The 111,605-nt window shown below is 37.3% G+C and overlaps 13 protein-coding genes and 1 non-coding gene across 23 annotated transcripts; 2 read left to right on the top strand and 12 right to left on the bottom strand.

Moving 5' to 3' along the window:
• Nucleotides 1–1,190: 1,190 nt before the first annotated feature.
• LOC110601552 (NEDD8-activating enzyme E1 catalytic subunit) lies at nt 1,191–5,815 on the bottom strand. 3 transcript variants are annotated; one of them, XM_021738725.2, is made up of 10 exons: nt 5,534–5,815; nt 5,260–5,423; nt 4,400–4,602; nt 3,223–3,455; nt 3,070–3,132; nt 2,929–2,985; nt 2,536–2,657; nt 2,315–2,432; nt 2,159–2,225; nt 1,666–1,705 (listed from the first exon to the last, which is right to left on the bottom strand). In XM_021738725.2, exons 1-9 carry the CDS (start codon nt 5,633–5,635, stop codon nt 2,202–2,204), a joined length of 1,086 nt encoding a protein of 361 aa, XP_021594417.1. In that variant the 5' UTR covers nt 5,636–5,815; the 3' UTR covers nt 1,666–1,705; nt 2,159–2,201. The 3 variants fall into 3 exon arrangements, with proteins under 3 accessions (XP_021594416.1, XP_021594415.1, XP_021594417.1); XM_021738724.2 differs by lacking the exon at nt 2,159–2,225 and having other exon boundaries at nt 1,191–1,705; nt 5,260–5,454; nt 5,534–5,813; XM_021738723.2 differs by lacking the exon at nt 2,159–2,225 and having other exon boundaries at nt 1,191–1,705; nt 5,534–5,813.
• Nucleotides 5,816–6,409: 594 nt separating this feature from the next.
• LOC110601550 (protein trichome birefringence-like 11) lies at nt 6,410–10,619 on the bottom strand. Of its 2 annotated transcripts, none has more exons than XM_021738721.2 (4): nt 9,606–10,606; nt 8,236–8,625; nt 7,751–7,909; nt 6,410–7,159 (listed from the first exon to the last, which is right to left on the bottom strand). In XM_021738721.2, exons 1-4 carry the CDS (start codon nt 10,046–10,048, stop codon nt 6,790–6,792), a joined length of 1,362 nt encoding a protein of 453 aa, XP_021594413.1. In that variant the 5' UTR covers nt 10,049–10,606; the 3' UTR covers nt 6,410–6,789. The 2 variants fall into 2 exon arrangements, with proteins under 2 accessions (XP_021594413.1, XP_043807406.1); XM_043951471.1 differs by lacking the exon at nt 6,410–7,159 and adding an exon at nt 7,253–7,662 and having other exon boundaries at nt 9,606–10,619.
• Nucleotides 10,620–13,187: 2,568 nt separating this feature from the next.
• LOC110602683 (nuclear transcription factor Y subunit C-9) lies at nt 13,188–15,564 on the bottom strand. 2 transcript variants are annotated; one of them, XM_021740259.2, is made up of 3 exons: nt 15,405–15,564; nt 15,184–15,227; nt 13,188–14,336 (listed from the first exon to the last, which is right to left on the bottom strand). In XM_021740259.2, exon 3 carries the CDS (start codon nt 14,282–14,284, stop codon nt 13,511–13,513), a length of 774 nt encoding a protein of 257 aa, XP_021595951.1. In that variant the 5' UTR covers nt 14,285–14,336; nt 15,184–15,227; nt 15,405–15,564; the 3' UTR covers nt 13,188–13,510. The 2 variants fall into 2 exon arrangements, with proteins under 2 accessions (XP_021595951.1, XP_021595952.1); XM_021740260.2 differs by having other exon boundaries at nt 13,188–14,332.
• Nucleotides 15,565–23,373: 7,809 nt separating this feature from the next.
• Nucleotides 23,374–25,997, bottom strand: LOC110602392 (stem-specific protein TSJT1). Its single transcript, XM_021739894.2, has 5 exons — nt 25,697–25,997; nt 24,398–24,638; nt 24,178–24,298; nt 23,861–23,970; nt 23,374–23,618 (listed from the first exon to the last, which is right to left on the bottom strand). Exons 1-5 carry the CDS (start codon nt 25,897–25,899, stop codon nt 23,583–23,585), a joined length of 711 nt encoding a protein of 236 aa, XP_021595586.1. The 5' UTR covers nt 25,900–25,997; the 3' UTR covers nt 23,374–23,582.
• A 17,648-nt stretch (nt 25,998–43,645) lies between these two features.
• Nucleotides 43,646–45,529, bottom strand: LOC110601104 (probable aspartic proteinase GIP2). The gene has a single exon (XM_021738118.2). It carries the CDS (start codon nt 45,160–45,162, stop codon nt 43,822–43,824), a length of 1,341 nt encoding a protein of 446 aa, XP_021593810.1. The 5' UTR covers nt 45,163–45,529; the 3' UTR covers nt 43,646–43,821.
• A 356-nt stretch (nt 45,530–45,885) lies between these two features.
• LOC110602659 (probable aspartic proteinase GIP2) lies at nt 45,886–47,497 on the bottom strand. The gene has a single exon (XM_021740230.2). The coding sequence runs from the start codon at nt 47,403–47,405 to the stop codon at nt 46,098–46,100; it is 1,308 nt and encodes a 435-aa protein (XP_021595922.1). The 5' UTR covers nt 47,406–47,497; the 3' UTR covers nt 45,886–46,097.
• Nucleotides 47,498–48,522: 1,025 nt separating this feature from the next.
• On the top strand, nt 48,523–53,144 carry LOC110602661 (dual specificity protein phosphatase 1). 3 transcript variants are annotated; one of them, XR_002486002.2, is made up of 9 exons: nt 48,523–48,710; nt 49,594–49,745; nt 49,880–50,015; nt 50,444–50,564; nt 51,178–51,323; nt 51,878–51,988; nt 52,311–52,567; nt 52,661–52,781; nt 52,902–53,144. XR_002486002.2 is itself a non-coding variant. In XM_021740232.2 (6 exons), the coding sequence occupies exons 2-6, from the start codon at nt 49,638–49,640 to the stop codon at nt 51,889–51,891; spliced, it is 525 nt and encodes a 174-aa protein (XP_021595924.1). In that variant the 5' UTR covers nt 48,523–48,710; nt 49,594–49,637; the 3' UTR covers nt 51,892–52,181. The 3 variants fall into 3 exon arrangements, 1 of the variants encoding a protein (XP_021595924.1); XR_002486004.2 differs by lacking the exon at nt 52,311–52,567; XM_021740232.2 differs by lacking the exons at nt 52,311–52,567; nt 52,661–52,781; nt 52,902–53,144 and having other exon boundaries at nt 51,878–52,181.
• A 147-nt stretch (nt 53,145–53,291) lies between these two features.
• On the top strand, nt 53,292–55,781 carry LOC110602660 (transcription factor MUTE). The gene is made up of 3 exons (XM_021740231.2): nt 53,292–53,907; nt 53,999–54,400; nt 55,155–55,781. The coding sequence occupies exons 1-3, from the start codon at nt 53,812–53,814 to the stop codon at nt 55,245–55,247; spliced, it is 591 nt and encodes a 196-aa protein (XP_021595923.1). The 5' UTR covers nt 53,292–53,811; the 3' UTR covers nt 55,248–55,781.
• An 8,983-nt stretch (nt 55,782–64,764) lies between these two features.
• On the bottom strand, nt 64,765–67,403 carry LOC110601913 (heavy metal-associated isoprenylated plant protein 32). The gene is made up of 3 exons (XM_021739310.2): nt 66,957–67,403; nt 66,676–66,751; nt 64,765–66,531 (listed from the first exon to the last, which is right to left on the bottom strand). The coding sequence occupies exons 1-3, from the start codon at nt 66,984–66,986 to the stop codon at nt 65,111–65,113; spliced, it is 1,527 nt and encodes a 508-aa protein (XP_021595002.1). The 5' UTR covers nt 66,987–67,403; the 3' UTR covers nt 64,765–65,110.
• Nucleotides 67,404–71,126: 3,723 nt separating this feature from the next.
• On the bottom strand, nt 71,127–74,917 carry LOC110600747 (probable E3 ubiquitin-protein ligase LUL4). Its single transcript, XM_021737607.2, has 3 exons — nt 74,286–74,917; nt 71,964–72,471; nt 71,127–71,466 (listed from the first exon to the last, which is right to left on the bottom strand). Exons 1-3 carry the CDS (start codon nt 74,765–74,767, stop codon nt 71,353–71,355), a joined length of 1,104 nt encoding a protein of 367 aa, XP_021593299.1. The 5' UTR covers nt 74,768–74,917; the 3' UTR covers nt 71,127–71,352.
• Nucleotides 74,918–76,084: 1,167 nt separating this feature from the next.
• LOC110602549 (TVP38/TMEM64 family membrane protein slr0305) lies at nt 76,085–81,957 on the bottom strand. 4 transcript variants are annotated; one of them, XR_002485985.2, is made up of 11 exons: nt 81,500–81,944; nt 80,883–80,944; nt 80,575–80,629; nt 80,191–80,289; nt 79,926–80,012; nt 79,642–79,758; nt 78,655–78,747; nt 78,487–78,517; nt 77,631–77,822; nt 76,323–76,969; nt 76,085–76,213 (listed from the first exon to the last, which is right to left on the bottom strand). XR_002485985.2 is itself a non-coding variant. In XM_021740098.2 (10 exons), exons 1-9 carry the CDS (start codon nt 81,596–81,598, stop codon nt 77,638–77,640), a joined length of 828 nt encoding a protein of 275 aa, XP_021595790.1. In that variant the 5' UTR covers nt 81,599–81,944; the 3' UTR covers nt 76,085–76,969; nt 77,631–77,637. The 4 variants fall into 4 exon arrangements, 3 of the variants coding, with proteins under 3 accessions (XP_021595790.1, XP_021595788.1, XP_043807431.1); XM_021740098.2 differs by having other exon boundaries at nt 76,085–76,969; XM_021740096.2 differs by lacking the exons at nt 76,085–76,213; nt 76,323–76,969 and having other exon boundaries at nt 77,323–77,822; nt 81,500–81,762; nt 81,847–81,957.
• A 1,527-nt stretch (nt 81,958–83,484) lies between these two features.
• TRNAE-CUC lies at nt 83,485–83,557 on the bottom strand. Its single transcript has one exon. It is a non-coding gene; the product is annotated as a tRNA-Glu (tRNA).
• A 1,681-nt stretch (nt 83,558–85,238) lies between these two features.
• On the bottom strand, nt 85,239–87,891 carry LOC110602297. Its single transcript, XM_021739782.2, has 2 exons — nt 87,660–87,891; nt 85,239–87,453 (listed from the first exon to the last, which is right to left on the bottom strand). The coding sequence occupies exon 2, from the start codon at nt 87,449–87,451 to the stop codon at nt 85,517–85,519; it is 1,935 nt and encodes a 644-aa protein (XP_021595474.1). The 5' UTR covers nt 87,452–87,453; nt 87,660–87,891; the 3' UTR covers nt 85,239–85,516.
• Nucleotides 87,892–102,230: 14,339 nt separating this feature from the next.
• On the bottom strand, nt 102,231–107,243 carry LOC110601035 (UPF0613 protein PB24D3.06c). The gene is made up of 9 exons (XM_021738018.2): nt 106,771–107,243; nt 105,447–105,523; nt 105,121–105,226; nt 104,690–104,782; nt 104,502–104,567; nt 103,758–103,903; nt 103,081–103,189; nt 102,724–102,788; nt 102,231–102,512 (listed from the first exon to the last, which is right to left on the bottom strand). Exons 1-9 carry the CDS (start codon nt 106,999–107,001, stop codon nt 102,365–102,367), a joined length of 1,041 nt encoding a protein of 346 aa, XP_021593710.1. The 5' UTR covers nt 107,002–107,243; the 3' UTR covers nt 102,231–102,364.
• Between the last annotated feature and the right edge of the window lie 4,362 nt (nt 107,244–111,605).

The raw sequence follows: 111,605 nt of genomic DNA, 5'->3' as shown, positions 1-111,605 counted from the left end.
AATTATGGATGATGTGTTTGGTCCACACTGTTTGTTGGCTGCACAAAGGGACCCCTTCTCATTAATAAAACTATACAAGAGACCACTGAATCTTCAGATGACCCCCCATACATGATGCTGCTTTTAAATTTTGATCTTAATCATAGCATTGAATGGACATTATGCCTGCAAATGCATATATTTGTAGCTTCCTATGGTCTTGGAGAGAATATTATGTGCAGGTGGCAACTGCAAGATGAACATTAATTTCTATGCTAATCAATATTATCCAAAATCTCTTGGAGTGGCCACTGCTGTTTTTGGTGCAAATAATATTTTGATTTCACAAAGCTACAAGTTTAGTGAGCTCAATGGTACAGCCGCCCCATTCCCATTGTCATAATCTTGTTTGACAAGTACTCTTTTCGGACGACGCTATATAAAATATTGAACCGACATTTACGTATTAGTAACACGGAAACTAATTCAAAAACAAGGAATTTTCCCACAGGCCACAGACAGCCGAAAGCTTGTCTTCTCTCCCTTTCTATTTTCCAATAAAAATTTAAAAAAAAAAGAAAGAAAGAGAGAAAACCCCTCAATTAATAGGAATAAGCCACATACATGGTTAAAGAATGATACAACTTGCGAAGCAGTTTTCACACCGTGAAGGTTTTAAAGTTGACGGCCCTGCATCTTACAATCGGCCAGGGTCCGATTTATAAAAAGAATTGAGCCTACTTAAGTTACAGCTAATATCAAATTGAAAACAATCGATCAGAACCGAATTAATTAAAATTAATTTTAAATCAAAATCAATCAGTTTAGTTCAATTTCATTTCAAATTAAAATCAGATTTTAAAAAATAAAAAATTTCAACCAGTGAATTTATATAAATCAGAACTAAATTCAAAATTAAAACCCAAGTTAAAAAAACCCTGCTCCGTGGGCAACAGTACTTTGGCCCATCAAACCGCTGTTAAAGGTAAGGTTTGACAGGATAACCTCTGGATATAAACGTTAAAATAATGACGTGCCTTGGTAACGCTAACTATTACTTTCACTTTTAAGATTACTTTTCTAGACAATCTCTGGAAAAAAAAAATTGTTTCCAGATGCCAGTGGCAGTTGGAACTGCCCACAGAGATGATAATCCTGTGGAATACTTGCATAGCAACTGTACATTAATCTCTTTGCCAAAACAACAAAAATTAAAATCTTCGTGAATAACATGGCTCTCATTCTCATGGTAATAACGTCACATCTACAACTGTTTCTTTGGTGAAACATATTTTGCCATATCGTTACACATAAACATGGATTTTAAGTTGCTCACCAACTTTTGCCTTACAGCAAGGAAAATTTATAAAGGCGGACTGCATGATAAATCCAAGTGCAGTTCTGCATCATAAAACCAATTGCTGTGCTGCATGCAAAATTACGCCCCACCAGCCATGTCCATGTCCGTGACCCCATCAATTCCCTTAAAAACAACTCGTAGTTTCCTCAGACAAGAGCTTTTACTGTCGTTTTGGATGGTCACACCAGTCACATGAACAACGTCCTTTGGGACTTTACCCATAAGTTCAAATAATGGTAAACTTAGATTTGATCGAGTCATCTCCTCTAGAACAGGAGGTGCTTGCATGTACAAATTCTTGCCAAGGTGTCTGACGCTTGCTTTTGATAGGAACAGCTTAGGATGCTCTTCAAGCATATCAATGAACTGTTTACAAAGAATCACAGCAATCATTTTGAATTGCCCAAAGCAAACACATATTTAGAAATTAATAAAGGTACAAAAGGTGGAAATCAATCTGTGTCTGTCCAGGTGTGAGTGCGAGTGTGAGTGTGTGTGTGCATGTGTATGATAAAAGGCAGATCCAAACACTTAAATTGAAACAAGCAGTAGTGAGTAGACTACAAGAAAATAAGCTAAGAAATTCAAAGGATACAAGAAATCCAAGGAAAAGGAAAAATACAAAGGAAATTTATTTTACTTCCTACTCAAATATTTATGGATTCCTCCCCACCACACCACACCCCCCCCAAAAATAAATAAATAAATAAATAAATAAATAAAAATAAAAATAAAAAGGGGCGCCACTTCTAAAACCAACTATAATGATTTTTTTCAGGATGACTGGTATTTCAAACCAAGAAAGAAACAGGTACGCACTGTGTTGGTTCAATAATGTCAGCTTGCACCAAACCAAGTAGCATCATGAGTCATCATGGGCAAACAACTGACCATATTAAAAGGGAAGGTAAATCACCTCCTACTATCATTAATAACCAATCAATGGACAAACAGCATTGATAAACAGAAGATAACCTTTTGTAATGTGACTGAAGTGTCTAGCTCAATAAGGACACCTGGACCACAAACGAGGCAGTCATTGTCCTTCACAAATTCAGTCACTTTAATGTGGAGACCTTCCACGCCATTATACCTATTAAAGGTTCAAAAATTTCAGCCTACTTTGCCAAATAGTTTCACTGGAGAAACAAATCAGGTTACTTAGCGAAATAGTTTCACTGGGGAAATGCACTCACGTTAGGTAGTTGGATAGGGATTTGCTGCATCCAGAGGCAATCTTCAAAGTTTCCAAAGCACATGCAGCTGATATAATGGCATTGGTGGAAGCAATAGCTGGTATGATGTTTTTCACAACACCCTGTAAGATAAGAGGGGAAAGAAAAGAAATCCATGTGTTCCGCAAATAATAAATGATACTTCAATCAGTCATTTTATAGACACTTCCCTCTCTCTATCAGGAGCACTGCAGGCACCAACGAAAAGGGTATTGGGCAAGGGGATATGTTCCAACTTCCAAGGATCAAATAGAAAATCTAGGATAAGATATGAGCTTTATTGAGTCTTTTCATGCAAGAATACAAGAAAGCTAAGTTTTGGAAATTAATATTAAGTCCCAAAATCTGACATACCTGAGTGAGTGAATATGTAACTCCTTGAATGCCAAAAAGTTCAGCTCTCTTAACAGCCTATGAGATGCAGGTAGAACATAAATTAAAATGACCAAATAAAATCAATAGCATAAAAATTAGTTAATAAGTCCACCATTTCACCTCAGCATAAACCCACTTCATATGTTCTGGATCATCTGGATCAAAAGCCTTTCCAGTATGAACCTACAAGTATAGTGATCATAAAAGAGGGACAATTAACTAGAAAAACGTCACTTCGGTAGTGGGAACTGGGAAGGATGAATAATGTATTACCTCATCCCATTTAATTAAGTGAGCATATTCAATACAATGAGCAGGAGTTCTAGGGGTTTCTGCAAGAGTGCACAAAGGAAACTTGACTTGAGGGGGGAAAAGCCAGATTGTACACTCAAAGCATGGTGTTACACCTGGCATAATAACTCTTGCGTGGCCTTTGAAACCTTCAGTACCACCATCCACCATGGGTTTGATTGTTTCTTCCCGAGGGTTGTCATCAGAATCATACTCTAATTTTCCAAAAACAACAGCAAAGAAAAACATAAGCTCCAGAGAATAAAGGAATTTACTTAGAAAGGGGGAAGTCTTTGGTTATTCAAAACATCAACATTTTATATACAAAAATTAGAAAAGGATATTGCAGAAGACATCAAGACTGGAGTAAATTTTGATAGTTCATACAAACCTTCCAAAAAGAGTGAATACAGACCTTTACGATTACTCCCACATAGACAGTCATCAAGAAAACTAATGCAACAATATGCCACATCAAACTAGTCCATACCAAGCCAACTGACTACTAAAGGAAATACAGAAGGAAGAACAAACTAGTGATGCTATAGAAAAAAGACAATGGAAATAACTAATATATAAGTTTGATGCCTACTTGGCATTATACAAGGACATGCGCGGGGCTTGAGAGGTCCTAAATTCATATGGTTTGTACCATAAATAGGGTGTTCATCATTTATATACATTGTGCCTCAAGGTTCAATGTCAGAAAATGAACTGCTACATGCCATTGAGCTTAGAACAAATGCCAGGTCTCATGAGGTAAAATATTTTACTGCAAAATCTCTTTTTCAAAGTTATACATAGGTATAAATAATTTAAATAACAGACTGTCTTTCTGACTTCACATCTATGAGGCAACTAGTCTTTATTCTAGCTGGCATTAATATCATATTACTCAATAGGGTTTACATATTTGAAGCTTCAGTTGCCATTCATAGAATTAGCAATTTGCCATTTCTAGATTATTTTAGAAATACAGTATAAGAATACAGAAAGAATATATGCATTAGCAATGGAGACATTATGCAAAAAGAAAAGTCAGACATAAATTGCTTCACAAAATGATAAAGAAGATGGACAAATTTAAGTTGGCATAAAACATGAGGGAAAACAGTAAACAGAAGATATTAAACAATCTATAATGTTAAAAATCACATACCAAGAAAACTACAAGCTACAGCATTTATATAGCTCCGAGCCTCAACAGAATCAAGACCAAGCACAATGATACTAAAATCATTATAAAAATCAATTTCTTTGTCCTCAATCCGGCAAAAGTGTGGCACAATATTTACACCACTAACTCTTTCCATGACACGCTTGGCAGCGACTTCAGCCTTTGGCTTACCAACATCTTCAAGCCTGCAACAAGCAGACTAGTTTAAAAGATTTTATAATAAAAGTAAATGCCAAAGAAACCGATATGTGCAATTTTTACATGCCAAAGCAGAATCTTCAGATTTTGTAAGTTGCTATACAGCAATAGTAAACTTTCAATGACAAGAAAATACCAAACTATATGCACTCAAATGCTAATTAGTTCAGGTACAATGAATGAAAAGAAAAAAACTAAAGTATGTCAGCCTACATGTAGACTTTATTCAAAAACACGTAAAACATTTCTATACGACACATTGCTTGATGCTTCATTTCTATCTCGTGAGAACTGTCTTTTCAGCTAGCAATCCACTTGACAAGACACATGGAGGAAAATTTGTCCAGCATCCTCAACTTTTTCATCTTTGCAAGAAGTTCTTGCAAGGCATATATACAAATGCAAAATCTACTTCATCTAGAAATGTTCCAAGTTGAAAGTGAGAGATAAAAAAAAAAAAACCGGTTTAAGCACATAAACTACAACTCCTTATGTGAGCCGCCCGGTAGCATCAGCACATTCTAATTTTCATAAAGAAAATACCAGTAAGTCAAACTGAGGCATAAAGCAAGAGATACACAACTGAAAAAGGCACAATAGCATACCGAATTAATCACAGAGGTTGAGTATAGAAATTAAAAAACCTGAAGAGGAACTGGCGATTGAGATTAGAAACTTCGATGCGGTCCATGTCGATGACCTCCAGATTTTTAAAACCAGATAAGGCCAAGTCCTTAAGTAGTTCACAGCCCAATCCACCGGCTCCCACCACAAGTATTCGGACGTACTCTTGAAGATCACCTCTCAACTGCCATCCATAAGAAAGCAAAACCCAAAACCTAAAGTTAAATCAGAAGAAGATTGAGCGCGAAGTGTCAGTTAAATTGCCACAAAGGGAAAAAAAGTAAAGAGTCTTACTTGGATACCGGGTTCGAAGGTGGGGGCTACGAGATTGCCGGGCCTGAGAAGTAGTTTGTCCAGATCTCTCGACCGGCTCGGCTGCACCGTCGAGTGCGACATTGTCCAGCGCTCTCTCTCTCTGTCTCTCTCTCTCTCCTGTTTCGATATCAAGCTTAAAGCCCAGAAGCTGAAAACCCAAAATTGGCTTCAATTTTACGCTTTGCCTTGCTAGTAAGGTTTAATAAATTTCTCAGCCACTGGCACTCAGCAGCCAGCACTCTGAAAGGAAGTCATATATCTCCTCCAATAATTTTTTAGATGTTCATTATATAAAATAAATTATTTTCTTAAAAAATGATTTTTTTTTTATAATTATAAATAATAATTTAATTTAATTTAATTCTTTTAAAATTTATCATTCCAAATTGAACTAAAAACTATTTAAGTGGCCACCACTCATTAAATGAATTAGCAAAGCACGTATAAAAATTGTTGGTGATCAAGATTTCTCCTCTCCAGAATACCTAAAATATAATTAAAAGAAAATATATTTAAGGGAGTTAGTATTCATGGACCCCACGGAGGCAGGGGGTTGATAAACGACAACGCTTTATCCTGCTTAGTCAAATAGAAATTCAGGTACTGCTTTTCTTCTCTTTTTTTTTTAATATGTTTAGCATTTTTTATGCATATCACGGAATGGGCTCCAGCGTTCTCTCAATCTCCTACTAATAAAAGTTATTTTTTATTTTTATATAATTTACAATATAATTAAGATAATAAATTTATTTATTTTTAAATATATTCTTAATCATATTATATTAAAAATTTAAAATAACTTATTACTAAATTACTTTTAAAAATGTTTTCTTTTAATTCCATAACAAGACAATAAAAAAGAAGGGGGAGTATTAATATTAAGAAACAAAGAATCGCTAATTACATTTTCCTCCACGAAATTACACAACTTGATCGTGTTCTTGAATATACCCTATAGTTCAGTAATTTATTCTCCAAAAAATCTTCTGCAAGTCGCCTCCTTTGATCAATAGTCTTTATCCAGTGCAAATGTTCACTCATCTTGTAAGTTTAATCGCTATCAAAATCCAAAATCTAATGGCTGTTTTCTGAATCTTACTGCCAAACTACAACAAAATTCAATGTGCATTTTCTTTCTTCTATCCACCGCAGGAGAAATTGGAGTCATTTCTAAGCATCTGCATACTGCCTTCAGTGCTGGTAATGGAATATACATAAAGAGTTTCTTTTTTCTCTTAATCAGAACTGTGTGCTTTATACGAGGATATGTTGTATGTCTTCATTGCTTTGTGCTTTAATAGCAATGCATAAAGGAGCTCATTCCATGAATCAGGGACCCCAGGCAGGCACCAATGGCTGCAGTCTTGTCGACGAAAAGACGTGGGTTGGGAATGCCGATAGTATACAGATGCATGCCCATCTTTCCTTTGTGCAGACATCCTGGTTATATTCAGGATATCAAATTTCAGTTCTTGGTTTGAATGAGCTGATAGCACATCAGCAGCTATTTTGTATTGGGTCCATGTTTGAGATGGCACCAATGATGAACTAAGCTCCGGCAGTGTCTCCAAATGACAGCTTCCCCCTGATCTCCAGTCTCCACCTCTGTGATGTAGAAAGATATTAGGTACTTTCAATTCATAGCATATTATTATTACCCGTGAAGGGAAGTGATAATATTACACGTTTCCATATCTTGACTAGACACAGAACTTATCCCCAAGTATCATTTTAAACGGACAAAGAAATGTCAATCATCAAACTGAAAAACTGGGCTAAAACAACATGTTGTAACGCAAATGCGTGTCCAAATTCATGAAACTTTCCTGCACTAGCTAGTGGCCTCTGGAAATGAAATTGATACATAAACCTAAGGTTCTTGGTAAGGAAGGTTGTGCAGTTGGAATCTTTTAAAAGTAAGAATTTATAACCCCCAGCAAGTGTAGATGAACATTGACACAGTTCAAGAACTCAAACAAGTTGTTTGAAACAAAATACACCCCTGAAATGAATTACTGCAGCAGTCAAGATAACTTGGGCTTAGTTCAATATCCCTGGGGGAGCCCCTTTCACCTCTACAGAGGTCTGAGAGCAATAGCTTCCAAACACTAGGAACAGAAAAAAAATGAAAGAGAAAGATACCATAGAACACGAATGAATAAAGTCAAGAGCGAAAAGAACAGTATGCTAACATACCTGAAATGCACAGGGGCAAATGTACGGAAGAAAACGTGGGTCTTGCTTGTATTCACTTCATTGTGTATCCATTGCAATACAGTCTCAATTGACCTGTGATATGCCTGTTCAACTCCCATTTCCAATTTCACCTCTGTCCCTTCTTGAAAGTAGGTACCTCTGAGCAATAATTTGAAAACATTCAAAGTTAGCCTTATCCTTCAAGCCACTGTAAAGTCCCTTATAATATTCATAAGATTAAGACCAAAAAGGTCACATCACCATTCAATGATTGAATGCAGATATAAGCAAATCTTATCAAAATCCAGAATAAAATGGCATCAATGGTATTCACTATTCACTATTTATTTTCACTTCCTTTTTAACCTATTTCTAAGTAGTTTCCTTCAGTGAAATATTGTGAAGTAGATAAGTAAAAGCTCATGCAACATAAATAAATATCATTGAAAGTTTGCAATTCTACAAGAATAGAAGGATCATTTTACCCTCTTATGGTTTTATCATAGTTCCACCAATGGCCCATGTTGAGGACCAGCACGTCAGTATCTCTCCACTTGCCAGAGTTCCAATCCATTTGATCCAATTTTAGTGTTAGTCTAACATTTCTTGGAACACCAGCAGGAGGCCGACTCTGCAATACAAGAAATGGAGCTCTATAGTACTCCACAGTGCAATTATAATCCTGAAACCTGAAAATCAAAAATCCTTTATGCTTGGTGATTGGACTTCCATTCACTTCGTAGATTGAGTCCTTATTAGGAACTGCAGAAGACAGCATGCACAGAAGGGACTCCCATTGATTTCTTCCAATTGAATCTCCAGCAAACACTAGCCGTTTGTTGCGCAGTTTCTCCAACATCATTTTAGCATCAAATCTGTTTGTATGGATGGGAGAAATGAGGTTTTTTTCCTTATTACTTGGAAAGATTTCAGAGCAATGCAGTTCATTCGAAAAAAAGTTCATCTCAATCACAGATCAATATACCAGTATCGCTCAGAATAATAAGCCCACAAGAAAAATTTTCGTCATGAAATCAAACAGCCAACTAGAAGTAAAATTTACATTTGTTTTAGATTGTCTTTCTAAAAACAAGGTTTTTTAAGTAAGATTTTATGAGTGTAAAAAATTTTTATTATCTGGAAGGAAGAAATGTGTATTGAAAGGGTAGAAGAAAAAACCTCCTCAACCCAAATCGGTGAATCGAGAATGAAAAATTTTAGAGGTGTCAAAGAAAAACGTAACTTATAAAATCATTAGTCATCTAAAACATGAATTTAAAATTTTGAAAAAAGCTGCCGTTACCTTATCCTCCCAACATAACCTAAAAAAGAACAGCGAATGGTCACACATCAAGATAGAAATAGTCAGTTTCTTCACTGTTAAAATCCATCTTTATCAGTATGCAAGCTCACGGGTTTGTTTGAGAGACTTGTCATCTTGAGTAGAAGACAAAACTTTCAGCAAATCAGGGAAAAGAGCCCTGAATGTTATTTTCCATAGATCCCGGAAGAAACTAAGGAAATTTCCAAGTTGGCAAATAAACTAATATGAAAATAAATAAATAAAAGAGGATTTCGTGGCCATGCAAGAATTACTAAAACTTGAGTATTTTGAAACTGAAATTTCTATTTGGTTGCTCAGAATTGGAAATGTAGAACGCGTATAAGAAACAGAAGAAACAAGGCTTATTGAAACGCTAGATTAAAATAGTAATTGTGCCTTTTTGAAAATGAAAATTTTTCCCTTGTTTCTCGTGTTTAATGACCATTAAAAAAATCTTTGATTTCCCTTTCATTTTTCCCACGCTGCATAGCTAGAAACAACTTCAACAAGGAATAGGGGAAAAATAAAAACCTGGGCAAGTTGCAGTGCTTGGGTTGCCATCTCCATTTGGTATAGAACAAATCAGGCCTGCCATTTTCGGTGCACCTGAACCCCTCATCCAAGAAGCTGCAATCCTTAGAATGATACAAAGGGTAACTGTCGTCCCATACCCAATCCCCATCAAACACATCACACCCATCACCCTCCTGTCCCCAAAACTCAAGTCTTCTACTCGGACCTAACCCATTAATCTGCAACCACATAAACCTCTCTGATTTACCAGGAACTCTATACCCCTTATTAATTACAGACTTGAAATCTAAATAAAAGAAGCAACAAATCACACAAACTGTAACCAAAAAGAACCCCAAAACACCTACAGACGGTTCAAAAAGTCTCAAACGCTTGAATTTCTTAAAGATTTCAGAGAATTGCACCGTTTCATGGTCCTGCTGAGATGGGTTCTTAGACATTTGAACTACAAGATCTGATTTTGGAATCTGGGTATGGCTTTTGCGGCGTTGATGATCAAGTGCAGATAGAGAGAGAAAAAGAGAGTATGGTAAAAAGAGAAGTGCAGTGTGCAAGGAAAACAAACTTCATGGGAAAAGAAATTGGAGGAGGTATTGTATGCCTGTTCTCAGGCTTCTTTGCTTGGGAGGTCAGTTATGTAATGGAAAGAATGGGGAAAAGCACCAAAAGAGAAAGACACAGATAGTTATGGATGCCAAGGAAGCAAAGGAGCATTTATAGCAGAATTATAAAAACCCATTTCTCTCTTTTCCGTTACTACTACTGCTACTTTATATCATTACAGAGAGAGAGAGAGAGAGAGAGAGAGAGAGATGTTTCGTTGTAGCTTTTGGTTTTCTAACAGTGACAGAGCGGTTGTGGATATACTACTGGGGACGAGGATTGATCAGTCTCAAACTCCCAAAACCAACTATGCAAGAATCCGAGAAATGTTGCGCCGTAGATGACCACCGCACTTAGATGAATCTAGGAATCATATAGCTGTATGTAATATCTAGTGAAAAAGAAAACATAATATTTCTTTAAATGAAAAACTATTTGATACCAATTCTTTCAATTAAAACGTAATTTTAATTTTTTAAGAAAAAAAAAACAAAAGCTAAAACCTTTTCATCATTCTATTCATCGCTATACTGTGGAATGGTAACTTATTTGCATTTTTCTCGCTTGTAAATTTGAGACTAACCGTAACAGACTCGGTCACACTCGCCCTGAAAGTAGCACCTAACAGCGTTCTCTTCAGAGATTTTTTCTTTTTAACTCTTAATAGCTTGAAATACCAGAGGGAAAATATAAAGATAATTTATTACATAATTCATCAGACTTAATTAAATCTATCATTTAATATTTTTCATTTTAATAATTTAAAAAAATAGTCTGTCACTTTAATCACTAATAATTTAGTATATAATGTTATATTTCATTAATAAAATAGTGTTTCTGTTTTAAATTTTATTATTAAATTATAATAATCTCATCCTATAAATTTTATTTTTTATAATAATTTATATTTTTAATTTGAGTTTATTTCATTAATTTATTAAATTTAATAAAATAAAAAATTTTAGAGATTAAGTTATTTATTATAAAAATAAATTTTATTAAATTTCAAGTATTAGGCAGTAAATTATCTAAAATGTAATTATATAGAGAGAGACGTTGGTGGAGACATGGGTAGGTTTGAGTTTGATTCGTGGGTGGGTTAGTGGGCTTAGTGCTGGAAAGCTACATGACTAAGGGAAGTCAGAAGTGCAATCCTGTATGGAAAAGGATGTAATTAAATAATTAATTGACACATATTAGATTAGCCACTACTCGAATCTAATCCCTCCATTTTGAAACTAAAATTTAGCAAAAATGTATAAATTTATTAAAAAAATAAAATAATATATAATTTTATAATAATTCATTTAAAATTTTTTATTATAAAATGAATCATATTAAATAAATAGAATAATTTTTCTATTGACATTATTACGGCCAACACTTGTTAATATATTTAATAAAATATTTTATAAAATTTGAAACTTAAATTCATTTTTATGGACAACTTATAAAATTTAAACTAAGAAAACCTTTAATTTATTTAAAGAAAAAATAATATTTTAATTGACCTCCTCAAACAAATAAACTTGTGCAATGATGAAAAGGAAGGCGAGGTGTGAAAGTTGATGCTGAAGTGGTTGAAAGACTAAATGGGAATTCGATCCATTTTCAGGACAGCCATGGGAATTATGGTTAGTATTATTATTAAAACGGTGGGTGATGTTATTATGATTATTATCATGATTTGTGGTAGGAGGATAATTCATTGATATATAAATTTTAGAAGCAACCATGGAAATCATAATCCTCATCATCTTCACATTGAGTGCAATATAATGTAGTTATAGATTGATAACATAATTATGGAGTTTTTTTTTTTTTTCTATTTTGTATTTTTTGTTTTCATATATAATTTTTTTTAATAAAAATATAAATTTTATAAAAATCGACTCAGAAATATAATTAGAAAGTGAAGAAAAAACTTCAACTAAGTTCAAAATAACATGATTAGCTCGAGTAAGCACATGAGCTATATCATTAGTAGACACCGAATAAAATTAATAAAAATAAAAAATAAAAGACTTATCATTAAAAATAAATAAATAAATTTTTAACGAATAGATTTAGGAGTTTATAATAAATTTGTCTTCATTCCCATAAATTCAGAAATCTAGATTCATAACTATTACATAGGATGAATAAGAGAAAAAAAAACTGAATTCATACAAGATATAGTATTTATGGCAGGATTCATATAAAAATTACTGAAAATTTCATATAAATTATAAATTAGGCTTAATAAAAAAATTTGCTCGATAAATGAAGTAATGTCTTGATACATTGAAGAGAGCAACACATGGCGATTGTTTGGGACGATAAGAGGCAGAGACCCACCGGCGTAATGTCCCCTCCACTTTCCCAATTTATTATGAGTTCATGCTTTTGAAGTGTTAAGATCTCTTGATTTCGGTGCTGAGTGAGTTGTTTTAAATTATATTTGTGATGTTTGTGGTTGATCAGCTCAATTTGGTGGCGGTGAGACTTCTCCTCTGTCTCTGGATCTCTGTGTTGAAGATGGTTGCCACTTTTCTTTCTCTGCCACTGGACTTCCAATCAGCCTCTACAGCTACAGTAGGAGTTTTATGAGGCTACCGTAATCAAATCTCCTTAGTGGCCGCAGATTCTGGAGAAAGAGAGAAGATTTCGGAAAACTGGAGGTTCTTGCTGCTGGGTTGGATTTTAGTCAAGAAAGTTGAATCTCTAAGATTTGCACTTGGGTTGGTCCTTTGTATGTTGGACTTTGGAGATTTTGTTTGTTTGATTTTCTACTATAAATTTGGGCGTTTTCGACTTAATTATCCATCTGACTAAAGAAAAAAAAACATGAATATTCTCGCTAATCTCATTGGATTTAAAGGGCATTATAGGCTTCGCCCGAAAGAAAAAATAAAATAAAATAAGAAAGAAGGGCATTATAGGCCTGATACATAACAGGGCGGCTACTGGATGCTATTTCCATTTGGCCCAGCGCGATGGAACTAGGGCAGTATCCCGTTTCAATTCATAACAAGGTATGAGAAGCAGAGATGAGTTTCATAAAATAAACTAATAACATACAAGGAGCTGCGAAGTCCTATTTTTACAACCCATAAAATTATCTACAACAGCCGAACCCATATTCTTGGCCATGTAACTTGACAAAAGAAAACACCCAACCTATTAGGACCAACCTGATGCATGCTGTAACTTCCATAAAAACGAGTAATTAAGCTTTAAAACTTCCAAGTAGAATCTATGACAATCAATTTGCTCCCATTCTACTCAGGTGTTTTTACTACTGCACCTCTACTGTTGGCTCAAGAGTCTGCAGGCGGCTGCTGTTGTTGCTGTGGCCAAATTGGATGTGTAACATAAGGCCGAGCATGTTGGACATAGAGATTCTGATCCACCACAGGCTGACCAACACTCTTCCCTGGAGCAGTGATCTGTGGTGCGAACTGAGGTGACATGTAATAGTAAGGCATAGCTTCAGCTGGGCCTGCAACTGGAAGACTTCCTCTTGGGACTGATGCTAGCACTTCATCTTTCAAATCCTCCCTTGGCACAATATCAACTAGAAAATCAAAAATTTCTGTCCTTGTAATTGCTGCAGCAATATCATTTTTTTGCAGTGTCCTCCTTTTGTTCTCCTCTGTATGATTCCAAGACCGCAACGTCAATTCCAGAATGAACATCTCACAGGCTCTCGCAAATATGACTGGAGCTTCAGCTGATATCATTCTTACATCTTCATCTGCCTTCATAATCTTCTTAATCCTAGCTAATGGCAGACTGTGATTCTTAAAATCAGTTGTCTGCTCAATTTCTTGGTATTGATTTGTCCAAAAAGTCTGGAGTTGCTGCTGTAGTTGTTCTTGCTGTTGCTGGTGGATATGCTGATAAGCAAGTTGGTGCTGAGCAAGCTGCGCCTGAGATGCAGTGCCACCTGACGGCTGAGCAGCAGATTGAAGTGGTCCCGTGGCAGAAGGCCCCATCTGGTTAGATTGATATGCTGATATGCCGTATGGAACTGGAGCCCTACTTCCAACCTCAGCTGCTGCAGAAGGCTGCCCGCGCCCACGCTGATCCATACCTGTGTTGGCCGGCTTTGAAAAGTTTGTTTATGATACCACTTTCACCTGGCTTATAATTGAAAACATAAAACAAAAAATCATCAAAGTCTTAGATTAAAACTTAAACAAAAGTGGTGTAAGCTCCTGACAAACTGGAATTGACTTGATACCTCCCAACATAGAGGCATGTGGGTTTATGGGTTGGAAGGACACAACTTCCGTAGAAAATTGTATAGGGTAGAACTCACTAAAGGCGAGAGATGAGTTTACAATATGGGAAAAAGGAAATGAAAATTTACGAGAATAAAAGGAAAAAATCATCGTAGTGAAAGACAAAATCTCTCAAAGCATAAAAGATCAGCAAAACTGCCATACTCTACAATTCCACCGTTCAACAACTCTTGCATATGTTATTTAGCATTGGAAGAAAGAGAATCAGTGTTGGTGATAATTGAACCTAGTACCTTTTTCTATACAAGAATAAGCCAACTATTTCCACCTGCTCTGGAGTTTGGTCTTTCACATGAAATTTGACATTAGGCAGTAAAAATCATAAATTTAAAATCTTCAAAATCCAGTAACTGTTAGAACTAATTAAGGAAGCATAAAAAACCTTCCAAATTGACTTTGGCTAAATCCTAAACGGTAACGTCAAAGGCGTCAATTATATCAAGCATGCGTGTGTGTAATGATCTGTAAGAGAAACACTAAATTACGATAAACGACAAAAAGATTTCCAAAGCCTACACTAACTGTCCTTTTTTTCACAAACACAAAAAGGAAAAACGCCAATAACAACAAAAAGAGCATGGGTTGCTACTCAGCTAATCCCCACTCCACTCTGCGAAAACTAAATTGAACCCACCAAATATTAGCTTTATACATAAGGATAAACAAATAAGTAAGTATTTATATACCTGTGGTCGTTGGGTTGATTCGATCTTCTTCAAACGATAAAACCCTAGAAAAATAGAGAGATAAGAGGGAGAGCAAAATGACAGCGTGACTAAGATGGAGAAAGGAGATAGAAGGCATAATACGAATGAAAAAGTGAGTACTATGAGAGAAAGGATTATATTTTAACTAAGATTGATTTTAACAAAAAAAAAAAAAAAGTAAAGAACTTGAGAAATCGAACCTTGCAGTTGCTTGTGGTAATAGGGAAGTGATGATCGAAGGGGAGAGAGAGGGAGAGAGAGGGAGAGAGCGAAAGGGGAGTGAAATTGGAAGTTGAAATTGTGGTCGACAAGTATAAATTTCTCCGACTGACAAAAGCGCCAGGTTGACTTCTCGTCCAGTTCTAAATAGCTTTTGCTTGACCCCCTTTTATGGTATGACGACTGTACCCTTCCTCTCCTATTGAATTTTTTTTTTCCTCCATGTAATACGGGTAGGGTGAGCATAATTATGTTCAAACCGAAAAAATCGACCGAACCGAATCGATTTAAAAATTTAGTTCAGTTTTTTATACATTTTGATTTGGTTTGATTTTTAATTTTAAAAATTTTAGTTATTTCGATTCGGTTTGATTTTAATCAGAAAAAAATTGAAAAAACTGAACCGAACCGATTAGTGATAATAATATATTTTTTCAATAATATGGAGAAATTAAATCATATTAAAATTAAAATATTTTAATTAAATTTTAAAATATTAAAAATAAAGTGTAAAAAATAAAAAAATTATTAAAAATCAAAACCGATCAAACCGAACCGAATCAGACCGGTTCGGTTCGGTTCGGTTTCTGACCAAAATCGGTTCGGTTTTTATAAACACTAAAATTTCAATTTTTGGTTTTTTTGGTTCGGTTCGGTTTTGAACCGAACCGACCGAATGCTCACCCCTAAATACGGGTTCCAATATTTCTGGTTTAGACTACTAGCGGATTTAGGTGGGAGCAGGATGAGCAGTATTCAGTTCAAATCGAAAAAATCAACCGAATCGAATTGATTTAAAATTTTGATTCGGTTTTTTATACATTTTGATTTTGTTTGATTTTTAATTTCAGAAATTTTAGTTATTTCGATTCGGTTCGATTTTAATTAGAAAAAAACCGAAAAAATCGAACCAAACCGATTAGTGATAATAATATATTTTTTCAATAATATAGAGAAATTAAATCATATTAAGATTAAAATATTTTAATTAAATTTTAAAATATTAAGAATAAAATGTAAGAAATAAAAAATTATTAAAAATCGAAACTGATCAAACCGAACTGAATCGAACCAAATCAGACCTGTTCGGTTCGATTCGGTTTCTGATTAAAATCGGTTTGGTTCGGTTTTTATAAACACTAAAATTTTAATTTTCGATTTATTTGGTTGGGTTGGATTTTGAACACCCCTAGTGACGAGTAAATACATTTAATTAAAATTTAAGAGCTATTTGATGAAACATATTAAAAAAACATTTATTAAAGTAAATTTATTAAAATAAATATCTCTTTTTTTTTATCTGCACTAGTTTGTAAAAAAAAAGCATTATGTGGCCCTAATGGGTAATATAAGAAAAGGATCCAGTAAAAAAAACTTAGAAAATACTAGCAATTCAGCCCATTTAGAATATCCATAAGATTAAGAACCAAACAACCCAGCAAATATCAAAAGAAGCCTCGCTTTCAGAAGCTCCCAACCCTACCATCACTACTAGCTAAATCCAACAATCAGTTGTACCGTCGTGTCACCCTCCAAATTTTGCTCCATAGAAATTCTGCCAGGGGAAAGAATCTAGACCCGAAAGAAGTTGAACCAACATGCCTGAGGGGGAAGAATCTAGACCCGAAAGGAGTTGAACCAACATGCCATAATTGGCAGGGGAGTCTCCAAGAAGCATTAAATGTTGTCTTATCTTAGCCTATAAATAGGAGTCCCGCGAGATTGTGAATAGAGAAGCAGATTATTAGAGATTATTAGCCTTAAGAGAATTCTTGTAATCTGTACAGCCACTATAGTGAAATACACTTTCTCCTTCAGAAAATCTCTTCTTCTTTGCAAGTGTGATTGTCCCAAATTCGTCCATTGTTTGTGGGTTTGTTGAAAAGGCTTACTTGTGTTGGTTTTGGGGAGAATCACCTCACAAGTGCCGCACGTTGACAAGTTGAAAGGTCTTGTGGCGTGACACGTGGTATCAGAGCCTCGGTTGCATTCGGTTGGGAGAATTGTAACCATGACCAGCAAGGACGCAGAAGCTAGCAATCCCACCAACTTAATTGAAGAGAGAGGACGTGAGGATCCGTGTTCAGCCTAAGAAGAGAGGGAAGTCGAAGGAAGTAGCAAAGGGTGTTATTGTCCCTTCGAATCTCACTGATGCCTTTGAGGGAAGGCTTGTCAAGGTTGAATTGGCTGTGGCTGATATTCTGGAAACGCTTGACTCTAGGGATGAGGAGCAGGCAGAATTGAAGATGGAGCTTGAGGGAGCTCTACAAGGTGCTCTCAATGTATTCATGGAATCTGTTAACAATTCAATGGAAGAATTCAGGAGCACTGTGCAAGCTGAGGTACTGTCCCTGCGTGATGAATTGAGAGAAGCCAGGGGGGATATTAATCTGTGCAAGGCTGCCTTCTCAACTGGTGTCCCAGCTATTGCTGCTGCCACCAAAATCAAGGTCCCCGAACCACCGAAATATGGAGGTAAGCGTGATGCTAAAGAATTTGATAATTTCATTTGGCATATGGAGAAGTATTTCGGTGCTATCCATCTGGACAATGATGCTGCAAAGATTGATACCTGCACCCTTTATTTTGAGCACGATGCTGCACTTTGGTGGAGATATCGATGTGTTGAAATAGAAAGAGGGCACGCTGCCTTAGAAACGTGGGAGGCATTCAAGGGAGAGTTCAAGAGGCAATTCTACCCTGAAAATGCTAAGGAGTTGGCCATGAAGAAGCTTCGAAATCTGAAGCAAACATGGTCGATTAAGGAGTATATTCGGGAGTACTCCTCCTTGATGTTGGAAGCCCCACAACTGCCTGAGGATGTAAAGCTGCTGTACTTTCTGGATGGGTTGCAAAGATGGGCTGAACAGGAATTAAAGCGTCGGGGAGTCCAGGATTTGTCTTCTGCCATTGCTGTGGCAGAATCTTTAATGGAATTTTCCAAAGAATCCTCAAAGAATGATAAGGGGAAGAAGAAGTTCCACAATGACAAACCTGGGGCAACCAAATCCTACAAGGGTGAGAAGTCTGCCAAATCCACCCACGGCTGGAAGGGGAAGCAGCAGCAAGGTGAGTCCAGCAAGGAACCGTTCAAGCCCAAACGTAACTGTTTCTTCTGTGATGGACCTCACCTTATGCGAGACTGCCCCAATCGTGCAAAAATGAATGCCATAGCTGCGAGTTATGATGCTTTGCAGCAACCAGCACAGGGGGAGAATGCACAATTGGGTTCACTGCACATTATAAATTCTGTGCAGGCCAAGGCAAACAATAAGGTTGCTGGAAGTGTTGCCAAGGCTGTTGTTGGGTTGAAGCCTCAACCAGGTAAGGCTCTTATGTATATTGCTGCCAAGGTGAATGGATTTGACACCAAGGCACTGCTGGACAGTGGCGCCAATCAAAACTTGGTGTCCAGCGATGTGGCTGCCCAAATGGGGTTGAAGTTGTCCAAGGAAATAGGCTGGATGAGAGCTGTGGATCAGCCAGCCAAACCATTGCTAGGTGTAGCACATGGTGTTCCCATAGAGATTGGCTCTTGGCGTGGGACTATCAATCTGAACGTGGTCGAACTAAAGGACTACAACATGGTGATTGGACTGGATTTCATGGAGAGAGTACTGCCTCTGTCCTTTATTGAAGATGGGTGTATTCAATTCAAAAGTGGTGGCATGGACTACAAAGTTGCTGTTGGTGCAAGAATCCTGTCGGCAATGCAAGTTTCAAAAGGAGTGAAGAGAGGGAGGAGACATACCTTGTGACTTGCAAAGATGAAGGTGTGGTTTCCAATTCACTTTCTGTCCCTAATGAAATCGTGGCAATTCTGGATGAGTTTATGGATGTAATGCCACCTGAGCTGCCCAAAAAGTTACCACCAAGGAGAGGAGTGGACCATGCAATTGAACTAGAGCCTGGTGCTAAGCCTCCTGCCATGGTCCCTTATCGAATGGCACCCCCGGAGCTTGATGAATTGAAGAAACAACTGAAGGAGCTACTGGATGCGGGGTACGTTCGGCCATCAAAGGCACCCTATGGTGCCCCGATACTATTTCAAAAGAAGCATGATGGGAGCTTGCACATGTGCATTGATTACCGAGCCTTAAACAAGGTAACAATAAAAAACAAGTATCCCATACCATTGGTGGATGATTTGTTTGACAAATTAGGGAAAGCTCAGTAGTTCTCTAAGCTGGACTTGCGTTTTGGATATTGGCAAGTACGGATTGCCGAAGGAGATGAGGAGAAGACCACTTGCGTTACAAGGTACGGTTCTTATGAATTTCTTGTAATGCCGTTTGGCCTAACCAACGCTCCAGCCACTTTCTGTACATTGATGAACAAAATATTCCACCCATATATGGATAAGTTTGTAGTAGTCTACTTGGACGATATGGTTGTCTATAGTGAGTCTTTAGAAGACCATGTTCAGCATCTTAAGCTTGTGTTCCAAATCCTGCGCGAAAATGAACTGTATGTAAAACCAGAAAAATGTTCATTTGCACAACCAGAAGTGATGTTTCTGGGGCACAAGATTGCTAGTGGCCAGATCAGCATGGACTCGTCCAAAGTAAAGGCAATCATGGAGTGGGAACCACCAACGACCGTGTCTAGGTTGCGGTCATTCCTTGGGTTGGTGAACTACTACCGCAGATTCATTCAAGGGTATTCTAAGAGGGCGGCCCCCTTGACTGACTTACTGAAGAAGAACATCCCGTGGGACTGGGATGAGAAACGTCAAAAGGCATTTGATGAGCTCAAGCATGCTGTTTCGGAGGAGCCTGTGTTGGCACTGCCAGATTACTCCAAGCCATTTGAGGTACAAACTGATGCATCTGATTTTGCTATTGGTGGGGTGTTGATGCAGGAAAGACATCCCATTGCCTTTGAAAGTCGCAAGCTGAATGAGACTGAAAGGCGATATCCGGTGCATGACAAGGAGATGACTGCCATCATACACTGCCTAAGGGTGTGGAGACACTACTTGCTGGGAAGTCGGTTCATGATCCTGACCGACAATGTTGCAACCAGCTACTTCCAGAAGCAGAAGAAGCTGACCCCCAAGCAAGCAAGGTGGCAGGACTTCTTGGCAGAATTTGATTACACCTTGGAGTATAAACCTGGTAAGGCCAACGTAGTGGCTGATGCACTAAGTCGAAAGGCAGAATTTTCCTCAATAAGCAGCATGGAGAGCAGCCTGCTGGAACGCATAAGAGAAGGTATGTCCCATGATGCTTTTGCCAAACACCTTCTTATTTTGGCTAAGGAAGGAAAAACCAGAAGATTTTGGGAACATGATGGGCTAATCTATACTGTTGGGAATCGAGTTTTCATTCCTCGATGGGGAAATCTTCGGAAGGAGCTAATGAAGGAGTGTCACGACTCCCTGTGGGCTGGCCATCCTGGCATGCAGCTGACTCTAGCCTTACTAGAGAGATCATACTACTGGCCTAGGATGGAAGATGACATAGAAGGATACGTGAGGACCTGTTTGGTGTGCCAACAGGACAAGATCGAGCAAAGACAGCCTGCGGGTTTGCTGGAGCCCCTTCCTATTCCGGAGAGACCATGGGAATGTGTCACAATGGACTTCATCTCAGCTTTGCCAAAGTCTGAGGGGTGCGGCTCCATCATTGTGATCGTAGACAAGCTATCCAAATATGGAACTTTCATTCCAGCCCCACGAGACTGTACAGCTGATGAGGCAGCCCGCTTGTTCTTCAAGCATGTAGTGAAGTATTGGGGCCTTCCTAGAAGCATCATCAGTGACCGAGACCCACGGTTCATAGGGAAATTCTGGCGGGAGCTGTTTAAGATGATGGGTTCAGATCTGCATTTTTCAACCTCCTTTCATCCACAGACGGATGGGCAAACTGAACGGGTAAATGCGTTGCTGGAGCTCTATTTGAGGCACTTTGTGAGTGCCAATCAGAAGAATTGGGTAAAGTTGCTGGACGTTGCTCAGTTCTCCTATAACCTACAAAGGAGTGAGTCCACACAACAAAGTGCATTTGAACTAGCTACTGGGCAGCAGCCATTGACTCCCAATGCCATTGCTTCGGGCTACACCGGGGTAAGTCCTTTAGCTTATAAATGGGCTAAAGGTTGGCGGGAACAACTTGACATCGCTAAGGTACATCTTGACAAGGCTGCCAAGAAAATGAAAAAATGGGCTGACAAGAAGAGGAGACCGTTGGAGTTCCAGATTGGTGATCTTGTCATGGTGAAGTTGCCACCCCAGCAATTCAAGGTTTATAGACAGGTTCACAAGGGGTTGGTGAGGAAGTATGAAGGGCCTTTTTCCATCACAAAAAAGGTGGGGAATGTGTCCTATCAAGTCGAGTTGCCGCCACAGCTGAAGATTCATCCAGTTTTTCATGTAAGTTCCCTTAAACCTTACCATGGAGACCAGGAGGATCCAAGCAGGGGTCAATCACATAGAGCACCACCAACAATGATAACCTCGTTTGATAGTGAAGTAGAGGAAATACTGGCAGATCGGGTAATTAGGCGACGAGGGATTCCAAATTACACCGAATTTCTGATCAAATGGAGAGGACTACCAGAAACTGAAATGAGTTGGGAGAAGGAGGCTGAATTGTGGCAGTTCAAGCAGAAGATCGATGCCTACAAAGCAAAGGAAGCTTGACGAGGGCGTCAAGGACTTTGGTGGGGGAGATTGTCACCCTCCAAATTTCGCTCCATAGAAATTCTGCCAGGGGGAAGAATCTAGACTCAAAGGAAGTTGAACCAACATGCCTGAGGGGGAAGAATCTAGACCCGAAGGGAGTTGAACCAACATGCCATAATTGGCAGGGGAGTCTCCAAGAAGCATTAAATGCTGTCTTATCTTAGCCTATAAATAGGAGTCCCGCGAGATTGTGAATAGAGAAGCAGATTATTAGAGATTATTAGCCTTAAGAGAATTCTTGTAATCTGTACAGCCACTATAGTGAAATACACTTTCTCCTTCAGAAAATCTCTTCTTCTTTGCAAGTGTGATTGTCCCAAATTCGTCCATTGTTTGTGGGTTTGTTGAAAAGGCTTACTTGTGTTGGTTTTGGAGATAATCACCTCACAAGTGCCACACGTTGACAAGTTGAAAGGTCTTGTGGCGTGACAGTCTGCTCTGGAAAAAGGAGTTGAAGCATTGTAAGCTTTTGAAACCACTTTCAAAACTCACCACGATAATCGCCTTACCAAACAAATCTCCGGCTTCAAGAGGCGATGGATTCATTGACATCTCACTTTCTTGTTGTTTAAAGGGAAGTTGACCACAAGGACGACCGACACTCCTTGGAGGAATCACTACTGAGGACATGCAACACCTCTCAACCTAAGACACCAATAATTACAGATCTTTAAACTATCCCTTTGCTATGAAGCCCCAAGAATTTCAATAACACATCCAAAAAACTAGATGAAACAAAGCGCACCAACCAGCTGAGGAGAAGGAATCACTGCCGATGGAGCCAAAAAAAAAAAATGCAACCAAACACTAAACAAACAAAAAAGAGAAAGAAAAACATTTGCAATTTCGATTACACCTGGAGTTTTCAATTTTTACCCTGGAATGCAAACTGAATTCAGTTGATGGGGAGTCCACCATGAGAGGCAAACATTGTTTAATAATTTAATTTAACATACGTGTCTAATTTACAATACAAAAGTAGTTGCATAATACCACACAATTGATGTTATGGGTCCTTTTCAAACTGGCACCAAACTTGGCGGAGATTCCCGATCCTTCAATAATTTCAATTAGATTATTGATTTTTCTAGAACGCTAACAAATAGCCAGCTTTTACTCTCTCTGATTTAATCTCCTCGTTGTATTTCGATGTCGTTTTGACCTTGGAGTTCAGATTAAGCAGTTAATCTTTCATGTGTTACTTGTGGATATTGTTAATGAGGATATGAGATTTAAATTGCAAGCATCATGGTAATACATCCCGCTGACAAACAAACTTTTATTATCTAGAAACATAGCTGTACACAGAAGAAACCAAAGCGCTTAAGCCAAAGCTAGCAAGCTACTACTACTTTTCACAACCATACACTGTTACTTGCATTTGTACTCGGAAATTCACAATGGCCTCTTATGCCGATTGTACAGCTTCAGCATAAACTTTCGCCTTACTCTCTACTGGATATGTAAAAGTCTTCTACTCTCTGGCTGCAACGACTGCCGGCCCTTCCACCTGAAATTCATCCCACCAAAATTCACAATTACTACCATAGAATCAAGAATCAAGAAAAGCTGTTGAGACTTGTATTTATTTATTTAGAGTTGCTAGCTCAGATGGACCATTGGCGGTCACTACCAAAAGAGATTCATGCGTCCATGGATGTTCTCGAAAACTATAATCAACTAATAATAATAATAAATTATCAATCTTCTTTTGTAGCACACATGTAACTAATACGCCAGTCGTCATTTTACCTTGAAAGTAGCACCCCAGATCTCTTCCTCCTTGGCAGGAACTGCAGTGATCTTGTTTTTAGGATTCTCAAAGCTCCTCAGTTCTCCCACTGCTGTCGAGTAGAAACATCCTGCAAAATCAAGCGTTGTCGCATTGTCAATGTAAAGAAACCATCATGCTTTTGGTTATTTATGTTGTAATTACACAATTGAATGGATCAATAAAGCCAGAAAATGAGCAGATCAAACCATTTTCTCTATTTTGACATACGAACAAACATATTAACTTACATCCCAAAGCCTAATTTATTTATATTTAAACTTTTTAGCACACCCACCTTGAGGAAAAGAAGCAAGTGACTTGCCACAAGCACCTTTAAGCAATTCAATATTGTCAGCAAATGCCACGTATCCATCAGCAGTGATTCCCCAATATAGAGGAACCTTCCCAAATTGATCCTGTCACATTTCACACCCACCCCAATTGTAGTTAAAGAAAGGCCAACCAAACCTAGCTAGCAGCTTCATCAAGGCATTAACTGGTTGGTGAGAACTTACAGAAGCCACAAACAAGGTGGAAGTAGAGTTGTCAAAGACGATGAAGGCAAAGCTCCCACTAAGGTGACCAACAACATGGTTCGGAGGATACGGTGCCCGGTCACGAAGAGCCTTGTAAGCCTCAATGACCAAAATCACTTCATTTGCAGACTTGGCAAGTCCATATTGTTGTCTTAGACTTCCCAAATTGTCTAATGCTCCCTCAAACAAGCAGAAGATATCATCCTTAACCGCGAATGATCTGCCATTTTCAACATCCAGTAAATGAATTAGCCGTCTCGTAATTCCTGATGACACATATCCAAAAAGGATGTTTTACCATTGCATATGGTTATTCATATGAAATTGCTAACCTACTTTGATGAAACCCTACAAACTATTCCAGGGTAGGGACCATTTTGGTTCCTAATCAAAGTTGCGTTATCCTTATCCCCATACCCCCTCCCCTTTAGCCAGTCTATGTCTCCAATTTCAAAAAAAAGTTGACAGCGAAAACCACTGAATGCATTTAATAAGCATTATTTATCCTCACTTTTTCAAAGAAAATAAAAATTTACATTAACAGAGGTAATAAATTCCCTAATCCACAAATATTCATGATAATTCAAATAAGTTTATTTTAATACAGAAAAAATAGAATGTATTAATTAATTTCAATTAAGTTTGAATAGAAAATTTAATAATTCTGAAAATAATTGCCGGGATGTAGTGAGATGACATAATCTCATACACTTGGCAAAACGATCACGCAGACGATGAGCGAGAGAATGAGATGACAAACTTGCTCTCGAGAACCGCACCCACAAGCATCCAGGTTCGAATCAATACCGACAAAGTTATCTTACTATGATCAGATGGTTCACGTTTACTTTACCAAGTCCACGTTATCAGAGCTTGATCGAGATTCTACCTGCGTCACTACGTGGCAATCGTGCAAGAATTTTGATTATATCTGACCCACCCACAGTATGCCAAATCACAATGGCCGCGGCATCAGACACGGCCAAAACATGCTTATTACTAAATGTAAAAGTAAAATCATGCCAGTTGATGGATATCCTACGGTCAGAATTATCAAGTAGCTTTGGAGTTCAGACATCTATTAAATCGAAATAAAACAAATGAATCCTACGGTAAAAAATTCCGATCAAATTGAAGTTAGAAATTTTTTTGGCCAGTAACTTAGTGGTCTACCAATCACTTTGCTTAGACGAGAACCTAAAATACCGTGATCAGGCGTTAGATGATGACAAATGGCGGAGGCCGTGAAAACGAGTCCATTTGGAGTGCATATTTTACCTGGGCTGCAGCAAGGACTCGCTGTGGTGGGTGTAGGCCAACTGCGCGTTGTCTCCGATCTGTAAGGATACAGCGGAGGGGTTAGTGTCGAGGAAGCGCTTCACCAGAGCATCAGCCGTTATCTTGGGAGATGGCGTCCGGCATCCAGCAGCGACCAGCTCGTCCGGCGGGGAAATGATGGCACTGCTAAACACACCCAACATATCTAATCCTCTGGAGCTAGAAAAATGAGATGATAAAATCTGACACTGGCTTTAGCTCAAAAGAGTTTACAGAAATGGGACATGGGACCTGGAAGGAGGAAACGGGCGTTTCCTTTTATAGAAATATCCACGCGGGTATTATCGTCATTATGAAGGATCTTTTGGTATTTTTTAATTTAATAATAATAAAAAAATAAGTAGAGTTATTTTTATGGTGGAATGGACGCATGTGGGGTGCGGGGTCCATCGGCGGGCGATGATTCTTGAGCGCTTGAGACGGACACCAGGGGATGAGGTTATGGGGTCCACATGAGGGCAGGCTTTTGTCTTATATGTTACGTGTATTATGTGCCAAGCGCCTCAAAATTTCTACGGTTACGGAGGAGATAATATTCCAGTGTGAAAAGCATTCAGATTTTTTTTTGTGATTAGCACCGTCCGATTTATTTGGACGCTCCAGCCGTTTCCTTCAACATCTTTGTACTAATATTATTTATTATATCATTTTAATAGAATTCTTTTCCATTTCATAAATTTTGTTTTGTTTAGTTTTCATATAAGAACTTTGTGTGCATCAATATCTCCTTTAAAACCTGGTGACCTTTAAACATAAATAACTTTTTTTGAATATATAAATAATTTATTAATTAATATACATTAAATGCATAACTATCCTCCTCTTTAAAAAAATAATTAAATGCTTTATTAATTTTATTTTTAATTCTCATATTATAAATAATTTAATATATGCAATATGGGAAAGAGGATATATCAATTTTTAAATGATGAAAGTTAATTTAATTAATTTTTCAAACCAAATTCTGGTATCTACTTTCTTTTACTATCCCATGTCGTTATCCTGATTCGTCTCCATCAATTGAAATTGTCAACTGAGAGAATCCAACTCAAAGCTAAATTATGAAGCCTAATCTGTTATAGCTTGATGATGATAGTACACCCGCTTTGTGAATATTTACAAATAATTAAAAAATTTAATTACTTTTACATATAATTTTGACTGGTTGGAATTAAGAAATAAACAATTTAATTTGAGTATATTATTTTTGTAAAATAATATTAAACGAAACGGGTCCAAGCTACTAACCTCCTATCCTAAACCCACAGTTTGAGATTTCCTGTGTACCGATGGCAACTTGATGCTAGATACTCGGAATACAACATTTTCATTTTTACATCAATTTCAACATTGTTCATTACCAAAATTATATTTAAAAAAAAAAAAAAGAAAATCCCCAGCCGGAACATGTTTTAGAATGTTGGCTACCATGTACAACAGAATATGATATTACATCCTAAATTGTCCAAATGAAATTTTGCTTAGTGGTCTTCCGACTCACTCCAAGTCCAAACTCCAACGCCGAGGGAATATTTAAAATAAAAATAATCTCACAGTAAAATAAAAATAACATATTATACTTTAATTTCTACGTCATTATTTGAATCTATACGAAAAGGGGAAATTAACTCACAAGCATTAATATTTAAAGGTAGAAAGGATACTCAAATGCCTTAATCTCTCACCTAAACATGAGGAAGCGTAAAGGCCAGTGAAACCAGGGAAAGTAAATTAATAATTAATTAAAATAATGAAGGAATAAAAGAATGCTGTACAGAAAATTGGAATTATATAAATGCTTAAAAAGTATTAAAAAATAATTAAATGACGTGTAATTATTCGCTGTGGATAATTCTCAGGCACTCGTGACTTGCCCATGGTTTAGCTCTCTCCGGCCCGTGGTTTGGTTTGAATCTTCCATTCCAATGCCGCGTCTTATTGTCCTTATCCTCCAACCTAGTCTGCTACTGTTTAGTTTTTATTTATTCACTTTAAAATATAAATAACGAATACCGCTGACATCATAAGTTTAATTTTTAATTTTATAAAAAAACTTATTTAAGTAGTAATTACAATACAAATATGACCACGGTTGTGTTCTGAATATCCGACCCTTGATAAATCCATATTAGAAAGACTAGAACTTGACTCTATTAGAATCCAACGCGCAGCCCTACTCCTCCTACAAGTTTAGAATCTGTCCTGACAAGTTGGGCTGAGTGTGAACATGTGAGGTCTAGGTCTGAAATATTTATTAGTCTCATGAAACAATAAATTTCATATATTTACGATTTAAGTGGCACCGGATAAAATTAAATAACTATCTAACGATAGATAAGAACACGGTACATCCATACGTACGGTCAATATAAATATAACAGAAGAATATGAGCGTAGAATAGCGATTACATGTTATTAAAGGATAAAGGAGAAAAGAAATAAAAGGAAATAAAGAGGATAGACAAACCAAGTTTACAAAAAGTATACTCTAATTCTAATCCCTGATTAGATATCAAATTGTGAGAACGAATGAGATCTTATCATCACCGGAATTTTCATTCTCATTCATCCACTGAGATCCATATAGCTAATCACGGCGAAAATTATACAGGAATCACCCAAATGACCTAAACTCGACTCAGAAAGGCCCACAGTTCTCATTCTCGTTCTCTAGGAGGGACCAACTGTAATACCCGGCTAGACCCCGGTATCGGAATTCCTACGTTCCGGCGGATTTTCCGTTGGAAGTCGGGATTCGAGGATGTCGGAGTTTGCCCTAAGGGTATAAGAAAGGTTTTTAAGATGTTTTTAAGTGTTTTTATCATGTTTGCATGTTTTGAGTTAAGAAAATTGAGTTTTGAAATGAAAAGGCCAAGGGGACAAAAGCCAGGTTCGGCCGTCGAAGGTGAAGTTCGGCCGCCGAAAGTTGCATGGTTTCGCATGCACGTTAGGCCGCCGAAGGAAGGGTCGGTTGGCCACTACAAAAGCCCCTTTTGCCCGAGACTTGAGTGTTAAACACTCTGTTTTTGGGTCAAAGGTAGGTTCAAGCTCTCCTTGGTGTGATTTCTCATGTTTTCCTCAAATCTTGCATGTTTTAACTTGATTTGAGCTTTGTTTTAGAGATTTGAGCAAAAGGAAGCAAAGTTGAGCACTTGGAGAGTTTGAGTGAGTTTTTCCCCATCTCCAAGCTTGGATCATCAATCCTCTAGTTCTGCAAGAGGTAAGCATGGATCCTCACCTCCCCTTATGTTTAAAGCAAGTTTTAGAAGTTTTGGAGAGGTTTATGGCATGTTTTGGGGTATAAGCATGAGTTTGAGCATATGTTGCTCATATGCGTTTTGTTGTGGTTTTTGGGGCTTGAACTAGTTTTTAGGCCTCTATATGCATGAGTTATATTATATGTTAGTTGAGAAGTGTTGGTATGCATGTTATGGGTGTTTGCTAGGAGTTTGGAGGCTGAGAGCATGAGTTGTGCTCGGATTCTACCTTTCTGGAGAATCCAGGTTCGGCCGCCGAAGCAAGGTTCGGCCGCCGAACCCCTTGTGGAGGCAGTTTCGGCTGCCAAACCTTGCCCCCGAAAGCTAGGCTTTTGGGTGAGAAAGAGACTTTCGGCCGCCGAAAGAGGAATTTCGGCCGCCGAAAGTGCATGAGTTTCGTCTCTGGATGAGACTTTCGGCCGCCGAAGGTGCCGCCGAACATGCATGAGTTTCGTCTCTGGAGGGAGGTTTCGGCCGCCGAACCAGCCGCCGAAAGTGCCCAGTCCAGCCTTCTTTTGCCCATTTTTCCATGCATGCCTATGATGTTGTAGAGGGGTTTTGGGGAGATAATAAGAGTTATGTTTAAGTAAGTTTGGTCCTCATTTGAGTCCACCTGTGTAGGTACGGACCCGAGAGACCAAGGAGGCCCACAGAGTTAAGGTTTCAGAGACTGCTCAGCAGTTGACAGAGGTGAGTGGAACAGAACTTTATTTTAAAAGTTAAGCACTGTTTAAGCATGATTCATGCATCATTAATGCCATGTTTATGTAGGATGTTTTGCATTAGTATACACCAAGTTGATGTATTGCATTATTACTTGTATATGTGGATTGGACCGAGGCGATCTCAATAGCCCATAAGTCTGTCATTCTTGTATGACCTGTGTGAGCTCCTTTGGGGCCGGGCATTTACCTTGGATGAGTCCTGTGTGAGCCCTTATAGGGTCGGGCACCATGAGTAGTTAGTGAAAGACCTGTGTGAGCTCCTTTGGGGGCCGGGCACTGACAGAGGGAGTTTTGGGATCATGTCCAATCCGAGATGTGAAATGTTTGTGCAGTGATCGCATCATATGACAGCATGTTTTAAATGTGATTTTTTATAGATTCCGCTCACTGGGCTTTAGCAGCTCATCCCTTTCCCTAACCCCATTTTACAGGGCCTCAGAGAAGAGAAAGAGAAAGAGATAGCAAGGGTAAAAGGCATATGTAATAGTATAGAGTAGTGGACATGATAATGATGTACAGTACAGAGTTTATGTTATGCAGAGAAATGATGTAATAGTAAGTTATGTACTGAGTTATAGAATTGTGCTTGGCCCTAGTGCTTGTTATTCCTTTATACATGATCATTTTATGATTGAGATAATGTTGTTCTGATGCGCTAGGCTTGGTGCATGGTAGTCTTTCTATCTCTGTAGTTACTGTATGGTACCATAGCAGGTATCACTCTTCGAGTGCATACAGACAGAGCATGCATAGGCCAGGCTTAGTCGATGAGAAAAGTTTCAAGAAAAGAAAAGATAGTCAAGCAAAGAAAAAAAAAGAGAAGAGTAAGTAACAGTTTTAAGCTTAAGTATGCTCATGTATGGGTTTTATCAGGTACTTAGAGTTGACAGTAGGCTTACTACGGGTCCCGGCGGCCTTAAGCCGATCTGGATCCTAGTGCCGGTGATGGTCCGGTAAGCGGGCTGTTACAGATTGGTATCAGAGCATAGGGCCTCTAAAGTACGGTGTGCTGAGCTAAGATGCTCAGGGATTAGAGATATCTCACATCGGAAAGAGGTTGTTTTAGAGGGCAAGCACAATAGGAAGATCATGTCCACTAGGATAGGATGTTGAGTCCTGTCTTGCTGTGTTATGCCATGACTTTATGCATGTGCATTTAATGATATGCTATGATATGTTATGTTATGAGTTGCGGGTTCATGTTGTTACATGGATCCTATGATGCTAAAGTTTATGTTATGTTTTCAGAAGCTAAGATGAGAGGAACCCGTCGATCAGCTAGATTGACTGGAGCTCCGCCCGAGAATGAGGGTATGGAAGGGCGTCCCCCTGCTTTGCCAAGAGCTATGTCCCAAAGGGCAGGCAGAGAAAGATCATCAAGGGACCCTAGAAGGTCTTTTGATGAAAGCAGGAGGGAGACAGAACAGAGAAGAAGATCTAGTGATACAAGGGAAGAGATGGATGTGGATCCAAGAAGGGATGGAGGGTTAGGTGTTGGCACTATGGAGGAGGATGTGGGATCATCACAGGGAGGCGGTCAGGCCTCGGGGTATGGTTATCCACCCCACTATCAGCCCTACCCACAGGGCCCAGGATATTCGATGGGAGGTACATCGGATTATCCTAGTTTTCACCCATATTCCACATATATGCCTTATCCACCGTATTACCCCCCATATCCACCATATCCCATGTATCCACCCTCGCCTTTTTACCCCAGTCCAGCATACTCTACACCAGAAAGTGCTGCACCTCCCCCACCACCACCAGTGGTACAACCAGAAGCCCCAGTTATCCAAACACCTCAACCTGGCCCATCTGTGAGGAGCAAGGTAAAGATGACTGATTACCTAAAGTTAGATGCTCCTAAGTATCAATCAGGAGATGATCCGTTTGAGTACATTAAAGCAGTCAAGATGATAGCAGATGAGCTAGGGGCAGATGATACCAGAGCCATTCAGATGGCAGGGTTCACGTTAAAATGTAAGAAGGCGAAGGAATGGTTTGGCGTCTATGTGGACCCTAGGTTGGATAACATGTCTTGGGAGGAGTTTGCTAATGAGTTTGCCGGATGGGCATTTCCAGATAGTTCGAAAGAGCTAAAGATGATAGAGTTTGAGCAGCTCAAGCAGACAGAGGATATGAGTATTGATGAGTTTACTGACAGGTTTCTGGAGTTGCTGCGGTATGCAGGACAGGCCTATGATACGGAACAGAAAAAGGCGAGGAGGTATGCTATGAAACTGCATTCCAGGTATTCCTCTTTGATCCATGCAGCCGAGAGGGAGAGTTTCCACACCGTGGTGGATTTAGCACGAAGAATGGAGGCGAGTGCCATTATACAGGGTACAGTGAAACAGCAGCCGGCACAGTCTTCTGGTTCTAAGACCCCAGGTAGGGGTAAGTCAGATCCCTCTTCACAGGGTGCAGCAACTTCCAGTGGTAAGAAGTGGAGTGGTTCCACGCAGAAGTCGAAGAAGAATAAGTTCTGGAATAAGATTAAAGCAGGTCTGGGATTAGGCAGTGGCATGAGTTCAGGTTCAGAGGTTCCAGTGTGTAATAGGTGCGGGAAAGCGCACAGAGGAGTTTGTCGCTTTGGGATTACAGGATGTTACAGGTGTGGCCAGGAGGGACACATGGCTCGTGAGTGCCCTCAGGCATCTTTCACGGCACCATCCCATCAGACAGCTCCAGCTAGCATGCCACAGCCACCAGTTTCAGGTATGACGCAGGGCAGAGGCAGAGGGAGAGGGTCAGCCTCTTCATCTGCGGGTCCCCGAGGTGGAGGTCCGTCAGCTCCGGCGCGGATTTTCACGATGACACAGCAGGAGGCAAACACTTCTAACACCGTGGTGTCAGGTAATCTCCTCATTGGGTGTTCTGAGGTGTATACTTTGTTAGACCCTGGTGCTTCGCATTCCTTTGTTGCTCCCAGAGCCATAGAGAGAGTGGGTTTGATGACGTCTGGGTTAGAGTGTCCCCTATGGGTCAGTGGTCCTAAGTGTGATCCATCGTTGGCAGAGACAGTCTGTCGACATAGTCCAGTATTTATAGATGGTAGATGCCTTCCAGCTGACCTTGTGGTTCTAGAGTTGACAGATTTTGACGTCATTCTAGGGATGGATTGGCTATCTGCATATGGTGCTACCTTGGACTGCAGAGACAAGGTAGTTCAGTTCAGAGATGAGGATGGATCTGAGTTTGTCTTCAGAGGAGACAGGAGGGGCACGCTTAGAGGTCTGATATCAGCCCTACAGGCTCGTAGGTTGCTCAGGAGGGGATGTCAGGGGTATCTAGCTCATGTGAGAGAGCTAGACAGTCAGGTTAGGGACCCCAGTTCAGTGCCCGTAGTCAGAGAGTTCCCAGATGTGTTTCCAGATGAGCTTCCAGGACTACCACCTGATAGGGAAATAGAGTTCGAGATCGAGTTAGTGCCTGGTACCAGACCGATCTCTATTCCTCCCTACAGGATGGCACCAGCAGAGCTTAAGGAGTTGAAAGAGCAGCTACAGGAGTTGGTAGATAAGGGTTTCATCCGTCCAAGTACCTCACCCTGGGGTGCTCCAGTGTTGTTTGTCAAGAAAAAGGATGGATCCCTTAGACTTTGTATCGACTACAGGCAGTTGAACAAAGTCACTACCAAGAATAAGTATCCTCTACCCAGGATCGATGATCTATTCGACCAGCTAGCAGGAGCAGGTTGTTTTTCTAAGATAGATCTGAGATCGGGCTATCATCAGCTGAGAATCAGGGAAGAGGATGTACCTAAGACAGCTTTCAGGACCAGATATGGGCATTATGAGTTCTTAGTGATGCCGTTCGGGTTGACTAACGCCCCTGCAGCATTCATGGATCTCATGAACCGAGTTTTCAGAGAATACCTGGATCACTTTGTTATTGTCTTCATAGATGATATCTTGGTGTATTCCAGGAATGCAGAGGAGCATGCCCATCATCTGAGGATAGTCCTGCAGACCTTGAGAGAGCATGGTTTATATGCCAAGTTCTCCAAGTGTGAGTTCTGGCTAAGGAGCATTTCATTCTTGGGGCATGTAGTGTCAGATCAAGGTATAGCAGTGGACCCCAAGAAGATAGAAGCTGTAGCCAATTGGCCTAGACCCACCACAGTGACAGAGGTCAAGAGTTTCTTGGGTTTGGCAGGCTACTACAGGAGGTTCGTTCAGGACTTCTCTAAGATAGCGGCTCCTATGACCAGATTAACCAGAAAGAACCAGAGAGTCACATGGTCTGACCAATGTGAAGAGAGCTTTGAAGAGTTAAAGAGAAGATTAACTTCAGCACCGGTGTTAGCTCTGCCTACTAGTGATGAAGACTTCACAGTGTTCTGTGATGCGTCCCGAGTGGGATTGGGTTGTGTGTTAATGCAGAATGACAGAGTAATAGCTTATGCTTCTAGACAGCTGAAGAAGCACGAGCTGAACTATCCAACACACGATCTTGAGATGGCAGCTGTTATATTTGCACTCAAGATGTGGAGGCATTACCTCTATGGGGTGAAATGTGAGATCTTTACCGATCATAAGAGCCTACAGCACATCCTGAGTCAGAGAGAGTTAAACTTGAGGCAGAGACGGTGGGTAGAATTGCTTAGTGATTATGATTGCAGGATCCAGTATCATCCGGGAAAGGCAAATGTTGTAGCCGATGCCTTAAGCCGGAAATCACTAGGCAGTTTATCTCACATTACCGCAGAAAGGAGGCCGGTGGTGAAGGACTTCTACAGGTTAGTTGAGGAAGGGCTACAGTTAGAGTTAACTGGTACAGGTGTTTTGATTGCACAGATGAAAGTTACACCCGTGTTTCTGGAGCAAGTGGCTCAGAAACAACATGAGGATCCAGCGTTGATCAAGATTGCCAGGACTGTTCAGTCAGGCAAGAGCGAAGAGTTCAGATTCGACGACCAAGGGATTCTCCGATACGGGCATAGACTATGTGTACCAGACGACATCAGTTTGAAAGGAGACATTATGAGGGAAGCTCATAATGCGAGATATAGCATTCACCCTGGAGCCACCAAGATGTATCAAGATTTGAAGAAAGTGTATTGGTGGCCAGCAATGAAGAGAGAAGTGGCACAGTTTGTGTCAGCCTGCGAGATATGTCAAAGAGTGAAGCTAGAGCACCAGAAGCCGGCTGGAATGCTTAACCCACTGCCGATTCCAGAATGGAAATGGGAGAATATAGCCATGGATTTTGTATATGTTGAGGAAGTTGTGAGGTTACATGGGGCTCCTGTTTCTATAGTGTCTGACAGAGGACCCCAGTTTACCTCCAGGTTTTGGCGAAGTCTGCAAGAGGCTATGGGCACAAGATTAGACTTTAGCACTGCTTTCCATCCACAGACTGACGGACAGTCAGAGAGGACCATCCAGACCATAGAAGATATGCTTCGAATGTGTGTGCTAGATTTTGGCGGATCTTGGAGGCAACATCTACCCTTAGTGGAGTTTGCCTACAACAATAGTCATCATGCTAGCATAGGGATGGCCCCATATGAAGCTCTGTATGGGAGGAAGTGCAGGTCACCAGTTTGTTGGGAAGAGGTTGGAGAAGGGTCCCTAGCAGGGCCTGAGTTAGTAGAGATCACGAACAGGGTGGTGCCCATCATCAGAGAGAGGCTCAAGACTGCTGTTAGTCGGCAGAAGAGCTATGCAGACATTCGCAGAAAGCACATAGAGTTTGAGGAGGGGGATCTGGTCTTGTTGAAGGTGTCTCCAATGAAAGGGGTGGTTCGTTTTGGGAGGAAAGGTAAACTGGCTCCGCGGTACATTGGACCTTTTGAGATTTTGCAGAAGGTCGGAAATGTGTCGTATAAGCTTGATTTGCCTAGGTCTATGGAAAGAATCCATCCAGTCTTCCATGTTTCGATGCTAAGAAAGTTTGTGTCAGATCCGAATAAGGTTCTCAGCGAACCAGATGTGGAGATCCTAGGTGATCTCACGTATGTAGAACAACCAGTGCGGATCATTGACACCCAGATCAGAAAGCTAAGGAACAAGGAGATCCCGATGGTAAAAGTCCTCTGGAACCACCATCATATCGAAGAGTGCACCTGGGAGACAAGGGAGTCTATGCTCCGACAGTACCCCCATCTCTTTTGAGGTTAGTTCGAGTTTCTTTTGTTCTTCATGTACCTTATGTTATGTTTGGAGTATGTTTGAGTTCGAGAGGAACATTCGGGGACGAATGTTCTTAAGGGGGGGAGAATGTAATACCCGGCTAGACCCCGGTATCGGAATTCCTACGTTCCGGCGGATTTTCCGTTGGAAGTCGGGATTCGAGGATGTCGGAGTTTGCCCTAAGGGTATAAGAAAGGTTTTTAAGATGTTTTTAAGTGTTTTTATCATGTTTGCATGTTTTGAGTTAAGAAAATTGAGTTTTGAAATGAAAAGGCCAAGGGGACAAAAGCCAGGTTCGGCCGCCGAAGGTGAAGTTCGGCCGCCGAAAGTTGCATGGTTTCGCATGCACGTTAGGCCGCCGAAGGAAGGGTCGGTTGGCCACTACAAAAGCCCCTTTTGCCCGAGACTTGAGTGTTAAACACTCTGTTTTTGGGTCAAAGGTAGGTTCAAGCTCTCCTTGGTGTGATTTCTCATGTTTTCCTCAAATCTTGCATGTTTTAACTTGATTTGAGCTTTGTTTTAGAGATTTGAGCAAAAGGAAGCAAAGTTGAGCACTTGGAGAGTTTGAGTGAGTTTTTCCCCATCTCCAAGCTTGGATCATCAATCCTCTAGTTCTGCAAGAGGTAAGCATGGATCCTCACCTCCCCTTATGTTTAAAGCAAGTTTTAGAAGTTTTGGAGAGGTTTATGGCATGTTTTGGGGTATAAGCATGAGTTTGAGCATATGTTGCTCATATGCATTTTGTTGTGGTTTTTGGGGCTTGAACTAGTTTTTAGGCCTCTATATGCATGAGTTATGTTATATGTTAGTTGAGAAGTGTTGGTATGCATGTTATGGGTGTTTGCTAGGAGTTTGGAGGCTGAGAGCATGAGTTGTGCTCGGATTCTACCTTTCTGGAGAATCCAGGTTCGGCCGCCGAAGCAAGGTTCGGCCGCCGAACCCCTTGTGGAGGCAGTTTCGGCTGCCAAACCTTGCCCCCGAAAGCTAGGCTTTTGGGTGAGAAAGAGACTTTCGGCCGCCGAAAGAGGAAGTTCGGCCGCCGAAAGTGCATGAGTTTCGTCTCTGGATGAGACTTTCGGCCGCCGAAGGTGCCGCCGAACATGCATGAGTTTCGTCTCTGGAGGGAGGTTTCGGCCGCCGAACCAGCCGCCGAAAGTGCCCAGTCCAGCCTTCTTTTGCCCATTTTTCCATGCATGCCTATGATGTTGTAGAGGGGTTTTGGGGAGATAATAAGAGTTATGTTTAAGTAAGTTTGGTCCTCATTTGAGTCCACCTGTGTAGGTACGGACCCGAGAGACCAAGGAGGCCCACAGAGTTAGGGTTTCAGAGACTGCTCAGCAGTTGACAGAGGTGAGTGGAACAGAACTTTATTTTAAAAGTTAAGCACTGTTTAAGCATGATTCATGCATCATTAATGCCATGTTTATGTAGGATGTTTTGCATTAGTATACACCAAGTTGATGTATTGCATTATTACTTGTATATGTGGATTGGACCGAGGCGATCTCAATAGCCCATAAGTCTGTCATTCTTGTATGACCTGTGTGAGCTCCTTTGGGGCCGGGCATTTACCTTGGATGAGTCCTGTGTGAGCCCTTATAGGGTCGGGCACCATGAGTAGTTAGTGAAAGACCTGTGTGAGCTCCTTTGGGGGCCGGGCACTGACAGAGGGAGTTTTGGGATCATGTCCAATCCGAGATGTGAAATGTTTGTGCAGTGATCGCATCATATGACAGCATGTTTTAAATGTGATTTTTTATAGATTCCGCTCACTGGGCTTTAGCAGCTCATCCCTTTCCCTAACCCCATTTTACAGGGCCTCAGAGAAGAGAAAGAGAAAGAGATAGCAAGGGTAAAAGGCATATGTAATAGTATAGAGTAGTGGACATGATAATGATGTACAGTACAGAGTTTATGTTATGCAGAGAAATGATGTAATAGTAAGTTATGTACTGAGTTATAGAATTGTGCTTGGCCCTAGTGCTTGTTATTCCTTTATACATGATCATTTTATGATTGAGATAATGTTGTTCTGATGCGCTAGGCTTGGTGCATGGTAGTCTTTCTATCTCTGTAGTTACTGTATGGTACCATAGCAGGTATCACTCTTCGAGTGCATACAGACAGAGCATGCATAGGCCAGGCTTAGTCGATGAGAAAAGTTTCAAGAAAAGAAAAGATAGTCAAGCAAAGAAAAAAAAAGAGAAGAGTAAGTAACAGTTTTAAGCTTAAGTATGCTCATGTATGGGTTTTATCAGGTACTTAGAGTTGACAGTAGGCTTACTACGGGTCCCGGCGGCCTTAAGCCGATCTGGATCCTAGTGCCGGTGATGGTCCGGTAAGCGGGCTGGTACACCAACATTCTGGAAGCTACTGAACGAGAGCTTCCTGACATTGGCACCAAAACTAGAAAAGGTGGGGGATAAGAGTAGAGTGACGAACAGACGATGTAGGGGCTGCAGCCTGAAAAACCTCTCTAGTTACATCAGCAGTAGACTTGTTGGCCTTAAAAGTGGCCAGAGTCTCCTTCATACTCTTTCTAGACGAAGTGAAGTTATTTAGGAGTTTGATGGAATCCACTGGCATGATAGAAATTGAAAAGGAAATATCAGTCCAGTTAGAGCTCGAAATAACAAAAGAAGAACATAAAAAGAAAAAAAAATAAAAAATATTAGCTTCTCAATAGTCCCGCAGGTTAGATATAAAAATGCATTTTTCTACGTCATATTTCTTTTTTACAGAGACTAGTCGGTGAAGGCAAATTTAGTCTGTTAGGGTTAATCCAGGGAAGTCATTATAGCCCTAAGAAATTTCCCCCCATGAAAGATCGATATCTCAGTTAATCCCTGAGCTTTTCTTTAGCTCGACAACTACAAAATTTTTTGCCCAACCTTTAGTTGAGTTTTTGTACCCCGCGAATATAGACAACCCAGCTCGGGGAACGAAATAGTAAAACCCATGGTTAGACCTAATAAGATGGAAGAAAGTATAAAACAACTCGATAGAAGGGGCAAAACCCCAATATAGGTAGATGGATTGGAAGCAGCATAGAATAAGATAGAGTTAGAAGACAACGTTCGAGGAGTCACCTTAAAATGACGGAAAACCTCAATGGAAAAAGAGGTGAAAAAGAAGGTTAGCCCGAATTCATACTGTTTGACGAAAAAGACCAAATTACGCCTCCTACTGAGCATCTATCAAGCCCGCTGGTGGTGGGTAGTGGAGAATAATTTGTTCATTGAGCAAGGGAGCCCTAATTCTAAAGATGGTGGTGTTATAGAAGTTGTGAGAAAAGTTGTGGAAAAAGGAAGGAGTAACAAAAGGCATCAGACTCACTATATCGGAAATCCTAATAGAAGCCATAAGAGGAGTAAAACATATCTCAAATCAGAAAATTAGAGATTAGAGAGAAGAGAAAGAGCAAGATAGCAGAAGCAGCGCAAGAGGCAGAGCAACAAGTGAAAGCAAGAGCACAAGTTTAAAATGAGTAAAGGCAAAGGAGATGTAATACCCGGCTAGATTCCGACATTGGAATCCCTACCTTCCGGCGGAATCTCCGTTGGAATATGGAATTCTGAAGATGCCAGAGGCTTCTAGAGGGGTAAAATGTGTTTTCTAAAATGTTTTTACTAATTTCATGGTTTTAAATGGAAATGAATTGAGTTTTAAAAAAAAAAAAAGGTTCAAAATTTTTATGTATGTGTTGATCATGTATGGGATTAAACAGGTACACAGGATGAATGTTTGGCTTGCTACGGGTCCCGACGGCCTTAAGCCGATCTGGATCCTAGCGCCGGTAGCGGTCTGATTTTCGGGTCGTTACAGGAGAGACGTTTTGATATAACTCTCCTAGAGCCACGCGGTAATTATTGAGATCTCGAAGTTTACTCCTCATAAATAATGAAATAATTAATGAGCAGATAAAGTGGTACTTGATGATGGCCGGACATGACAAAGCCTGTGCTAGAAAGTCTGGGCCTTAAATCTATCAGGGCCTAACGTACATCCCTATCCCTCATACAAGCTCAGGACTTCTTTTGACAAGTCGGACTGGGCGCTAACCTTCACGTGAGGCCTAAGCCTCGAGTATTAGTTAGCTCCGTAGGATAATAAATCTCGTGATGTTTGGGATTGTGTCTAAATGGTATCGAATAGAATTAAATGACCGTCTGACGATAGAAAATAACGCGGTATATTAGTACGTACGACCAGCGTGAATATAGCAGCAGAATATAAGTATAGGACGATAGTTATGTATCACTAAAAAACAAAAAAGAAAATGAATAAAAGAAAATAAAGAGGATAGACAAAATAAACTTATAAAAAGTATATTCTGAGTCTAACCTTGATTAGATGTGAGACATTAAAATATAATTTATAATTTAAAATTTAATATATTTTTTTTGTCCGTATGTATATTAAATCTACATAAATTAGATTAAAAAATAATTTCCGTAGCTTAAAATAAATTCGTCATAGATGAAATGAAAATGAAAAAGCATGAAAAATAATGGAGGAATTGTAGTTGGTTATTGGTGGGGCAAATGGTGATCAGGATGTGCGAATAATTTGAGAATCCAAACAAAAGGTAGGGGAAAAGATAAATAATGGCAAGGCAATCACAACCACTACTACCAAGGATTAAGACTAGTGCAGATACCAACTTTGTCAAGCCAAAGTGACAGCTACACTTATATTTTGCTCTCCATTGACCTTGGGGCACCAGCAGCAGGGATCTTCCCAAAATCTTGATGATTTGGATGCCAATTCGCGTTCCTATTGGACTAGCTATTTTGTCTTTGTGCTACTGAATGTGGATCAAATTGCAAGAGATACTCCAATCTCTACCAAATATCTATCTAATTGGTGAACTGCATTGCAACTACTAAGTGAAAGGTCAGCCAACCTTGTTGAAGGTTACAGTTCTATTGGCCAATATATCCTATTAAAAAAATGTTAAAGGGAGAAGCTAGTGCACTGCTTGCTTCACAAACTGCTAGATCAGTAAACAAAAGTCAGAGACCGTAAAGAAAAAGAATAAGTAAGCCAAACAGAGGTGACAAAATTGCTCGCCTCTCTCTTTTTTTTTTTCTTTTTTTTTTTTTCGTGGGTGGCTTTGGATATCTATCTAATTTTTTCCATCAACAGTCAAAGTTACACCTTAGAGATTTCGTGAGCCTGAGTTTACCTTACTCAGTGGTCAATTGGGCTCCACTAAACAGGTAATTTTTGGGTGAAAAAAAATTCATTGCTTCTTTTTATCAAATTATAAATTTAATACACTAATATTGTTTATTAAAAATACTCATTACAAGTTTACCTTTTTTAATTTATTACGCTAATTACTTATTACTAAATAAAATAAAATTAACTATTGAATATATTTATTCATATATTGAATTACATAACAAAGAGTAAAAAATGTTTGAATTTGAGCGTCACTTAATTGGAAGTTACCACGCTAAGTTTAGATGAGCAATAAATTTCAGGAATTTTTGTGAATTTGGATAAAATATCCATTTATATTAAAATTCCACAAAGGTGGCTTAAAGGGACGTGGAAATGGCTACTTCTGATGCTGTCTTTTGATAGCTACAACCCAGCCCAGCAAATACAATGAAAAAATGGCTAATGATAGTAGCTGAGTTGTGTCGTTTGGTTTTCAACAAAACAGAGTTTAAAGGATCAATTGGGTCTAAAACACAGATTAACAATGATTCCATTATTGCAAAATAAGAAATGTATTAGTATTACACTGCGACTGAATGCTTATCGGGCTAATGCTGATAAGACATTTTTAAAACAATACCGTACTAATATGATGAGAAAAAGAAGAATAAGATGATAAAAAATGAAAAAGTATTCAAGTATTCAATGAAAACTATTTCAAAACAAACTGATATTCCACAAGGATGATGGGTCCAGTGTATCAGGTCTTCCCCTGGATATTGCACAGGGTTCTATTATTATCTTTTCAAGCGCTACAGTATTTTCAATCATAAACCATGCAAGTTCAAAATCATATCTAGATGGAAGGAACCCAATAAATTCGAAAACTTTTAGACATTTGTGCTGATATCCTTTCCTGGCACCTTTGCTTTCAACTTCCACTTCAGAAACTTCGCTTTCTCATTCCTAGTAGGATATAGATAATTAAACTGCCCAGATAGATGGAACAATCATATCATAATTCCTTACCCACAAGAAATTAGTGTTAAGACATACAAACAAATGTTTGAATACCCAGAACAAGCAAAGTTTAGGAGTGCATGAACGAGAATGCAGCAGCTTATGTTTCATCCATCATTTACAACTGTTAATGAATTTGAAATGAAGATCATATTACTAAGAATCTACATATATATTGATTTCTTGACTTCCTATATCTCTGGAAAGGAGCGAAATGATAGGAAAATCAAGGCCGGCGGTGAATAAACATCCACCATATCCTGAGGTTTGTGGCCCACATAACTAAGCCCATTAAGGATAGAATTTTTAGAAAATAGAAAAATGGTAGCTATAAATTTGACTACAGTTTTATTTGATACATATGATCAAAATTCGAAAGAAATATTGAACTCCGTAGATTTTACATAACTACCAGCAACTTCAAAGTAGAGCTTCGAGATATTTGAAAAATATATAAGGAAATATACAAAGGCTCATTTGGATTCCAAAAATAGAACAGAATAAATAATGATTCCTTCAATGCAAATTAAGAATATTCACCTGAATCGAAAATTTATGCAACCTAGGAAAGGCCTTTAATAAACACAACCATCGGGCATAGCAGCGAACCTCTGATCTTCCTAACACCAACTCAAACTGATTGAGATTTTGTAACTAGGGAATTTTGGAAATTCCATATAAGCTCTAGACAAATCCACCAAGAATTAAAGCATGTAACAGTAATAGCAAACATCTGAACAAGAGGACCAAGAATAAAAGCATGTTAGGCGTACAAAGTAAATTTTATTTCTCCACACTAACCTTATAATACAATGTCAGTGTCTTCAGCTGAGACAGCAGAGGAAATTGATTCTGAATATTCCTTATCAGAAAGGAAGAATAGCTTCGCATGAAAGACACCTCAACAAGACATGGAACATCCTTATAGGAGATGCATAACATTCGGCCAGCGTACTTAAAGGAGACAAGGTTAACTGCAGAAATCTCAATACTTTTTAAAGAATGACAATATAATATCTCTAGGCATTTCAATTTTAGTGATGGGCCAGAAACCTTAGCATCCTTACAGGATATAGGATGCTAGTTCTTGCTGCTTCTGTCATTGTCAACCGGGACAATATAGAAACAAGAATTTCATCAGGCATCATACTGATCCAGTCCACTGAAGACCTATGTTTCTTATAGAGCTAACGATTTGCAAGTCACAAGAACAAGTGTAACATGTGAAAAACTGAAAGAGAACATCAAATGTGAAAAATTAATCCACATGGACATAAATATGCAACCTAACTTTTATTCTCTGTAAAATGGACAATCTGAAAAGACAGATAAACAGCTCTTAGCATCTGATTAAGGGAAATTTGCCTCCTTTAGCTTGAAACTCGAGCCAGGATGCACTGCTTCCTCCATTATCAGTATCACAGATTTAGAGAAGTCAATGACTGGTTGCCCAAAGAAAGAATAATACAATAAATTTGATCAACGTATGATACAAGGAGTGATCACCAACACTGACACGTGTACAACAAAGATCTTAATGTAACGCAAAAAAAAAAAAAAAGGCAAGCCAATCAACTCTTACATTTGAAGTTTTCTCTTTATTGAATATCAAAAACTCTTACATTTGAAGTAAATTTATTTGAATCGTGAAAGAAATAAAGATAGTGAAAGCATGCCAAACAGAGAGGAAGCAAGCCAATCAAACTTACTGATAATACACAAAATCAAACTGCAAATTAATAGACAGTGACAAACTAGAATTTGAAGTTGGAGCATTGGACTTCTTCCCACAGAAGTGTGGAAGTAAAAGCCAGTCTGTTAGAAGCCAGATCAAACTGCAAGAGATTATCCTGCAACTGGTGTGCCCCAATCACTATTGGTGTTGTTATTATTGGCTCATCACCTCCATCCAAAAACGCTAAGCACACTACATCTTTACTCAACTCCACCATTGAATTAGCTCCATACATTTCCCAGTACAAATCTTTATTGTTCTCCAACCCCAGAGCAATGTCGGGGACACTAACTCCAAGACCTGTCATTCCCATATTTCCCATTGTATAGCAATCTGTAAATGGGGCCGTGGGCGCCACCTTGCTCACATTCCAAACTGCAATCTCCTCATCAAACGCCTTAACCAGAGCCTTGTATATAGAGGTTTCTAGCTTGGTGTAAGGTTCCACTGTGGATAATTTCGCTCCACCCTTGCCCGTCTCTTTAAACTCCAGCAACGTTGAGTTTATGGGAATGGGTTTTTTGTTTACCATAATAGATGTGACCTTGATGAAATACTCTGGCGATGGGGGTCCTCGTATAACAACGGATGATCCTGTGAATATAGTGTTGAGGTAGAGTCGTGTGTGTTGGAATCTTGACGAGACGTCAATGGCCTTTGATGTATTGTAACCGGGATAGAATACGTATGGAGACTCACCAAAGAATATGACACCATTGGATTTGGAAGTGGAAGGCAAGCATATGGCGAATTTACGCCGGAAGCTTCCACCAAATGCAGAAGAAAGTTGGGTTGGCAGAGCAATTCGTTCCCTTCCTAGTCCAATCATTCCCTTAGCGCCACTAGCAAGACTATTAAGATCCCAAGCATTTGCACAAGCGAAGATAAAATCAGAAATAGAAACAGATGAGCCGGCCTTTACACCGTCCGTGGATTGGAGGGCAATTGTATCTCTGGAAACATCTCCAACTTCATATCCACCTCTGACTGTGTTTTCAGAGAGGACATAACAAGTTTCGTTGTTGCAGCCTGGTCTATGATGACCAGGTAAGCAAGCACCACCACAAGTGGCTTTGGCGACAGAGCATGAAGCTGAACCACAAAAACTTTGTTTGTAAGTTGATGAGTGGTATGACCCATCGTCGCAATCCATCCATAAGTGGCGGCCTCCGATGTCGACCACAAAGTCCTTCTGGGCAAGAGGGGTTCCCATATTCAGTTGGGTTACATATTGGAGAGTAGTGGCATCTTTGGAAACAGGGAGGAAGAGTGCCTTGGGTTTTGATGACGTTTTTGCAACAGAGGAGGAGATGGAAATGAAGCAGCAGCAGATAAGTAGTAACTGAACTAAAGAAGCCATTGAAGGGGAGTCGATCAGACGAAGAAGACTGCTTAGGACAAAGATTTGCAAGATTGCGGATGGTATATATACTCTACAGATTGCCGCCACATATGACCATTACCCATTTCTTGACTTGACCTGAATGGATAATGATATGACGAGAGATTGAGACATCTTAAGCTCAAACACTTAAGACTCGGTCAAATCCACTGAACTTTCCTTTTTGGGAGTCCATTGCTTATATTAATTTTCTAGGTAGAGCATTGCAAGTAGGTAAACCAAACGAGGACTTGATCAAATTTTTATTAGTCAGATAATATAACGTAAGAATTTCTCAGTTAGCCAAAGCAGTTATATTATACAGTAATCTTAGAATTTTGTCCAAATCTCTTATTTTTATTTTTATTTATTATTAAAACCTGTCATTTATCACAAATAATTTGAATTGTGAAAAACAAAAATCATATGAAATGCTATCCGAATCTCCGCATATTTCTGCTTTATACTGTTTTTAATTTTTTTTGTTATTAAATTATTATTATAATATACATAATTTTTTACTGTTTAATTTAATTAAATTAAAAATTAAAAATACATTTTATTAAACCATAAAAAATTATTAATTTGGTTTTAATTACTATTTAATTTATTTTATAATATAAATAATTTGATTTGGTTTTAAAATAAATTTATACCATATTTAATTTTTTATTTAGTAATTATTATAAACAGAATCAAATATGACACCCGTAACTGTAAGTATATATATATTTTTGAGGATAAACGGAAAAATAAAAATAAAAATCAGAAGAGTAATTGGTGAGGACATCACTAGCAATCATGCATGGCCTCCTTTCATTCTTTCTTTAAACAGTAAAACTAATGGTATAATAGAGCTATCAAACAAACAAATTAACAATACAATAGTAGGCTGAAGGTTTTCGAAACATCCTCTAAGCTTTAGAGGCGAAGTCGAAGTTTGAACATGTTGTTTGTCTAGACAACAGAGAAGAGCTAAATCCGAGCCTTGAAGTGGCAAGATCAAATTGCAGAAGATTGTCCTCCAATTGATGCCCTCCAATCACGATTGAAGTCCTTGGATTTACACCTCCGTCAACAAATCCCAGACACAGCACATCATTATTAACTTCAACCATTGAGTTGGCACCAACAATCCTCCAGAAAACGCTGTTGCTCTGCAACACAAGATCAATTGATGGCACATTTGCACCAAGGCGAGTGCCAAGGATTTTGCTAGAATTAAAACAAGCTCCGAAAGGTGCCACGGGTGCTACTCTTGGGACATCACTTATCTCCTTCACAAAAGCATTAACAAAAGCATTGTAGATTGTGGTCTCCATGACAGTGTAAGGATTTACGGTGCTAATCTTTGTTCCGCCGAAACCTTCCCTGTCAATGGATAGCAATGTTGTATTCAGTGGAACAACTTCTCCGTTGATTTTGATAGACTTCACTCCAATGAAATAATCAGAGGAAGGGTCACCCTGAACGAAAGCAGCTGCTGTGCTTACTGGGTTGAGAATCAGTGGAGTATAAGTGAGGGACTCAGCAGCATCGAAATTTGGACGCAAAACATAAGGCCCATCCCCGAAGAACACCACACCTTTAGCAGTTGTTGAAGAGCTCAAGCAAATGGCGAACTTCCTGTCAAAGCTAAAGGCAGCAGAAAATTGAGAAGGGAGAGAAACCTTAGTCCTTCCGAGACCAGCCAAACCCTTGACACCACTGGGAAGACCTTCCGAGATGAATTTAGGTGCACAAGTGAAGAGAAATTTTGAAACAGAGACTGATCTACCAGGTTTCGATCCATCCGTAGATTGGATAGACACCACATCCTGACCAAGTTCACCATCAGTGGCAATGTTTGTAACCGTATTGTCAACGAGCAGCGCACATGTGTTGTTGTTGCACCCTGGTCTTGGACTAGAGAAGCACTGCGTTATACAGCCATTTGCGTTAGCAAGTGAACACTGGGCTGAATTGCAGCGTGCAGGTCTATAAGAGGATGACTCATAGCCTTGCTCACAATCAACCCAGAGATATAGACCACCAAGATCCAGGGCGACATCGACAGGAACGAGAGGGGTTCTTTGATTGATCTGGGTAAGGTAAAGGAGGCTTGATGGGTCTTTTGATACAGGAAGGACTAGAGCTTTGGGCCTGAAGGATGTTTGTGCAATGGAAGGAGAAATAAAGAAAATAAGGGAACAGAAGAAAAAGAGACAACGAGAGATGGCCATTATTGGAAACTGGAAAGAGAGCTGATGATTGGAGAAGCACTGGGTTTCAGAGTATTTATAGTAGAGAATTAGATATGGTTGACAACTTAAGGCGGCTGAATTATCAAGTGGATGAGGTTAAATTGAGCAACGACTAATATATTGGATGGATCATTTATCCTCTTCCTATACGGTATTTTTATTGCATGGATTGCATTCATGAGGAAGGGAAGCTGTTGGTTACTTTGAAGTTGGCAATCTCATGCTGAGTAGATAAATTAATATTGGTTTGCCAGCTAAGGCTTCAACCTTCAAGTTTGGGGGCTCAGCCTCCGCTTTCTCGATCATCTAGCAAGGTCTCGTTTGGTTAATTGGTTGGACTTGTCTCTTGGTTGTGTTTATTTAATGGATTTTGGACTTTTTGTGCAGCGCAGGGCCCCTTGTAGTCGCGTTTACGATTTAAAGATCTCGAGCGCCTTCGATTTTCAGAGAATTGGGTGGTTGTATGCCGAGTCCGTAATAACAAATCAAATAGAAAAGATATTAATAAAATAATAATTAATCAATAATAGACATATAAAATAATAATTATTTAATGTTTTTAAAACTTATATAACAGTTAATTATTGATTTGATATTTTCAGAAAGATTTGCAAGATAATTTGGTTTTGCTACAATAAAACGGAAAAATTACTGGTACTCTTTACGTACCACGTCACATCAACCTATTGATTTATTAAAAAATTATTAATTACTCATTAAATCTATACTGCTAAAGAGTTGATGTTTACCAGTAAGATAAATAAAATTTTAATTTAGTAAGTTTTTGATAATATATTATTAGACTGTTGGTTTGATATAACCATGTTAAGGTAATAATTTGCCAAATTTCAAAAAAAAAAAAAAAAGGTAATAATTTGCCGATAAAACGCAGCGGATTGATGCAGCTGGATAATTGCCGCTCAAGTGGATGATGCTTTGCTGACTAGATTTTGACGTCATTTTTTTCTTACAGTAGTTCCGTATTAGTGGGCCAAATCAACAGGGCTCGGATCACAGTAGACTTTGCTTAGGCCCATTATCAAGCCCAAAACAGTTGGGTGCAGGTAATTCTGGACCACATGGAAACTTTTCCCGCCCCATCAGAAACACCGAGCTCAGAGTGAAGATGGATGACCCCAACAAAGAATTCTCTTTATTTTAAAATTTCCCTTTCCCGACGAGAATCAATTGCCACGATCGGAAGATAAAAGTATTAGAGAATCACGATCCGCCAACAACATTTTGCTGTCATTATTTTCTGGAGGAGATTAACAGACTTTGAAGGTAAGCTAATTACCTCAGCTTTCAAATCTGATCAGAGAACATTAAAAAATGTGTTTGTAATGGAGCTTTTGATTATTTTTCTGTTCTTTCTTTCTTTTTTTCTTTCATTTTTAATTATGGGTGTATAGAGCTTTCTTCTGAAATATATAGGAAGAGTATTTATTTTGTTCTGTAATGGATACAGAATCATCCTCCCCTCCTCTTTATTTTTCATTTCCAGTTTGCAATATCATCTTCAATCTTACCTGTTCACATCCTGCCATTTTCTTAAATTCCGATCAAACCTATGGTTCAAAACCAAAATTGACAGCTTGTTGATGGGTTTCGTTAACTGAGCGAATATCTCACAAGGTAAAGTGGAGCGGCTTAATTTGAGATTGATCTTAACATTGACGAGAAAAGCACAAGGAAAATCGGTTTTGTTTTTCCTTGGAGGTAGGTCATTGGGGCGATTTTGTTTACTGGTGTTTTTTTGTGAGTGCGACGTAGAAGAGAGGAAAAATAGGTGAACCGGTGGATTCTGAACCCAGCTATCTCTTCCATTAAATTCCTCTAAGACTTTTTTATTCAGTAGAATCCATTTCTGGGTTGAACTGAATTTTGATCATGGGGTGACTGACCCACTTGTGTATCTAAAAAGTACTGCTTTTTTTATTAGTTTTGTAGTTGAATTGAAATGGCCGTTAACCTGTGAAGTGAAGTTGTATTCTTGTTGCTATCTCTGATTTCCTTTTTCATGCATGACGATCTAAAATTCTATAGTATTGTTCTTGGTGTTCCTTGGTTTTTACCTCAACTCATAGATAAGCAATCAGAGTGGAGAAACATGTGGGAGACAAGGATGTATTTCTTAATTTTTAACAGTCTTATACCTTTCTTGAAGGAGAATTATTAAAAACGAGTTGAGAAGTTTTGCTCTTCCTAGTAATGGATAAGATTGACGATTCAATTAAGAACCAAATAGCTGTACTTTGGCGAGTTACAAATGCGACAAGATGCTTCAAGGAGGACAACGCTCCTTGCCAGATCGAAGGGGTAATTATACTCGGAGTAGATGCTTTGTTATTCAACATGTCGTTGGGTCTTTATCATTGATGTCTTGGTTTAAGTTTCTTTCATTGTACTTGCTTGGATTTGCTTCACTTAATTTTTGTATGCAATATTTTTAGGGCCTCTTCTTAGGTTCTGTTGGTGCTGCAAACAATAAGGATCTACTGAAAAGCAACAACATTACACACATCTTAACAGTTGCTAATTCTTTGGCTCCTGCTCATCGAAATGATTTTATATATAAAGTCATTGGAGGTATGATTGATCCTTCTTCTGATGAATATTATTTCCGTAAAATATACATAGCCTCAAGTATGATGATATTCTTCATCTTGATTTTTCGGGTATAACTTTCTTATTTTTTTTTTTTTAATGTTTAAGAAGGGGAAAAAATTGCCTTCATTCTGTAGTCAACTTCTTGCATTGTGCAGTTAAATTTCAACTTAGTTGTAAATCTGTAATGTTCTTTAGCTTTGCCACTGTTTCTCTATTAATGGTTTATATTTATGATTCCATCTATATTTCATTCCATTTATTTTTCCTGAAGAAGTTATTAACTTGCTTTTAACATATGAGTATCTAGATATAGGAGTGCTTGTTGCTTGCCAGTTGCCATTGCATAAAGCCATATTGAGGTTGTATAACTGAAACCCACTGTAACTTGATGGTGTTTTGTGAGGTAGTTGTGGATAGAGAAGACACAAATTTGAGGCAATACTTTGATGATTGCATCAATTTTATTGATGAAGCTAAAAGACAGGGTGGTGGTTGTTTGGTTCACTGCTTTGTTGGAAGATCCAGAAGGTGATTCATCTTGCTCTACCTATGACACTGTCTAGTACTGTGTTCTTATTCTTGCTACTGTAGTGATCTAACACATCAATCGTCAGTGAAGTAGTACTCTAATTCATTTTTAAATGGCAGTCGGTCCAGAACAGTGGTCTGACATCTTAAGATGAGAATCATAATTCATTAAAAGCAATTTTGTGGACTTTATGCTTCAAGTTTAAGACATGGCTCAGGTTGGTAGATGTGCAGGGCCTTGTGCTCTTTGTTAACATGGTGATTTTTCAATTCTGATCTGTAGAGTTTACGGGATAATTAATACTTTGTTTTTATTGGCCCTATTTTACACATTGGAATGTGGTATGAATTTTTATCAGGGATATTCAGGCTCCTGGAAGATACCTCATAAGATATATCCTGACTTAGTGAATTTTCTTATTCATCTGAATTTACGATTCTTGTTTCTTATATTATGAATATTTCCTTGATTCAAGCTTCTTGGGAGAGTTTTGTATACCTGCCAAGGAGGAATATGCTAACTAAAATTTTGCTAATTTAAATTCTGTTAGTTGGAATTTAGAGATGTAGTGCTTTGTTCTGACCTTATTTCTAATTTATTCTTGCCCATCAGCGTCACAATTGTTGTTGCCTATCTGATGAAAAAGCATGGCATGAGCGTATGCCAAGCTCTTGAATATGTGAAGAGCAGACGACCTCAGGCTGCTCCTAACTCAGGCTTCATCTCACAATTGCAAGACGTTGAGAAATCTCTTCAAGGTGCAACATCCTGTATACTTCTTCATACATTTATTTGCAGAGACACCATATGAAATGTTGAAGAGTTCAATTTAACACTGTTGCCTGGATCATATAATCTGCGAAAGCCTTTTTGAAAGCTTTAAATCAAACGCCATTTTGTTAGTCTTGTTGCAGCGACAATAGCATTCTGTTGCCGAGAAAACTTAACTCTTTTAATCCTGGAAGAGTAGATAGGATTTTCTATGCGGAGCTTCATTAAAACCAACAACATTGTTTTATTTTTTTGATTATTACTTTTTTCATTAACTAGCATATGAAGCTAAATGACTGCTTTAATTTTGTTTAGTTTCTCAAACTTAGCACCTTTCCAAATACCCTCCCAAAGTTTAATATTTTTTTATCCAACCTATGACTCTGATTCGCCATTTATGATTTTGTAGATCTAAATTTGTTGTTTTCTATCTGTATTTTAATAGATATGCTGCAACTTTGGGATTTGTCGCCCTTTTGCACAATCCGTCGTTTATCAATTCCTTTTCAACCCTAACTGACGTTGCAATTTGTTTTGCAAGGCCTTCAACCCTAATGCGCAAACGAAGACGAGAAGGGCATGGAAAGTCTAAGCAGTGCTGGATTCTGCATTTGTTGCTTATTCGAAAAGTATAGCAGAATAAACTTCAAATGTACTGGTTGTTCCCATTTGCTAATAGTTTTCTTTTTCTAGTTCTTTTATTTTAGGCATTAATAGACCAATATCTAAGTCATCCCTAGATCACCTATTCAAATAAATATATTTGGAGCTAAGGCAATAATATGTTAGTAATGGGTGTGAAAATATTGCCTTACTTAAGGTAGTGGTTTTGCAGCAGTTTAAAATTGTTGTAAAAAAAAATATATATATATATAATTATATGTTTTAATAATTTATTTATTTTATGTTTAATAAGACCATATTTTTAGCAGGGATTTTGAAATTAATTAAACTAATTTTTTATGGTACAATAGTGGAAGCAGATTGATTATGGCAAACAACACTACAATAGAGGGAATGATGGTATTAAATACTCCTCGCTGGTTAAAAGAGGGCTGGAATGACACAGACTTTAGTATTTATTTTGTCATGGGTGGTCTCTGTTACCAACTAGCCATGAGAGAGAGACTGTGTGATCGAACAATTTTAGTTCCTTGCAGTAATTGGTAAGTTTGTATTTGTAATCAATTGAGGATACAAGGAGAGGTTTATACAGAACGGCTACATGAGGGTGGGTGTTCATGCATGCATTTGTGATTTGTCATTCCACCCCTTGCTAGACAGTTAATGTTTGATATAAATCCACCTGAATTTTACTTTGCAGTTATAGGTTGGGAGCTTTGGCACAAAAAGAAGAGAGGACAGAGGACCGAGTACCGTGCTGTGCCCTAATAAATTAACAGCATTATGCTTGTTGGAAAGCACGCTCGGCAAGTTGCTTCAATGTAAGCTGAGAACCACCTCTCTCTCTCTCGCACACAAGTTTATCAGGCAACTAGCCACTAATTCTATATTTGAAGTAACGGGGTTGATAATTGAAGCCACTTTTTTGCTCACTATACAAGGTTGTCCGTTTGACCAGGAAAAGGACGGCACGCTTTCGTAATCAAGCTGGGTTATGGCAAAAGGCTAAAAATCATAGGGGGGCTTCTGCATTCTGAAGTGAGATTTCGAAATCAGACTGCCAATATCTCTTAATAGCCACCATGAACTACTATACGCTCTTTGAGCATGTAATCCAAGACATGAATAACATGTACCAGTAAAGCTATTTAATTCAACTAAGCTTCCAGAGGGCTTGTCCGTAATTAGTTGGCTCAACTAGCTAATATCAAATTCAATAATATCAAGAGAACTTTAGAGACCAAGATTCCCAGTCTCACAGAGGCTGACTATATTACACTACAACATCAAACAGATCTTGATATCACGGTATGAGGACTGCTAAGGTACTAAGGGCCTTCGCAGCATTATACATTGACAGCCATAAGTATGCGTGTGTTTTCTTTTTGTAAGGTCAACAGCATAGATACACGTATACATCACTTTCTGATAAGAAAGGAAATAAGAAAAAAAAAAAAAAACACACGCAAAAAGGAGAATTTACACTTAAAACTCACATAAAAGTAAGCATGCAATGACAGGTATGATAAAAGGGGAATGTGCATGAAGAAGACATACGGGAAGTTAAGGAACAACAACCTTCCCCTTGTTTTAACTCGTCATGTAATTGATGGCAAGGTAATAAACGTGAGATGTAATATCTCTAAGAGAGAGAGAGAGAGAGATGGCGAGTGAGTGACCAAGCACCTCACGGGACTGCAACATAGAGCATTTAATATCCAACCGAGAAAATAGTTTTTAGAATCTCACTCTTAGTTTCCAGCCCTATAAATAGATAAGACTTTTGAACCCTAAACTGAAATGCAAAAGAAAATATATGTATTTATATATAATCTTGTTTGAACGGGAAAGATGCGTCACATATCTGTAGAAAGAAACCGGAGAAGACAGATGAATGAACATCTCAAAGTCTTACGTTCCTTGACCCCTTGTTTCTATATCAAAAGGGTATTTATATATTTCTCTCGTATTCACACAAAACATCTGCTTTAATTTCCTTGCAGTTTTGAGCTAATAAAGTTTTTGCTTTTATGATTAGGGGGACCAAGCATCCATAATAGGGGGTGTTATAGAATTCATAAAAGAGTTGCATCAAGTTCTGCAAGCTCTGGAATCCAAGAAAAGGAGGAATAGTTTAAGCCCTACTCCTGGTCCATGTCCTAGCCTTAGCCCTAGGCCACTGCAACTAATAACTCTTGAGCCTGATCAGAGCCCCTTTGGGCAAACAAATGTTAAGGAACTAACTGCATGCTGCAACTCTTCAGTTGCAGATGTGGAAGCAAGGATATCGGGATCAAACTTGATCTTGAAAGTACTATCAAGACGAATACCAGGTCAAATTCTGAGGATAATCAATGTCTTGGACAAACTTTCCTTCGAGGTCCTTCACCTGAACATAAGTAGCATGGAAGACTCTGTTCTTTATTCCTTTGTGGTTAAGGTATACTATTACATGACTCAAATGCTTGCTTACGTACTCGTATGAATTCAGTGGAGAATTTTGAGCGAGAGTAAATCAATACAATTACCGATATATTATCTTAAAATATATTCTAATTTGTAACATGCTAATTCTTTCTCTTAACGTCCCTTATTAGCTAAAAACATCTATAGAACATTTTCTGATTCTGGTAGTTGTGTCTAATACTTAGCCGATGAGGACGGACCAAATCCCTTATTCACATATGATCTGATGCAACTGAGATATAAGAACCTCAAAACAGGCGATATCCCTGAGAATATGGTGATAAGTGACAACTTCTGAAAGAAATGAAGCTTCCTCTCTTTCCTTCTTGGAATTTCTTGGGTTTATCTTCTATCTAGCTATCTCGCTCCATTTTTTAGTGGCCCAGATAGGAAAAAGGAAAAAAAGACTCGAACTTGCGTCATTTTCAGTTTGATATGCAGAATTTGTGGCCAAGTACTTGAGCTTAGACACTAGACTTAACATCCTAACTAACGAGCATGTGGGTGGCTCTTCACTGGCCTCTACATGTGATAAGTGCATAGCATTATTGCTTCTACGTATATCATTGAGAAAATTGGATGTTAATTCGTAGGGGTTTAATTTGTTGTTGGAACTTAAAAACTATTTATTGCAACAAGAAATACCAGTGCTGCATGGATGGTTTCTTTTCTTTGATAACATGGTTGCATCTCACCTTAGTTTACGAATACGATTTATGTGGGTGCAGATAGGTCTGGATTGCCAGTTAAGTGTGGAGGAACTTGCAGTTGAAGTCCAACAGAGCTTCTTTCCTGAGAACTTGTACACAATTTATATGTAGTTTTTGCTGTCAAATAATTTGCCTTGGAATGCAAGATCCCCTAAAGATGTTAGAAAGAGGGAGATGCAATCCAAGTTTCGTGATGGGCCAGCCCATTTATAGTGAACCCTCATAGTCATAGGCATGGGACTAGATTTGTAATTGGGGCGAAACAGTTATGGGGATCGAAAGGGATGCATTACCAAAAAAAAAAAGACAAATAAGGCCGCAATTAAGCTGCCATTTCATTTAGCCACTGTCACTTGATGGTAGGCCTACACATCTATCATTGAAGTAATGGGTCCATCTCTAGACATTGATGGATGATGGATCCATCCATCCACCCAAAATTTCTGCTTTTATTATTGCTAACTCACAAAACTCCTGTCTTCTTCCCACCCTTGTTTTTTTATGTTCACATGCATTTTGTTATACTGAAAAGGGATCAATCAAACTGATGAAGCATGAACCCACGTTGAAAATTCTTAACTTTTAATAAGATAACTTTAATTTAGAGCAAGTAAATATATTAAATTGATTTTTATAAAATCTAATTTTAAACCCCACCAAAAAAATACAAAATCAAAATAGGGTTTTTGACCACCTTCAAATATTTGATGTGGAAGCCATGAATGTATAATTTCAACTAAGCTATGGATAGGGTGTGGCCTTTTGCTTTGACATTCAATTTGAATTAAAGTTTCATACTCAAATAATTCTGATTAGCTTGCCCCAATCTCAACTATTCCTCCTTTTTGACTTCTATATCATTTATCATTATGATTTTTATGATTTATACTAATGAGGCGTGGGAGTTTTCATGTTAAGTATGGGTCCCATTTCCCCAAAACCCTACGCCTCGAAGGATTCCTTCTTGCAAGCTAACTTACAATTTCCGCCGTTAATTAGCTTCCGTCATCTTTTTTTTTTCAAAAAAAGGAATATACGTCCGGCTCCGCTCGGCTTGACGTTGTGAGTCGTTTTTCTTATATCACGCTTTCCAGTTTCCGCCTCTGGGGTTACATGTGTATTCAGTTTTGCCCTTTGACCCCTTCTATTTTTATTTTTAATCTTTTAATTTTTTTTAAAATTTTTGTAATGGTAATAAATTAAATGAATTTATAATTTTGATAGCTTTTTTATTTCACATGGATCAAATGATAGAGGTTGTCGTTTAAGAAAAAATGAATTTGTACTTGCAAAATATCACATGTTATCCAACTGAGACAAAATTGAAGAGATTTTGAGATCTCTTTTAACGCATACTACTCAGACACAGAAACCATCGCCAGACAGTCCCAGTTGGGTCAACGTCGGACAAGGAAAAAAGACACATTTCCGGATTGTAATAAAAGGTTTTGCCATTTCTCTGGCAGTAATTAATTAAAATAACTTGTAAAACAAGGAGAAGAATTTGTACCATTTCTTTCTGTAAAATACAAAGCTAGAGCTTGAGTTTTAAGGAGTGTCGGTCCTTTAAAAAAAGAGCTAGCTGGAATATTTTTTAACATTAAAACAAATTGAGAAATCTTTAAATTAGGATAGCAATGAATGCCATATGTTTTAGCATTCGATTAGATTGAATCTTATAGTATAAATTTAAATAGTTATTATCAATTTTAGAACGCCTTCGAATTTAAAAAATAATAGTCACGGTAAATTTAAATTTAAAAAATAATATTTATTACAAGTTGAAATTTTACGTATAGAATATTCACTATTTAAATTTATTTATATAAATAATTAATTTAATATAAAAATATATATTTTATAATAATTTTTATAATTTTTTATATTTTTTATTTAAAAATTCAAATTCAAATATTTTTTAAAAGTATTGGATTTTTTAAATAAAAATTATTAATAAAAAATATATTTTATATAAATTATTAATTAAAATATATAAAACTAAACATATTCAAATTTTATTCGAATAATAATAATTAATTTTAAAACGGGTTTAAATAGTTTAAATTACTTTTTAATCAAATTTAAAATGTAGTTGAAATAATATTAATATAAATCAAATTTAAAATTTAAATTTTAAAGATATTCTACCCATTTATATCTCTACTTTAAACTCCAAATTGTGGAACAGGTGAGGTAGTAATCAGCAGGCAGGCCAACAGGCTCCTCTCCTGCCTCTTTCAATTGCATAATGCATGAGCTGGCATTGTGGCATGGAGCTGGGTACTAAGCAAGCTCTTGTCTTGGCTGTAACCCCAGCATCCACAAATGGACACTGGTCAGGATGTGAGAAAGAGACGAAGAATACAATCAAGTATTCAAAAGAAAAATGAATTAATGTGATGAGGATGAAAGACGTACACGCAGAGTTCAATACATGGTCCAACGCCTTAAAATTAATTTCTTCACCGTAATGAAAATGGTGGTTTGTCTTTTTTGAAACACAACTCCGATTTATGTAATGGAAGACATAATTACGACATTTGATTAAAGATTTTTCAACTTTCGATTCATGGATCATGGTGTCTATTACTTGGTGGATCCGTATCATCATAATTATACCAATTTTTCCTTGAAATCACTCCCTCTTGTCCATAATTTTTATGTCCATTCACACTTATCTCTTTTTATATTATTAAATATGGAATAATTTCATATAATACTTTTATCAATACCCATCAATTAATTGAAGTAAATCCGAAACATTGCATGAGAGAGAGCTACAGGCAGATAAGGATAGGTTAATAAAATTATTACAGTTGGAAATTATTCTGTCCTATGAAAGAGACGGCAGCAGAGAAACACATGCGTAGACAGGGAGCCTAGTACTCGTTGGAAAATTAAGAGAACAGAGACCTATTGTCCTAACACATATATAGGAATATGGATTTATTAATTACTAAAATATTGTGAATCGCTGGTGACCGAAATTCAAGACAGAGTTGGGATGTAGGACTTCTCCTCACCGATCGTCTCTGCCTTGGGATAGGGTGATTGCACACCAATAGTAGGCACTGCCCAATATGGCACCCATGTGATATTACTGCTCTTAATATTCCTTGATCATTGTGCTTTGAACGTAGAATTCCTCGCTTTGACTTTTGCAAATTCTTTATTAATTGGCAGTGAGCGGTTAAATTCTTGTGTTTAAGTAAGCATCAAAATCTGCATATCTTAATTTATACATGCTGGGTACGGAGTAGATGCTGCATGAGTCAGTAATGGTGGCTGCTGTTACTGCGCGACCTAATTGCATGGGTTTTATCTTCACAGATGAAGATGAAGATGATGGGTCACAGCCACTCTTTACTTCTTTTTGTTTCTCCTCCACCCAAACAAACAAACCTTTAACACGAACAAAAACCCAAACACGACATAAATGTTTGATAGAGTGGTAACACACGCCAGTTTTGCTATCATATATTAGATTTCATTTTCTCATTACTACTAAAAACAGTAAAGTCTTACGTTACCTAAGCTTTTCAAATTGTTTAGCGCCTGTTTGGAATTTCTATTTTAATTTGTTCAAAACAAGAATGAACAGAAAGAAAATATCATATTCAAGTGGGTGGAAAAGGGCCAAACTTATCTTTTCTTGTCTTGTAAAAGGGATAACAATTAATCAATACTGTACTGTGTTTAATTAATCTTACCAACAAAGCTTCTGCATTAACATACATCGACTTCAATCTCAATTTTTTTATATTTACATTTCCGATTAATAAAGGAGAACAGACGGCGCACTCAATATCATTTCACTTAAAAATAATTGATCACTTGCATGATTGTTATATAGGCTGAAATTGTTTGATTTACATTCGCTAATAGACAAATTTCAATTCCATGTTACCCAATTATGCCCTAGGATTAGGGTGGAAAGTAGCTTTCTTATTAATTCTTTTGATTTGAAATAAGTAGGAGAGATATTACAGCACTAATAAATTCAATGCATGATTAAACTAATTAATTAAAAGATGTATTTCTTTATCCTCAATAGTGAAATACAATCATTTTTAAAATTTATATATTATTAAGAGTTAGGATATTGGCACTGAAGGGTGAAGGCTTAGTTGTTTGAATGAATATTAAAAGGAGTCATCCCATCTGATTTTGAATAGATTAGTGTTCCACTTCCACCATCTCAATCTCCATTGTCGATCCATATCATATCTTCAGTTCAAACTCTTAGCACTACAGCTCTGTAGTCTGGCCCCCTACCCACCCGAACCTTACCAATTCTGTCTTTCACACACTGTGCCACTCACACTCCACTTAATAATTTTTTTATATTATCCCCCACCTTCAACTTAAAAAAAAAAAAAAAAACCATTTTTTTAAATTCTTGCAATTAATTGAAGAAGAAAAACCCATTTTTTGTTTGTTATATTGAGGACATGAGAATGGAGTAGAATCAAAGAATTTGACGAAGATCCAGAGCGTTTTGTGAAATCTTTAAAAAGTGATTAAACACCAATAATTGGTTTTGTGCAGAAGTAAAAAATGGAGCGGAGGAAAAGTAGATCAAAGTCATGATGGATTCTATTCTTGTTCAAATGGGTTAGTAGGTTTTCTCTGTCAAAGTTTTATAATCATTATCCGTAATCCAAAGCCACGTGAACATACCCACATATCTGTCCAATACATAAACAAGTATAAACCAAAAAAGTCATCATATCAATAGTTTATAATCAGATAAATTATTATTTTAATTTTAAAAATTAGCTAGATGAAAATTATAATTTCATTTATGGAATGATCCACACATATTTAAAATTATTTTATCTTAGATTTTTTTTATTATTATTAACATCACTTCTCTTTTTCTTTTTCTCATTCAATTACTCTATTTGCAGCTTTTTTTTCATATTTTGAAAACAATCATTCCGTGTCACAAGTCCAATCTGGCTTTTGAATCGTAAGGCTGCACTATGTCTTATAGTACCTCATCATTGTAAGTAGCTAAGCAAACTATTTTACACTGGTGAATATGCTCATAATTTTTTTTTCGATCAAATACACTCATGAGTTAGGTTGCAAATCGAATTAGCTGTGATTCTATTTTTAATATTGAGGTTCTGATAATGAAGGAGAGAGATGCACTGCACATTAATGCCGGGGATTCATGCGTTTACGAGTTTAACATTGCAGCATTAATAAGAGTAAAAGGTGTTTGACAAAAGGTTTCAGCAGTTGCATGCACTGTAAAAGGGAGGGGCAGTGCCCACTCCGAACCCTTCCCTCTCCATTATCACTAACACTTTAAAGCAAACTAAGGACAAGACCCCAACTGCTTCAATGCGCGCGCAGATGCATATAATATAAAAGGAATGAAGAAGACGTCCACTAAATGTCAAGTCTCAGAGAGCAGGAAAAAAAAAAGGTCAAAAAAGCATCCTCTGATAGTCAACATCTGGCCAGAATTCTTCTATTCACTTTCCTGATTTTATGCAGCTAATTCTTAATAGACTCGTGAGACTGTATGACTTTTATCTAACTCTCCACTTTGTAGTTAGTTTAAAGGGCTCGTGCTGTTCATTTTTCCACAATAAATGAGTGAAACTTGGAGGAGCCATGAGTTTATATAAGTCATGTTTTAGAATCGCAATCAAAGCATCACTTGTTGGAATCGAAATGATTTTGCACCATTATTTCAAATAATCAATAATCCCATTAATTACTAGGCATCAATGTACACACATCTTTGACATAGCATGCAGGAAAAGGATCCATCAGTCGTTGCTTGTCAAAGAAAGTGATGAAAATTTGGTGGAACACGGGGGACCATTAATTATTTTTCTCAATTGTGTGAAGCAATACAGGATGGATGGAGTCCCACCGACTCGTTTATGAAACTCCTGAAAACTGAACAAAATAATAACAGAAAGTGTGAATATTGTATGATGCATTTGACGAAATGATTAAGCCATGGAAAGCCAGCTTTATTTGCTTGAGAAAGTGAAAGAATTCAACACTAATTTCACTTCTTACTCCACCCAACCAACACTTCTATTGCTAGTGACTTCAACTGCTGTTCATGCGTTACCTAATTCTTCTTAGATGTTCCACTTATTTACGCAACTCAAAATGGTCACTACTAATTTAAATTATAAAATTTTAGCTTATAAATTTATCGATATATATTAAAATTAAAATGATATAAAAATTTAAAAAAATTAATAAAAAATATCTAAAATTTAATGTTATAAAAATCATATTACTCTATCCAAATTTTATTTTTATTTAGTAATACTAAAAATATTGAGTGGGAATGACAAAGTTACCCTTGATATAATGAGAGATCCATGGTTTGAGCTTGGTTTAAGTGGTTTTGACTGTTGTTGATAATGATGTTTATGCTTTTGAAAGTGGAAGTGTTAATTCCATTTCAGGCTTTTTGAGAAGGTGGGGGGCTGCTGGTGGAACTCCCACTTCTATAAGTTGTGCTAAGTTTTTTTTTTTTTTTCCTTGAGACATCAAATCTCAAGGATTGCATGATCTTAATCGCCATGCTACTAAAGCCTTCCACAACAAGAATAATCATGATTTTCTGTAAACCAAGTGCAAAAAGTTTTTATATGAAAATTTTTTTTTATTCAATTTAAGAATTTGTGCATTTGAATCTTGTTATTAACTTTAAGGTAATGTTTTTTACTTTATGGTAATGTTTTTTAATTTTTTTTTAATTTTGAGGATAAATCGTAATATTTTAAAATTATTTTAAATTTTAAATTGAAATCTTAATTCAGTTGTTTTTAAAATTAACCATACGTTGAATGTAAACGGATAGGGTAACCACGAAAATTAAATTATCCAAATTTAAATCCGATTTATATCTGAACCTATTTTGAACCCGATTAAAAATTAATTTAAACTATTTGAATCCATCCTAAATCTGATTATTATTATCCGAATAAAAATTGAATCCGATTAAAAATTAATTTAAACTATCTGAATTCATCCTAAACTTGATTATTATTATAATCCGAATAAAATTCGAACCCGTTTAATCTTATATATTTTAATTAATAATTTATATAAAAAAATATTTTTCATTAATAATTTTTATTTAAAAAATTTAATATTTCTAAAGAATATTTAAATTTAAATTTTTAAATAAAAATATATAAAAAATTATAAATATTATTATAAAATATATTTTTTATATATTTTTATTTATATAAACGATTTTGTGTAGTAAATAATGAGTATTATTTTTAAAACTTAAATTCATCCGTTGTACTAAAATATATTCGATTCATTGCAGAATTAATAGAAATATGTGACTTCTCGCCCGTGAGGCTCCAGGGAACGATCAGTTCTCGCTGGCGAATGGATTTGTGTTTCCTCCTCCTCTATTTGATGGTAGTACTTTTTTTCATCTATTTTTTCTCTCTTTTTCTTATTCCTGTAGTTATGACTTTTCTTAATTAATATTTCTTTCTAAATTCTAAATATCACACTTCACGCCGTTGTTAGTTGTAAGTTTTTCCCCTCTCTCTCTTCTTTCTTCTCTTTTTTTGTTTTTTTTGGGAATGAATTTAAAACGGTGAGGTTTGTTTCGTTTTCAGATGCTGAGCGGGACTCCGTTGTCATAAGCCGTTTTGGCCCTTTTGAGAACGCGACGAAATAAACAGTGGGGTCTATCTCTTCTCTCTATCATCGAGAACAATTTTGGATTTGGCACTAGTAGTTTTGTTATTGAAATAAAAATCTCTTACAGCTTCTTTTCAAAAGAGTTGCGGTATTTTAAAAAACTAATTAATTTTTTTTAAATTTTTAATCTCATCTCATATTTCAATTATTTTATTTATTCGTTAAGTTAATCAAATTTTAAATAAATGGCTACTTAGTATTTAAAATTTTAAATAAACAATTATATCTCAAACTTAAACTATAAATCACGTTTGAATTAGCAGTTTCATTATACGATTTTTTTAAAATAAGTTTATTATATGACATGAAACCAGGTTAAAAAGTTTTTTTTTTTAATTATTACTATGAGGATGGAAATACAAAAGTAGAAACTGTAGAGGGGAAGGAAGAGGAAAAAGAAGGGGTCCACGTGAAAGCGCAGGGATTCAATCCAAATAGTCAAAATGATGGGCCCAAAAAAAAGAGAAAGGCGGAAAAACAAAACAAAAAAGAGTAAGCATGTGTTGTCATGATTAGTAACTCCTTCCCCAAATTAAGCTGAAAGTTCGTTTCAAAAGATATTTTTCTTATATTTTACCATTAACAAACTATTGCTTCCAACTCAAACAAAGGTAAATAAAGAAAAAATATATATTTTAAATTGTTTTTCTAAGAATCAGTTCAAGTCGAATTAAAACCTCATGGTGGAATACACAAAATTACAATTTGATTGATTTTAATGCGAAACGATAAGGCAACCAGTTTTGTTTTGGATCACAAAAGCTTCCAAAGCCTCAACGATCATCACTCGTCCCCATACACCTCCACCTCCACCTCCATGTGATATCCTTTACATGCCCCATCCAGGTTATCTTACACTTGACATCCACGTGTAACCAAGCATGAATGAAAATTGGCAACTGGCAACTGGCAACTGGCAACCATGTATTGCTTACCCAAGCAAGACCCCAGAATTATATTATCCTCGCGACCAAACAGGCAGAGCAGATTTTGGATTTCGAGCTATCTACATTAATTGTTAGGTTTTGGAGTCCGGCGACTGCACCCGCCTCTCGTGCTACCGTAGCTCGGGAGTAAATTCCAGTTGCGGGAAGCAAATATAACATAAGATGAAAAATTCTGAGTTGCGTGAACATAATTAAACGGACGCAAGGAAGAATTTTTATAAAAAAATGGGTAAATAAAATTCATATTTGGGATATCACAACTCAATTAATTCCACCAATATAATCATCACAAGTAAGAGTCGGGTGCTATGAAAAAAATAAATTGCACACGGCTTATATAGGGGAAGTACTGTACATGCATGCCCAAGAAAACAGACTAGTACTTTTGAGAGAAGTATGGGGACCCACATCAATCACTATCTCTGATTGGATGGATGTATAGATCAGTTTTGATGACCCATTCCCTTATCATCGTGTGACAAATCCAACACATGATCATGATCATGGGTTGGGCTCTTTTGATGCTCTTTTGGTGATATGACCATACAGGATTTTACCAGAATTCATGTCAAAGTGTCAACGCCGTTACATTTTTGCGAAAAATAAATAAAATTAAAATTTGATAAAAAAGCAGTTAGCTTGTCCTTGTCAACAAGTTCTGTGGTCTGCTGTTTTCGACAACTTGCTCCTATTAATTAAATAATCACACCCACATTGTTCGGTTAATCATTCAATTTTTCGTAGTGTAGATGGTGTGACCCATAAAACCAAACACACTTATGAAAGGGCACTGGTGGCTTCCACTTTCCTCCAAATCATGGACCCACCCCACGCAATAGGTGATAATCCCAACGCGCAAGAATGGAGATTTACATGAGAAACAAAAGCAAGAAAGCAGAAACTAAACAAACCCACAAATCACAAACTCTAAAGATGGGATTAGGGGTGTCTGGAGAAATGGGCAGGCGAGAGAGAGAGATGGGCCTTTTTTGCAGCTCCATTTTTTTTTTCTATTTCTAATCTTATTTTTTGTTTTGCAACATATAAACATCATATATAAACAACAACATAAAAGAGAGCCCACCGCTACTCCTCCTAAAAGCATTATCTATAAATACTTGTCTATAATAATTTAAACCCTAGATCAGCTTCCAAAAGAGAGGAGAGAAAAGTAAAATTAAAAGAGAAATATTTAACTAAAATAAACCCCATTTTCCATGTATATTATGGCATCAAACTTCTAGTGTCCCTTCGACTATAAACGCAGGCAGCACCACACTAACCCATAGCAGCATCGAGTTCCATGCGCAAAAACCTTCACATCACACTACAGCTTGAGGTGTTTTCATCGCTGAAGAAGTTGACATACGGGTCAGAACCTGGATGTGGTGGCGGATACGGGTACGGGTACGGGTATGGAGGCATGTAATTGACTGCAGGTGGGGGCCTCGCATACATCATGGGTTGAAACCTCTCATTACCCATTGCCCTCTGTTGGTTCATTAATGCTTGCACGTACTGTTGTTGTTGTTGCTGCTGCTGATGATATGGATTACCAGGCATGAGATCTGGCCCGGCTCCCTGGAAGTACCCATTGGGGCCACCGCCTCCGCCGCTCATGGCAGCTGCAGCCGGCAGTCCTTGAACGGCAGGAATGTTTCCCATTTGGCCCATGGACACGCTGCCCATTTGACTCATGGGTAGGTTTAGGTTGCCCATTTGACCCATATTACCATGGGGACCACCCATGCTGGGCAACCCATCAATTTTACCACCACCACCACCTCCTCCTCCGTTATTTCCCTTTTTACCCCCATTCATTTGCATGTTATTACCATTTCCACCGGCACCAGCATTGCCATTATTACCGTTCTTGTTATTACCACCACCTCCATTATTACCGTTTTTGCCATCTTGTGGTTTTCCACCATTTTTTCCACCTTGATTTTGAGTTCCTCCATTGTTATTACCTCCTCCCCCACCACCACCGCCTTTTTTAGCACCATTTCCATTTCCACCACCTATATTTACTTGCATAGGAACAGCTCCATTTCCATTTCCCCCGATGCCGCCTCCACCTTTCTTCCCGTTGCCACCGTCATTTGCAGCACCCTTCTGGGCATTCAAGAGCTGGGGTGGCCAACCATTCATCATCATGTTACCATTGGGCATAACCGTTTTCATCTTATTAATCGGATGTCGGGGATCGTCCATCTCGTCATCAAACTCATCATCTTCATCAAAATCGTCGTCATCGAACTCATCATAGTCGTCATCACTGAAGTCCTCATCCTCAGGTGGGGCGAACTTGGCAGCCTTCTGGTTCTGGTTGTTATTAGGAGGCAATTTTAGGTCTTTGAACTGGGGCAGCCTACTCAGATCTTGGAGTGCTTTCATGTTTTGTTGCTGTTGAAGTAGCTGCTGCATCTGCTGCTGGTTGAGTTGCAGCTGCGGGTTCTGATTTTGTTGACCACCTTTGGGCTGGTTGTTGTTGTTGTTGTTACCCTTTTGGCCATTGTTACCCTTCTGGTCTTTGTTGTTGCCACCTTTGCCATTATCAATTTGCATGTTCTTGAGCTGGTTGGGCAGATGGTTTTGGTTGTTGTTGGCTTTTTGAGCACCCCAGAGCTCAGCATGTTTGCCCGACTTCCCAAGCTTCTTTATCAGCACAGCTGGGTCTACATTACCTGAGACAGTAACCTTCCCTTGTTCTGAATCTATTTTGGTGGTAAAAACCCCTGCCCAAAATAAAAAATAAATCAACTAAACACAGGGACTAAGAAAGAACATAAAACGAGCACCTATAAAAAAAAATGGTATGACATATCAGTTCAAAGAAAAAAAATAGTAAATAAAAACATATACAACTCGAGTAAACATACCATCAATTTTCTGCAAGATTTTCTTCACTTTCTGCTTACAGCCATCACAGTGTATGTTCACTTTTAATACACAAGTCTGCATGCACAAGCAACCCAAAAGACAAAAAATAAAAAAAAGAGTAATAACTAATGAGAGAAATCATTTGAAAAAAGGGATGCCAAGTTTGCCCCATAAGGATGAATGAGCTAAACAATTACAGGAAATTTTTTTTTTTTTTGAAAAAAAAGAGTTAGTTGAAAATGAAGCAGAGCAATTTAAGAGAAACAGAGAGAATGGGTACCTGGATCTTCAAGAACTCTTCTTTACTCATATCTTAACTCAAATGAAACAAACACAAGGGTCCAATAATAGAAGGAGAAAAAGGGCTGGCGATAGATCTGAGAGAGAAAAGCTGCAAAGACGAGATAGAAGATATACTACAAGAACTCCAGAATGGGCTCGCTCTTAGTTATTTGTTTTGGGTCTTTCATAAAAAACACAAAATAATACAAATGCGTCCCAGTCCTTGAGCAGAGAAAGTTAAGACAACAAGAATCAGCCTTGAGAGAGAGAGAGAGAGAGATTCACAGCCGGTGGTTGGACATTGAACTTCTCTGGACTCTGGTTTCCCCTTATTCAGGGCGAGAGAGAGAGAGTGTGTGTGGCTAAGGGAGAAGAAAGAGAAGAAAAGCAGAGAGAGTATAGAGCTGCAAGGCATGAGTGTTTTCTAAAGGGGGTTTATTTATTGGTATAATCGCCTCCCATTTTTAGATTTTGCTGTAACTCTTGGGGTGTAGATTCTGACTTTGCCTTGCGTAACCACAGTCGTAGAGTGAGTCATTTCATATGAAGCGCTCGATCGGCTCGGCTCAGCTCAGCTCAGCTGTCCTTATTTTCTTTTTTTTTTTTAAAAAAACCATGGGATAACAATTAAGAGGTTAATTAAGAAAAATATTATTATTATTTGGATGGAAAGGTATGATCCGTTGTCAGATTAATTAGATGGGTACATTAAATATAAGCATTTAATATTAAAAAATAAAATTATAAAATTATTGGTGCTACTGTGTTTGGTACATTGCTCAGTGAGCAGCAACACATGTGGCCCTGTCCCCTTTAATATTGAATTTAGTGTACGGTTTTATTTTTCATATAAATTTTTAATAATATGAGTAATTGTGTTTATTTATTATATATTTTTTTTTACATATTTAAATATTTAATATGATTATTGCAGTAATTTTCACTAATTATTTCTATAACAAACTACACTAAATTTTAAAATAAAACTATCATTATGATGAATTAGCTTTAGAATTAGGATCGTATTTTCCTTGTAAAATGACATTAGAGTTAAAAATTTTCTTTTTAAGTGCATGGGTATGGAGTAGACTTAAACAACTAATTAAATAGAATAGAGATCAATTTAAAGTTTACAAAATTAGGATAATTGATTTAGTTAATTTAAAATTTATCTTTTAAAATAAAAATGAGGTTGTAAATCACAACCAAACCGGTTTATTTGAATTTAATTTCAATCAATTTGTTTTTAATCCAAAACTAAATCGAGCCAGTTTTCAATTTCAAATCGACTCTTACTGGGTTTCCTTTGGAGTATTATGTGACTGCGGCAGATTAACATTAGGATTTTCTACTCTCTTTTTTATTATTTAAAAAAAAAAAATCAATGTTACCCTATAATATTTATAATTTAACGAAAATTTCAATTTATAAAAGATGGTTGAAACACAAAGATCAGTAGAGGTCCATGATATAAGTTGGTTGATTTACAATTTCTTTTGCTCTCACCAAATAAACCCAATGCCATTAATCCGAATACCTAATAAATTTGAGCTTAATTTTTATAGAAGGATACCGTAAGTGGGGACTTGCTGAGATTGAAAAACTAGCATTAATATTCTGCTTAATTAAGTACCTCTGTTTTATTTTGATTGATTATACAGTTGAAGAGTTGGTGGATATAAAAAGAGGAAATTGCTGTTATTTAGGAGAAAAGAAATTGACCCATCAATAGCATGATTGGAAAATGAAAACAAATGATGAATTGTTTGGTAAAAAGAAAAAAGAAAAAATAATCATAGGGAGAAATTTCGTAAAGAAGAAGACTACAATTAGATCAGGTAATGTAACTAAAAAAAATATATATATTTGATGTAATCATATCTTTAACTTTAGAAGGAATTAGGTAAGAAAGAAACCCAAGATAGGCATAAAATCACGTTCATAGCCTTATTTTCTTTAAGTTTGAAGCCTTCTTTTCTACGCAAATTATTGCTAGCTTTCTTAAAAGCCTAAACAGTGATGAAACCCTTGTGCCTTTGTCCTCTTATCCTCTCCTCTCCTTTCCTTTCCTTTCCTTTCCTTTCTTCTGTTTCAGAGGAGCTAGCTTTACCTGCAAAAGGGTACCTTGCTAAACCATATGGCTTTAAACTTCCATGATCAAACTCAAGCAGAAGGACTCTTGCTTTGCTTAAACACAAATGGAAACTCTGTTGAATAATCGTCAAACTCTGTTAACAAACTGTGCCGATTGAATTGGAAAGGCCATAGCCGTTATCTGAAGTTAGGTTCTTTCAACTTATTTTTAATGTGCGTAGTTATCAAGAGGAAAATGCAGACAACTAAGGATATCGGTTACCATTTATGTTGAGGAATCTCACGAGTACCCACATAGTCTATGGATAGTGATTAATGCATGAGAGAAGATGCAAATTACAGCTAAGGTAGAGAGGCCATTTCTTTAGGTTTTGTATGGATCATCACATGGTCCCTATATGTTGTAGCTCTAGATTTTTAGTTTGTATGGGAAAGTAATAATAGAGGTACAGATGCTGAGAAGTTTTGACTAGTAAGGAAAGCTCTCCATCCATGTTTCAAATATACATATATGTGCATCTGCAATCAGTACGAGCCACCATGGTACTGTGCTACACATGAAAGTATCATCCACCCATATGCAAGAAGTAATCTTTCTGCTTCCAAATTCACAAGGTTCCAAACTATACGTTTGAAGAAATTGATAAGATTGGCTTTTTCAAAGGTTTCTACCCTTTACTATTTTCATTTTCACTTTTTGGGATCTTCTTAATTGAGGCTTTTTGTACAGGGGACTTTTTCTACTCTGCCGTTTTGGTGCTGCTCTTATTTCCATTGTAATTCTTCCTTCTCAAAATGAAATGGAAGTATGCTAGGAGATATAGTAGCCCCAGCAAGAGAAAAATATAGTAAAAAAAAAGAGAATGTGTTCCTTCTCATACGCACACACACAGAGGCTCGCGCACTTCTTGCTTTATTCCAAGCTTCTTCTACAATAAAAAGCTTCAATTATCTTACGACATCCAAAGCATGACCATGTCGTAATTTCTGACTAAAAAATCCAGTAGCAACAGATTCCATCAGAGGAAAGACGCCAGTTTCAGCACATGAGGCTGCATATTTGTATGGGTTGATAATTTGGAACTCCTAGCATAAGCCACGAGCTGACTGCGGCAATAGGAAAGCCAGATATGACGCACTCCCTAGCTCTGGAGCTAAGGCCCAGCCTTGAAGATAGTTATGTTTGCTTGTGGACACGTCTTTATAGTCACCAGCTAAACTACTTGCAATGCTCACTCCGGAAATATTCCGCAGTTGAATTAGCAAAGGTGGTTGGAATGGTGAGATTAAATGCCTAGTCATTTGAGTAGGGTGATCCTAAGGACTCAAAACTTAAAGAACAATCCAAGAGAGAACCAAAAGATATACACACATAATTCCAGTCTAACATGATCAACAAAGCAAAGTTGATTAAAAAAAGTGCATGTATAATTGTGCAATTACAGAAAAATTATCATTCACTGGCAAGGAATATGATGCAAAGGGTGATTAGAATGATTGCATAGCTTTTGTATATCCTCATCCATTCAAAGGTAACAACTACTAAAGATTTACATGAACTTTGAAGATTCTCAGTGTGTTACCTTTAATGCTAACTTCTATGGCAAATATTCCCACTCAGCCTCTACTTTTGGCCATTAGCTTAAAGGAAAAGAACTACTTCTATATACTTGGTAGGTTCCTCCAAACTACTTGTCTTACAATTTCTGTGTCTTTTGAATCTCCACTTCAATATTCCTCACCAGAGTAAAGTTTATTATTATGCAAGCAAAAAATGAATTCATAGATGAAGGGTCAAGGTATGGAACTTATCTAAAGAGGGTAAGAGAATAAAGCAACAAGCAAGGTCCTAATACTTCCATGGACATTTCACATTACCCGAAGACTTCAAACAGACTTCTCAATGACGAATACGATTTTTCCTCCACCTCATGGAGATTTACAAAAAAAGGTAACTTGCTCAGATCCTTGCAAACTAGTTAACCAGAGGAATTCAAAATAACGTGTTTCCTGCAAGAACTAGACTACAAAGATAATACATGTGAATGTTTTTTAGCCACAAACAAGATGGTAATTTATATGGCTAAAGGCTCAATTAATATTTATCTTCATAATTTGAATTTGGAAAATTAGTTCTAACATATATCTTTGTACAAAGGCAAAAAAAAACTTGACAATTGATACAGGGACAAAATATACAAAATAATTAACATACACATTCCAAGGGCAAATATGTTATAAGAAAGAAAGAGTTGATTTCTTTACCATAAAGACAAATTGGTGCAAAGCAAAGAATTTTCTTATTGACCACCATTGTTTATCTTGATCTCTATAAGTTCTCCGATTGGTTGACGACATATGGGACACTTATTTGATTGAAGCCTCAATGCTTTTGCACACTCGCTGCACATACACTGAAAACATACTGTTGGTCATTCTTGAGAGCAAAGCAACAGAGGCATTAATAACAAAAAAAAGGGAGAGCATTAAGATCTTATAACCTTCAAACACAGACACAGTTGGTTCCAACTAATTAAATATTTTCCCCTGAGATTACTATTGCAATGAATTCTATGCCAAATCAACATTCAACATCACAACTAGACATAAATCTCTCAGTCATTGAAATACGTTTCTTAATGTTAGTATATATGCCTGCATGTTTGTAGGTGGTGCTGTAGGCCTATGAGAGAGAGAGAAGAGTTTTGTAATAGGATCAATTACATTTGTGCCAAGCTGGATGTCAAAATGTATATCTGAGATGAGTAATTCAAGCACTCAGGACTTAACTTCCTAACAGCAGTTTTAACAGTGTTTCCTAGTGTAATGCAGAGAAACAATATGGTTACTCTTTGTTGACCAATGGCCATCATCGCTTTATATAGACGAGAAATTAAAGGTGGGCTCTCACCATGTGTCTGCAAGGTAATACAGCAGTATCCTTAGGTTCAGACATACAAATCACACATTCCTTCCCAGGGTCACATTCATTGAAGCCTTCAGATGCTGAGCTTCCTTCTCCATAAAGCTCTCGTAGCTCATATCGAACTCCATCAATCCACAAAATTTGCTTTACTACTTTTACTTGGAAAGAGTCACTATTCTTCTTCTCAAGAACAGCTTGAGTAATCTGCATGTGGCCAGAAGTGTTTTGCACAGAATCATCATATTCATCTGTTGAATCAACTGGCAAGCATGTTTCAGCAACTATTACAAGTGGAAAAACATCTTCTCCAGGTGATGGTTTTGAGAGATCATCCAACTCGAAGAAACCTAAGTCGATGCCGGTTCCTACAGGCTGACGAAATTTCTGGCCAAGACCTTTCTGGAAGGGGATTCTCAGAGGCAAATGGGCTTCAGGAAATAGAGGAACAAACTTACAGTTGACCTCTTCCTTTGCAAAATAGAAAATTGTAATGCTGTTTTAGGAATGAAAAAAAGAGATCACATCAGCAAAGAAAAAGCAGTTGAAAAAATCACATGGACATACAAATTTTTGTCAATTACATCACATTTTCAATTCTGCAATCCTAAATCCAATGCACCCAAAATGAGAAAATGGGGAAAATTAGTGTCTCAAGTGAATCTCAAGGAAATCCTCACATCTAAGGTATTTGATTTTTCTGGACTGGTCAAGTAACATATGAAAGTATCACCAACTAAGAAAGTTGAATGCTTTAACTTTAGCCAACTCCAGAGATAGAATACACATCAATTTAGTTTTAGGTAATAGCTCAATGTTTGAGATAGCTTCTGCATATGCAGAATACTTCCCATTGCAATTTCCAAGTACAGGTTATTTGATTAGTTAGTTTGCATAGCTGAAGAGTGACTTTTAGTTAATACAGAATTAATGAACGATAACAATTTCACAAATATAATTTAGCGAAGAAAGGAGGAAGGCAACATTAAAACTTGGAGTGATGTTCTAACAGATGTCTATGCCAAGCTCAAACTTAATCAGTGTACTTTAAGTGCTCTAGACTACCAGGCTTAGACATACTTTAGAGTGAGACTACCAGCATAGTGCTAAGCATGTCCTGTTACCACCAGCGAATTTATGTTCTTAAGGTGAAAAATTGAAATATAACTTCATGAGCATAGCTATCTTGCATTAGAGAGAGAGAGAGATAGAGAGAGAGAGAGCAAAAAGTTAATGCCATCATCAATCTCTGCTTAACCAATTATTTTATTCATAAATGCCAAGCTAGGACAAGTTAACTTCTCACATCACATCAGGTGTTTAGGATGGCAAAATTTTTTCTATATTAATAGTGGACAGCCATCCAAATCATGTTGACATCAATAATCTTTCCAGCAAAACTATATTACATTTATTACAATACAAAATGAAAATAACATTGATAAAACCTAACAGCCAAACTAAAACTGTTGCTATTCAAGTTCATTGAATGGAATCAGGATTCGTCTAAACAGGATTTCCTAATGATTTGTTTCTATACATTCAAGTTTCTATCAACAATCTTTTCTTTTTCACTATAATTGTTGTGCTTTACATACTGTATTCATTTCCAAATGATTAATTTAGATTCACTGCATTATAATTCCTCACTACTTCTCTTTTAGCCTTCAACTAGTTGCATACTATTATCACCTGATCTGTTGAAAAAAAAGTCAGAACTTGCTCTCAATAAGCTATGGCGAACTTGCTCTCAATAAGCTATGGCATTCTATGCATCTGGCTCTGGTTAAGATCATACTGCAAAATTCTAATAACTCTACTCTATTTTCTCGTGTGTTTTCCTCCATCAGTTTTCTTGTTTGACATCCCCCATCACTCTCCTTTTAACATCAGCACCACCTTGGAAAGAGAATGAGAGGTGAAAAATCCATACTCTCATTGTAAGTATCATCCAGAATCCCAAATCAAGAATTTGGTAACTTTTGAGATGTGCCCTTCAGCATGATTATCTATTAAATTCATCCCAACTCTGCTTCTGCTTTTCATATGCCAGGGCTTATAAATCTCAGGTAAGATAAACCTAAGAGATTCAATATGATTATTCAACTAAAGACTCAAGATCCCAGCTCCATTTCTTCTCTAAGAGAATAAGTCAATTTAACAACGGGCACAGAAATCAAATGAAGAATCATCTAACAAAAACCACAAATATATTAAGACAGAGAAATGAAAATATCCATACTGCAAGCACAACTGATAAAAAAAAAATCACAAATCAAAAAGAATAAACAAAGTAGCAGAACTACTTACCTCCCATCAAACAAAGCATCAAAAACGAAAGAAACCAAGTAATTATCAGGGGTCTGCTCGTCAATTTCAACCTTTAACGTGTCCTTATGGACGTTCACGTCATTTCTGACCTTCTTTGCATTCTGATGCTCAATATAAGGAGGCGGCTCAATTGGCTGCCCAGTACCCACATTAGGCCTAATCACAGGCCACTCATTAGTCTGATTAGCATAATAGTAAGGCCGATCACTGAATCTGCTTGGATACCTGGATGCATGGTAGGGATGGGAAGAGTGATTGGAGTGAATATGAATTGGTGGAGGTGGCGTAGGATAAGGATTATGGGATGGAGGGTAGGATGTCGGTTGGGTTGGCGCAGGAAAGTAATTTAGCGGCGGCGGAGGGAGAGAGGAGGCCTCTGTTGAGTAATAGTAGGGTGGAGGGGGATGGTGGTGGTAGTGAGTATTGTTTCTTCTTCTATTACTGCTAACTGAAATTCCCATTTTTGAGGAGATATGAGAGAGAAAGGGATTGAAAGGGTTTGAGGGAAGAGAATGAATCTATGTATTTGCAGAGTACACAGAAACATTGAAGGCTAGGCTTAGCCACCTCCCATTTGACTTTGACTTTCTTCTCTTCTGTTTTTCTGTGGAACCTTGTTTTCCCATCAAAATCCTACTTTTCAATGAAATTTACAATTTCTATTTAATCTTAATTTATTATTTTTTTCTAGTTCATTATTTTTTAGGAATGCATTGTGCTAATAGTCAATGCTTGATTAATCGAGTGCTATAAAAGATCATTTGAAGAAGAAAAAAATTAAAATGGGTAATAAATATATTGAAATTAGAATGGGAGGCTACAATTTAGGTTATTTATCAAATAAATTGAATTAGAAAAGTAAAACGACTTCTAGATGCTTTCGTAGAAAATTATATATGCTTGTAATATTAGATGATCAACTCTTCCAACATAAACAAATATATATATATAATTTATTATTTTTAAATAATTTACTTTTAAATATTTTATGATTTAATCCTTATAAAAAAATTTATTAATCATCTCTTTATATTTTTTTAAAATTTACGTATTTCATATTTATAATATTTTTTTAAAAATAAAATTTTAAGGATGGGTAGAAATTGAAAGATTTACTTATATATATTTATTATTAAACTAAATTTATGAGTGCATATTTATAATATTTAATAGTTAAAATTAATAAAATAATTAATTAATAAAAATTTTAATATATTTTTTAAAATAAAAAAATTAATTAATAAATTTTCTCGTATTAAATAATAATTTATAATTTTTTTAAAAATTATTTATTTATGGAAAATTTTGTGGGACGTTGAATCGTAAAAGTCAGTGAGTTGTAATTGTATTTGACTAAGCTTGAAAAATCTTGTAGGTTGCTTTATTTAACTTAACAAACTAATCAAATACGTAATCCTCCACCTCATTGCTTACTATTATATATATAGATAAATTTGATACTTAGGGATGATGAATACTTCTATTCATTTTTTTTGAAAACGACAGTTGATAAATACTTAAGATCTAAGTATTAATGCATAATGAGAGATGAAGAGAGAGCATTGCTTAAGTTGTAAGCACACAATCATCACCCTAATTGTCTACAACCCTTTTTTCTTTTTTGGTATAATTAGTTTCCATTCATACTCCAACCTAAGACTTCATAATACCAATAACGTAACTCCATTATTTACAATTTCGTTAATCATTATATTATGCGATGCAGGGTGCTATTCTTCAACGTCATCATCTCAAATTCTGATCTGTATTACTTTCCGTCCAAATGCCGATGCTTGCAATTCATGAAGCATGATGAAGTCTCCATCCTCCATTTGATTCCATCCTCAAATAACATATGTAGAAGCAAGGCTCAGAGGAGCTATGCTAGTCTGTAATCTTGTTGCATGCTGCCATATGTGACAACACCATCTTAATTCTTGAAAAACAACAAATACAAGAAAATTCAAAAAAGAAATCGAAACATCAATTCTACTAACAGCAAAGCAGCAAGCTTACAAAACAGCGCTTTGCATGAAAATTCAGGAAAAATCTGGCCTAGGTTTCTTGCGGACCGATATGCAGCCTCTTTGATGATCCCTAAAAATTCTGATATCAGAGTAATTCCTCAGGTCTTCAAGATTAATGTGTTGCTGCTTGACCATCCTGGAGAAATCACCGCCAGTGTCATGTACCCAAGTACAAGGATGACACTTCTCATCATAGTAATACAACAAGCTCTTCATACCTCCAGTACTAGCACTGCCACTCCTTCCACGCATTTAGGTTCATTTCAGTCTCTTCGAAGAGCCTGGCTTCAATGTGTGGACCTTTTTCAGCTTGCAGCTCCACTGGCCTGTCACTCAGGTTCCAGATCCTGGTGCCGATCCTGATATTTGTGTATGATCGCGACAGCCATCAATGCAACCCCCGAGAAGAAAAATGCGGAAAATTGTTCCTCTCCATCAACCAGAATCTTTGGCAACCTTAAATTTTGAATAAACCTTGTTACTCTCTACTGTAGATGTCAATATGTCCCGAATAAATAAGGTACACAGCAACTTGCATCTGTTAGTTTTTGTTTGGATGGCTGTGATGATTAGGTGGTGGGTCCTCGAAAAGGCAGGTCAGGTTTGCACGGTCCTGATTTCATGAGAAGACGATTGCTGATGAATGAAATCCATATATTAATGTTATATCAGAAATCGATTCCTTTCACCAAGGAAATGGTGATACCCAAAAAGATACTAAATTCCACACAAGACAGTAGCAAAGGTGAATATGTGGCAACAAAATCTTTAAGAAAATGCTGGCTTCTGGCTTTTCTCTTGTTTGTTCAAGAAAGTTAAAAAGATAAATGGATAGTACAGAATTGAAAATCCACATTATTGTGGCTGGCAATCCTTAAAAGAAGTGCCTCGGGATTCAAGATTATATCACATGCCAGGCAGGTTAACCATTCTTCTCAGGATCTTTAATTTCAAGGTCGATTTTTCTTTTCTTGCTTAAGAATATATACTTGGATAAACTCAAGCCTGTAACTCTTTTGCAGACATGTATAAATACAAACTTGTACAACAAAGGTCCAATACATGCGGTTTGATCAAAACAACGACTGATTCTATGATTCTGTAATAATTATTAAATCAAATTCAAGTAACATAGCCACACTGAATATTAGATCTCAGATGTTGATCCGCTACTTCTATCAATTCCTGCATTTTGTAAATGATTGTGCTGTACAGATCTCAATCGACAAGATCATATGCTGAGATGTCAAACCATGCATTACTTTAATAAGATGTAGGAAAAGAATTTACAGAGAACCTGAGTTTCATTTTTCATGCTCATCTTCAGATGCATCTATCTTGACTATGAGAGGCTGGTTCAGATCAACAACAGGATCAGCCACAATGGGTAACTGAGGTGAAGCCAAAATGCTATCTATATCCTCGTTCTCAGCCAAAGCTTTCTCCAAAGCAGACTTAGCAACTTTAGTAACACAAAGCATCAGAACCACTGCACACAAGCCAAAAAGGACAACTAAGCATTATGAACGTTCAGAAATTCTAATGAACTAATGACTAGTGACAGCATCTATCTTCAATTAGCAATCCTCAAAAGGAAAATAAAATCTTCAATGGGCAATCAGGTATTACACCAAAACCCAGTACATCAGTTCTGACACATGGATTACCCAATTGATAGGAGCTGAAAATTTTGTTCCACACCAAAAATTTTTACTGAGGTAAATGACATCACATATAGGGAACTCAAATTACAGGATATTTCCATAATAACAAATCCTTAATTAGCAGTTTACTTGGGAAAACATGTGCAAATGTTTGTCCACATGCTCCAAATGTCTTGGCTATGTCAACTTCCCTTTAGCTCACTTCAATTTGTGGATATCTAACGAAAATCACCTCTATCTCTTTATGAATGCTAGAAGTCAAAATCCGACCACTTAACAAGAAGCAACATTTTCAAGAACGGGCCAAAAAAGATCCCCCTGACCATTTGAAACCCTCTTCTCTCCTTCCTCTCTCTCTCTCTCTCTCTCTCTCTCTCTCTCCCCCCCCCCCCCCCTATACACAAAGCACTAGAGAAAAAGAAAAGAAAAAGCCAAAAGACCTGCAGTAATCAGAAGGACAAGAGGAGTGTATTCTATGTTACAACTTACAAGATACAACAAGGCCCAATATGATCAACAACTGCATTAAATTAGTAAAAATGTATCAGAAATCGGTCAAAATGGCAACAAAACTTGTGTCATGTAGGTGTATTCATAAGAAGGGAGCTAAAAGGTCTACAGAAACCATAAATATAAAAGGTATAATAAGGTCCTTACCCAACGTGTAGTTGAAAATTCACTCCATCCATGGGTCACATCAGAAAGGTCTTTCAGAGTTGTTCCAACATATACTAAAGCAAGTGTTATTGGCTGTAAAGAAGAAGGAAAGTTAGATACACCAGCAAAGCTGAACCTCAAAGAAGTCATACTATTCTAGTAAGGTTAAAAAAAAAATCTAATCTCAATATATTTCAATGTTCATTTAGGCAAGATCTAGAATGTTAACATAATAAATTGCACATGCTCACAGCTTTTTGTGTAGTTCTGAATCAACATAAAGAATCTATCAAGTGTTTTAAGTTGTTTGATCCATCAAATTTGAATTACTTTAAGCTTACAAAGGGCATCATTGTAACAGGCATAAATTAGATTAAGGGACAATAAGTCTTCCGGTCCAAGTAACCTCAATTCTGAAGTCTTAAACACAGGCATTTGTTTAGATTTCATTTGGAAAAATCGTTTCTGAGGGAACAATTTAAACTCACAAAATCATATGATTTCTATTTCTTCTAAAAATAAAAAATTTCTTATGTTAAAAAGAACTGAGTTCTTTCATTCCAAACATATATTGATAAAAAAAAAATCAATTAAGATGAATTCTTGTAAAATTCTTATCTAATTCGGGAGTTACAGATTTAACATTTACATGTGCATTTAGAAAGATGACATACAACATTGTTCAATGCGTAGAGACTAATCGAAGGGAGATAGGAAGGTAGGCTTCCATTCACTGTCCTGACACCAAACAATCATAATCCAAGAACCACATGCCAGGAGCAAGGTTTCTGAAGCATGATTCAGGTTTTATGTTGCATAAATGACAACCATAAGTGAAAATGCATCCCCCCATAACATTACTAAGGCATCTTTTAGGTTCATATTATGTTGAGATACTCATTCAACAACCAAAAAAAAAATCAACTTTTTAGCTGAAATGCTTGGGATAAATAACAAGTAGTGGAGGATGAGGAGTGAAGAACATACCATCATTCCTATCCAGGAAGCCAGCATGTATTCCCCTAATGGAACAGGAGTCACAGAGAGCAGGTAATTCAACATGTTAAAAGGAAGCATGGGAACAAGTCGAAGCAGAAGAACTATCTGCAAAAAAAAAAAGCCAAAATTCAGAAATTTTACAAAAGAAAGAGTTTATAACAAGGAATAATCTAGCTAAGCATCTTACCTGCTACGACTACGTCAACACAATGGACAATAGAAGTTAATGTTAATAGAGTTTTCATATATAATAATATGTGAAATATACAAACCTTAAATCCAGATTTCCGAATTGCAATTGCAACTGACCTAAACTGTGGATAATCCTTCAGCTTGGAAACAACAAAAGATTTTCCAATCTGCAAAGAAATACCACAATACAATATAGATTATATTTGACTAGATAAAGATTACAAACTATACTTTGTGACTAGGCGATACAGAACGCCGGAAAAGTTTCTATTTTTCTAAGTATACAAAATATGTACCACTAGCATTCAAACTGAGAAGTATATATCACAAGGTTCTGAAGCCCACCGTTCTTCCAAGAAGAAAAGCAGACCCTGCACCAATGGTGGCACCAATAGAATCAGCAACGAAGCCCACAGGCAAACCAAAGAGATATCCACCACCAAGCTGAAAGATGGTAACCAAATTATTAGGGGACTTGACACTTGTATAGGGGAAAAAATTATTATTCAACACCAAGGGGATGACAAAGCATGTAAGCATGCAGCAATTTGTTTCAAACTGCTCAGGGTATACAGGTGACAAAAGATTGAATTCAAAAATAGGGGGCAAAGACTTGATTCTACTTAAAAAGTATAAAGTTGGAGAACAAACTCAAATCATTACTTGTGGAAAACAATAAGGAAACATGATTAGGTTGGCACCAGTATCTTAAAGGTTATAAAGGCTTACAGTAAGCACAGATGCTGGAACTGCCAGGATCGTTAGAGGAATATATGCTACAGCCCTGCAAATCACTCAATGAGAAAGTATATTAGTTGATAAGGTCCCAAAAGAGATCAGAATATGATCAGTGTTCCTACATTCATATTAGAATGTTCTATTTACTACTAATATAATGATAAGGAATTTTACTAGAATTATTCTAGCTACACCTATGAAAACAGTGTAAATGAAATAAATATCAAATTGCTTTTCGAAGTAAAACAGTTCAATACCAAGTAAGAAAAAAAGGAGCATTGGAGATAAAATTGACTCACAGAACAAGGGGTCCCCAAGGCCCAAGATCTTTGTCAACCCATAATAAGAAGTCCTTCAAGATCTGTATGAAAACTGCTCTTTCAGTCAATAAACAAGTGTCTTCGTTAATAATGAAACACAGCCATTTACCATGACTGCAGACTTTAGTAAAGTAAAATGTTTGTATAAATTAATTAAAAACAGAAAGTGCTTCTGTAGATAGACTAAAGAACTAATGCAACAAACAACGCAAAATCCAATCACACTACTATATATCAAAATAAAACATCATGACTGTAAGCCAGTGACAATAGATATATGGCGTCCACAATGTCATTTATTAGAACAGACCTTAATTTTAGCAGCCGCCTCATATATCTTTGCAGGCAACAATTAAAAAAAAAAAAACATAAAAATTAAACATGTACATAAGTAACTCGAACAATGATTGAAGGATGAAACTGAGTTCAAAATTGTATACCTAAATGAACGTGAACTTCAAGTAAAATCACATTGCGTAAATTAATAATTAAACCACCAGAGATAAGGAATCAAGCAAAGACCTTTAAACAAAGCACAAAGAACCGCAATCAATCTACAGAATTCAAAAGAAGAAGAGCAGAGAGTAAAATGTGACCTTTTCGACGGGAAGGGTGAAGCAAGCGAAAATAACAGCAGCAAGGAGGAGGAGGAGGAGAGTGATCCTAAGAGCAGAACCCCAGGTAAAAGAGGCCATAGAAGAAGAAATCCTGCGGCGCCAAGGCCTGCACTCGTAGTCGTCGTTATCGCACTCGGATGCTGCTTGCTTAAGAGACAGGCGAGGCCTTAATCCCCCAAGATTTGCCAGATTTTGGGGTCGGTGGCAAACAATTGCAGAGGGGGAAATGCCGATCGGATGAACTAATGGTATTTATATTAGGAAATGGAACCTTCACTAGATCATCAAACTTTGGAAATTGACGTAATGAGTAATAATGCGTTTACTTGGGGAAGAGGAGATGAGGAGGTGCGGGTGCTGCCGTGCTGCCGTGCTGCTCGATCAAGCGAACTTGCTTATGTCCCTTCACCCAACTTTCCTTTCCTCGTCGTCATTATTATTATTATTATTATTGAAAAAATACTATTTAATCCCTATCTTATAAAAAATTTAATAGTTAATTTTTTAATTTTAAAACATATATTAATATTTTAAAAAATTCACTAATTAATTTACTTATAAATTTTAGTTATTAAATATAAAAAAATAAAATATTTTAGACTAATGAGTAATTTTTTTATAAAATTAAAAAATTAATTAATTATTTTTTTAATTATAAAAATTAAATAATAAAATATTTAATAAATAAAATTAATGAAATAATTGATTAGTAATTTTTTAAATATTATTTTAATATATTTTTTAAAATTAAGAGATGAATTAATAAATTTATTTTATTTATTTATTAGCTTTAATATAAATTACTATTTAACTTTCTTGTTTAAATAATAGTTTGACAAGTTCACATATTATTATCGATGGAGTTATTATCGAAATCCTAAAACTTTTAGAAATTTTATAAGTTGATAATTATTTAAAAATTATTCAATTAAAATATTTTATATTTTATGAATCAAACTCTTCACTTATTCTGATTAAAAGATTAACGAAGAGTTGACTTTTATAAAAGGAAGAAATCCCATTTTTGCCCTAAATTATGAGGCAAATGTTCAATTTTATTTAAAATTAAGTTTTGGATTTAATTTGTCCAAACCTTTTAAACTAAGATTAAATTTGCCATTTTTGAACAAAAATAACAATGCACCGTAGTTTAAGGGTAAAAATGAGATTTGATGTATAAAATATCTAAACTTTTCATTGATTGGTTTAAAATAATAATAAATTAACGAATTTATTAAAAATTCATAAACTTGACAATTAATTCTCTCATTTTATTTTATCTTTTATTTTATATATTTTTTAGATTTTATTTATTTATAAAAAATAATTTATATTTTAAAAAATATTTTTTATATAAATGCTTTAAATAATTTTTTATTGTTTAATTTTAATTTAAAAATTAAAATATTAATAAATTTATGTATAAAAATTTTAATAAAATATTTAAAGTGTAAAAATAATTTTTTCTTTGAATATAAAAAATTATTCTCTTTAAAATGACTTAATTTTTGTAACAATTAAAATATTTTTTATTAGTTAAATTTTTTAAACATTTCAAATATAAAAATATAGATTTTTTAAAAAATATTTAATAAAATAATTGATTTGTTTATATTTGTTAATAATGAATTATAGTTTTGCTAATTTTGTCTATTATATTTAATACATATAATAATTTAATTCTATAATTTACTATTTGTAATAATTTCTGATTATTTAAAAAGCAAAATTAAAAAATAAAAAATAATTATTCAAATTGAAATGTCAATTTTTTTATTATTTCACATAGTTATTTTGATTTTATTGTATTTTGTAATTTAATAAAATTAATAAAATACAAAAATTTAAGAAATTATAAACAGCTAATTTATAGCTAGAAGGTCGATTAAAAGTGAAGAAAAGATAGTGACATGTGTGCTCGCATTTTAAAGGTTAATAAAATAAATATTTTTAAAAAACAACTATTCCGTTGCCGGGAATCGAACCCGGGTCTTTCGGGTGAGAGCCGAATATCCTAACCGACTAGACTACAACGGATTACGGAATCAAGTTCTCATGCCTCGGATTATCACTCCTTAAGTCGAAAGTTTTAATATTTTTACCCAAAGCAATATTACGTAAGAAAATTGTTTTTTTTTTTTTTTTACTAAAGTATGAAAGAAAATTAGAAACTAGAGTCATGATAGATTTAAATAATTTACATTTGTAAAATTGAAAAACAATCCAATAATTTCAAATGACTTTTCATTGGTTTTTTTAATTTTAAAAATAATTATACTAGATTTTTTTTATCAAAGACATATTTTTTCATCATTAAAATCAAATAACTATTTAAGAAATTTTTATTCATAATCATAAAAAGTTCAATTATATGATTACGAAATAAATGAATAAAACAATAAACAAAATTTTGAAGTAAAATAAATTTAAAATATTTTAGTATTTTAATCGCAAAACATGTGAAAATTTTCAAATTAAAATATTATTTTTATTATTAACAATAAAAGTATTTTAATTATTTAAAAAATAAAATAATTTTTCAAAAAGAAATAAATTATTATTTCTACAAGTAAACTGTCTTTAAATCTTTTTTATGTTTAAAAATGATGAAATTTTAATTTCAGGAAGTTGTTGTTGAACGTCTGTGATTCGAACATTGATAATAGTTTCTGTGACGTAAATTAATCTTCGTTTGTTGTTCATAGAGATGAAAAGAGCTCACCATCATACTCTGCTTGGGTTCAATTCTCAAGCTGAAATGAAATTATCACGAAATGAATCAACTTTTGTAATTGATTTTTTTTTTTTTTCAAAAAAGCATGTCTCACTTCAATATAAACATAGCATATGTGTACTAAATTGGCTAAAACTTCACAATCCAATTCCTCTGAAGTGTTATTAATGAAAAATTATTTAATATTAATTATACGTGATCTATATAAAATTTACTATGAAATTGTAATGATTACTTCCTGTATATGAAATGGAAAATTACAATACACTACAGATATTAAACCTCTGAGCACCGCTCTTCTCCCAGGTAGTTTCGCGGTGGTTTCCTCATCTTTAGCCTGATGTTATTTTCTTCAGGTTTGGTTTCTAAAAAGTGATGACTCTGTTTTTCTCTATCAGTCAAGCTCCACCACCCTTAATTGTTGGCTCTTTTACCTCTTCAAGACTTTTGACCCATCTGCATGTGGGTGTGACTCAGTTTTGGTACTCCTGAGGATGGCTTGGGATGGAAAATTTTGAGCTTCATAGTATTATTTTCCTCTTTCTTAAGTGATTTTCCATGTTTTTTTCCTCTTGAAGGCCATTTCTTTTCCTGCGGCAGGTTACAATTGAAACCGGCGGCAATTTCCTTTTGGTTTTCTCCTTCTAACCAAGATTTTCACATATTAGGCTGTTGGGTCTTTTTTTATGGGCTGCAGTTGTTTTTTTTTCCCTGGGCGAAGCCTTGTAATTCTTTATGCTTGCAATGAATTTACTTTGAAAAAAAAAATAAAAGAAAAAGAGAGAGAACTCGTATATTTAAGGGAAAGAGAGCATGTGGTTAAAAAACACGGAATAGATTAGCTCCTCATGTGAATACATGCAGAAAATGGGCAAACACAGCACAAATTCATCTGAAACGAAATTAAACCAGCCTTGGCAAGAAAATAAACACAAAACAGTTCAGATGCTGTGCAAATTTCAAGCATATGATGAGCTAGTGAGCTTAGAAAAAGAGCTATATCCCATTAAGTACAAAACAATATGATCAATCGGAGAACCTCTCATAATCTACAAGTATGGAAAACCATTTTTAGTAATATAATCAAATATAAAATGTAATACAAACAAATAAAGAATGCCGATTCTAACTGAAAGAACAAAACGTGTGGAACTCACTTGGATCTCTTTTAAACCCACATCAATGGCAGATTCCAACTTTGCCTGCAACTACTGGCACTGTGCAGCTTCAAAAAGCAGATAACAATGTAGCCACTTCATTTGCTATCTCGCACATAAAGCATTGAGCAGCACATGAGCCAACATGAGGTCCACAAAATACTGGTGTCCTATTTCACCATCCCTCCATTTCATCTTTGCTGGAGCTCTGCCATAATGTACCCCATCGTTGCAGCGGTTGTCAAAATGCCATGGAAAAGTAATATCGAAGTTATCAATAACCCCAGACAGCAGCTGGGATCTCCTAAATTTTTCCAACATTATCCAATTAAATGCTTCCATCTTGTTCGGATTAAACGCTAGTGCCCTGGCATAACCGCCAGTTGCTATTGTGGTCCGGTAGATGATTTGAGGAATTAGCAAACCTCTCTGCTTCACAGAATCGATAACTTCTTTCCAAAATGAAACTGCATAATCAGCTCCAGCTGAAAACTGTCTGATATTAGACCAATATATGCCATCATGCAAACCAGAATTCATGATTATAGTGTCTGGCACAGTGTCCTCTAAGAAGTACTTCTTCAACAAATTTCTAAATCCTTCATCTTTCAAAGAATTCAATCCTTGGTAATTCTGCGTCTCATTCCAATGACCATTGAAAATGCTTGTAATTCGAACTGATTGAGATGCATCTTTTGGGTTTGAAAAATTCATATCAAACCGTCTCGGAACAGATTTTATTTCAGGCAAACCCAAGAGAAAATTGAGCATATTTCTTATAGTATCAACATGATTTGAATCACCCCAAAAGAAAATCCACCTGCCCTTTAGGCAATTCCAAGCAGATTCAGCTGAAAACAGTCTAAAGGAACAGTGACTAGAATACACCCAACCATTACTCTCTAACATGCCCAAGGAACCATCACACCATGGGCTTTGGCATGGAAAATATGGCTGCAGGCACCGATACCTCCCATCATTACTGATTTCACAATCATCATTCCTGCCATGCCTAGTCCACCTCCCTACCCAAAGATCTCTACTGAAATCAGATTTTTCACAAAATTGTAATTGTGGCAACTGATAATAAGCTTTAACAAACCTGATTTGGACCTTGCGCAATTCCTTATCATAGACAAATCGCGCTGGTGAAAATTTAAGACCCTCAAAATGCCGGAAAAGCAAAATAACAGTAAGCTTGTATTCACCAGCGAAATCAGGATGAACTTGAAGAGAAATGGAGTAGGACCCATTTCCAAAATCTTTGATTACAGGCCGAGACTTCCATGCTTCCCCCGAAAGATCAGCCTCAAAGTAGTCCCCTCCTAAACAGCGAGGATTCTTGAACTCATCCACGGCTTGGAAAATAAATTCGTGACTGTTCCCAGCAGTCAACTCAACAGAATCGTGCCCGTCTAATCGGGGAATCACAATGTCCACTGTGCGGGAGTCTCTGCAAGGCTCACCACCAGGAGCTAGCCACCGGGAAAGAAGGTTTGAAGTTAAATGCGGATCTAATTTGGTAGATATCCACTGTACATTAGCTTCTGATTCATTCTTATTCGGCTTGAAATTTGGTTTCAAATCAGTTGACACCCAGTTCACTTTAGCTGCTTCTGATTCTTTCTCAGTTAGCTTATCCAGAAACCCATCTGAATAATTCTGAGAAGAAACACCGTTAGCGTCGTTGTTCAGTATACTGTAATTCGCAGGACTGCTGCTGTTAGTAGTAGTAGGGGTATTATTGAGGTGGGGTAACGGGTAATCGGTGGCGTTTGCGTCTGTGAAATTTTGGATTTCTTGGGTTAGATTTGTGGCTTTTGCAGGCTGTGCGTTAAATCTCCTGCTTAGAAACTCTTGCCTGAACCTCCATGACTCAATGAAATTTTTTATACTGCACCCATCTATGCTCCAAACACCAACCATGCCAACAAAAACCAGAGCTGTTAGTACATGAAACCGCCATTGAACCAAAGGATTTAACAGGAAACGCCATGATGGGTTTGTTGATGGTGCTAAGCTTACCACTTTCTCCGGCATACCTGCACCGGCAGAAAAGAAGACAAACCAAAAAAAAAATGCAAATTGCAAATTAACAAATAACAAGCAAGACAGCAAAGTTCAATGAAGACACGGAAACAAAAATCGTTGACGACAGACAACTTCCAAGAAAAGTTATAATAAGGCAGAAGCTTCAATTGTCTCGAGAAAATACATATAACAACAGAATAACTGGGGAAATACTTACTGGGAATAAGCTCTTAGCGAGTTCAAAGATTCTCTGCTAATGAAGCAAAAAGGGAAATGCTGTTAAGAGATGTCAATTAGTATTTGATTTTGCTTTTTGCCGTTCTCCTTTGTCTGTGCTTTCACAAGAAAATGATACCAATTTCCCAGAATCTAAAGTAGAGCATAAAGAAATATTAATGCCAAATTTTCTTTATTTTGCTGTTTCCTTGAAATTGTTGAAATTAGTGTTCTGTCATGTTTAGAATACTATTTATAAAATAACTAAATTTTAATTTTAATTAGTTAATATCAATTTATAAATATTTTTGTTATTAAAATTTTATTTATAATTTGTCGGGGACTGATTTTAAAAAAATATAAATAGGGAAAAATGGATTAAAAAATAGTATAAAAAACAACAAAGCAAGGAAACGGGAGGGAATCCAATTGGAATTAAAGAATTACTATAATAGCCTTGGAGTATTTGACAAATGACATAAAGGTAGCAGCAGCACCGACAGATAGATTATGATTGGCGTAATCGTCGGTGGGGGCAATTATGTCATTTAGATGCAAATAAACATAAATTAGGATGTCTGTTGGGTAGTGGGATGTCACGTGAGATGTTTTCCTTCAATCGTGTGATCTCATTTGTGTGAACCAGAGAAGCCATGCCATGCCCTATCCTTCATCTCATATTTCCTCTCCCGCTTGTTTCGTTTCATTTAATTTTGATCACGGCCGATTTTTATTTAAATTTGATTTATTATTAAAACTATATAAATTGTTAGAAATAATTTTTTCTTTTAATTACTATTTTTTTTTAGTTTTTAAGATATTAATTTAAATTCAATTTAAGGGAGTCGTCAGTCCATCTTAAATCAAAGATTTAATTTTGAATTTAAATCAAATAAAATTTAATCAGTTTTATAAGGAATTTTTTTATCTAAATTAAGTCCTTATCGAATTTAGATGGATAAATAAAAAAAAATGTACAAAACTTATAAAAATTATCACATATGAATTTAACTACTGTAATCTTAAATTTATCCAAAATCATATTAAAATCAAAATTATTTATACTTATCTGAAAAGTAATTATTATCGAGAGGAATGATTTAATTTTATATAATTTAATCAATAATTTATAAAGAAATATATTTTTTGCTAATAATTGTTATTTTATAATTTTTAATAAAATTCCACATTTAATATTTTTTACATAAAATTTACGAATTTTTCGTTTTACAAGTTTTATTTGAAGAAGGGAAATACGATACCCATCAGCATGACCGCTGTGTTCAGCCTATCAATTTGAATTTGCATTGCGATTTGGAACAGGAAGAATTGGTAGATAGGGAATGTCATGTGAAACGCAGGTGCTATAGAAATCAAATTAAAGTTTGATAATGACCTTTATTGAATTTTGGGGCGGTGGAGTTGCTGCCACCCATGTCCTCAAAGCCAAAGGATAAGTAAATGAAGGCCTTTGCCTATTGGATGCTGCGTTGCTGGCACTGGTCACCAACCATAACTTTTCATTTTAATAAACAATTTCTAATCTACTTATTTAATAAAAATAACGTTAACTACTTTGTTCAACTAATATCAACTCCATTAGGAATTCCATTTCTCTGATTGGATATAAAATTGTAGTGTACTCGGTTTAAAATATTAATTTAGTTATTAATTAAAATTTTTTTAAATATTTTAAAGATAAATTCATTGATAAACAAAAGAAAAAGTTAAAAGTAATAATCAAATATATAGTTCTCTAAAAATAATAATTAACGAGTAAATATTTGGAGGGAATTAATGTGACGAATTCATTTGGGATCTTAATTTAGTAAACAAATGGTTATATAATAATGATATTTATTTTTATTTTTTAACCACACAATATAAAATTGCATTGAAATTTTAAATGGAACCGGTTAGAAAGTTAATTATACAAAATAAATTAAAAATTAAATTAAATCTCCCTCATGTTAAGCTCCGTCCATCATTTGTAGTATAGCGCTACTTAAAGTGAGGGCATCCACATCAATCTCATCAATAATATTGCTCTCTTAAAATAATTTATCCTAAATTGATAATATTGACCTTAATAAAAATCAATAAATCATGTGATGAATCTCGGACTTCCTCTACTCTGGGCGAGATCGGACTCAAAAGAAGAGCAATGGCCCAAAACCCATCGAGCCCTCCTTAGGATGACCAACTCAACATCTCAGGTCTCGATCCAGACACGCCGGGCAGGATGGGTTACCCGCGAGCCCAGACCCAGCAGGAAGAAATCCAGCCCGGTGATGTGATGTGAGAGAGAGGAGCCGGTCCAGTCACTTCGCAGCCCTGTCCGCACGGGCACCAGGGGAATTAAATGGCCGTCTGGCGTGGAGAGGGACACGTCCATACGTACGAGGCTGAGTGACATAGACAAATAGCACAATAGCATGGAGGAAAAAAACGTGAGGGGCAGGTAAAAAGGAAGGGGTCTTCTCTTTCCTTCTTCTTCTTCTGGTTTCTTCCTCAGCTCCATATATTATTTTTCTCTGCAACTCTTGCCTATCGATACTACACTAGTTCATGAACCTGACTTGAAATCGAATATTGAGAGAACGTCGGAGGGTCTCCACCAGGGCATCCCAGTAGACCCATGACCATCTTTCCTTATTTTGCAGATCCTTTCATCAAATCGAATATTGAGAGACCCATATGATGGAGCAAGAAGAAAATCATATCTATCATGGAGTAAGAGGAAAATATGATGTATCAATTGGCGCCGTCTGTGGAAACGAAAGAGATTTTTACTATCTCTAAAGTTCCTAAATTCACCAATTGAGATCCACGTGAAGGTATGAAAGTTTATACAAAAAGGAAACGGGAGGTTGACAATAATCCAGCTGAAAAGAAAGATTCATTATGTTCAGAAATATTTTGATAGTCTTTCAAATAGTTTATTTTAATATTTATTTAATTTTATTACTATTAACTTTTTATTTGAAATCTGGTAAAATGAAATTTCATATCGAAATACTTATCTATGAGTATAGAATTTTAATATTTTCTATAAAAAAATAAAAAAATAAATAAAATAAGTGATGTATATATTTGTTGAAATTGTGAGGTCGACCATATATACGTCGTAAAGGTTAGATGGGGAGGTCGGCTATAGAGTCCTAAATTAGTAAATTAGAGAGAAAATTAATAAATAAAAAAATAAAATAAAATAAAAAAGAAGGATCTGCAAGAAAAAATAAAGCAGGTTGGGTAGATTGGACAGCTCTCTGACTGGAAAACAAATAGGCAAGGTCGGACTACACAACAAATGATGAAAAATAGATCGGCGGAAGAGCTCAGGTGAAAAAACTCCAACTGTTCAAAATTGCCTCTTGCTGTGTATACTTATTATTTTGCTTTAGAATTTCAAGACTGTCTTTAGTTACTGGCAATTGTTTTTTATTAATTATTATTGAATACAAAGGATTATTAAAAGATATGTTTTGCATATAAATAATAATACTAAATTTAATTAAAGTATACTTTTCTGAATTTAAATATCTTGATAATTGCTTACATAATATTAAAATTAAAGTATTGTTATGAAAATTTTATTATTAATATTAGCATAAACATTTTAAAAAAAAAGATAATGTATTTTATAAATTGAAAAATCTTGGAGAAATTTACACATGCAAAATATTATTTATTGAATCTCTAAATTGCATGAGTTAATATTGTTAGTTAGAACTGATATTTACATTCATCTGAAATATAAAACTAAGTGACATGTGCGACATATTATTTATTGATGAATATTATTAAATTAACAACGAGCATTCTCGTTATATACGCTCTGTGCAAACTCTTATTTTGTAGAAAAAATTCTGAATTCTAAGTGAAGACCTCAGTGAGGTAGGTGACCGGTCTCGGAAAATGACTCTCGGCACCACAAAACCGGCTGAGATGATGAAGCAACAGTAAGGCCAATGAGCCTGAATTCCATGCAAGGCTAAAGAGTCTGGAAGCGACAGTAAGGTCAAAGAGTCTGAATCTTGCACAAGACTTCAGTGAGGTAGGTGACCGGGCTCAGAAAATGACCCCGACACTACAAAACCAGCTGAGATGACGAAGCGACAGTAAGGCCAATGAGTCTGAATTCCATGCAAGGCTAAAGAGCCTGAAAGCGACAGTAAGGCCAAAGAGCCTGAATCTTGCGCAAGATCTCAGTGAGGTAGGTGACCGGCCTCGAAAAATGACTCCCGGCACCACAAAACTGGCTGAGATGATGAAGCGACAGTAAGGCCAATGAGCCTGAATCCCATGCAAGGCTAGAGAGCCTGTAAGCGACAGTAAGGCCTAAGAGCCTTAATTTTGCACAAGACCTCAGTGAGGTAGGTGACTGGGCTCAGAAAATGACCCCAGCACCACAAAACCGGCTGAGATGATGAAGCGACAGTAAGGCCAAAGAGCCTGTGTAACGACCCGAAAATCGGACCGCTACCGGCGCTAGGATCCAGATCGGCTTAAGGCCGCCGGGACCCGTAGCAAGCCTGACATGAAACCTGTAAACCTGTTTAATCCCATACATGATCAACAACATACATAAAAATTAAAACTTTTCTTTCATACATTTTATCATACGCCAAACTCAACCTGTGCATGCACTGAACATAACCATAATCATAAACTTGACCCCTCTGTGGGATCTCATCAATGCCCCAATGGGCGATATACATGTGTTGAGTTGGCTAAGCATCTATATCATAAAACATCTAAGATCATGTATTTAAAAGGGATAACACATCCATATGGTCAAGCACAACCTCTAATCCTCAATATCAATATACATAACATGACTATTCAACTTTACATTTATCTTACAATTTATCATGTCCACCTTCTAACTATTACAATTACAAGACTTTACTCTTCTTGACTTCTCTGTCTAGCCCGTACCTGCAATCCTGGGGGATTAGGGAAAAGGGGTGAGCTACTAGAGCCCAGTGAGCAGAATAATAGAAAACAATATTAAAATCTCATGCCATCATGTAATGCAACACATCACAACAAATCACATCTCGGATGGTATTGTCACCAATAGTCATCTACATTCCAAAGTGCCGGGACGTAGAATGGGTACAACCGGTCTTTCTCTTAATCATAACATATCATAACATTCCAATGTGCCAAGGACGTAGAATGGGTACAACCTGGACTTTCTCTTACATAGTGCCAGGGACGTAGAATGGGTACAACCTGGACTTCCATACCATATCATGCTGTAACATCATCATACCATATGAGGACTAAAGGATCATCCAATAACCAATCCACATCAACATCATAAATGCAATGCAACATATTTGTGAATTCTAATGCAAACAACCTAATTCATCACATAGCATTCATGATGCATGAACATGCTAAAAACTTTATACTTTATTTGCTTTAAATCGTAAAGGTTTATTCTACTCACCTCTTGCTGAAGCTCTACTGACTCAGAAGCAGCTGAACTCACTGCTGGGGTCCTCGGTTCCTCGGGTCCAAACCTACACAGGTGGACTCAAATGAGGGACCAAACAACTAGAACATGACTCTAAAAACATCCGCCAAAAACCCCCTAAAACACCTCAAACAATCATGCAAAAACATGCAAAGGAAGGCTGAACAGGGCAGGTTCGGCGGCACCTTCAGCGGCCGAAAGTCCCTCCAGAGCCGAAATCCAGGCAGGTTCGGCGGCACCTTCGGCGGCCGAAAGTCCCAGACAGAGACGAAAGTCTCTTTTCGGAGGCAACTTCGGCAGCCGAAAGGCCTGCCTCCTAAGCCATGTTCGGCGGCCGAAAGTCCTTCGGCTGCCGAACCTGGTTTCTGCCAAAGGGCAGAAACTTGGCTCCCTTTGCACAAAAACTTCTCCTTTCCATTCCAACATGCATATAACTCATCCAAATCATGCAAATATACATACATTGGCTCCTAGGGGCTTCAAACTAACTTAAACCCCAACTACAACATACAACAACAACACATTGCTCAAAAACACAACATAAACTCAAAAACCTAACTATGAGCTAAACATGCATTCTACCCCATAGATCTTGCATAAAACTTACTTTAAACATGAAATGAGCTTAAGGTTGGCTCTTACCTCTTGAAGATCGAGGGAGAGACGTCCTAAACTCGGAGGTGGGAGATTTTGAGTTCTTGAACCTCAAAGCTCCAAAACTTGCTTTAAACTCGAAAATCTTCAAAACAAAGCAAAAACTTGTGAAAATCTTGAAAGATTTGAAGGAAAGAACTCAAGGATGGTGAGGAACGGCGGAAGGGCTCACCTTGGCCGAAAATGGGGAGAAAGCTCGCCCATTTCGGCTAAGGGGCTCTTTTATAGTGGCTGGCCAGGCCACATTCGGGAGCCGAACGTGCCCCCGCATGCATGCCATGTTCGGCGGCCGAACTTGAGGTTCGGCGGCCGAACCTGGGCTTCCCTCACTTATGCCTTCGGGGACCTAAAGCTCACCCGAAAAGCATGCATGTTCGGCAGCCGAACTTTGAGTTTCGGCGGCCGAACCTGAGTTTCCTCCAAAGGTGTTTTTTATTCCAAAAACTCATTTCCTCTTTACTTAAAATCATCAAAAACATTAAAACATTTCATGAAAACATGGTTTTTCCCTTCTAGAGGTCTCCGACATCCGAGATTCTACCGGACGGTAGGAATTCCGATACCGGAGTCTAGCCGGGTATTACAGCCTGAATCTTGCGCAAGACCTCAGTGAGGTAGGTGACCGGGCTCAGAAAATGACCCCGACACCACAAAACTGGCTGAGATGATAAAGCGACATTAAGGCCAAAGAGCCTGAATCCTGCGCAAGACCTCAGTGAGGTAGGTGACCGGGCTCAGAAAATGACCCCGGCACCACAAAACCGACTGAGATGATGAAGCGACAGTAAGGCCAAAGAGCCTGAATCCTGCGCAAGACCTCAATGAGGTAAGTGACCGGCCTCAAAAAATGACCCCCGGCACCACAAAACCGGCTGAGATGACGAAGCGACAGTAAGGCCAATGAGCCTAAATCCCATGCAAGGCTAAAGAGCCTGGAAGCGACAGTAAGGCCTAAGAGCCTAAATCTTGAGCAAGCCCTTAGTGAGGTAGGTGACTGGTCTTGGAAAATGACCTCCAGCACCACAAAATCGAGCTGAGAGGATGAAAGGAACTATTCTTTCGCCTTTTATTAAAAAATACTGTATGCTCACAGCAAATAGCGGCATACGATGACAACACGCAAAAACAACTCATAAGAACACAGCTCCGACCTCACATAAAAGATTGGGGCACTGGACCATAAATGAAAAGTTAAACTCCGACCTCCCAAAGGAGCTCGGGTCATAAGGTAAAGACACTTTGATCTCACACAACAGCCAAAAGCGCCAAAGTGCCATGCTGACCTCATGAGGGTACCGGAATAAAAATAAAAAATCTGAATCCGACCTCTCGAAAGAGCTCGGATTACAAGCTAATAAGACCTCGATCTCGCAAAATAGCCAGCATATAACGAAATTAAACTAAGGCGCTCCAACGCCTGTATCATATAGCAATGCGACCTACTAAAGGCCAATGCAAGGCTCACGGCACTAAAACGCCAAAGCACCATGCCGATCTCAAAAAAATGAGCTCGGTACTGGTAAATCCAATAGGCAGACCAAATTAAGGCGGGGCGAATCCTAAGCAAAATGCATACCAAGATAGAGAACCAAATAAAGGACCCGGGGCAATCATAGGAGGCACTGACCTTGAGAATTGAACGCTAGCACTAAACCAGCTCGGCTAGCCTAGAGAAAGGTCTAAGCAGCAAAGAGCTCGCAAAACGCTTGAGGGAAGACAGCTCGGAAAGCACTCGGGGGTAAAAAACCCAAACAACCGAGACATACTCAAGGACCAAATGCTCAGATAAAGAATCAAGGAGACAAGAGCAATGTAAAAGGCCAAATGAATCATTCTTAATGATTGGACGGGGCAGTGGAAAGTCTTAACTCATTGGATACAAAAAAATCGAACCCCGGTATGGTCAAACCCAAAGCAGATAGTCCAACCTCTTCGACCCGGGGTCAATCTTCTCAAAAGCCCAGAGGGGCCAGACATACCTCCCTGCTGAGCCTTATGTCTGTGCTGGCGAGGCTATAAACCTATAAAAGAAAGGTTAAAAGCTGAACAAACAAGCAGTCAGACCGAAACATAGCCTGTGTAAGGCTAGACAAGAAAGTAAGAAATTAAGTTCGACTTCACAAAAGAGCTCGGGGCACCAAAGTAAAGAAAATGAAATCCCAAACTCTCGAGCTCATAGCACAAGCAGCATTACGGGCTATAGGCATAAAAGCCTAAGCAAAGAACAAAAATTCGAACTCCCGAACTCGCAGTACGGACGGACTCATAACAAGTAAACAATCAAGCTGAATAAAGCTAAGTGTAGAAGAAACAACAGAGAGCCGAGCTCCCTATATGAAAAAGGCCCACCAATGCAAAACGCACAAAAGGATAAACAAAAGCGGAGGGTTGTGCTCACAGCTCGGATTAACCCACAGTAAACAAACACTTAACAAAGATGACCCAGGAAGAGGAAGACGACAAAAGGCCAAGCTCCCTATCCCAGCGGAGCACACAGCTCAGACCGTACTGACCGCCAAAAGGTTACATCCAGAGGGACAAGATGTCTGAGCTCATAACAAGAACAAGATTCAAAATCGTCTAATGCGGGGCACTCATGCAAATAAGACATTCCTCTAGGTATTATATATCCGAACTCGCAGCACTGACGAGGTCATGAGCCAAAAACAAAAATGCCCTCATGAGAATAAGAAAAACTCGCAAGTCAGAAGCTTAGCCAGACGTCGAGCTCTTAGCCCATGTCAATTCGACTAGCAAAGTCCCAGTAGAGATAGCCTGATCCATCAATTAAGTCAAATTGACAAAGCCAAAAGACAGTCTGAGTAAAAAATAATAATAAGGTACAGGCCGAGGTGAAATATCATTCATCATCAAATACACATCTCCAGATCTGTAACGACCTGAAAATTGGACCGCTACCGGCGCTAGGATCCAGGTCGGCTTAAGGCCGCCGGGACCCGTAGCAAGCCTAACATGCATCCTGAAAACCTGCTTAATCCCATACATGATCAACAACATACATAAAAATTAAAATTTTTCTTTCCATATACATCAACCAACTCAACCTGTGCATATACATTAACATAACATTGATCCCTCTGTGGGATCTCATCAGTGCCCCCAAAAGGGTGACATAACATGTAACAGCCCGGACGTGATCCCCGGCACTGTTACCGTTCACACCCAGGGCTATCCCTCGCCTGGCCTCTTGCCACCTCGGGCTTTCCACTGGCGTCGTGAACAGCTCTTAACATCCCTTCACCCTCACGGGTTCCGGGCAGGATTTGTCCCTCGGGGGAGCCATTACGGCCCGCCCTAGCCCGAGTGGATTTGGCCCAATTCCTTCCTCTGGGAATTAGGTCGCCTCCCCCACTGCTCGAACCCTTGACCTCCCACTTTAAGGGAATAGTCTGGTGAGAGTGAGTACCAATTGTTCCATTGGAACAATTGGTACTCACTCTCACCAGACTATTCCCTTAAAGTGGGAGGTCAAGGGTTCGAGCAGTGGGGGAGGCGACCTAATTCCCAGAGGAAGGAATTGGGCCAAATCCACTCGGGCTAGGGCGGGCCGTAATGGCTCCCCCGAGGGACAAATCCTGCCCGGAACCCGTGAGGGTGAAGGGATGTTAAGAGCTGTTCACGACGCCAGTGGAAAGCCCGAGGTGGCAAGAGGCCAGGCGAGGGATAGCCCTGGGCCGTGAGCGGTAACAGTGCCGGGGATCACGTCCGGGCTGTTACATAACATATGTCGAGTTGGTTTACATAAACATCATAAAAAAAATCTCTAAGATCATGTATAAAAAGGGATACAACAATCTATGGTCAAGCACACCTCTAGCATCCATAAACATCATCTATACTGATTAAAACATTACAATACAATATGATCATGTCCATTACTAACTATTACATAAACATGACTTCTTTACTCTATCCGGACTCCTGCTCTATCCTGCACCTGCAAGCCTGGGGGTAAAGGGAGAGGGGTGAGCTAAAAGCCCAGTGAGTAGAACTATTAAAACATATTAACACTATGCTCTAATGAAATGCATCATAACACAGACAATTCACATAAGGGCTGGGTGAACTTGTCACCAATTAGTCCAAGCTAACTCTGTGCCAGGCCGTAGCATGGGGTCCTGGTCTTCCTGTCATACATACATTACTTACCATTGCCCCAGGGCCTCCTCTGGGCTCCTGGTCTTCGAGTCCCATAACCGTGCCAGGCCGTAGAATGGGGTCCTGGTCTTTCCTTACTATGTGACAGGCCGTAGAATGGGGTCCTGGTCTTCCTGTCATGGACTAATTGGGTCATCCAACATTCACCCACATCAACAACAATCGATGCAATGCGGCATATTCGTGAAACTAATGCAATCATCCTATTGCATAATCATGATGCATGAAACATGATAAAACATTTAATTTAAAAGATTAAGTTTAGTCTCACTCACCTCTGGCAGACTCTGACAACACCAAAGCAGCTGAACTCACTGCTGGGGTCCTCGGTTCCTCGGGTCCGAACCTACACAGGTGGACTCAAATGAGGGACCAAACATACCTGAACATAACTATAAACTACTCCCCAAGAACCCCCTAAAACATCATGAAGCAACCATAGAAAGACATGCAAAAGAGGCCTGGACAGGGCACTTTCGGCGGCAGGTTCGGCGGCCGAAAGTCCCTCCAGAGCCGAAAGTCAGGCAGGTTCGGCGGCACCTTCGGCGGCCGAAACTCCCAGACAGAGACGAAACTCATGCATGTTCGGCGGCACCTTCGGCGGCCGAAAGTCCCAGACAGAGCCGAAAGTCACCTTTCGGGGGCAGGGGTTCGGCAGCCGAAATGCTACCTCACAGGCAGGTTCGGCGGCCGAAAATCCCTTCGGCTGCCGAACCTGGTTTCTGCCAAAAGGGCAGAAACTTGGTTCCTCATGCACATTTCGCCTCCCAAACCTCTCATTATGCATAGAGCTCAACCAAAACATGCATACAAGCTCCTAGGGGCATCAAACTAACTTAAACCCCAACTACAACACTTCAACATATACATCAAGCACACATTGTCCATAAACATACATAAAACCCTATCAAAGCTCAAATATCCTAAGCATGCATTTCTACCCAAAGAAACTTCATAAAACTTGTTTAAAACATATAATGAGCTTAAGATCGGCTCTTACCTCTTGAAAATCGAGAGAGAGACGACCTGAACTTGGGAGATCCAAGGAAATGAGTTCCTGAGTCTTCCAAGCTTCAAACTTACTCTAAGCTCAAGAAAACTTCAATGCAAAGTTGAAAACTCAAGAAAATGGTGGGGATTTGGAGGAAGAACACAAGATTTGCAAGAGGGAGGTCGGAAGCTCGCTGTGGCCAAAAATGGGGAGAAGGCTCGCCCATTTCGGCTAAGGGACCCTTTTATAGGTGGCTGGCCAGGCCACATTCGGGGGCCGAACGTGCCTCAACAACACATGCAAGTTCGGCGGCCGAAGGTAAAGTTCGGCGGCCGAACCTGGATGTCCCTCACTTATGCTTTCGGGGGCCTAACATGCCTCCAAAACGCATGCATGTTCGGCGGCCGAACTTGAGTTTCGGCGGCCGAACCTGGGTTTTCCTCCAAAGCTATTTTCATGCAAAAACTCATTTTTATTTCATACTTAAAACCATAAAATGCATTAAAACATTTTATAAAAACATGTTTCTGCCCTTCTAGAGGTCTCCGACATCCGAAATTCCACCGGACGGTAGGAATTCCGATACCGGAGTCTAGCCGGGTATTACAAGATCGCCATACATTCAAACATCAAAGTAAAGAGACAAAGAAATAAAAAGGCAAGGAAAGGACACTTTTGACAGGAGCAGTTCTCGGGCCACGCGGTCATAGATAGAGTTTAAGGATTTATCCCCTCGCCACTCATATAATAATTGCCGAGGAGGTAAAGGGGCAATTGATGACCACCAGACTTCCTCTACCCTGGGCGAGACCGGGTCCAAGAGGAGAGCAATGACCTAAAGCCCATCGAGCCCTCCTTAGACTAACCAACTCAGCATCTCAAGTCTCGACCCAGACACGTCGGGCCGGATGGGTTACCCGTGAGTTCAGACCCAGTAGGAAGAAGCCCAGCTCGGTGATGTGATGTGAGGGAGAGGAGTCGATCCAGTCATTTCGCAGCCCTGTCCGCACGCGCACCGAGAGAATTAAATGGCCGTCTGGCGTGGAGAGGGGGTCTGACACGTCCGTACATACGAGCCTGAGTGACATAGACAGATAGCACAGTAGCAGGGAGGAAAAAAACGTGAGGGGCAGGTAAAAAGGAGGGGGGTCTTCTCTTTCCTTCTTCTTCTGGCTTCTTCCTCAGCTCCATATATTATTTTTCTCTGCAACTCTTGCTTATCGATACTACACTAGTTCATGAACCTGACTTGAACGTCGGAGGGTCTCCACCGGGGCATTCCGGTAGACCCATGACCATCTTTCCTTATTTTGCAGGTCCTTTCATCAAATCGAAGATTGAGAGACTTATATGATGGACCCATATGATGGAGCAAAAAGAAAACCATATCTATCATGGAGTAAGAGGAAAATATAATGTATCACTATGTATTAACATATTTAATTTGATAGCAAATACATTTAAATATTTACCATATGAGTAAATCTGAAAAAGACAATGAACCCTAAAATACAATTTATCTATCATAAAAAAATTCAACTGTAAAATAGTCATAAATCATAATTCAAATTCAGAAGCTAAGTAAAAAAAAAAAAAGAATCAATGAGAAATTAAAAAATAATCTCATCCTAACATCTCTTATTATAATTATCCGAATAAAAATAGAGATGAGAAAACTCATACTATATCCAAAATTCCATGTAGAAACTCAAACAATTACAAAAATGAAAGAAAAGTTAACAAAAATAAAATATCATAACATAACCTATACCATCTCTACCCAGACAGAAATCCAAACCCTTAAAGTCAAGGGAAAAAAAAATGCAACAAAACTTTACATAATAGTTGGTTTAATTTTATATTACAAAATTATGTAGAATTCAATTGATTCATTTGAAATGAATTCTATTATTTGGTACGACACAAAATGCAGAATTCAATTGAATTCCACATTTTTTATTTTTTTATTTTTTAAACTGCTCTTAATAGTAAAATAAAAAAATTTTACTCTATTAAAAAATTTTATATTTAATAAATTTATAACAACTAACAAAAATATAAATTCATTAAAAATATATTAATAAAATTTTAATAAATTAATGACTAAGAAATTTAAATAATAAAATAATCAGTCATATTAGTAAGAGAAAATAAATTTAAAAATTATAAAATTAGAAAAATAAATAAAATATATTATATATTATCTACATATAATAATAATAGATAAATAGAAAACTAGTTTTATAGTTATCACTTTTGTGATCAATAAAGTATAAAAAATAAAATTAATAAAAGAAAATTATTTAGAAAGGACATTTTAATTCAAAAGATATTGTTGCGTAAATTTTGTGAAATTCATTTCAAAATTGATAGAAATTGATTTTAATCGTGGAATTGAATTTTTATAATTCAATTCTAATTTTTACTCAAACTAAATATAATTTTATAAAAATTTAAGAATTGAAATTGAAACACACATGGCCTTAAGGTTACAAGCCCAATAGTACAAACTGCAAGGTCCAAAACTATAAGAGAGAAAGAGAGGACTCTAAAGATCCAGAATTCAGCCTAACAAACAAAAGGCCCATAAGCCCATAGACAAACCCCAAGCTAAGGAAAGGGGATTGCCAGACCAGGGCCCTTCGGCCACCGTCTGCTTCGCCTTATGAAGGCCGAGACAATGAGAACAAGGGCTTCGAAGCACCAAACACAATACAACATTGATAAGCAAAGCACAAAAGACCATCTCTTCAAGAGTCGCCGCCACGGTAGGACCCGATGGAGATCTACCGAACAGGAGGCAGATCGAAAGAAATCTCCACTAAGGATTTGCCACCAAACCTAAAACTAAATATTTATGCCTCCACCCAACTGTGAAGGCAATCTACTTGTCAAGTAGAGGATGGAGCCCAACCTTTGCTGGAAGGCCAAAAAAAAAAAAAGAAAAAAACTTAAACCCTAAGACAAAAACGGAAATCAAGAAGAAACAACAACATTCTCCCTTTCAAAAACATAGAGCGAATATGTACTAGAAGCTATCTGTTGCTAATTGATCTAACCATTTGAGTTACTTCAGTCACTCATATGATGGCTTAGTCTATTAGCACTCTCTTCTATTTGGAACTTTGCACTAGGCTCTTTGCCTGCTTCTCTTTAGCAATGCATCATTATCCCGAAGAAAAAAAAAAAAAAAAAAGAAAAAGATAATCATAAGAAAGCATATATAATCAAATAATATATAAAATTGTGGGAATTAATGATGCAAAAATTTATTCAATAAATTAGTTGCGGCAACAATATTCACATCTTATATATTGAAAATGAAGTGCACAAAATTCGTAACTGAAAGGGAAAAAAACCAAAAAGAATACAAGGAAAAGAAAATGGCATCATGTTACTTCCATGGATCATCCCAGCCTTTAGGTCCTTCTCTTTTAACAAAATCAATTACTGCCTGGACAGCTTCACCAACCCTGTTAGAAAGGGAGTGATTCCCGTGTTCAATTTCAACTTTCTCTGCACCACCCATTGCTCTGCATAATCTGTAACATGTACAAACCCTATCATTTTATTGACTCCCTCTCTCTCTTGCTTGCAGACAAGATGCACAACATAAACAGAGAAAGATTTCAAAAAAAGAACGAAAACAGAGGGCAAATCACGAAAAAAGTACCATAATAAGAACATTATCATTATATGGTTTATAAACATCCCAAACAAAATTGTCAACTAGCAGAAGATTTCAATTGTCACCTTTCAACCAATGCTTTCTTATCAACATAGTCTGGAACGTACTCATCAGCCATGGAAAAGATAACCTGCAAATGGACACATGAAAAGTATAGCTGTTAAAAAAGCACTGAGCAAGAAGCTGGTATCCGTAGAATGCAGTATTGATGCAAATAAAACGTTATGCTCATTGCTTGAAACACACCACTGGGGCTTTATCATATTGGCCGTAAGTTCTACAGTAATATCCTTAAAAGTTTTCCAATTAAAAATAATTACCTTCAAAATGGATTCTCCTATAAAAGAAATTTGATGAAATCACAGTTCAGTCGTTTAGGATGACAAACAAGAATATTAGGACAATACATCTGTATTTTGTACCTGGCAAGGTGTGTTGCACATGTGCCCAAGTCTTGTTCTCAGCTGGTCATCAGTAAGATCAGAACTGAACATGTCCTCATCACCCATATAAGCACAAAGGGAGTGATACCTGCAAAACCCTGGGTCATCAGCAAGAAGGCATCCTACAATTATTGGTCATGCATGGATAACTCCAACATATTCAAGGCAGAAAAGGTCATTAGAAGTAAATCTCTCATGAATAGAAATCAATTTTTTTGGATATAAAATGAAATAAGAGTAGTTTGATTCAACCAATTTTAATCCTAGGTTTCCAACAACTACTAATATAAGCATAAGCAACTGATCGGGCTATTTTTCTTTAACCCTTTTTTGTAAAATCTCTCATTCACTTGAAGTTGGACTATCATGCCCATAACTAAGCATCCTTTTTCCTGAAATGATTATTGTAGTAAAGAGTGTTTAATAAAGAATTATGGAGCCATGCAGAAGTTATATTCCAAATTTCTGATTAGATTGAGGGATCCCCTAGTGAGTACTAACAGACCTACATTATCATTACAAAGGATTGAAAACACCCAGTGAGCTAAAGAACATATTTTGAGTGCAACATCCCTACATAATTGACAATATATTGCATTTCGGAAAAAAAAAAAAGACAATATATTGTTAAATTGTCATATAAATTGCTTTCCCACCTGTAAGCAGTTATTGGGGAAGATGAATCTGCTTCCCTAGGCATTAATTTTGATCCGTGGCCTTCTGCTATCATAGTTGATGCCAAGTCAATCATAGCAGCAGTTTCTGGAAGCATGGCCCTGTACTCCCGATCACTGACTGGAGCCTGAAACTTCCAATTGGTGAATTATGACCAAGGCTGCTGGTGGACACACAGTGTCTAGGAATTTGCAAGAAATAAAAATTTCAACGCAAACAAGAGTGTCATTATAAGGGAAAAGTATGCTTCTTAATAATAGGCACCACCAATGTCATCATTTATCTCTAAAGGTATATTCATCATTCATTAACAAATGGTGCACCATTTTTACTGTTACATGAACATCATGTGTACTCTACTCAAATTGAGGCATCAATTCACAAGGAAAAGGAGAACTTTAGAAGAAAAAAAAGGTCCCCAAATTGGAATTGCATAAGTAATGAATACAAGAACACTTAACACTATGTTGGGCAATGCCATCATGCTTTTATTGCCTAATCAGTTAGTCACTGTAAATCAGAAGGACCACCCACCAGATGGATCTAACAATCAAGACTAAGCCTTCAGTTATTGTTTCCAAGAGTTATTCATTTGGCAAAGAGACATAAATACATATCAAGACCAAGAGACCAGAAGTTGCAGTTTGCTTTTAGAAAAAACTTATTGAAGTGAAAATTATACAGTAAATAAGGCAATAGCATAAACGAAACTGGTATTGGATTACCTGCAAAATAGCAGCACGGACTGCAAGTGAACATGGAGCATTGGTACGCATATAATGCACAATATCCTAGATTCAGGTGGAAACAATGAGAAACTAATTTTATTTCTACTGGAAAAGCCAACAAGATCTGTAAAAGTAAACTTTACATAAAAATTATGATACAAGCACAAAGTTCCATCAGAATTCACCTGACAACCAGTGCTGTGTCCAAGTAGGACCACACCTTCAGAATTTTCTTTGTTGATCAAATAATTTACAAGCTGATCGATCTCCGAAGCATCCTTCAAAGATAAGAAGTCCAAGGAGCATTAACCATGTCAAAAAGTTTTTAAAAACATTATATAAGAATATAAATATATTCCTCTTTTTTCCCATTTTTTGGCAAATTAAGGCTTTATAAATTTGGATATTCTGGGTCTTGAACTAGAGAACAATATATCATAGTTCAAATACTTTTGCTCAAAGGTTTGTGAATCTTTCATTTGGCTTTAATATGTTTTTAAAACAGTAAGCTCCAAGAACAATTCAGTAACACAAGAAGGGTTGAAAAAAACAGTACCCAACAACATGAAAAAGATTTAATACAAATTGAAAACACTTGATAAGAAAGAAATGTTACTTGTTGCAAGCTGGAAGCTCCAAATCCACCATACGATGATGACATTAGCAGCTGAACAAGTGACCATTTCTCCCTATCCAAAGCGATTGCCAGAGGTTCCAAGTATCTGAAGTCAGAAAGAGAAAGTTATGTTAAGAACTGTAGGGTTTTATGTTTATTTCTAGTCCAAGTAAAAAATGTGGCTCTCAGTGAATAAGCTGTAATAATGTAGTTATCTACAACAACTTGCAGATTACTTTATCTCTTTATGGCCACAAGGAAATAACAAACAATGCAGCTTTTGAATGGATGACATTAATGAATTAAACTGACGAGGTTATACATACTCGGTTGCTAGAAAACCATCAGTCAAACCACCAATAAAAACGACTTGTTGTTTATGATCACCTGTTTTAAATGCAACCTGCAACCATTATTCAAATTTCATATCAAATAATAAATTCAACAGCATAAACTTCAGAATAATACATGATTTCAATAGCAGATAATGATGGGGAAGGAATTTGTATCAAAAGATTTACAAATACTGGATATTGACATGCAATTGTGTTCAAGCAAAGATGAGTGGTAAAAAAGATCCTTATAGTCGACCTCAACTAATTTGGGATTAAGGAGACCTTTTCCAAGACATAACAAAAATAAAACACCGAAAATAACCTGAAAATTGTCAAGTATGAAGCAATCCGGATATCATTGAACCACCATGTCCAACTCCATAAAATACACTACTCACAATAACTGACGAAAGGTTACAAGAACCAAATAAGAGGTCATATACGTCTATCCTCCACAGAACACTTTCGATAATGAATTTTTGTTCTATACTGTTTACAACGATCCTGTCTGAAAACAATGACGCCACTGCACGCAATTCCAATTAAGCTGAGTCAGTTGTGGCATGCTCCAGTGCCACATTCAGATATGAAGTCTCATTTACTCTGGATGAATTCTTATCTTTTAGAGCAAATAATGCAGATATGGCAAAATGCATACTTGGTTATCAGACAACTCTTTAACACCTAAACTTTAAAAAAACATTACTTTTAAACCCTTAAACTTTAAAAAATATTATTTTAAACAACTAAACTTTAAAAAAATATACTTTTAAACACAATTTTAAAATTATGAATTTAAAAAATTACTTTTATTTAAAATAGATTTAACTATGAATTTAAAAATTTACTTTTAAACACAATTTTACAACTTTAAAACTATGAATTTAGTAAAATTGTGTTTAAAAGTGTCCGCACGATGAAAGTTGAGATGTTTGATAATTACATGTGTGCAAGTATAAGTACGTATTTAGCCATGCAGATATTCCACCGAGCACTGTCTTGGAAGAGAATTTAGAATTTAAGAAAAGGAGCGAGCATTTCATCAAACTTTTGAATGTTGCTAATAAAACTAATCTCAAGTCTTTTTATTTATGAAACCGCTGAGGCATATTATTAAGCAGTCGGGTTGACACCACCATTACAAAAGCACATTCTTAACATCCAAATCAAATTTTCAACTCAAATTAGAAAGCTGAAATCCAAATACAAGGCTAAAAGTCAACAAGTAGTGATATTATTACACTCAATTAAAATCAAATCATTACAAATCATTCGAACAGAAAACAAATTCTCTCCAAATTTAAATTTAGCCTACCTGGATAGGCTTTGGTCCGTACTTGAAGAGGAGACCGCGGAACTGGTTCTTGCCCTTGATTGGACGGGCGCTAACACCGTCGCTTGTGCCCAAGTTGCCTGCCACTTTGGGGCTCCCGGATCGATCAGCTCGACCACGAACAATGGCGGAGAACCATGAAGTAGCTGAGGAAGGAGAAGAGGAAGCAGCGACAGAAGTTGCAGGTGAAGAAGAAGATAATGAGAGATTCATATCAACCAGAAGTCAGAGGAAGAAGATGTGAAGACAGAGATTTGCTACCATTGCCGTTTGCTGGGGAATTCAGGTATAGCTCTTGGAAGAAGATCTGATGTTCTATTAACTAAATAGAGATTAAACCGAAGAATTGTAGTTTTCAAAGCGGAAATGAAGAAGAAGAAGATACTGGTATTTGCATTTCTATTTTCTAGGGAACTGAAGCTTCTGCCACGCGCGTTGCTCAAGGCATTATGGATTTTTCTTCACTTCTTTTTAGCTCTTTTTTTTCTATAATTAAAAATTAGAAGATGGCATATTTTTAGGTAATAATTTTATTTTTTTAATTATATAAAAAAATTAAAATCTGAAGCAAACCAACTAATTTTCAGTAAATTAATTTAAATTGGTTCACTTTGATTTTAATTTATATTCATTTTTTCCAAATTAAACCTCAATCAAATTTATTGAATATAATTACTTGAATAAATAATTAAATATATCATATGTTAATATATTTGAAATAAATAGAACTAAATATTTATAAAATTAAATTTCAAAAGTATAGATTATTAAGGTATGAATATTTTATTACATATTAATTGAAATTGATGATCGCTGGATTTCTTCACCCCGGTATAAAAGGCCAGGCCCATAAAAAAGTCCATGATCCGAAGGCTTCAATATTCTCCTCGAGAGCCAGGTCCAGCCCGCTCAGTCACAGGGCCGGACTCCGCCTAGACTCCTCAATCAAACCGGCCCAAACCTCTCGGCCCAGTAATCAGGCCCTCACCAGGCTCAACTTCAGCCCTACCATTCAACCCAGCCCGAAAAGGGGAAAATGACCAAGATGCACCGCTGGTAGGTCCTTCCGCATGCGTATCAGAGGAAAATCATACGTATCAGAGGAGAATTAATGGCCGTTACGCATGGAGCAGGCGCCTGACACATCCGTACATACGGAGCTAGGCGACAGAAGACAGCTAGCATTGTGGCAGAGAGACAGATATATATATCACGGTAGAAGCCACGCAGAGGGGGCTCTCTTCTTCTTCCTTTTCCTTCCTGGACACCATTTTTATTCTTCCTGTAACCCTTACCTAAATATACTACTCTGAGCCATAAAATCTGACTTGAGCGTCGGAGGGCCTCTGCCGGGGCACACCCGGTAGGCCCCTGACCATTCTTTCTTATTTTACAGGTCCCTTCACCAGGAAGAACATGGAGAGATCCACCAGGGAGCCCAGCAAGAAGGGACCCAGAAGAAAACTAGATCTATCATGGACCAGGAAGAGGAAAATATTTATCAAATGGCGCCGTCTGTGGGAAACGAAAGAGATCTTTTCATCACCGGAATTTTCACTTTCAAAACCCACTGAGATCCACAATGGCAAACCACCAAGAAAATAACCTTAACGTCATTCCAAATAATCTGAGCTCTGCCCAAGAGGGGCAGCGGTTCTTATTTTCCAGTCCTACAACTCCAAACAACCAACCACCCATTCCTTTTAACCCCTCGCCGAGCTTGGCCGGGAATGTGCCCTCCATGAAAGAGATTTTACTATCTCAAAAGTTTTCAGATCCACCCATTGAGATCCACGTACGGTACGAAAGTTTGAGCAGATAACCCAGCTGAAAAGAAAGGTTCATTGTGCTAAAGAATATTTTGATGGTCTTTCAGATAATTTATTTTAATATTTATTAGATTTTATTACGGCTGATTTTTTCTTTGAAGTCTGGTGAATATTTTCTGTAAAAGAAAAAAAAAAGAGTGAGGAATATATGTATTGTTGAAATTCTGAGGTCCACTGTATATATATTAAAAAAATATATAAAAAAAAAGAGAGAAGAAGAAGGTGAGAGAAAGAGAAGAGGAGTCTGTAAGAAAAAAGGAGGTCGGAGCCGTGTTTAGCAAGACAGAAAGGAACTCAGCAAATCCGACGACCACAGCGATAGATTGCTCGTTGAGGTCGGATCCATGTTCGAAACTAGATTCGTGGTCGAGGTTGGAGTCGCATTTCAGGACAGATGGAAAGCATCGGGGCGACAGGGAGACAATACAAAAAAGAAAGCTTACATGAAAAAGAAAGTTGGAGATTTACAGTAACCCAGCTAAAAGGAAAGACCCAGCTGGTGTAAGAATATCTTGACAGTCTCTTAATCTTCATTTTCCTACCCTCGTTGTTTATTTTAACATTTATTGAATTTTATTACTACTAACTTTTTCTTTGAGATCTGACGAGGTGAAACTTCAGATCAAAATGCTTGTCTCTGAGTGTAGATTTTAATTTTTTTTATAAAAGAAAAAAAAAGAGAAAAAAAAAAGAATGAGAAGTATATATATATTTGTTGAAGTTGTGAGGTCGGCTGTAAAATATCAGGTTAGCAAGTTAGAGAGAAAATTAATAAATAAAAAATAGACAAGGTCGGACTAACATTTCAGGTCGGATAGAACATGAGGTCAGAGGATACACGATTCATAGCCATCCAACTCTGTTGGAAAGCAACGCCCCTCAAGTATCAGAGCAACCTGAAGATAATAGGAAATAATCAAATATCCAGGCAAGGTGGATAAGTTCGGATGCGGTACGCCGTCCAGCTCAAAGACAAGGTGAGATGAGATACCCAGGTCGGCATGGTCGGCATTAGTCCGTCTGATTGTCGAGAGAATGACTGATCAAGCACCGCTAGTAAGACCGTCAATGGTTTTGCTAGTCGGAGTAACAAAACTGAAAGGAGCTCGACATATCCAACGACCCCGACATTAGATTACTCGTTGAGGTCGGATCCATGCTCGAGCTTAGATATGTGATCGAGGTCGGATCCGTGTTTGAAGCGTTACCTTTCTTCCTGGGTTTTGGCTTCTGGAACCAGTGTTCTGCAGAGAAATATTTCTGGGTTGGTTGGTCGGAATAACAAGACAGAAGGAACTCGGCAAATCCGACGACCACAGCCTTAGATTACTTGTTGAGGTCGGATCCGTGCTCGAGCTTAGATGTGATCGAGGATGGAGCCGTGTCTGAGATCGGCCTCACATTTCGGGTCGGATAAAAATGATTGTCGCGTCCAGTTGCCGCTCTCTTGTTTCTGGTTCGCGTAATGCTGGAGGCCGGAGAACTCGGCAAATCCAACGACTATAGTAATAGATTGCTTGTTGAGATTGGACCCATGCTCGAAATTAGACTTGTGTTTGAGGTTGGAGCCATGCTTGAGGTCGGACTCGCGTTTCAGGTCGGAAGGAATAATGTTGTAGACATTGGCCAGCTTGAAGACGAGCGCAGGAGTTCGTCGCTCTCGTGGGCGTGTGGTTTCATGGGAGATGACAGAATCGAATCTGTGTGGCTCTGTTTCACCTCAGATTTCCAGGCTTGACGAGCTCACCAAATTGTCTCTTGCAGGAAACAACTTCGCTGGGCAGAGCATCGAAGGAACGCTTGATTAGAGCGTCGAGGGATTTGCGTGGTCAAACCCGTAGGTCGGACAATCAAGAGCTCGATAGGCCGGTTAGATTACCAGGTCGGCAAGCCTTCAACCCCTAATTGAATAGGCCAGCTCTAGCGTTGGGCGCTTAATCGGATGACAGAGGCCTATGGTTGTACAGTGGGGGGTTTCTTCTTTGCTGGTGGCCTGTGTGTTGCGTCCTCTGTACCAACTGCAGGAGGAGGCTTGTTAATTAGTGGCTTGTATTGGGTAAGAGAGTGAGTAGTGAGTAGCACCACCGCAAGAAACAACACTAGCAAATATTTGGGAGGCAGTTTAATGCTTTCAGGAACCAAACAGAGAAAGGAAAAGGAGATGAGGAAGGTGAACGCGTGAATGGGCTAGAGCCTATAACAGCAGGACAAGTGTCCTCTCTATTGGCTTTTTTGTATGCCAATAATACATATACATTTATATCAATGCAAGAAGAATCGCACCTGCTGAAGAAGATATGCTAGTTGATGAAGATGGTGAGTTTAAGGCAGAAGTGAATTCGAGTAGCTATGGAAAGCGCCCAAGGAGATCTGATCGGCGTAAGCAACAGGTCTCTTATAAGGAAAATTTGAGTGACGATGAAGACTTCATGACCCATTCAAAGAAAACCAAGGGGACGGGATCATCCTGTGCCAATGAAGAGAAGTGCAGAAATGGATTGAAGGACAATTTATTTAAAAAAGATAATCATTCTGGTGTAGCTTATGTGAAAGATCTGAATAAGGAGAACCAGAAGAAAGGTCCAGAAAGTTTTGCAAATGAATTAAAGGACAGCAAGGATGAAAAGAGAAAAGAAAAAGCAGAAGAAAATGGGTATTCGGGCTTAGATCGGCACTGGTGGGCCTCCGTTTGTTGCCATCAGAGCTGACATGGATGCTTTTCCCATTCAGGTTCCTATCTCCTCTTCTCGTAGTTCTATGTAGGCATGTGTCTACATATGCATTCATCTCATGCCATGTCATGTGCATGATAATATAACATATAGACATGCATGTAAAAAAAAAAAAAAAAAAAAAAAGAAAAAGAAAAAAACTCTTTTTTATAAATTAACCGATTCTTTTTACAATTAGTATTCGAAGTCCCAAATAGGTAAGATAGAATTTAAATTTCAAGATTGCCTTTGGTTATTGGTAATTATTTTTTACAGA

Source organism: Manihot esculenta, chromosome 15, assembly GCF_001659605.2.
Source record: "Manihot esculenta cultivar AM560-2 chromosome 15, M.esculenta_v8, whole genome shotgun sequence".
NCBI classification, from domain to species: Eukaryota; Viridiplantae; Streptophyta; class Magnoliopsida; order Malpighiales; family Euphorbiaceae; genus Manihot; species Manihot esculenta.
Note: the sequence above shows the minus strand (reverse complement) of the source record. Positions and strands in the feature narration are given on the sequence as shown.

Excerpts from the sequence above, each read along its gene's own strand:
- LOC110602297 (XM_021739782.2), bottom strand. The coding sequence starts at position 87,451 with ATGCCGGAGAAAGTGGTAAGCTTAGCACCATCAACAAACCCATCATGG.
- LOC110601104 (XM_021738118.2), bottom strand. The coding sequence starts at position 45,162 with ATGGCTTCTTTAGTTCAGTTACTACTTATCTGCTGCTGCTTCATTTCC.
- LOC110602661 (XM_021740232.2), top strand. The coding sequence starts at position 49,638 with ATGGATAAGATTGACGATTCAATTAAGAACCAAATAGCTGTACTTTGG. Across the intron at positions 50,016-50,443 it reads TATATATAAAGTCATTGGAG|TTGTGGATAGAGAAGACACA; the intron begins GTATGATTGATC and ends TTTGTGAGGTAG. Across the intron at positions 50,565-51,177 it reads TTTGTTGGAAGATCCAGAAG|CGTCACAATTGTTGTTGCCT; the intron begins GTGATTCATCTT and ends CTTGCCCATCAG.
- LOC110602659 (XM_021740230.2), bottom strand. The coding sequence starts at position 47,405 with ATGGCCATCTCTCGTTGTCTCTTTTTCTTCTGTTCCCTTATTTTCTTT.
- LOC110602549 (XM_021740096.2), bottom strand. The coding sequence starts at position 81,598 with ATGGCCTCTTTTACCTGGGGTTCTGCTCTTAGGATCACTCTCCTCCTC. Across the intron at positions 80,290-80,574 it reads TTCCAGCATCTGTGCTTACT|CTTGGTGGTGGATATCTCTT; the intron begins GTAAGCCTTTAT and ends ACCATCTTTCAG. Across the intron at positions 78,518-78,654 it reads AATTTTCAACTACACGTTGG|TTGTTGATCATATTGGGCCT; the intron begins GTAAGGACCTTA and ends AATTTAATGCAG.
- LOC110601913 (XM_021739310.2), bottom strand. The coding sequence starts at position 66,986 with ATGAGTAAAGAAGAGTTCTTGAAGATCCAG. Across the intron at positions 66,752-66,956 it reads AAGAGTTCTTGAAGATCCAG|ACTTGTGTATTAAAAGTGAA; the intron begins GTACCCATTCTC and ends TTGTGCATGCAG. Across the intron at positions 66,532-66,675 it reads AATCTTGCAGAAAATTGATG|GGGTTTTTACCACCAAAATA; the intron begins GTATGTTTACTC and ends TATTTTGGGCAG.
- LOC110602392 (XM_021739894.2), bottom strand. The coding sequence starts at position 25,899 with ATGTTGGGTGTGTTTAGCAGTGCCATCATTTCCCCGCCGGACGAGCTG. Across the intron at positions 24,639-25,696 it reads GAGTCCTTGCTGCAGCCCAG|ATCATTCGCGGTTAAGGATG; the intron begins GTAAAATATGCA and ends TGAAAATGGCAG. Across the intron at positions 24,299-24,397 it reads CCACCTTGTTTGTGGCTTCT|GATCAATTTGGGAAGGTTCC; the intron begins GTAAGTTCTCAC and ends GAAATGTGACAG.
- LOC110601550 (XM_021738721.2), bottom strand. The coding sequence starts at position 10,048 with ATGTCTAAGAACCCATCTCAGCAGGACCATGAAACGGTGCAATTCTCT. Across the intron at positions 8,626-9,605 it reads AAGCACTGCAACTTGCCCAG|ATTTGATGCTAAAATGATGT; the intron begins GTTTTTATTTTT and ends CCATACAAACAG. Across the intron at positions 7,910-8,235 it reads TATGATAAAACCATAAGAGG|AGGTACCTACTTTCAAGAAG; the intron begins GTAAAATGATCC and ends ATTATTGCTCAG.
- LOC110601552 (XM_021738723.2), bottom strand. The coding sequence starts at position 5,635 with ATGTCGCACTCGACGGTGCAGCCGAGCCGGTCGAGAGATCTGGACAAA. Across the intron at positions 2,986-3,069 it reads TGAAGTGGGTTTATGCTGAG|GCTGTTAAGAGAGCTGAACT; the intron begins GTGAAATGGTGG and ends TGCATCTCATAG. Across the intron at positions 2,658-2,928 it reads TTACATATTCACTCACTCAG|GGTGTTGTGAAAAACATCAT; the intron begins GTATGTCAGATT and ends CTTATCTTACAG.
- LOC110600747 (XM_021737607.2), bottom strand. The coding sequence starts at position 74,767 with ATGGGAATTTCAGTTAGCAGTAATAGAAGAAGAAACAATACTCACTAC. Across the intron at positions 72,472-74,285 it reads GATGCTTTGTTTGATGGGAG|CATTACAATTTTCTATTTTG; the intron begins GTAAGTAGTTCT and ends TTCCTAAAACAG. Across the intron at positions 71,467-71,963 it reads TATTACCTTGCAGACACATG|TGTATGTGCAGCGAGTGTGC; the intron begins GTGAGAGCCCAC and ends GTATGTTTTCAG.
- LOC110602683 (XM_021740259.2), bottom strand. The coding sequence starts at position 14,284 with ATGGATCAGCGTGGGCGCGGGCAGCCTTCTGCAGCAGCTGAGGTTGGA.
- LOC110601035 (XM_021738018.2), bottom strand. The coding sequence starts at position 107,001 with ATGAATCTCTCATTATCTTCTTCTTCACCTGCAACTTCTGTCGCTGCT. Across the intron at positions 105,524-106,770 it reads ACGGACCAAAGCCTATCCAG|GTTGCATTTAAAACAGGTGA; the intron begins GTAGGCTAAATT and ends TAATGGTTGCAG. Across the intron at positions 104,783-105,120 it reads GAGCTTCCAGCTTGCAACAA|GATGCTTCGGAGATCGATCA; the intron begins GTAACATTTCTT and ends TTATCTTTGAAG.
- LOC110602660 (XM_021740231.2), top strand. The coding sequence starts at position 53,812 with ATGCGTCACATATCTGTAGAAAGAAACCGGAGAAGACAGATGAATGAA. Across the intron at positions 53,908-53,998 it reads CTTGTTTCTATATCAAAAGG|GGGGACCAAGCATCCATAAT; the intron begins GTATTTATATAT and ends TTTTATGATTAG. Across the intron at positions 54,401-55,154 it reads TTTATTCCTTTGTGGTTAAG|ATAGGTCTGGATTGCCAGTT; the intron begins GTATACTATTAC and ends ATGTGGGTGCAG.